The sequence below is a fragment of the Rhodamnia argentea genome, chromosome 7 (assembly GCF_020921035.1).
Source record: "Rhodamnia argentea isolate NSW1041297 chromosome 7, ASM2092103v1, whole genome shotgun sequence".
Classification (NCBI taxonomy): Eukaryota; Viridiplantae; Streptophyta; class Magnoliopsida; order Myrtales; family Myrtaceae; genus Rhodamnia; species Rhodamnia argentea.
The window spans coordinates 24,288,740-24,409,678 of NC_063156.1; the positions used below are offsets into that span (position 1 = coordinate 24,288,740).

The following is a 120,939-nucleotide window of genomic DNA, read 5'->3' on the forward strand; positions in this document are numbered from 1 at the left end:
CGCCCTTCTCAGGATTAATGTCGTCGCCGATTACATGAGAGGCTCCCCGAAGTTTGGCACCTTGTGTAACCTTTTGTAAGAGAAGTTACAAGAATAATCGGCGATGCTCAGTGGATAAGTGAAAGTAATCCGAAAGCTGAAGCACTTACAGAAAGATCCACAGTTCCAAGACCAAATATTGCCACGTTCGATCCTTCGGATAGGTCGGCCGCATTCCAAGCCGCACCTAGACCTGTGTAATCTCATTGCTCAAGAACGCCAGCAGTTCTACAGTGACCGAATGATTTCATGCGCCATAGGGTAAGATAAGTTACCTGTTGCTACTCCACAACTGAGGAGACATATTTTCTCTGGAGGTGCTGTTGGGCTGACTTTGGTGGCGCATCCCAAGTGCACCACCGTATACTCGCTGAAACTCGAAATGCCCAAGTAATGATATACAGGATCCCCTCTAACGGAGAAGCGTGTCTTTCAGTCGCTGTGCATTACGCTGCCCCTTTCCAACCCAAGTACCCGGCAACTGTTGCTCTTATTCGATGTGCAGTGCCGGCATGTCTTGCATTCGCCTGTGAACATCGTCAACACGTGGTCTCCCTCCTTGAATTCGGTCACTCCTTCCCCTACACACTCGACAATCCTGTGCGCAAACATTCAATGATATAAGCATTACTTTAAAATTTCTTTGTTCTTCATGGCGAATTTCGATTTTAAGAAGCAAGATTGTTAGGTTCTGTCTCTAACGTCAGCTATATCGACCAAAGATCTGCTCAAAATGGTAGTCATATCATATTTGACATGAACTCGAAGAGATCGGCAATTTCACATCTCTCAACTCCTATGGTAACTGGATGACGGATTGCAAGCTGAAGAGTAAAATGGAGTGGCCGAAGGAGAAAGAGGGAAGAAGCATAATACCCGGCAGCTTCATGGCCAAATATGCGAGGAAATATAGTCTGCACAGGAAAAGGGCTCGATAATTCAGTCACGTACTAAGTTTCTCCAAAAGACAGAATCATACAAAAATTAGTGAAAAAACAAAGATTCCCTCCTCAGTCTTTCCTCCACTTACTTAGCCTCACTTGCCATTCTGGCTACAATATCTTCACAGCACAGCAATAGGTATCTATCTCATTCTTAAGGCTCAAGCGCTTGCTCCGAGCTGTATCTCTTGACTTAAGTTGATATTGTACGAACAGAGAGTGAGGTTTCATTCAGATCGACTCTCTGTTTTTCTTGCTTACACGTTACAAAGAGAGCGTTTTCTTTTTCTTTCCCCACTGTAAAAAGGCAACAATGACTGAGAAGCTTTCCAAGCAATCAGAATGTCATGTCGGAATGTTGTCATGAGCCCCGGGTGAAATTACTGTGCACGGTAAAATATCCAATATCATTTGCTTATATACCATGGATATGTACTTTGATCCAATGTATTATGTGGTGTTTGAAATTTGGCTTAATGTGAGATATCAACCCTAAAGTTTTAATTTGTTCAATATAATTCCTAAAGTCCAATATGCAATGTGGTCTTTGAACGTTTAAATTATTCAACGTGATCCCTAGACTTTTGGTATGTGTTTAATTTAGTCTTTAGATAACTTGAAAATGATCAATGTCCGTGAACTTCAATTGGTACATTGAAGTTCAAGGGCTAAATTAAACACATACAAAAAATCCAAGGACCACGTTGAGCAATTTAAATATTTAGAAACCAAAGTTTAGGAATTACATTGAATAAATTAAAAGTTTAGGATTCACATCACATAATAGACTAAAGTTGAGGAATCATTTGTCTTATTATCTCGTGGACTTTCTAACGATGCACTTATTCAATAACGCCTTCGGCAGATGCCCGAGGCGGTGTCACTCTAAGCCCAATGAATCCATAGCAAATGAGGGTTCTCGTGGATTCAGCAGGCGCAGCCAGATTAACGATGGCTAAAGGGGACACTAAGCCCATTTCTAGATTTATTGACAGGCCCAACTTCATATGAACGATGCCTCTAAGCTCTCTGTGTGGAAATATCGGGCTCAGGTTGACGGATGAGGAGGAGGAGGAGGAGGAGGAGGCGGGGGCGGAGGGCAGGATGGATGATTGCCTGGGATGCCCAAGCGGCGACGTCGCTGCCACAGAGGGAAGTGGCGATGACCTTGATTCGGATCTCCTAAGGTTGAGGCGGGCTCACTTCCACTTCCTCGATCGCCAGAGGCTGTCCAGCTCCCCATGCCACCACAGCTAATAATGTTTTTGTCTCCACATAGGAGAATCAACAAACGCCATGAACACCCAACAACAGAAAAGGTAGAGAAATCAGAGGAATTTCTCAAAGGGGGCAGGAAAAGATTCAACCTTTGCATGTGATGACGGAGGGTGAGGACGACATGGTGGCTGGAAAGCGGGAGGTGCGTCAAAGTGGGATTGATTCTCCTCCTCCTCCTCCTGTTTTCATTCTAATATGTTCTTGAATTTTTTTTAACTTATTGGAAGCCACTTTGCCTTCCGACATAGCATAATCCGGCATCTGCGGGATCGCGGGCTCTGTAATACAATACAAGATCTGTTCTAGGCAAGAAGAAGCGTCTGATTGATTGTAGTTCCATTGATGCACGATTACCGGAAAATTCACTCGACTCGTCTAGCGATTCATGAGAAAACTCGTCCAGGTATCGCTCCTCTTTCTTCATTTGCCATGTCAATCATCTCTCGGCGTCTGGATATTTAAGAACAAACAATCTAAACTTCATGTTATCTTACGTTTGCATCATAATACTAATTGATTTCACGACAAAAGAATACAAGAAAATCGATTGACTTGAATGTGATGTTCAAGTACTTTCGTTATGATCATAAAGTACTGCAAATTCTATTGTACTGAATTTGATGTTCAAGTACTTTCTTCGTAATTATACGGAAAAAGTGCCTAAAAAGTTTTAAATCTATTGCATAGTCTTAAACCTCTCAATTATACCAATTTAGTCTTAAAACATTTTGTACTTGTACCAACCGAGTCGATTCGACCCATTTTGATCGAAAATCATAGATGTTAAAGCCATCCATCCTACATGGTATAATCGGCATGACGTCCAAATGCCCTCACCGGTCGTTGGCAGGGGCCCACATGCCCTCTTCGGCCAAAATGAAAAAAGAAAAAAATAATCATTAAAAATTCAAGCTTTTAAAAAAATTATTAAAAAACGCCCACATTACGCCATGTAGGACGGACGGATGGCGCCTATGTTAGTAATTTCTGGTCAAAGTTGGTCGGATGAACTCAATTGACACAAATACAAAAGGTTTAAGACTAAATTAATATAATTGAAAGGTTTAAGACTGAATTGACACCAATGGACAAAATTGTCAAAAAAGTCCTAAACCTATTACACTTTTACCGATTTAATCCGAAACCTTTTAATTTTGTCGATTCAGTCCTAAACCTTTTCAACTTTTGCTAATTCGTCCTTCCGGCCAATTTAGCTTCCAAAAAATGCTTACTTGGATTCCTAGTAAACGCCTGCCGTCCTATATAAATGGTCTAGCACTGACGTGGACGTCGAGAAATAAAAATGGTGACTTTTTTTTTTTCCTTCTCTTGCATTTCATTTCTAGGAAAATTGCCCTAAAACCAAAACATTTCCAAATCGGAACACGCCTAACCCCAAAACCGGAATAGAATCCTAATTTCTCGACCACGGATGATGGGCGATGGATGATGGATGCTCCACGACTCTCGACAACGCTGCTCCCCTTCATGGCAACTCTTGTCGGCCTTCGGATGCTTGACCACGCTTCTCCCCTGCACGACACTATCCTAATTTGCTCACCAACATAGCCCCTAACTCCTCGACGACAGGCGATGGCCGACGACGCTCCACGACAAATCATGGGACTTTCGCACCACAACGACTCGGTGAGTGCCCCCAATTGAGTCGAGCTAGTGTTGACGGTTCTACTTCGACTTCCAAAGTGTTAATTTTTGTATAAACATCTCTCATTGCTGAGGTGAGTTTGCATAATCTTGAATCTCCTTCCCGATGACGCGGATTGTGCCCGGTGGATAGATGTCCCTTTGTTGGTTGCCCTTATGATCACTACGTCAACCGCCTTCACGGTTTCTCAAGGTGTGAAGCTCGCATGCTAAGTGTTGGGTGAAACCTCTTTGGAGGTTTGATAGATGAAATAAGAGGTTTATTTAGGATATGGCATCGTTCCTTGCGACTGGTTTTTTGTTTTACATGGGAAAAGTTGGTGTTTAATTTGAATGGAAAGATCATGTAGCAGTAGCCTCTTTTGCACCATTTATATTGGGTTTGATTTTGTGTTGCAGACTCGGACACTCTTACTATCTTACATAGCTTGTATATATTTAGTTTAAGGAGTGTTGTGTATTCTTAGTGATTCAAATTAAGATCTTCAGAGCACAAAACTTAGCGTGGTAATGACTTTCCCCTTCCGCATCTTAAGAAATGTTAGTTTTGCTTATGCTTTAAATATTTTGTAGAATTTCATACTATTCTCACTTTTTTCCTTGTAGTTGGCACAATCGATGACGTCGATTCCTCTAATCGACAACTATATGTCCGTGTTTTGCTATTGTGGCCTCAAAGCTCCTCTGCGAACAGAAAGGACGAAGGACAACCGGAGAAGACAATACTATGGCTGCTCAAGATACAACCACAATAATAAAAGGGAAAGTTGTAGATTTTTCATTTAGGTTGATGAGAAAATCAGTCAATCAGCAAGGAGTGTGTCCAAAAGTTTCTAGCGGAGCAATGTCAAACAAGAACCAATGTCGACCCATAATGAGGATGATAGTTGTTTAATAGTTGATGAGGTCAAAGTTGTCAAGGCACAACATAAACAAAAACAAGTCAAACAAGATGGTTGTGTTATTGTTAATAGTAATACCACAAATTATGATTTTGCCATAGAGTAAACCATCCTAAACATATTTTATATGCATGTGCTTTTTATTAGTGGGATGAATAAAGTGAACATTGTTTATCTTGGTATTTGTCAAAAGTTTCTCTCTCATGATGTCATTTTCCTTTTGGATCCATAGTTTTGAGTAATCGTCAATTAGTAGGAAGAAAAAGTTGAGGCTTTGTGGCTATATGGAACCGAGCATTTGACTCCGCCTATTTCTTAGAACTTGAATTGTTCTAAAATTGTTTTGTTTCAACTCCGTGTAATAACTAGGAGGGGAGTTACTCCCTTAGACATATGAGTGTTGGGCACGAACATTTTGAAAAAAGGAACTTGTAAGTAGCTTTAAGATCAAATAATGAGTTTTTTAGAATTGGTAAGTGGTCACTCATCGTTTAGACATGACGGGTTTGTTCTTGCATGTAGTCTTGTATTTCCACGAGGGCTTTGGATCTATTAATGTCCTCTTAATTTTAGTTCATCGTAGCAAGTGTAAATTTCAAGGCTGATTACAAAAATAAGAGTAACTATTATAAATGATAAAGATATCAAAAGAACTATCCTTTCAAGAAGAGAAATTTTTTGATATCGACTTTGAGTCGTATTCTGACAAGGAAATTAGTTGTAATGCCTCTGTCTACCCAAGCGAGAATCATATTGCAGTATTGACACTCTATTTTCTCATTTAGTGAAGCTTCGGGTTGAGTTTTTTATTGAACTTATCATCAACAAACAAAAATATGAACCGCAATGTCACTTCATTGAACCCATCAACAACACTACTTCCTATCACTTGTTCTTGATTCAACTTGTGTTTGTATATCAACCGGTCATCTCTTGTCCTGTTTGGCATTTGTACTTTTAACCTGACATTATTAGATTCAATTAGTTAATAAAAATTTTGTTAGTAAACTTGTATAGGTGAAAACAAAAATCACAGTCCCATGCACATGAGTCACCCGAGCAGCACTAGCAATTGGTGTTCCGATAACACTACTACTCACACCTTTGCTTGTACGTCTCTGAACCTAGAAGGAGTAATATCAATTTAAAGTTATTTCCATGAAGCAATCATAACACAATGAAAATGGAAGTACTTACTGGATGTTTTTTCCTTAAGAACTGTGTTTGTGACGTTGTATACCCGACCTTGTTAACATGACATGTCAAACTGTTGTGTCCCGTCTTCTTGCAAGTTCGACAAGTCATCTCCATTCCTTTTCTCGACATCCTAGTTTGACTTGACACCTCACCTTCCCCCCCTCCCCCTTAATCTTTTGTGTCTACATTTATTGGGCTTTACCTTGGCTGGAAGCAGTACACGTGCATTCCTATTAGTTTTTTCCCAAATCTCTCTCCTCGAATTGGCATTAGCATGTTCTGATATGCAACTTAGAATTTCGCCGTTTCGTAACACTCATCCATAAAATCATATGCATCCTTCTTCTTATGATTCAAAGCGGAATGGAATGGGGACAAGGGATGCCAATAAGCCATCGCCTCTTGCAAGTATACTCTCTTGTGAACACATCAACGGCGTACTTCACACCCTTACCTAGCACCTCATATCCATCATCGCTATTCCATATCACTTGGCAACAAGTCGCATCATGTTTATTTTCTTCCAACTTCTTTACAATTCTTGGACCACAATCTCTCCTCCATCCAGCACATGCATCATTCTGTGTATGCATCCTTTGTCATTATCATTATCATTATCCTCATCTCCTCCAATATATTGTAAATGGACTTACACCTAGCATTTATGATTCTTCTATTGAATGCCTCACATAAGTTGCTATCAACTATATTACATTTGACCTCGGTGGTGAAGCAAGACCTAGACCAGTGCTTGGGCTCGCCTTGAATCAAGTTAAGATACGTGGCGGGATCGATTCTTTTTTTTCAATGCTTGAGCATGTTCATCATACTCTAGCATAGTATTACTCTTAGCACATCGCCAAAACAATCTCTGCAGCTATATCCCCATATATTTCTTGGCCAATTAGTACATATATGGCTAGCACACATTATATGCTCAGTTATAGGCAACAAATCAACTATAGCTTGTAAAAAGCCCTATAAAATGTGATTTCAATTAATAAAACATATCACAAGTGCGATCATTTAAGAGGCATAACAATTTAAAAAGAAATAAGGAACTTACATTTTGCTTGTCACTAATTATAACCCAACCTTATTCATATGTACTTCTTATGTTGAGGTTCCATATTAAATTTCTCGGGAACCAAGTCCATGTGTTTCCAATCTCAACTCTTACAATTGCCCATGCTATTGAGAACATCCGATCATTTGCATCTCTTTCGATGGCACACAAGATCTTCCATTTACAAATTCTTTTTAAAAATCAACCATCTAATCTCACAACTTTCTTACATCCATCAAAGAAGCCTTTTTTGCATGTAGCAAAATAAATATATATTTTTTCAAACAATGCCCTTCAAGTGTATGTTGGGCTTTTCAACGCTCAATATAACCATACTCACAGAATTTGTGGCCCTAAGTTCCTCTGCATAATCTCACAACTTTGTATATTTATTTTTATAGTTTCCCATCAAAACTTCAAAGGAAAATAGCTTAGCCTTAGTACACTGGTTCATACTAACATTTAAGCATAATTGATCCTTGATAAGCTCCTTCAAAGCAATGGTTTTCATATTTGGCATTGTTTTAATTGGACCAAAATAATGCTTTGAAAATCAAGAACTGGTTACCCTCTTATTATTAAAATGAATGCTACATGTATGTTCTTCATGATAAATGTTCGCATGGAATGATCCACTTCTAACATCAAAAGATGTAGAAATTTTTCAAGGACAATTCTCATTAGTGCATTTAGCTCTAACAAATTTGTTTTCATTCTTCATAAATATTATCTCTCTACGCTCGACCACAGAATACTTTTTGAGAACGTTTTTAAATTGCCTACCATCATCAAACTTCATAGACGTAGTAACAAAAGGCGCAGGATTATAACTTAGAAACTTGTTTTTTCTTCTTGTCACATCAACATATGCTTCCTCTACATCAGAATCCAAACTCTCATCTCTATCTGTTTCATAATAGTCTGTTTGGTAATTGGCTTGAGTAATATCCCCATCAGATTGTTCGGAAATTGATGATTCTTTTATAGATTATTGGGATGGTATAACTTTCACAAGTGGTTTTGCTTGAATCCAATCGGTTATGGCCCTTTTATGGAATTCTTTAATATTCTTCTTACCTTCTACAAGGTCATTATCATCTTATCCTCATCATCAATCAAGAACTACGTATCAACTAGTAAGTCCGAGTGTTTGCTATTTGAATCAATTTCTTTATCCCGACCAACACCCTCATCAATTAAGGAACCATAATCTATACTAACACCCTCACCGGTACCCTCACCATGACTAGCACCTTCACCAACCTCATCGTCAAAATGTTCTCTATAAACTTCAATATACTCCTAATGCAAATGATGGAAAAGTAGAGTGACAAGAGTGATATCATCAAATATGAATCTCAAACCATATTCTAGAGACTTTCCAGGATACTTAAAATAAAGCTTTTCAAATTTACTATTTGCCCCATCTTCGATGTCTATGATGAACCTTTCATAACTCATTGAGTTGATATCTACGTATACTAGATCCATCTTCCTCCCAACATACTCAAGCATTGGATGTCGTACTAATTTTCTACCATGAAAAAGGAGAACCAATGTTAACTTGCCGCTCATATTGACCCTATACAAAAAAAGGACCTATATTAATAGAGGGTCAACATAATGACACACGTGAAGACAATTTACCACAAAAGTTTTGTATTAATAGTATAAATAAAGACTCTATTATATCCAAAATTAAACACTCTTTTACGCAAAAAAAAATATGTAAATCTCTTAGCAACATCCTAATAAAGACATTTCATGAATGATGCGAACAAAAAAAATATTTGGAGCAGAATCACTTAGTTTATATGAAGGAAAGCGATTCTTTTAAAACCAAAGCTACGATAAATTCTTTAAAAAAAATGAACCATGACAAAAAAGAAAAGGAAAGCATGTCTTTTATGTGGTTGATTTTTGCACAAACGAGCCATGATAAAGCATAATCACTTAGTTTTCACAAAGGCATTTGAGCGAACAGGTTGAATATTACTCGGAGGCACAAACGAGGAATGATCCAATCGTTGAATGCAAGGGATCCAGGCACGAGTACTTGGTTCCCATGTTCAGCCTTATGGACTCGGGCTCGGGTATCGACGCATTAGGTACGAGCATCGGGGGCCTTGGGCCCGGACTCGCTAGACCCCAACCTAGAAGTTGGGGACCCGGGCACTCTCACTAGGATTTTGGGCCCTATCACATGCTCGGGTTCTAGAGCACTGGGGTCGTGGCCCCGGCCTCAATGGATCCAAGCACAAGTGCTGAGGTCGCGAGCCTAGCCTCAATGGACCCGAGCACGGGCACATGGAAACGAGCATTAGCGTTTGCTTACCCAAGCATGGACTTTTTGGTCCAAACATCGATATTTGTTGAGAAAATCTCCACTAATATATTTCAATATTAACAAATTTATCCTTAGTCTTATTAAATCTAGTAAAAACATTGTTATATCTTATTTTAGGTGATGCATGTGAATGAAGAAGCTTATATTGATCTTAGTGTTTATTTAGACATAAATCAAGAGTATTGCATATTTGTTCTTGAATAGGTTGAATTATGTTATCTAGATTAAGTGAAGTGTCCCTTATATAGTTTCACTCACACCTTTCAATGAAGACTTATATGCGAGTATAAAAAAAGATTATATTAGCTTTAAACTTAGTGTTCTCTCTGTTCGGATTATGAAGATTGGTTTTGAAATTCTTGTCTAAAAATTGCAACATACTCAAAAACTGTTCTTTCTTGAAGACCCACACTCAACATATAACACATATGGATAAGAAATTCTTTTAAAGGAAGTTGCAATTTTCGATTTGAAGGATGACTCTATTACGTATCGTAAAATATCAAGTTGAATATTACCTTTCAAGAGACAAGTCAACTTTTATAAATGAAGGTATCTACTTATCGAAACCAAAGATTTAGTTGTATGGGCGACTAAATTAAAAGGGTTCAGATTCAACATTTAACGACTATTATATCTTCTAGATACAGCCTCATTCAATCAAGATTGATGGCATCCAATGAAAGATTGAAGTGCAATCCTTTGAAGACTTATCCAACGGCTAGTTTGGAAGTGAAGGAGTATGAAAGGAGATGAACAGTGTTGTTATGGGTGTCAGATCTGAATAAAAACTTTCAAAGAGCAAGAGCGCTTCAAATTCTACATACTTGTTTTTGTGAGTTTTATACTACAATCATTGAGAGGTTTTATAAGAGTGATTGATAGAAGATAGTGCATGTGACGTCCTAGAAATATGGTGTCTGTAAGAAAAATTATGAATTCCAACGTGGAAAATAAAATTTGGATTTTGAGGACTTAAGAGACGATAATTGGTTGTTCTGGGACATCTGTCGTAAAAAGTCAAGTTTGAATAGTCAAACGTTGACTCGTAGTTTCAAGACCCTTCACGCGCAAATTCAATCTTGTCCGAACCCCGAATGCCAAAATTCTAATTTTGCCCTCGATCGATTGAGCCAAATGACTACCGATATCCATTTTTCCAAATTACCAATTTGTCCCTAGATTTTATGCATATGGGACAAAATCATTTAATTAGTTTTGATTTTTTTTTTGCCCCACTCTTTCTCTTCTTTTGTTGACTCAAGTCCCCCTCCCCATCCCTCATTTCAGCCGCCATCATTTCCCCGGACAACCCACGTGATTTTCGCCCCTTCCCCATGTACTCTCTCTCTCTCTCTTCCCCCTTCCCCCACGTGACCGATTGCCCCCCTTCTTTCTTTTCTTTTCTCTCCCCTTTCTTCCTCTCTCTTCATGCGACCAGACCCCACTTTCCCCCCCCACTTGTACTTCTTCTTCGCCTTCAACTTCTTCTTCTTTTTCTTCTCTCGCAACCCACCCGACGCCACACCACCCAACCACCTCTTTCTCCACCCCGCCACAGCTCGTCACCCGCCGCCGGTTGCTGGAGCTCACCCACGACCCCGACCCAACCTTGTTCCGACCTCCGCCCGACCCAGATTCGCGAGCTCGCGGAACCGACACCGGAGACTCGTGGTCGTCCGAGCTCGTCTCGTCCGCTTGTGCCCGTCCGGACGCCGCCGCCCTACCCGAGCCCGGATCTAAACCACCCAAGACCTTCCCTTCACTACTCGCGCCTCACCCTAGACCCACGGCCACGACCCACCTCCATTCCAATCGCGCCGTGCCCAGGCCCGACGCCCTTGATCCGACTATCCACGGCCACCTCGGTCCACCCACCTCCACCCCCGACCGCCCGCCGCGGTCCCGACCCACGAACCCCGACGTTGTCGTGAACAAAGAGCCCGCGAGACTCGACCAGAACAGTCCCCGAATAGAACCGACCCGACCCGAAAACCGGTGACTCGAGCCCCAATCTTGACCCGTGTCGCCGTTGTTGTCACCTCGGCGCCCGACTCTACATCGAACATCGGAGTTGTGAGTCGACCCGTAAACTCGATTAGGGTGTTAAGCTGCGTTCAAGAATTAGAATAATTGATGTAGACTGCGATTAGAATAATTAGCGGGTACTAGATATGTTTATTTAAATTATAATTACATTAGTTATTCGAAGTCGAGTCAGTTTATTAATAAAGTGACAATTAATTGAAGTCTGGATTAATTGATCGATATGGATTAATTAATTAAAGTCGGATTAATTAATTAAGATAGAGTTAATTATTTATATCCGAGATTTATTAATTACTAGTTTAATCGTAATTAAATCAATTAATTAGTACCGCGATAATTATTTAATTGTTAATTAATTATTGAATTATTATTGTTGGGTGATTGTCTGGTGATTGTTGAGTGTCTTGACCGGTGTGAATTTGATGACTGATTGTCCTATATATATAGATGCAAAGTTTGGTGGATAATATGTATAATTATGTGATCATGTGTGGATCGACAGTTTAAGCATGAAAATGGCCTTGAGCCAAGTTTTGAGCACGATTGTTTGTGTGTATGCATTGGGTTAAATGCAAAGATATAAATTGGCTGGTTGCCTGTCGTGCGTGTATGGTCATATAATGGATACCGTCTTTTCGGGTATGTGAGGACGAAGCCGGCCCCCGGATACGAGGGTTCGAGCTCGGTAAGTTCGTGCCGAGGGTACTTGGAACCATACGACTTATTATATGCCGATCGCAACTTGTGACGAACCGACGCTCCCTACGGGAATGCCCGATTGTTAATCCATGCCGAGGGTACTTGGAACCACATGGTTTGTCGGTTGCTATTGCCGAAGGAATAGAACGGTACACGGTTCCTCGGAAGAGCATGGTTTTGCTAAGACCAAAAATGATCGTTAATAACTGGAACACGTGCGGTGCATTGTGCATGCAATTTATTATGAGTGTTACGGTTATGTGCCTTGGTTGTATGCGATTAATTGCACGTTAAATATGAACTGTTTAATGTGTGGCCCAAGGCGAGGTAAGCTCGCATGTGCTTGATGGTGACTATTGGTTTTGGATTGACTTTGTGATTGGTAAAGCGTTGCAAGGATCGCATGTTTTTAGTTTACCATCGTTATTGTATCACATGCTTAAGATGTCTTGAGCAAGTCAATGTCCTACTCGGACTTAGGCGTTGACTCACCGAGATTTTATATCTCACCCCGTCATTGTTAACAATTTTTCAGGTCCTTAGCTTTGGAAGCCGGAAGTGTTCGCGATTTCTTTTTGAGTAGCACGGAGTAGTGTTAACCCATAATCCTAATCCGATATTTTTTAGGGTTATAGGAAGTGGCCCGGAGGTAGGGCTTGTATATACCCGTTCTTCCTAAGGTTAACAGTAAATAAATAAAAGGTTTGTTTGGAATGATTTTCTGCTTTTCTATCCCTGTATATTTTATAATTGTTTGGGGAGTTACACATTCCGTATGCGCTTAATAATAAGATAAAAATAATGGGTTGATGACGTGCCCGGGACGTCGTCTTTTTTTGACCCGAGGCGTTTTGGTAGGGTTGTTGCGGGCCCGGGAGCGGGGGTGTGACAGTGCAATCTATCAAAGAGAGTATCATCATTTGTTGTAAATCCTTATTGATTCATCAAGTGGAATTAAACCTATCGATTGTCGGTATAGGAGAGTGGACGTAGGTTTGATCAAAACCGAACCACTATAATTATCATGTGAAATTTTCTCTACCCTTAAACTCTTCTTACCGTGTCAGATAGAATATTGCATACTAGTGTTCATGTTCGCCAATTACATACCTTTAGATTCTGTGTAATATTTGACTTGATTTTTTAATCCTGTAATTTTTAATCAAATTTGTTTAAAACCACATATTCACCCCTCTAGATGATATTGCTAGATACAACAGTGTTCATCGCACGATGGCAAGCCATCCTATCTGTTTTTGACTTTGACATTGAATTTATACACGGAGATTCAAATTCTCTTCCCGATTTTCTCACCCATGAATTCTTACAAGGAAAAAATCCTTCACCATGCCCCCTCGAAAAGACAAAGGCAAGGCTCCGGCCCAGCGAGAGACCCAAATAGTTCCAGCCAAACTAACTCCTATTCGAGGCTGGCTTGAGGCAACCAAAGCTTCGGATAAATCCTTGACCCAACAGCCTCAACCAAAATTAACCTCGAGAACAGGTCAATCTTCTTCGACCAAACTTCTCGTACCATCAGACTCAAAATCTGTCTTTTTACCTTACGACAAGCCGGCCATGATACCGCCGTAACTTTTGACAACAATGGGTTACGAAATTTTGACTACGTAAGAGGTACTCCCTTCCCCTCTAAAACCAAAAAATATTTTGAATGAGGTGGTCATTCCGCATCGCCAGCCTCGAGAAAAATATCAAGACTAAATCCAAATGGTTTCCCGTACATTTAGAAAAAATTATGACAAGGTTGAAAAAGGTTTCTATCACAAAGACCCTTTTGTTTTTGCAAGAAAAATGTTTAGTGAAAACCAATATTTTACTCCTCATGACAATCTAAAGACAGGTGAATTTTATGAAAGGATTTTGACTCGCATCGAGTCAAGTAAAATTTAGACATTTTGCTGATAATAAAAATCCCGACATTGTAAACTATTCAATCGCAAAATTACAAGGGTCATTCACCCTTCGCTGGGACCTTTCTCCCCGAGCTCCCATCAAATTCAACACCAAGCTTACCGAAATAATTTCTCACGGACCCACTTTCACATATTTTGACTATCAACAAGCTTGGTGGAATGCCTTTTTCGGACAAAATCTCAATGGAACATATACTTGGTTGTTCTACTTTGAAGACAATTTTGACATTTCAAACATACCATCTTGGTTCATACGGTGGTGGGATCATTTTGGACCATTTATCGACATACTTCCCCAAAAAACCCCAAAACGTTTTTGAGTCCTACCGAATTTTCAAATCATCCTATACACCAACTCCAAAGAGAAAAGACATATCCAGCTTTTCTACTTTTCTCACCACCTTTCGTATCTCTTGGGTACTTGCCGGGACTTTGAATACCAAGTAGGCACTCCCGGGATCTACTTTTGTGATTTTATCCGAAGGTTTAAGGTTAAATGGTGGGATGGCTTTACCTTCCGGGACAAATGTTCCATAGACAGTGTGCAAAAATGGATTCAATCGCGACAAGTTAAATCCAGCACGCTAGTCTCAAAGACGACTTTTTTGCATGACCGATCGACAGCTGTCTCCAAACTAGCGGGAGCATCTACCGAAGACGATTTCGGAAGATGATGAAACAAGCGGTTGAAGACTATGAGGACACCGGGAATTCCCAAGCAGATTCACACCATAGTGGAAACACTAATGAAGACGATCGTTATGGAATACTACCCGGTATCAACTGGACGGACGTTGCGGACGAGGAAGAAGATATTGAAGACTTGGCATCAGATACTTAAATACCGTATAATGTACGATGTGCATCGTAGACTTTCACCGTACAATCGTAGCGGCTTTTTAATTTTAAATCGTAGCACTATAGCTACAAGTGAATTTTCTCTTTAAATAGACGGACGTAAGATGTTGGAAGCGGGACGTCTCCTCCCCGATTCAGGAACCTTTCTGAAGATCTCCCTCACACCTTGAGAGTTTAGATCCCTTCCATCCCTTCTAACCCTTTGGACGACCATCCTTCCTAACCGACCCTAGTAAGGAGCTAACCCCTTTACCTTGAAGACTCCCTCTCTTACTTCCTGGAGATTTTCCAGTAAGTATCCGGATCTTTCCCCGATCTGTTTTAATTTTAGATCCTTTCTTCTCGGATCTACTCCGGATCTTTCTGTTTTTGGAGCTTTTGACACAGATCTACGGATCTCACATTGTAATCTTTTGATTTTGTGATATACATTGTGAAGTTTTCTCATTTCCAGCTTCACACCCACAGATCGCGATAGGCTCTGCCTCCTACTTGTGGCGTTTCAAGCTTTGCCTTTCATATTCTGCAGTTTATTTTCCGCATTTTGAATTTTGTACTTTATATTGCTATACCCCTGATCGGAAGGCCGTGCCTCCTACTTGGTGGTTTTACTTATGATTATCCAACTCGTTATAATATTACCGACAAGTATCGACATTTTGATAACTATAATCTGTAATCTTTGTGAACTTTTAAATATTTATAACGAATACAGCCCTTCGTTTAGACGGTTCCATAAACAAAGACGTTTGTAAACCCCAGAATTGGTAGTGCCTTGCGTTCTTAATATTCCGACCAATCATTTCGGACTCACTTTCCATATTTTGTTTTCTTCTACATACTTTCATCATTCTTCTCATCAATCATTTCTACACACTTTCCATATTTTGTTTTCTTTTGCATACTTTCTTCATTCTCCTCATCAATCATTTCTACACACTTTCTATATCTTGTTTTCTTTTACAAGATTCCATCGATCAAAGTTCCCTTATGGTTTTATATATATATATATATATATATATATATATATATATATATATAAGATTGAATTGGCACAATTGCAATAAGTTTGGTACTTTTTTGGTAATTTTTCTCCGTTGCTAACTATACGAAAATTTCCCAATGTGAAGACACCGAAAAATTAAATTAATTCCTAATATTAGAACAATAAAACAATAGAAGCACATTTAAAAAGGTCGGAAAATGGCAAAAATACGACTAGACCTATTGTGCAATTACTTAAAACCATATGGTCTCCCATGTAGAAAACACCTTCTCGATGCACCTTCAAAGTCGCGGAACAAGAGGGAGATGATGAGAAAGACAAACCCTATTATAATAAATGGACATGGCACTTTGAAAATACAACCATAGTGAACATGAAATATTTGAGCACGATGTCCATGGAAATATATAAAAAGAATACATATATAATGGGATGGTCAAGGCCTTAACTAACAACAGGCTTGCTTAAAGAAATGCTAAGACAATTAATATTTAGTTACGCATGATCGAGAGACATGTACATGCACATGCATAAACAGTAATGAGAAAGACTCTGTTTGTGTGAACGTACAAAAGAAATGATTTTGTGACTATCTTTAATTCATCGGGATATTAATAACCTGTTCTGGATCACTTAAAAATTAATTAATAAATAATTAAAATTATCGTATGATACACTCCATTAAGAAATTTGTGACCCTAATATGTTGTTATTCTCATAGTCAATCAAAAATTGTTATGCTAGCAAGATCATTAAACATATATAGATCCAAAGTATTTTGCTACTTTGAAGGAAGCAACATTTATTATTTTTTTAAGGGTTTGGCACGTCTTAGTCATGATTTCGATGATGTGTGGCTAAATTTCGGCAGAATTTTAGGCTTTGCAAATTTCGAAAATTTGCAAACTTTTACTTCTAAACCTTTTTCAAACTGTCCTTTGCACGTTCCTTCTTTGACCGGCTTTTTTAGTGGCTCCAGAATTCCTCGATAACCTTAGTTTTTACCCACTCGCAATGAACTTATTACCCTCGCGGACGGGGCCATTTCCGGGGCACGCCGATGGGTAAAAGGGTCATATCACCTTTAAACGCATGCATGAAGAAGTTAACGTAATAATGTCATGAACCGCACGGAAGGTCGGGGAAAAAGCACGAGCGAGGTTGTTTCTTTAGTCTCGAGCTCATAACTGGTCAATGCTCTCTCTCTCTCTCTCTTGAATTATGCTGCGCAGATGTTACTCAAGCAGGTGGCAAGTCCAATGTGGCCTGTTGTAATTTAAACGTTAAACTATGCGAGTCAAACTATTTTTGAGTTTGATGATCTAACTTGTCTTCTTGGGAATCTGTCCAACTTGAAGATTACTCGCCTGGTTTTATGCTGTTTCGCTGGAACAGACGTCAAGCATAATTAACGACAACTTCACTCTCTCTCTCTCTCTCTCTCTCTCTCTCTCTCTCTAACGTTTGAGTGGTTTCGCATTCACTGTCGGGCCTCACAGTTCCTTCTCGAAGCTTTGTAGGAAATCTGAAAGCTACTGAAGAAACATCACGTACATCGACAGAAGAGAGCTGTTGATTGTTTGACAGATTATAGGGTTAATTTTTTCTGTTGTCTAGATTCAAAGTGGGGAAGTTCATATATTCTTTCTGGGGTGCGCCTCAGCCAAAGAAGCAATTATATGATGACTTGAGTTGCAGTATCTATCTTCCACATCAAGGTATCTAGGAGGCGCTTTCTAGTCTTCTTTGCTTTGCTTTATATCTACACTCCTGCACATGCATCTGATGCATATATTCCGAAAGTATCGCGCCTATGAGCTCGATCCATTGCCTCTATGTTTTTTTTTTTTTAAATTTTTCTTACATTCCTATAGAGATTATTTTAGCATCGCGTATCATTAGAGAATAATCTTTCTTGCTTCGTGTTTTATTCCATTCAAAGTCTCTGTTTGTTTATCCTTCCTGCTTTTTGCTTCATTTTGCTCTCCATCACCCATATCTTCCTAGGCTCAGCTATAGCAGTACTCATACCAAGCTCTTCTTTTCATACTCTCTCTCTCTCTCTCTCTCTCTCTCTCTAGGTGCGTTGGGTCTTCTTCTTCTCCATAAGATAAGCACAAGCTTTAATTATATGAGTAGGAGAAGTTAATATGTAGTTTTTGCACGGACCTATCATTGGATCTCTTCCTCAAATCTATTTATTACAGTTCTTTATTCTTCTTGATGATTCAGAAGTGCAGAAGCCAAGGAGAGAAGCACGGGGACAAGCTAGGGTTGTGTGCTCTACACTTCACTTCAAAATTTGGAACCCTTTCTGCTAAGTGAACCTTGGAAATTGTTGTTGGAGGTGAACGAGCCAGAAGTCTACTTGCACTCCCATCTAGTCATTGAGGTAAAACTCTAAATGATCTCTTTAGAAACGCTCTTTCTTGGTCAAGTTCCTTACCAACGTATATCTCCACTGATTAAGTTCCCCAAATGATCTTTTCATTACGATCCTACGTTTTTCGTACATGACAAAGAGAAAAGAAATCACGCTTTTGATTTCGTTCGAAATATATGTGATGATTCCACTCTTGGAAGATGCTACTATTCCTATATAACAGTTTGTAAGTTCGCGTCTGTCGAACGATACGCGACGAGTATTTATTGCAGAGGAAGCGAAGAAAAGCGGCCACTCTTGTGGTTACTAGCTATGATCCATTGTTTTGAAGAGTTACTTAGTAAGAGGTGTTTTGCCGCATCATCAGTGAGTTAGTAAAAACTTTTTTAGTACTTGTAATGATAATTAACATGGCATCCAAGCATATTAATGTATCTTTGTTGACAAGACAAGAATTTCTTGCCTAGGGTTCCAAATAATCGTAGTAACAGAAAAAAAAAATACAAATAGAAAAAATTGTGAGAGTTCATCAAGGCTGACATATATGCCAAGCTTATATATTGGTGAACTAGAAGTTAGTATCGACTGATTTAGGCCCCTTATGAAAAACTAAAATATAAAGAATTGAAAATATTATCAAAATATAGCTAAAAAATGTCCAGATCAAGACCGATTGTGCCCCGTAGGACAACCGACATCCATGTCAGGGATTTCCAATCAAAATTGACATGATGAAATGAATTGGCACAAATGCAAAAAGTTTAAGACGGTGTTGGCAAAAAGCAAAAAAAATTTAGGACCGAATTGGTACAATTGCAATAGGTTTATGACTTTTTTTTGTAATTTTCGCCTTTTTAAATACATGCAGTCTCCCTCCATTTATAGACTTAAGCTTTTTTATTATGTTTTCTGATATGGTATCGGAGCCGGATCCCGGGTTCCATAACTATTTATAGTTGAGAGCAATTCTCTATTGTTTTTCTCACCATTCAGTAAGGAATGTATGGTAATTAAAATTTTAGTATCCTAAGTTAAATTTCACCATTTTCCTTAAAATAAACTTCTTTTTCAGTAAGATCTCCTCGTCCTTTTACCCAAAAAAAAAAAATTGATTTCTTCTAGAGAACATTAGCGACCCTGAGACATATTACATATTTTCTCCTGAACATCTAACTCCGGGAGTACCAACTTTCCAGGAACACAAAATGTTTATTGAATTTGCTCAAGTACAAATGCATACGTGGCCATCTTAGGTCTTCGGAATTAGGTCAACGAGTATGCTTTTGCGAACGTAATAAACAACATCTTATTTATATTCCCTCGCTTTCTGTGCTTAATATAAATTTCTCGAGTACGTATATAATAATGCCAAGTGTGATGCTCCCCTAAGGTGATAAAGCCATTGCACCAACAACGAATGACGACGAACAACATCGTTTTGCCAGATTTGCTCCGATCTCTATCCCCAGTTGAGCTAATCACCAGAATGAGAGAAAAGACGACTGGTTCAAGAGATCGTTGGCCGTTAAGCTGTGCGATCGTCCTCGCGACGACGCTGGTATTTATCGCGTTTCTGGCAAAGTTGATTTCGGCGACGAAGAAGAGGAGAAGCGGAAGAGAAGGCAGCAGTGGCCGTGGCGGTTATGGGTACAAGTTGCCGCCAGGGAGCACAGGGTGGCCGCTCGTCGGAGACACCTTCGCCTGGTTCGGCGCAGTGGCGAGTTCGCACCCGCCTCGTTTCGTTGAGCAGCAGGTCAAAAGGTATGCATGCGTACATTTTATTAGCCCAAAGGACAGATGATATAGGTTGATAAGATTCACTTCAAGTATTCTTTGTCATCAATCTTTGCTGTTCTTCAGACAAGCAAAATTTTTCCACATCGAACTCCTTTTTACAGTTTTATGTTGTGCTGCAGAACAAATGCATAGGCCTGTATCATGGTGACTGTTTTAGTTTTAAAGTAGATAAAAAGACTATAAAAGTTATTCTCGTTAACTTATATTATGCTATGAACTATGTTTAATGCGATTTGAGTTGATATATCATAAGTTTGGCTGACTTTGAGTACTCAAGTATGTTATAGTTAATCTCCTACAAGAGAAGATGCACCATAAGATTAACGAGATTTTTGCTGCGAATGGGATCGATTCTCTTTTTGAGCAGGTACGGGAAGATATTCTCGTGCAGACTGCTGGGGAAGCCGGCGGTGGTGTCGGCGGACCCAGCGTTCAACCGGTTCGTGATGCAGAACGAGGGGAAACTATTCCAATCTAGCTACCCGAAGTCGTTCCGGGACTTGGTGGGCAAGAACGGGGTGATCACCACGCAAGGAGAGCAGCAGCGGAAGCTCCACAGCATCGCCTCCAACATGATGCGCCTGGAGAAGCTCAAGTGCCACTTCCTGGAGGACATTCAGCTCGTCATGCTTCAGAGCATTTGCGAGTTTCCGGACAATCAAGTCATCGTCCTCCAAGATGTTTGCAGAAAGGCAAGTTTAACTGCTCTATACCGAGTTTTAATACCTCTAGGACATGAATACTGGTGACATGAGCGGTTTTATGTGGAGTGACTGCTTTGGTGATTTGATTTTCTGAGGTTGATGACGACGAATCAGGTGGCAATAAATCTGATGGTGAATCAACTGCTGGGGATGTCCAGCGAGTCGGACATCGACGCCATGGCTCGCCTCTTCTCCGACTTTGTCGATGGTTGTCTCTCTCTTCCCATCAACTTGCCCGGCTTTGCCTACCACACTGCCATGAAGGTATGCTCATGTATTTGCTGGTATACGCTAGAACTAGACACTAAAGACCTACCCGAACCCGCTCATTGTTTTTGAGATACAAATGTTCTGCATAACAAATGATCAGGTATAGGCTGACTTATCAAGAAAGGAATTGCTTGTTCAAGCTCGCTCAATTTATACTTTAAAATTGGACCGCTAAGATGATCGTGGATATGAGTCCAAACTAATATTAGAACTAACGTGTTGTTTGAGTCAGCCTAAAATAGTGTTGGGCCCATTCGACCCGAGCCGATTGGTGGGTCAATAGACCTATTGATCAAGTTGGTTGGATTTGGTAGTAGGCCTAGACAAACTTTATAATCAGGTCTAATTTTTCAATAAGAAGACGGAAGAAATTTATGAGTATTGTACACCAGAAATCTGGACTAAAGTGATGACACTATGTACATATATGCATTTTCGTAGGCTAGGAATCACATAGTGAGCAAGATAAACGAGACGATCGCGAAGAATAGGAGACTTCAAGACTCGGGAGAGGTGGGCAATGGCGTGCTCGGAAGACTGCTCGACGAAGAGAGCCTTCCGGACGAAGCCGTCGCCGACTTCATCATCAATCTGATCTTTGCTGGGAACGAGACCACCGCGAAAACCATGCTTTTCGCCATCTACTTCCTCACTCAGTGTCCCAGAGCCTTGAAGGAACTCCGGGTAAATAACATACATGCCCAAAAAAAGAATAATTAGCCAAAAAAGGAAAAGAAGCTTATGTTCCTCTTCTAATTTATCGTTTCAACAGGAAGAGCAAGAGGGTCTAAAGAGGCACAATGCAGCTGAAGCTGAGATGCTCACATGGCAGGACTACAAAGCAATGCCCTTCACACAATGTGTAAGTCATTTTTATTGCATTTTTTACTAGGAGATTTAGTCCTAAACCTTTTAATTTGGTCAATTTTTCTATCGATTTATTTTTTTTCAATTGAGTATATCCGGCCAATTTTAGACAGAAAACGCTAACCTGGACGCTAGATGTCCTACGTGGCACGGTCGACTCAAGGGAAAATTTTTATATATTTTTTTATTATAAAAAATCTGACTTTTTCTTGCCAAGCCTGACCTAGCAAGGGCCGGCCAACCCTCGCCCGATCTGGGGGATTCTGGACAATTTTCCTGGTGTATTGACCCTCAAAGTCTGTTAAGAAGTTGCTCGCACGTTACCTAATCTATGAAATTAAAGATGTTTCCAGAGTTTAAGAGTTTGCCCTAACGCCAAATGCTCAGAAACCCTAATCTTTTTGGCGCAGGTGATAGACGAGACGCTGCGACTTGGGGGAATTGCGATCTGGTTGATGAGGGAAGCCAAGGAGGACGTTGCTTATCAAGGTCTCTCGAATTTAATTTATTTTCTCCCCCTTAAACATTTCTTCTTGTGTTCTTAACCGGATAAGAATGAATTAAGCGCTCATTAACGAATTAAACACGCCGGATTTACAATAAGTACTGCCAATGCAGACTATATCATCCCCAAAGGATGTTTCGTCGTCCCATTTCTTTCGGCCGTTCACCTGGACGAGGACTTGTACCCCGAAGCCCTCGACTTCAATCCTTGGAGATGGTTAAACCCCGAAAATCAGGTCGGTCCACATATGATAATTTAACTTTTGCTACCGCATAATGTGTAATCGATGTTCTCAGAGAGATCAAGTATATGCCTAACGAGTGTTCTCGAAGCACTTGAAATAGGAAAAGAGAAATTGGAGGAATAGTCCGTTCTATGCACCGTTCGGCGGAGGTGCTCGATTTTGTCCAGGGGCAGAAGTAGCTCGCCTTCAGATTGCTCTCTTTCTCCATTATTTTGTGACTAATTACAGGTTATTTTTCTATCTCTTTTCTAATAATACCCAAATAATGAGCATCTTTGCTTATAGGTTTAGTCAGATTGATAAACTTGATTTAATATGAGCAGGTGGACCCAACTGAAGGAAGATAGAATGTCCTTCTTCCCGTCGGCGAGGCTAGTCAATGGATTCCAAGTGCGCTTGAACAGGCGAAAGTCAACTTTGATTGATTCGCCCAAGTGACTGCAAAATTGTTGGGGTTGTAATGTAAATAAATACTTCTTACTTGTTAAAATTATGTTTTTTTTTTCCACATTTACGGTGCCGTTTTTCGATTTCTCTCGTGCTTTCGAAACTGAGAAGGAAGAAGGGACTAGCCGATTCAAAACTTTTTCGATCAAAAATTGCGTGAAATTTGTGGCCGACGAGAAATGCACATAATGCTTCAATGATTTCGAAGTGGAAAAATGAACCTTTCTTTTTTTTTAATGTTGCGTTGATTTAGGTTTATCGCTCTTTCTATATCTATGCTGCACTTATAATTCGACAATTATTTCATTTTATGATGAGGATTATTTGTTTGGGATTTTCATTATTTTGGTAGACCTATGTTGCATCTGATAATTTGATTAAACATCGGTTAGTTGTTAAATGCAATGAAAAATCAAATCAAAACTAAAATGGAGCAAGAACACGTTCAAGAATCAAATACATGACAATTCAATTCAGAACACCAACATTGGATTAATACTATGCTTAATTTCATTCTCCAAACTGTCATGTACAAAGACGAGTGTCTGAAATATGCAAGACACTTCCATTTCTATTCAGCCTTGAGCACAGATCGATCCGTGTTCTTCGCCGTGTTATCTAGCCATTAATAATTCTTAGGTGTTATTTTTAGATTGAGAAATGTTTTGATCGAGCTTCCGCGTATCGCTCAGCATCGAGATCCCCTAGAGCACTTGAGAACGCCCGACGAGCTGGTCAGCGACCTCACGGACTGCGCATCGCTGACTCTAAAGCGCTGTCGCATATCGTAGTGAGGTTTTGCGCCGCCGACTCTTCCCTTTTTCGCGAAAGAAGCTCCGTTTTCAAACACATCCCTCACTGAGTAGAAGCTCCAAGTTCTTTTGCTCAAGGAGCTTCCTAGTCTCCATGTAACCTGTGCATCAACATCATCAAGATCACAAATTTTATCGACGTTGTCGGGTCCGAATGCAGTAGATCCGTGTTCGGATATGATCTCTCGCTTACCTCCTTGTTGCCTCCTTCCGGCGCGATGAACAGGTTGGCTTCGCTCTTGATGCTTGGGCCCGAGCTTCCTCCGATCGCGTACTGTTCCCATCCCTGGTACAAGTTGTTCGCCACATGTGCGTATCCGTGTCGAACCCTAGTTCATACGAAGATTGAATATTTCAGTGAGGGAATCGGAAGGAGGAGATGATCTCGGGTCGATGGCGTCGCCGCCAACTAATCTTGGGCACAAATAACCGAAAACCTCAGCTACTACCTCGGCATCCGCTGGTTGCAATTAGGGCCGAAGTGGTTGTACACGATGGTGGCCTTCATGTTGCGGTCGCGGATGTAGCCATCGTCGTGGCCGAGGAGCATGACCTTGTCCTGGTCTCTGAACCAGTTGTTGGAGATGGTAATCAGGGTGGACCCTCGCGTGACGTCGAGGAGGCCGTCCTGGCATGCGTAGAGCGTGTTGTGGTCGATCCACACCTTCGACGCCGTCACGAGCCGGATGGCGTCGCCGTCAACTTGGCCGAGGGGAATGATTTTGGAGTCCGGCCCGATGACCTGGCTCGGTGGTTGCGCTCGGCAGTGGTGGATGTATAGACCGTGGATAATCACATCCGTGGCCTGATCACAAGCAAGTAATTCCTCATGAACACCCAACTCAGTGAACCGTAGCGAGGTTATTTCCCAATGCATTTACGCAACTTTTTTCCAAATTCAAACGAAAAATGGAAACTAGAACGATGCAGGAAGGATTGGACATACCTTATAGACCAGTAAACATCCGCCTCCGGTGACGTGAACGTTCGCGCCGCGGCCGTCGATGGCCGTGAAGCTACTCACGAGGAGAGGTTTCTGGAGCGTGATGGTCATGTCCCTCTCGAACGTGATCCACACTTTGCCATTTACCAAGGTGGCTCCATATCTCAGCGTCCCGGGTCTCGGCCTCAACGGGTCGTCGCTCGGGTCGGTGACGGTGTACTGCACGGTCCCCTTGCCGATGTTGCCGGTCATCTTCCCGCTGAAGCCGACCGAGCAGGTGGCCAGCCGCTGCCGCTGGCTCCGCCAGTTGGGGAAGCGCCTCCAGCACTGGTCGATCGCGTTCAAGCTGGAGCGGCTCCACGGAGATCCGTGGGCGAGGCCCGGGGCCGGGGAGAAGAGGGCGGCGATGAGGAATGCCAAGGCGAAGTGCCAAGGGACGGTGGTCGTGGTCGTGGTCGTGGTCGCGGTGCGAGGAGTAGCCATGTTGGTGGTGTTGTTGTTGTTGTTGTGAAAACAAAAGGGTAGAAGGGAAGGCTTATAAATAATGGGGAAGTGGTTAATTGGTTTTGGAGTTGTTAAGAGCGGATTTGCTAGAAGGAGCTTGAAATAGAATGGCTGCTTTGCTTCGGCGGTTCACGCGACAGCTTCGCCCCCCCGGCCCAATTTTGAGATTTCGATGAGAAAGGTCGTTTTCGAATACTTGTCGAAGCGAATAAGCCTTCAATTTCACTCAATGACTCACACGAAAAGTAATTGTGCTTCTTTTTTTGGGCCCTCGAGAGGAAGTATCGTTGCAAATAAGCTCCACGACGAATAAATTTTTTTCGAACGATGTACAATTCTTAATAAGGTTTGTTTTTTGGCTTTCGAATTTATTTTTTTCCTTGCTCCAAATACTTTCATTCGATTGGGTCCCATCAATTTTAAAATTTAAGCGACAAACGGGTAATCGGGTTGTCGGAGCTGAGAAACAAATTAAGATTTCGGAGAAAAATAGAGCAGAACAAATCCGATATTACATAATGGATAAAAATGGAAGCTTTTATATTTTTGCACATGCACGATCACCTTAATTGTGAATGATGCTCACAAATTGTCGACAAAAAAGAGCAGCAGTTTTGGTTTTACTTTAGTCGAAAAAAAAAATATACAAGATCTAAGTAGTTTTAAATCAATCTACCAATTATAATAAGAGAGAAAATGATTTAAATAATTCCATGAATTTTAGCTCAATATGCAATATGACTCATGAACTCTTAATTCCTTTAATGTGGACCTCGAGTTCTAATATAATATACAATACCATCCCCGAACTTTTGATACATGTTTAATTTAACTTTTGAACTACATGAAAATGGTCAATGTCATCCATGAACTTGAACTAATGGAAAGATAACAATGGACATTTTCATGTAATTTAAGAACTAGATTAAATATACACAAAAGACTCACGGACCGTGTTGAACAAATTAAAAATTCAAGAGCGACATTGCATATCGAATTAAAGTTCAGCTACATTGAACAAATAAAAAATTCAGTGAGCATTTATGTAATCATACGCGTATCAAAACAATGTAATAAGTATGGTGAAGTTGCCAAATTTGAAACTAACAGAATGTCAGAAAAATAAGGTCGGGAAAATTATTCCATTCTGCCTTTATTTTCATAAAACATCAAACTTAAGTTCCATCTTAAAATTTTCCATTAAATGTCCCACACATGTGGAAGCAACGTTGTATTAGCGGACTTTGAGAACGTGAAGTTCCATAGGTCAATTCTACATGTTTCACATCTTAAACTATCGGCATTCGGTGCATCGGGGGGCATATAAAGCTAGTTTAACGTTAAGAGTACAGAAAGACGGTACAAAGCAGAGGAAATCAGGGACGAGCTACATAACTTGTTGCGTTGTTCCTTTCATATTTGCTTCGGACAACCTCCATGAACAGCACAAAATCTTCCAAGAGACCTTTCCTCACAAGACAAACCTCGCAGCTCATAAAATGTATTACCTCTCCACAACCTCTGTTTTAGATAAAGAAAGAGAAATTCTCCCGAGTCCTCGCACAAAGCAATGTTTCCTCACTCAATTCTTGACTCCCGTCGTGCCTCTGTTTCGACGTATCATGAGAGATTTAGCTGCCGGGCTTTTTAAGACCGGTCGATTGTCTTTGGGGCTCTGAGTCTTCTGACTGCATGCTTTTGAAATGACGATGCACAGTTCATATATTAACTTGTGAACGACTCGTCACTCATTAACATCAGGAAGGCCAGAGCCAGACCCCTGCTCCACAGAGGATGCCGTTGATATGCATTTACATACTCTCTCACTCTCCATAAACATACAAGTAACACCAGGAAGACTAAAGGAGGACATCCATCTATTAACCTCATTTGGCAAAACCAGTTCCCGTAAAGTCCAAACAATTACCTCGAGAATTTACAGTTTCTTCCATATATTGACAATACTGTCTGCAAAAGATTTAAGATTTTCCCACAGAGATGATTTTCTCGATGTGTCCACATCGTCGTTCCTTCTGAATGACAGTTTCTAGTTAGCATGCCACCAATAATAAGATGGTAATAATACATGACGTGCAAAGAAAAAATTTTCAGGTCTAGAACTCCTACATACAGAGGCAGACATATTTGGATAACCCATATTATTTGGTGCTTATCATGTAAATGCAAGTGCGTGCAGATGCTTTCATGCCTTCCTCTGCATGGGTGTGCTCACCCAAACACAGATACGTACATGACCATATGCATTCATGCCAGCTTGAGTAGGCACCAGTGTGAACTCGCACGCATGCACATGCACACGCATACACGCAGATTGCATCTGAGAAACGCACTGATGTCCTTGGGTTTTCTACAAAAATATACTTCTTGATAAAAAAGACAATCAATTATGTTCAGATAGGAGGTTTGGTGCATGCAGAACGAACTCTAAATGCACAGAAAGTCATAACAAGGGTTCGTCATTTTCTATCAGGAAGGCTTCGTCATTCATGACTTTAATATTCTTACTTTTAATCATTTGCCAGGTTTAATATGATAGTCAATATTTCCGAAATTTTATTGAGGTATGGTAACACATTCGATGTATTGCATGTAAAGACTGGTTGAGCATAATTAAGAGAGGATGCAATGCAGCAACGTAGGATGAACCTATACTACCCTATTGATGACATGACGCAAGCAGCAAGACTTACTTAACAGATTCTTCCGTCTCAACATCATGTGAAGGCTCCTTTCGCAGCTCCAGAGCACCAGAATCAGTCAAATCTTCCATGGGAGAATGCCTAGCATTATCTTCATGTGGATGAACATCCAAAATCACATTCTGTACTTCCATTTTGACACTACTCTTCTCTGCTACACTATCGCTATCATCATTCCGTACTTCCTTCCTCTTAATATCCTGTAATTTGTCAGGACTCAGATGAGAAACATCTGTAATTTCTTCTCTTGAACCCTGACTCTCAGCAACAACAAACATCAATCTATCATCTTCAACTTCAGTCCCAGCATTTGCAGCCACTTTGCTGCTGTTGGCGTCAACTTTAGTCCCGGATTTCTTCACGCGATTTAGCTTGGGACCTGATGATATTTCAGTTCCGCTAGTTGATTGAGGTAACTTGGATTTGTGCTCTAGCTCCTGAATAATTTTTCTAATGACATAAAAAGAACCGCCAACATGATTCATAGCATCACAAGCAGTTGGGAACTTCCCCGCATTCTTTGCTCTGTACCTGCAAAGGCGATTCCAGTAACAATTCTTACACTTGCTCAAACAGAGAATAACAATTTGCATAACCATGATCACAATGCCAAAACAAAGCACTTTCTCTTGCTATTTTCAATATAAATGGTCACCATCAGTCAAAACAATAAACTTCCAGGGAAGGACATCTGCATCGTATTGTTCCCGAGCTCTTGACTGATCTAAAAGCGGAATGAAAGTACGTGAAAGCATTGACTATTCTTTGAAGTTAAGAATAAGATAGTCAGAAGTAACATTGAAGAAACGTGATTTTGACAAGACACCATTTCTACTTGATCTAGGGAAAGGGGCCATGTCCAATGTAGGAGGAGAGCTCCTTTTCAAATTCAATAGACAACTACCAATCTATTACCTGACCACTACCGTTTACCAACAGAAAAGCAGCAACCATTTCTACTCTTAATTTTTCCTAGGAAATGCTCTAAAAAATTAAAAACTCATTTCGATATATCGCTGCAAATGATCTGTCTGAGAATCATAAAATGGCCAATCTCCTCTTGGATCCATGAAAATCTGCAATGGCATGTAACTAGTTCTAACACCAAGACAACGAAAAAAAGTTCTCAAGGGATGGAGCAAAGAAAAACTTCAAAGAGAAAATGCAGTCTACTTCACTTTCGAGAGCCTCATGAAACAAACAGCCAATCAGGAATTAGTAAACACAGTCTTCTAAAGGAAAAAATATCTCATTTAACTTTGAATAAGAAACGACAGCCCTAGAGAGGAAATTTAATAGGTATTCCTAAAATTACCAGATGTGAGGAGCATAACATAACAGAAAGCGGTACAGATATACCACCCACTCTCAAAACAGTGTAAAAAGGATAGAGCATTATTATACATACTCATTAACATAACATTCCACCATAGCTTGACGTTCATCTTTTGGAATCCGTTTGCGGCTTTTACGAGAATTGGGCAACTCAGAAGAAACAAATGCGGTGTTCGATATAGCGCACCACTGAACTTTTGATCCGTGAGCATCGATTCTGTTGGTCAATACTGTCAGATATCGAAGTAGAATTAGACAAATTAGGATGGGAAAAAGTAACGGTCAACCAGTTTCCACGCAGGATGGAAATTGAAAACTGAATATTAAAAGTTTTCAGTTCTTAAAGATGTCGAGAGATGAAAGTAGATTCAGGAATCATAACTGGATGCCGGTTTTTCACAATTGCTCATATCTAGACCTAGCCACAACACTAAGTTGACGAGCGCAAAGGATAGGCAAGTAATTTCTCTATTTTATTTTGGATACTGACTAACCGCATAATATCCCCCTAGAGTCGATATCTTGATGTGATGCATCTAGTTGCCAAGAACATTAAAAGAACCCCTTCCTTCTACCAGATAATCCAAGTTTTTCCCCAATAAGACTGATATAGCTGCTTAAAAAGTGCCCAAGTCTGATATCATCCCTGGTAACTGCCCAGTCACAATGTCAGCCTGTTAAAAATTAACTGCCATGTACGCGTACCCTTTACATGATAAGGGCGACACCCTAAGTTTTCCTAATATGTCCTTAAGCAAAAGCAATTTATTAAGTGAAAAAGAAACTGCGCCGTCAAACTCCTGATGTATCACCTCTACATATGTCGCTACCCCTCAAAGAAAATAGATGTTCTGGGTTCTCCTCATATGGGACCAACATCAAGCAAAAGCTCTCCAATCCGCTTCGACCCTAAAGTAACTTTGCTGGTCTTATCAAACAAAACTTCAAGCACTACTAGCTGTGACTTCAAAACATCATCCTTTCTAGCAAGTCTTTTCTCATCTCATCTCACATCGTGACTTTCAAGCCTCTCTCGTTTTTCTTTGAGCCACACACATCTACTGGACAACAAAACGAAGGAACCATTCGCATTTTGCACATTCAAGGGACACCACCCCCCCTCCCCAAAACAAAAAAAAAAATGAGAGAGAGAGAGAGAGAGAGAGAGCAGCCCTCCATCCAAGTTTGAACGTCTTCGGGTCTGAGACACATAACAGACCCGGAGATTCCTTCAAGCGCCGGCCATTTAAGTTGAGAGAAGCAGGCACAGAGAAGAGATAACTGAAAACAGCAGAAGATGAAAGACCATAACAAATGGAAAAGGGAGAAAAGGAGGGGAAAAGGAAAAGATACCAGCTTTAGCAGCCGAGTAATTGAGACGAAGGGTCGATCGTTGTCCTCTTGCTATGATCCGCAAAATCCTCATCTTTGTCTCAGCTTCTGTTCATCGCGTTCATGCCCCTCTTCTGCGCGCGAGGCGCACCAGTGTCCGAGAGAGAGAGAACGGGTTTTTGAAATCGAAAGTGAGGGTTTTAGCGAGTCGGCGAGTCAAATATAAACCGGCCGACGAGTTAGCGAGTCCTCACTCCTCGGCGTTGTCGCCTCTTCGCCGGTTGTCTTTTCCAGTTTTCCTTATTAAAACCGAAAAATGTGTCGCAAATAAAGATTTACCAAAACAAGGTAGAAAAATGTGGTTATTATATTTTAAAATGAATTTAATGTTGTTTGAGAAATGTTGAACCTGGATTTAGACATTTTTTTAAGCGCTGAACATGGGTTTAGACATTGATGTAATGAGATTACAGTTACGCTAAAATTATTGTCTTCATTTTGATTTAGCGAGGATGTTGGCAAGCCTCTCATTAAGCACGGATACTTATTATTAGTTATAACTCCACCAGATACGCTTTATCTGTTTTTGCTCTTGAATTTGGACTTAAAATTAGGAGTCCCAAGCAGAACTCCCATCAAATTTTCATTGATTAGCATCACTGCTGCTTAGTGTTATGTTAACAGTTTTGAAAGATGGATCAATTTCGAGTCACTCCTTCCATGCAATACAAAACTGGAACATTGTTTGAGTTCAAGCGCTAGTCATCCACAGCCGTTGAGATTTCAAAAGGGACGGAGGAATTCTCTGTAAAGCGCTAGTATTTGTCATCTTCACACCACATTCACACTGTCTCGGCACACCGCATAATCCATAGCTGTCCCAAGAAAGCCGATCTCGCCATTTATCAGTGAATGCTGGATATTTAACTCCAAGGAATCAGCCCGCAGCAGTGCAGACAGATCAAGGCTATAGCAGCTTGTTCCCCGTCAGTGCCGATGCAATGACCCTGCTTTAACATACACCTCTCGTCGAGGCAATAATTTTCTCTGAAGTAAAGAGGCACCCTAAACATGCCATCACAGTTTTGTGTGCCCCCATATTATGTAGACACCCAGCACCAGTTGCTGCACATCTCCTGCAGATCAGAACATAAGATTCAGAAACTGAACCTGCACAGAATGGGAAATGATATACAGGTCGGAAACTCAAACAAGTACACCACACTCACAGGAGAAACTACCGTACCAGCTTAGATGTTTAACATCTCCCAGGCAACTGAAGCAATCCAAGAAAATGACAGCAAACATCCGGAGAAACTAAGATGATCCTGGAGAGCTATTGCTCAGAGAGAAGATCAAGATACTTGAAAATTGTCATAACATACATGGAGACAAACCGTGGTAAAGAATACGCGATCATGAGATTCATTGAGATTGATGTTCGTAGCTTGGTGAAGACCATTCAACATCTCCCTGTATGGGAAACATGGTTTACAGATGATAACCTCTCCTGATGAAAAAGCAGAAAAATAAACAAAGAGAAACATACCTCTATATTTCGCCATCTTTGTGACTAGTGACATCATGTCTGCATGACGAGATGTTGCTATAAGATCTTTTTGTTCCTGAAAAGCATTCACCCAAAGCCATTAAGTTCCAATGTAAATACTAATTTTTGTGACACTTAGCTGCACAAAGACCGTGCATTCTAACACAACCAGGAATTGAAGATGGCTGGATGATTACTAACTTGTTTCTATTATCAGCAACATGTCTGGTAATTTAGAAACTCATTGCACATAACCTTTCTGATAGGTTCAACTCATCCTAGACATAGGCGATCGCTGTCTCTCAATTGAATTATGAATAGCTGGTACTGCTATGATGTGTCCTAGCAAAACTAAAATCAATGTAAAGGGGTAAGTCCACCAGAATCTCAAATCCGGCTCTACATCTCTGGTCACTAACGGTACCAGTATATAGAAGTACAACAGCCTCAAGTACTTTTCATCCTCGAACTTGCCTTAGAAATAAAATCTCCATGATGATAGAGTTAAAATTATATCCTAACGATGGGAAGTTAAAAAGCCATGGCATACATAACCTTGAGAGTCTTCATCAACTAAATTCTCCAATGAAAAGACTTCACTCTCTGTTTATGTCACCCATGAAATTACTAATGCAGACCAACACGCAAGGCCTCTCTAAATCAGCAAAAAAAGGGCACTCAAGTTTTAGACTTGACTGGGAAGTTCTACGATAAAAATAAAGCAATGCTTTAGTGGAACCCTGACAGGAGAGGATGTAGAAGGTAAACAAATTGGTATCTTTTTACTTTGTTTATCAGATTTCCTCAACTTGTGCTACCATAACAGAGAAAACAGATCCACTAAAAGAAAGGACCACAGAAATAGTGTGCAAAAAAGCAGCATGAGAAATAAAGATCATGAAATGCTTTGCCATAAATAACCTTTTATCTTTTGTAAGATAGAAGAAATGGTTGTGGTTACCAAGCAACACAATTTCCTAAGAATCCAAGCCAGCATAAGCACTCAAAACCTTAGTAACTATGCTTCCTCTTCTTCTGCCCCTTGCCAGCAGAAGCAAAACTCCTTGTGTATTGTGAACTAACGAGCTCCCGAGGAACAGCTGCACCAGAAGCTCTTAGAAGTTTGACCAAATCTGGGAGCACATTCTTATTCTCCTCATTCACAAACACAACTGCTGTACCCTCCTCACCTAATTTAGATGCCCTCCCAACCTGGTGGACATATTCTTTAATTGAATTTGGCATGTCAAAAACTATCACCTGTCTCACACCCAACAAGTCAACTCCCCGACCTAAAATTCCAGTTGCAACAATGACAGGGCATTCTCCCATGAAAAATAACTGCATGATTTCTCTTCTCTCCTTCATAGACTTCTCCCCATGCATAGATAAGGCTTTCATTCCAGTCTTAACAGCTATTGCATTGGCTAGCATATCTGCACCAAGTCTAGAACCCACATACACCACTGCTGGAGGCTTAAAATGCTGCTTGCTCATCAGCACATCGAAAAGTTTCTGCTTCTTTTGCTTTGTCTCCACCCAGATAGCTATATGCTTCACTGCTTTATTTGAAGTACTGGGCTTGCTGACGGAGACAACTGTTACATCTTTGACCATGGTTCCAGCCATCTTCTCAACTTCCGGAGAAATAGTTGCTGAATACATCAACAGTTGGGGTTGTGATAATGCCCTAAAGATCTGCATCACCTGATCACGGAAGCCCCGCTGAAGCATGCAATCCACCTCATCCAAAACAAAAATCATAATGTCGTCTAGCTCAATGTCATGCTTGGTCAAAAGATCAATAAGTCTTCCTGGAGTCCCCACTATCAATTCAACTCCTTCCTGAATGCGATAAAGTTGTCCAGCCATAGGGTCACCTCCAACCACAAGAGCAGTTTTGAAAGGCAAACCCCTGCCAAGCATCTTTGCTTGCTCCTCAACTTGTATACAGAGCTCCCTAGTTGGTTCCAATACAATAGCACGGGGCTTTCTCCCATTTGAAGAGTTTTGCAGGCCATTATTTGCACAGTATGTAATTACAGGAACCAAAAAGGATGCTGTCTTCCCTGACCCTGTATCAGCTGAAACAAGCAGGCTTTTGCCAGTCAAAGCCGCAGGTATTGCTTGCATCTGAACAGGCGTGGGCATTTCATAGCCAGAAGATTCAATATTTTCTAGAAGCTTCTGTGGAAGGTGGCAAGAGGAAAAAGACAAAATTGGTGCAGGAACTGAATTTCCCTTCACATGGATGCCAAGTCTCATCCTAAGCACTTCAGATTGGTCACAAGGTAAAGACTGAGATCCTGTTTTATCATTGCCATCTTTAACATAATAGCACTCATCAATAGTCGATAATTTCTTTGAAGATGGATGACCACCTCTAGAAGAATTACTAATCCTGCTTAATAGAGTCCGTTTGCATTCCAAGCTGCAAACATCATCGTCTGTCTCATCACAGATGTATTCACCATAGCGGCCGCATATCACACATTTCGGGTCTCCAGGGAAAGCCAGTCTCTGATCTCTAGACCTTTCTTTCACCGCATCTGATTTGTCAAGAAGTTAGACAAGTTACTGACCTAGACATATAAGTTAAAGAGAATAGAAAATTATGTAGATAAAACATTAAGAGACGGAAGTATGAAAAAAAGTGTGTTAAAATAGTAAATGAAGGCGATCATTTTGAACTGAACTGACACACAAAACTAGACCGGTTATAACATTACCACTAGTTTCATCAGTGTTTGTAACATCCACTGAACTTTGCTCAAAATCCTTGTTGGTCCAGCCTTCCATCGCTACACTTTTTCAAATATCACCGATTTAGAGTGAATCAGAACCATAGGCATGGAGGAAACCCTAAAGTCAAGAAGATCATTACAAGAGAAGAGAAACAAGGTAAGAGCTCAAACTTTATATGGTCTCTATGAAAGTGATCTACTTATGCCTTCCAAGTAACAACTACTTCCTAAAGGACCAGCAGAAGAGAGAAACTATTGCTGGAATGCGATGCAGCAGCAGCAGCTAGCACACAATTATGGAATATGGATTTGCTAAAACCAAGAAAACTGCAGACACCTTTGGTGGGTGTGAAAGAGTGGAAGAATCATGCGACATTTCTGTCACGTAAGAATCTGTGAGGCTTGTTGTGGTGATAAAGCTCATGATACGCATATGAGAAAATCAGCAACCTCCCCAAGAAGCTGTTAATGTTAAGACGAGTAGGCAAATTGCGGGTGCATTAGAATTGGAAACTTAAAATCAGTTCACACGACTGAATCAAGAAACGATAAGGCAGAATTCGACACGAAAGTACAAAGAAATACAATAGCAATAGGTGGACATGGGCCATGTGCTACACTTTCAATTGCGCATTTTAACCACCATTCATGCAGGCTGCAAAGTTCATGAAACAAATCCCCTTCCCAATCCTACGATCCATCAATTCAGTGCATGGAACATTCAAATTCTCGAAGAGACTCCAGCACAAACCTAGATTCCGCCAAGCATGAAGCAATCATGACCAATGCTTGGAACGCGGAACTTCCTCGGCGTACATCTATACAGTTCTCCACACAAATTTCAAAACCCCAGGAGAAAAAAAGAGAAGGCTGCCTACCTACTATAGCGCGAAACAGAACAATCAAATAAGAGTTCGAAACCAGAAAAATCAACAGACATCAAGAACACGCGGCTGAAACTAAATTCCCCTAATATGTTTCCAATCGAGAGAGAGGGAGAGGGCGAGGGAGATTACTGCTTTCATCACTAAGCTCGACATCGCTTGATCAATTGGAGAAGTGCGATTTGAGTTTTGCTTCTGCGTGTGGGGAGAGAGCGAGAGAGGATTCGCAGGGATCGAACGGGCGGGCTTTACCCAATTTTTAGCCCGTCGAGCTCCTAAAAAAAAGTCGGGCTTGATCAAGGGATCCAACCCGGCCCGCTGAGGATAAGCCTAATTATTTTTTCTGAAGCCCGACCCGGTCAGGTGTCTGGCGGCCCGCCCATTAAACAATCTCAGTTTGGGATTGAGCCCACCCATTTTCGGAAAAGACGGTGAGAAGATCCGCACGCTGAGGGGAGGTTGCTACTTGTTAAAATTGTTTGATAAGAACATATTAATTCTAAATAATCCATGTGATTTTCTAACATTTCCTAATTCTCTTGCTTTGTTGTTCCACAAAAGTCTGAAAAAATTGTCCAAAAAGTCCCAAGTCCGTTGCACTTTCGCTAATTGAATCCTAAAATTTTTAAATTGTCAATTTAGTCGAAAACATTTTCACGTTTTGCCGATTGAATCCATCTAGCCAATTTTTGCTGGAGATTGCTAATGTGGACACCTCGTCCAATCAGACGAGGCGCGATGTTCGGCCGAGGGAAAATAGGAAGAAAGAAAAGAAGTAGAGAAGGAAAATAGAAGAAAATAAAAAAATAAAAAAATTGTTAAAATATTAGGAAAATTGTCAGTGTGCAACATAGGACGGCCAGCGTCTACTTCGGTGATTTCTAATCAAAATTGGCCTAATGGACTCAATTGTATAAATATGAAAATATTTAGAACTAAATTGGCAAAATTTAAAAAACAAATGGGACTCAATTAATAAAAGTACAATAGATTTATGGCTCTTTGGACAATTTTTCTAAAAAATCTCGAGAGCTCTTGCGAATGTTTGGATGAGACTGGTCGTGGTCCTGCTCTTAAATATACAATGGTACATTGTACAAGAAGCATCATGATACCCGCCACACTTTTACAAATGTACCTTTTCATTTCCACGTTCAAACCACACTAATTCTACCGGCAAGACCAAATTCAAAATCTCGATCATCACCTCCATAAATTGACATAATTAATTAGAGCGCCCCTAAATTTGCAGCATAGAACATAAACATTGCCCATTCAAATCTCGCAAACGACATACAAACGATCTAAATCGATGTTGCTTGCACAGACCAAGTCTTGCACTCTAGCCGTTCGTGGGATTTGCAAGATAGTTTCCACAAATCTCTAAAGTGATCGGACCTTAGGCTACTAGTACCGTACCTTAGTCATTATTTGTCAAGTCCCACCAATTTTATCTTTGCGAGGGGGCGAGACTTTGGAACTCCTCATGAAGTAAGCAAAAAACAGAAAAAGGATAGAGATAGAGATGGGAAAGGGAGGGAGGGTTTCAGCACAGCAGCCAAGCTCTCAACGTGGCAACTCCATTGCAAAGAAGTTCAACAAGTGTCCCACATGACTCCAAGCCGAACACCACCCTCCAGTTCTCGCCCCATGCAAAACACCCCTCTCTCTTCCCCAACCTTCCATCTTTCATCTTCCCATCTTGCTCGCCTTCTCCATCGCTTCGATTCTTCACAAACGCCCTCAGAACGCTTGGCTAAGTCCTTCCTTCTCGAGCGGCTAGTTGGGCGGACTCGAAATGCCGGCTCCGGCTCGTGCGTACGTGTTCGGGAGGGCCGACGAGGCGACCCACCCGGACTCCATGAGGGCCACCTTGGCCGAGCTCCTCTCCACCTTCATCTTCGTCTTCGCCGGCGAGGGCTCGGCTCTCGCTCTCGGTATACCGATTTCTTCCCCCATGTCCTCTTTTTCCTTTTCGTCGCTATCGTACGAGTTGAGACTTGTCTTGTGAGTGCATGGTTTTGATATTTAATGCTCTTTTATCTTAGTCCTTGGACCATAATAGATGGCTGTGTGAAATGGGTTTTACATAAACAAGGCGGTCTTGAGGATCGAACTTCGATATGTCGATTTTGATGATCAACCATTTTATGTGTGTGATTGATCTTTCGAACATCGAATTTTCGCTATACCCCGCTACCGGAGCACTCGTTTTCGATCGAAGTTTCGCATGTGATTACACGAACCGCACTGCTTGAAAGTTCATCCCATCTATTTACAAAAGTTCAAGCTCTTATTTTTCTTTTTACTGTATTAGAATGTGAAGATTAAACGATACATGCAAACCAAGTTAAAAATCATCCAAATATATGCAACGTTTTGTAGGAAAAATGTACCCGGCAGATACTGGTGTAACTAGACCAGCATCTTCGCTGATAGCCATTGCGCTTGCACACGGGCTAGCGCTGTTCGCGGCGGTCGCGTCGAGCATTAACATCTCGGGAGGCCACGTGAATCCTGCGGTCACTCTTGGCGCCCTCACCGGAGGGAGGATCTCGTTTATCCGAGCCATATACTATTGGGTGGCTCAGCTCTTGGGTGCCATACTTGCCTCACTCGTGTTGAGGCTCGTAACTGCCGGAATGGTAAACACTTGCATCTCTTGAGTTCAAATTGCTCTTCCTTTTGTAGAGATAGGTCTAGTTTCTATTGCGCATAAATATTAACCTTGAAATTTGAAGCTGTATATCATATGATTTGACATTTGTCATCAGCTCATTTCTTCATTAATCATTAGTGAAATGCTTTGCTCAACTTGGATTGACTGGTGAAATTGAAACACTGTTTCAGACACTGTTCAAGGTAGTAACAAGCTCAACATATGACCCCAGTTGCTATTGTTGCTACTTCAACTCTAAGCGCTCAAAAACTAGTGATTGACTCTCGTGATGTGTCTTGTTATTTCTCACGAGTGATCTTAAGTAATGGGTCAATCCAAATCGGTGTTGTGTTAGATTTTCGCTTGTTCTGCTTTGAAATGCTATGTGCATATAATGTTATCCTCCATGTTATCTCAGTTAGTCCTGAGCTGTCAATACTCATACATGAGGACAACGAATTTAGGAAATGGTTGAACCATTTCCACTCAAAAAACACTTTGATTTTTGTGTCACTGGGCATTTTCCTTTCTTCTTGGGACAACTGTATCAATTTCTGTTAGTACTTTTGCAGAGACCAGTTGGATTCATCCTTGGAGCAGGGGTTCCAGAAGTGGATGGGCTGCTCCTGGAAATAGTGATGACATTCGGGCTGGTCTACACTGTATATTCGACGGCGATCGACCCCAGGAGGGGCACCCTGGGAATCATAGCCCCACTTGTCATCGGTCTGATTGTCGCAGCGAACATCCTCGTGGGCGAGCCATTCGACGGGGCGTGCATGAACCCGGCCCTTGCGTTCGGACCGGCCCTGGTCGGGTGGAGGTGGAGGCACCACTGGATCTACTGGATCGGCCCGCTCATCGGAGGAGCTCTTGCGGGGTTGATATACGAGTACCTGGTGATACCGACCGAGGCGCCACTTCACACTCTCCACCAGCCCTTGGCTCCGGAGGACTACTAGCCAAGTCATGTCGGTTCAGTTTAGTTTTGCCTTATGCCTGTTGCTGCTGGGGTTTAAATCTATTGCATCGTAACCTTTCTCTTCTGTGAACTTTGTCCGTGCGTAATGTCATAAAGCCACCGTCTCTCCACTCTGAATTTCAGTGCATTTTGCTATTGAACTCCTGTAGTTATGTGAAATAAAAGTTTACCGAGGAATGTCAAATAGGATATGAGTTTGGTGAAAACCTCTCTTTGGTCTTTGGTTTCGATTTCCAAATCCTTCCAAGTGTCTCAATCAGAGTTCATGAATGCTTCATTGTATGATCATGTCACCTCGCAAGATCTATCCATCATTATCAAGATACAATCAGCAGAAATGGCAAAGCGAAAATCACAATACTACCTGTTGATCTTGTTTCACCAAACTAAAATCACAACACTACTTGGTGATCTTCTTTGAGCTACATTGCCTAATCTACGCTTAAAGGTGGCAACAAGAGAAAACAACATACGAATGGAGCTAAGATCAGTACTTCCAAATTTGTACCTTTGATTGTACCAGAGAAAATGCTGGTGACACCAAGTAATCATGTGGTATCTATTCTTTGGCTGTAGAATCTGGCAACCCAGGGTGCAAGTTCAGTGTTCCGGGGTTGTCGAGGGTTTACAGAGTAGTAATCTGACCAGTAACATGGTGAGAGCCTCTCGGCAAACTCGCCGTCGGAGTAGATGCAGAAGGGTAGCCAATTCTCGCCGCCGTTCATCCTTCTCTTCCGTTCTCTTGGGTAAGCCAGAGGCGCCTGCACATATCTACATAATACGGTAAAACTCAGTAAGCCACATCAATCATGAATGCAACGTTAGACTGCACTTTGATACCACAAATGGTCACTTGAACTTGAAGTGATTGCGAAAGCGTCACCGCTAGATCATGGCAGAACAAGACAATCGTACCTGATTCCGTCGAGCACGGCGTCCCAGCAGAAATGGGTATGGCCAAAGACATGGCAAGCTGAACCACTAACCTTGGCCCCATGTATGGATCTTAAGCGAGCCTCGAGGCAATCAGAACCGATAATTTTGGGTAGATTTGGGTAAAACAACATCCTTTTTTCTGGGCACAACTCTTGTCTGGCAATATGGCAATGAGCATAATTGGCCATCAATCCATGTTATACTAAGGAGAAGAGCACATAGACCAACCAAAGGATTTGAAAAACAGATACCACGGGTCACTTGGATATATTTTGCAAGACCTTGCAATGGTTTTAAATTAATGACCCCACTCATGAGAGTAAATGAGACACAGCTACATTTGACCGAAGAAAGCGAAAAATTGAACTGCCTTTACAATTCTCGGACACTTTTGAGAAGTAAACTACATAAATGCACAGACAAGTCCACAAACTCTGCAGTCAAGTTCACTCCTGTAACTGTATTATCAGGGGCTGCAATGCACATTGCTCTTGTTTAAGCAAGTACCATAAACGTATTCGAGAAAGTGGTGACGCAATTGGGGAGCTGGACAGTACTTTTATGGTTCTAAAAATAACATTATATACGAACATGGGCTTTATACTGTTCGACAAGTTCCTACAATTTTCACGAAGCCATTAAGTTGCTCCTCCATCAATGATGCCAGAAAGGGGAATGATTTTCAGTAAGAGCTGACCGAAGATATGAAGTTACATGACTTCAAAATCATCACCTTTTGAGGCTTTGACAAACACACGTGGCCTTTGGCTAATCTACACTTAGGGCACAATTCAAACGTCACAACTCAAAAGGATGGTACAAAACAACCAAATTGATTTCCAGAACTGAAATTTACAAGTGCTCTGATCAAAATAAACAAAGCAAACTGACCTAGGCAGAGTGACGGGGACAGCTAAGCAGGCTTCCAATAAGGATGGAATTAAGACAATATTGCTACTACAGGGAAAAAAACTAAAATTGGATTAAAAAAACTAAATAGGAATTTGGTTTGCGAGGAAATTAATTACCTAGGAACAAAGTGAGAAAATGTGATGATCTGCTCGCATGTCTTCTTGACATCTTCCATTGCATCCGTATTATGTTCATTCAGCGCATCAAAGTAAGAAGCTAGGGAAGTATCTTTGTTTGAAAGCTCCTCTGGCCACTTGCATGCATGATAGTCTTTACATGCCTGCACGAGGAAAAACAATTTTTTTCAGTATTTGCGCAGCTAATACCGATATGACTAACAAATGCAAACCATCAAAATCTAAAAATAGAGAAGATTCAAGTACAACATAGTATATAATTATATACTAATTGATGGCTATCAATATGCACACTGTAGTGCAAACTGAGTAGATTTTTTAGAGCTCGATTAGTTTTCTTGCAGCACTTTTGGAGTTGGACAGTGATAGATATCATGTTCAAGAGCATATATGGTGATAAAATTGATATTGCAGGTTCAAATCCTAACAAGCATCAATAAAATATCAGAGATAAATTACTCTGTCTGAAATTTATCCATAATTGATCAGTAAATACTGTAGCTTACTGTCATAAGTGAAGCTCTTAAAAATTCTTAAAAGGATAAAGGAAAGTGAATCACCATCTCCAAAGGAGGGATGCGGAAACTGGTTATGTCTTCCTCTCTGTCAAAGCTCTAAAAGGAACCATAACTCTTCGTTATATGAAGGCAGGAAAAACCAAAAAATTATCAGATAAAGTGTTCTGCAACAATCTCTCAGACACAATGAAAATCACTCAGTCACCTCATGATACCAAGAGAATAAAGGAATGATTCCCAAGCTGCCTATGACCATTGGATCGGTCTTTACACCAAGTCTTTGACATGCATCGAGTAGTTTCTCCAGTTTTTCCAAAGAACCAAACTGTATATCATTTCCGCATAGTCAGATCATATGACGTTTAATTTGCTTTTATAAGAAGAAGAGATTGTTAGAACTTGTGGGTTGGAAGACTAGATTAATTATGACAGAGGTCACTAACTGGAAATATGCGGTTACATCAAGCCAAGGCAAAGGATGAATACGCCAATTCTCATTACAAACCATACCAAAGAGACAGTTGTTTTTCCAACTTGAGGGTTAAGCATGTGATCAAAATCCATATGCCATACGCCATACGCCTTCAGATATTATCGTATCCAATGACGTAACATGAAGAGGTACATTTCATATGAAATGATAAAGCTTGGGTAGCATGAATCTAACAATTTAAGTTTTAAGAATATTAGCAGGCTTCTCTCCATTTCTCTTAGTCAGCTTGGCAACGGAGGAAAGAAGCCACATCAACAATGTGTCCATGCAGGGGCAAAACAAGACTCCTTTGAGTAACAGAAAATTTATTTTGATTCTCCACATTCCAAAGGTGCAGATTGAAAGGAAAAGCAAAACACGGTGAATGTCATTAATCATTTAAGGATTTTGAGGTGTATGGAGATAGCCAGCATTCTCTAAAGCGCTAGCAATCAAGTTTTAGACTAAGAAAAAGGCAACAACAATATCATCTATTTCCTACATCATCTGAGGACCGTATATTAACAAGTTATACACGAGGATCGAGTATAACACTAACAGCAATCACACACTTTGCCACAGTACTCCACGGATTCAAAAAGGAGATGTAGGAACTCCAACTGTGACTCAGTGAACATAGAAACACAAAGGAAAATAGAAGTCACTCACGTCATTTTCTGACTCTCTACGGCACCAAAGATCATGATTTCCTGGCACGTAAAAGACATGCTCGAATCTCTCCTTCAAGAGAGACATCGTTAGGACAAAGTTGTTATATGTTTCTGCCACATCGCCGGCAACAAGAAGCACGTCTCTCTTGTGTTTGACAGTTGACAAGCATTCAACCCATTTCATGTTCTCCGAGTAGTCCGTATGCAAATCCGAGAGCACAAAAACACGTAAACAAGCATCATCTCCATTTAGGGAAGGTAAAATATCCGGCCTCCTAGTGCAACCCCTCTTCCACATCTTTCCAAATTTTCTCGAAGGGATGCAATGGGAAAGAGAGCTCAAAGAGCGCGGGGTCTGAGGTAAGCTCATATAAGAGGAGGCTAACCTCAGAACCATTGTAATCCCTTGATCTACAATGAGGGAAGGAGCAGCCACCCATTATCAATACATCAATCACTCGATCAAAGGCGTGAAATTTGTGCAAGATTTTAGTCTGCTTTATCATCCAATGAACTTTTGTGCAACTGTATCATCATCCAGCAATCACACAGCGCATGCATTTTCACACTTTCGACTGGTTTAGCCATCAAGAAACCCAGTAATGGATTCGAGATAATCATCATTTTCAGCTCACAAAGAACTGTCAAATGTAAACATCACCGTTGCACAGAAATTGGAAGAGAGAAAAAGAATCACTGATTTCCATGCACAAGGAAATTTTCTGACAAGTGAACTCTACTGTGAAAGAAGACTAATTCCTCAACTGCTAAAGAATATTCAACAGCGACCCAGAAATAGATCCAGAATTGCATTAAAAGATCGCTGTTAACTCGGGGCAAGTACCTGGGTGTTGGAATGAATGGGACGAAGAAGACGAGAGACCAAAAATCAAGAATCCTCGGTCGGGTCGTTGGTTAGTTAATCTGCAATGTCCGATTCAAGCCACCCTTTTGATCATGTCGTTGACCTGGAAAGAAGTCATTCCTAGATTCTCCCCTTTTCAAGAATGAAAAGGGAACGTCTTTCAATGAAAGGAGCGCAATCTCACCAACCCAGAATTGCAATTTCGATTTATGGCAAAAGAAATGCAACGAAGAAAAAGAAAGTAGGAATCTTTATCTGTCATGCCTCTTCTATTTGAGCTTTTCTGCACTTTCGCCCCCTAAGAACTTTGGTAGGATTACCCTCTTATCGGACAGCAGCCATAACTCTGCACACATGTCTCCACCTCTTAGTGCGGTTTTGGGATTTTCCTGTGGCAAATCTTTTGTTCATTAAAAATGACCCAAATAATCCATCGAGTTTGACTTAATGTGCAATATGATTCGAAAACTTTAGATTTATTTAATGTGATCTCCGAACTTTAGCCCAATATTCATGATGATCCCCGAACTTTTAACTTGTTCAATATAGTTCATAAACTTTTGATACATATTCAATTTAGCCATTGAACTCTATAAAAATATTCATTATTGTCTTGATCTTAAACTAATGGAAAGATTACATTGAGTATAGGGATTAGATTGAACACGTACAAAAAAATCGATGATCAAATTGATCAAATTAAAAGTTCGGAGACCATATTGAGCATTATGCTAAAGTTCAAAAGCCACATTGGACAAATTTAAATTTAAGAGACTACATTGCATAATGGGCCAAAATTCAGAGACTGTTTATCGCAATTGCTAAATTCGCTAATTAGCATTCATCTCCTTCAATAATAAGGGGACTAAACAAACCAATATTTTAAGGGGTAAGCAAATTGGGTGAAAACCACACTGGAGTTTGAGCTAAATCTCTCCCTCCCTTCCCCCTTTTCTTAAGCTGTTTGGATTTCCTATTTCCTTTTCTTGCTTTCTTTCAATTTGTGATTTTTTTCTTCCGATTTAATCTAGATCCGAAAGCTTTTTTCTCTCATTTTTTTAGAATATTTCTATCCCGTCTAATTTAGATTTTGGGTTTTCTGAGTGTATGTTTTTTGGATTTTGCTCTCCTTGGATTTCGTTTTTGACCAAATCCAATTTCAAAGGAGATTAGAGGAGTTTCGTGAAGATTTCTCTCACACAAATGTCAAACATGTGCTTGTTCAAACATTTTTACTCTATTTGGTGATGGTGTTGGAAACGTTAAACCTAAGCGCGCACGATCGTAGTAATAGATGAAGTTCTTGGTGTGTGCTAATTAATGAAGACAGATTCAATGATCGAACAAAGATTATAGCGTGAAGAAATCATAGATGCGATCTTTGAATATGTGACCATAATCTTATCCAAATGATTTTTTTTGTCATCTAAAACTTGTTTTGTTGTGTAGTTGTCTGGAATTTATTTTGATTTGAACTAAAATATTTCTCTCTTATAATTTGAGAAAGTGAATGAAATGAAATGTTGTTTTTGAAAAAAAAAAAAAACTGGATAAAAACATTTGAGAGTGCAACTCAAAGGAAAGTTCATGGCAAAACAGTCTACTCTGCGGTCTTTAATTGCCATTTCCCCTTCAAGAATGTCCTTTTAACGCAGCAACACTAGAAATCGACAGAACACGTCACAATGTTTCTCATGCATTAATTCTTTCCAAGTGCAAACAATCCAAGAGCTTTTCAAGACATCAACGAGTGACCTTTTTCAATTACAATAAACCCTTGAACATAGAGCATCATCTGCAACACCTCAAGTTCGAATGTACATGCCTGCGCTTCGCACCCCCGCGAAGCAGTAAAAGAAAAACGAAACTGGAAAAACGCATGAGATCTAAAGAAAAAAATCCTGCAATGAGAACACCACCATAAGTACCTCACCTTAAATTCCCTGGTACATGAACATTAGACAAACTCTCTGTGTCCACCACACTCCACAGCAAGCTCCTCTCCAACAAAACTTCCTAGACCAAAGCCATCACATAGATTAGCAACAGAGCACGGAACTGTTTCCTCCGGTTCACGGTGCAACCACAACTTGGGGAGCTCTCTGCTGCATCTTCCGAGTCGCGGAATCAGGTGGGGGTGGTGCTGGAGGGCTCTACTCGACAAGAATGGAGAAAAGCCGGTTGGGGGAAAAAAAAAAAAGCTGCTTTACAAAAACAAGTTTATACAATAGAGTCGCGGCTGAAGAAGTTCAAGTCATGATGGTAAATGTTGAGCTGCTTCACCCAGGAATGCGCCGCGTTGTGGAGGTGGGTGAACTTGAGATGCTCGTACGTGCCTGGTTTCGCCCAGAGGTCGCCTCGCATCTTGTACGTAGCCAACCCAAACGGACTAATCGGAATTTGGTCAGAACCGACCCCCTTCAGTTTACTGTCCATGTAAAGAGGATGGCATTCATCGTCCTCATAAAAATCATCAGTACAATCTGTGAAATCGCAGAAGAAACAGCACAACATCAGTGGTGGACATCGCACGCAGAAGCTAACAGTTTACCGAATCAACAGAGTTCTTACCACTATATGATTCAGGAGGAAAAAAAAATGAGAACCATTTTTGTCACTAGAAATGCAAACATGACCCATTTCGATTTCGAAATGTCTACTAAAGCATCACATTTATACAGGAGTCAATCAAAATTTTGTAAGGATGCTGCTAGTTAAGTGGACAATGCACGAGCCTTGGAGAACACCTGTTATTGTTTTCTTTATACAATAAACCAAAGCAGAGATTGAATGAAATAGTCCATTACATCTTACGCACAATTTTCGGCAAATAAATAACGTTATAAATTTGTCCATCAGGCAAAAAAGCCATGGTGAGTCGTGTACCTAGGAATGATGAGGACAATGTGTGATAAGTCAGAAAGCAAGTCAGCAAGTCCTTATTGTTGCTGCTGCTTGGAATATGGTAAATTGGATACCTGTCAAGACAAAGCATTCATTTAAATTCCATAATCGAAATAACAGAAAAGGCTCGAATGACTAAACATTAGTTTGGAAAGAACATTCATGACATCGAGCATTCCTTGGTTAAGGTACCATGATGAATCTGCATAAACTACCTATGATTGGCCAAGAATATGAAAAGAAATGCCGTGAAACTTACCAAGCTACAGCCATCCAGCTTGCGGGAGATATATCCATGCTTCTAAGAGTTGTCAGTGCCTGATGATCTTTTGTTAATTCGGTTATCTGAGTCAGATAGTAGAACCACAGTTTCAGTCAATGAACAAGATCTTGCACTGCTAAGTTATGACTAAACAACTCTTCTGCTCATCAACGAGGGATTGGAGGAAGCTGATATAAGAAAGTGTCTTCATCAACGTGACCAGTCAAAGAGGATCACCTTATTCGACAAAGGAATTCTCCAGTTAGGAGAACATGCCTCGAAGTACTCCAAGTAGATGGAGCCATTATCCCTCATTGGCCATGAAACTGGCTGGTCCGAGCTCGAATCTTCGGAGATGCTATCCCAAGTCTTGCTCGAATTGTTGCTTAGGGACCTTGATAGCTTATCGCTGCCACTATCATCACTCCACGAGTCGCTTTCAAATTCCACTGCGACATTTCCCTCCGCTTTGGTCCTGCGACCGAATAAAGGAAACCCGAATAAATCAAGTACTATAAGTAACCAACACGTTAGTATGCTGCAGCTAAAACAATATAACTGGATGAAATAGGACAAAAAAGGAGATAAAAAAAGGAAGGAAGAATGAATGAAATGAGTAAAAAAAGAATCGGAAGTACCTGGTGGAAACAATGGAGCGGTTAGTGTAAATTTGGATTGCCGAGAGATAGGGCACATAATATTGCTTAACTGTCTGTCCATTACTTAACACAACTTTAGTACTGACACCAAATGCGCTCCATTCTTCGTAGCTGTGCCAAAGATCATGCAGCTCAAAGTATTCGATCATTTCCTTACCAGCAGGTTGCCATAGATGGTTGATATCGTGAATGTGGCTCTGCAGGTATTTCACGTAAACTATGGTAAGGTGATGGTTGATGTCAACAATGCATCTCTCTAGTATTTCATGATAACAAAATTCAGATAAACATGGACAATTAGCCAGACATTTTCAGGATCCCAACTTAACGAATACGAGTTACCAAGATGACTTTTTGAGTCCACATTGTGACTCTGAGAAAAAAAAAAACAGCAGCATCAATTCCCTGAGCCTGTTGGACTGAGGTTTTCTTTCCAAGTCCTAGAATTTAAGAAGAGTCGAGGGCGAGATGGAAAGGTAACGCCCAGTAGCAGAATAGTTAAAAGCAAAGGCAGATCTTTCCGTTCTCCACGGGTGGTAGGATTACCAATAACAGAAACATTGGTCTAAGCAAACAATGATCTGGTAAAAGGCAATTTCCCCATGCAGTCAACCAGATCACAATTAACAGTTATGACGGATCCTACATCTGCCCAACAATGGCATGCAGACCAGCCTAAAACTTCGAAAGATGCTGAGAAGTTTTAAGATTTTCATATTGTGTCCTTGCACCTAAGAAACACATTCCTTTCCATCTAGAAGGGATTGTCACCTAATCATAAAGACTAAGATATTATGTTTCTAGATATGGAATGATTGAATCTCTTAAATGTAAATTCAGAGTATGAAGAAGTCAAACATCAAAAGGAGCACTGAGTCAGAGAGAGAGAGCGCCATGAGTTTACACGTCATGTGTGTCTAACGTACGTTCGCCATAAGCGCTCCCCTTACCCACATCATTGTCATCGTCCAAGAAGTTGATTCTTACACAATGTTCTTGCATGACAATGTTGAAAATCGACCGGTAACGCATGCAATACCAAAAAGCATGAGATGATCATACAGATTGTAGCTTTCCCGAGGGTTGGACATGCTGATCTTACATGTTCTGCCTCGCAGGTCAGTCATAAATATGTGGATTTGGTACTTATACATACACGTTGGATGAGTGACGTGTGTGCTTGAACTGAATTGTGTAACCGAATTCTTCCACATATCAATAATCTAATTTGCAGTGCGTAATAATTCATACCAGCAGTGGATCTACTAAAATTGCTAAACCAAATTAAGCATTTTTAATATGCCAAAACCAATTTAGTTAAAAAAAAATTGCACATGATCCTTGCCAAACCAGTGTAACACTAGGCAAGTTCAATTAAAGGTGCTAAGACAATTAAATTAGGCATCTTGCAAGCATTTAATTAGGATAAAAAAATGGATCCGAAAGTTCTCTAAAAGTATCTACAATATATGCACTCATCACAGGCATAAGCAAACGAAGTCAGTGGAATTCTAGCCCTTCTCAAGTGGGGCATACATTGGTATGACTACGAGATGCAGCAGAGCAGAGCACATAAACAACACTGAAATTTTTCCCAAGATAAGAGGGTAAAAATGTACCGAGAAAGGCCTTACCAAAAAAAAAATGTACCGAGAAAGGAATATCCTCAGCACCTAGAGAATATTATCAACTAAAATTTAAGAAATGTAAGGACTTTCTCGGCCCAAAGAGGTCGACGCTAGGGACCATGCAAGGCCCACTCTTTACCAGATTATCTATCCATCTCTTCTGACCTTGACACTTTGAATGTCCACATCATGAGCACATATCAATTTATTTTTTAATCTTAATTGACCGCGATGATTGGATCAAGATTTGCAGATACAGTAACTTTATCTTGTATCTAATTCCACATTAGATTAATCAAACGGGGGTTAATTGCTAAATAGACTGAATTTCGCCAGATTCACCAGCTAAAATCCCAACAACCTTCTACGATTTCATGAACCCAGAAGAGTTCATCATCTTTGCAGCCAAAATGAAGGCAAAATTTGAGAAAAAAGAAACAGGAAGATCTGATTTCATCCAAATATCAGCAGATGAGAAGATTAGGGAGGAACAAAAAGGAAAAGAAAAGAACGCTCGTTTCAGAGGGATACCCACGTTCAGAAAAGAAAAATCAAGCAAAAGAATCAGAAACAGGGAAAAACAGAGACTGTTCTCGTCAGAATCATAACTAAACACGGCAAAAGAAGGGGGGGGGAAGGGGGGCGAGGGAACTGAAAAATTACCCGGGAAGCTGTTCTTGAAGGAACGATTGGCGTGACCGAGTCAAGAAAGCATTGCAGATTACGCTGACTACAACCTCTTGAAAACGCCATCGAAGCTTCCGAATCTAAGTCCCCCCCTCAAACGCCCAACACGAAGACCGAAGGCGGTCACTCCGACGGAACTCGACAGAGGCAAAAGCAGGAGCTGAGAGAATCAGAGGAACTGACGACTTCGACACGCACCCAAATGACTTTTCACCATCGTGCTGGTCCCGAAAAAGGCATGTGCTTCAACAAGCTAGAAAATAAAGGAAAGGGATACCTTCCATATTTGCAGAAGCACAAAAAGTCATGCTATCCGAAAACAGGGGCACCCCGAAGAGGGAAATTAAAGAAGATATCGGGAATCAAGGAGGGGGCCGAGGATCACAGAAAGACGCACACTTCATCTACAGAATGTCGAGAGGAGCCGTGAATAATCCCCCCCACGCAGAGTCCTATAAATACAGAGCCATCGCAAGCATCAATGATGTGTCTCGTAATGGGGAGCGATAACACATATCTGAATTTATTAATCGCCCGGATCAGTTAATGGAAGCAGAGGAGGGAGCTGAAGTGAAACGCTTTGATGCTGACTAAGCACATAGGGAGAGAGAGAGAGAGAGAGATGAATCTACGAGAAACGGATGAGGGGAAAAAAGCGGTGGGCTTTTCAAGGCTTTGGATTTTATAAAAATCGGATCTTTGGTTACGTTATGCGTGCTCTCTGCATATTTATGCAGCGAATTGAGGGAGAAAGTGAGATAAAGGAGAAGAGAACGGTGTCGGAGCCGTGAGAGTTCGCTTCGCCGCGTGTTGCGGGAGGCAGTGTGAGCCCCCCAGAGGAGAAAGAGCTTTCTTTCGTCGTATCTCTTTTTTTTTTCTTTCTTTTTTGTCGGCGTCATGTCTGTTTTTTGGGTTTCGATATTAGTGCTCTCAAAGGGGTTTTTCAGCAAAAACCAGACCGCTAACTCGTGACCCAAGAAAAAAAAAAACAAAACTTTTGCACGAGGACAATTTTGGTCGCATTAGCGTCAAAAACGACGTGGTCCTGCTCGTTCTCAAAGAGAGACCAATGTCGTTTGATGCGACTTCGGGTTTATCCTCGATGCCATTCCGGTGCAGCGTTTGAGAGTTGGGGTCAAATCGTCGGGGGGGAAAGTTGACGCCTTTTCCCTTTTGTGGAAAAACCCTACTGTGTGATAAAAGCCGTGGTGGTAAACACCGGCTTCTTCAAATCGAGATGGCATAGCTTGTTTGATACAAAATCATCTGCTTTGTCATCGGATGTGTCGTCTGTCTATCGGAGGTTTCTTGAGTGCTATCGTTTTCTCATGTCAAATACGGATCCGATCGATAGTTTGAGAACCCTCTCGATTCCGAGTATTAGACCCCGATAATCGATTGACGGACTCGAAAAAGAACCTCACAAGAAAAGCTCCGTCCGACTAAAGTCATGTGTAGCCCGAAATCGAGCATTCGATTTTTCTAGGAACCGGTTATGGTAATTAAATTAAACTTGACGAATGAGTCTTTTTTTTTTTCTGTGTCGAACCGAGGTGATGAGTTGACTCGTTATATAATCGAGCAGTTCAAAACCTAATACCGTATAAAGATTACTCTACAGAAAAAGTGATTTATGAAATCATGAGACAAACAATCTCAACCAAAAAAGATCATGGGTGTACTTTGTAAAACCGGTCCTCAATATTTCCTACTTTATGAAATCACTTGACAAACAATCTCCAATAAAATAAGATCGCAAGTGTGCTTCGTAAAAGCGATCTCAAAACCGAATCGTATATGAATATTCGGGAAAAATTCATCACGATCAATTTTCCTAAATTAATTTCTCAAAAGGAAAACTTCCCGCTTTTTGAAATCACGTGTTAGATAATCTCGATAGAATAAGATCGCACGTGCACTTTGTAAAATCGATCTTAAAATAGGATCGCGTATGAATATTCGAGGAAAAGTCATCACGTCAATTTTCATAAACTAATCTTTCGAATGGAATATTTCCGAATGAAATCACGTGACAAACAACCTCAATGAAATAAGATCGCACGTGTGCTTTGTAAAATCGAAGTTTATACCGAACCGTATATGAATATTCGAGGAAAAGTCGTCACGTCATTTTTTGTAAACTAATTTCTCTAAAAAAAAAGGATATTTCCCCTTTGGCTTGCGCACGAGGGTAATTTTGTCAATTCACTTTCCTATTTGGCCCTATCCCCGTAATCGAGACGCACGTGTCGAATTCACTTGCCTCTTCGTTCTCCCTCGTGGAGTCACGTGGCCTCTCCTTTGGAACCATCTTCCCCCCAACTTCGGCAGTTCGCGCTCCCGATTTTCTTTTCTTTTAGTTTTTTTTTTTTTGGACAGCGACAGCACGAGAAGTGGTCGAACCATCGAGGGCCAACGATGGATTAAAGTTGCGTTTGTTTCGTCTCATGATTGGATGAGACATGCTTTTTATCTTATTACAATTTAATTTTGTATGCGGGCCTGAAAAAATATTTCGGATATCAATCCAAACTCCTAATTAGGGTCCATTTGTCGTAAGGAAAAGTATCTTAGGAAAATTATTTCACGACTTTATGATATTTGAATAACGGGGTAACTCCCTCTTTAATAATAAAAAAAATCACTTTTTCTAAATCACTAAACAATAAAAGTAAATATTTTTCTCGAAATACGATTTCTTTGGAATATATTTTCCTTGATAACCAAGTTTTGTTGGGGATCCTGTTTAAATCCATATTTTATTGATAGTTTAGGTTTGGGTCATACTCTTACATCTAATCTTTTTCTATTGCAATTAAGAACTGTAATATAGAGGTGAGAGCCGTTAATTATATTTGAACCTCTCTCGGATGTAATCCTTGTTTAGAATCAACATTGTGTCTTGATTTCTCTTTCTCGCTTTTACTCTATGCGTTGTTGTGTTCGGGCGTATAATTTCAACAGTTTTCGGTGAAACAATTCATTCGTTAAATTGGAAATTTACTCTTTACGTACATCGGTTTAACGCCTTCATTTCTCGCGCTACCATGTGGTTTTTCGTGATTTCTATTTTTTTTTTTAGAGGGACAAATTGGTCTAAAGAAGTTTGGTATATGATCTTCGATTCTAAAAAAAAAAATAGAACTGAATTTAAATTTTCGTACACAAAACGACTCGATGAATAGCTTAATTAATTGATGAAAAGAAATTCGAACTTTTTTTCTATTTTTTTAACAAATGCCCTTAGTTTCGTCCACAAAAAGTTCTTCTCTTTTTTTGTTTACATATATGTGGAAAGGAGACATGCAATAAATTGAGAACAATGACAGCCATTGAGAGGTTCTCGCTTAACGCCACGTCATCGTTCCGAGATAAAGAACACAAAGACCTTCCAAATCACAGGTATACCGAAAATAACTATTTAAAATATTTCGTAAAACCACATTTTCACTAACTATTTTATGGATTGACGAAAGGAAACCGAAATCATCGACGAAATTTGAAACTATTTTCATAAGATAATACATGACATAGAAAATATTCAAATTCTATGACAGGATGAGATACTTTCAAATGAGGGTATAGTAGTAATTATGGGGCGGATATCCAAACTCGAAAATTGATTTTATATTTCGCATCGGATATCGACCACACACACATATATGGTGTAGCCCAATCCGCCTTTTCAACGGCTAACAAAGGATTCGTGTGTGGCCAAACAGATCAACGGTTGGGATGGTTTCGCAACGGAACGAGAATACGTGTGCGGAGCAGAGGATACCTCGTCCCATATTAGGATATGATAAGGGCCTTCCTTGCTCATGAGTCCTAACCTCTTTCCCTTGGGCTTTGATACGGTTTTATTTTGGGATACAAAGTCCTAAAATTTATCATGAAAATGCGATTGACTCCTAAACTTACAAAATGTACAATTTAGTCTTAGAACTTGTTAAATAGGTGCAATCGAGTTCTTCCGTTAATTTTGTCAAACGCAACTAATAGAAAATGCTGACGTGACTTTTTAGAAAATTTTCTCTCCTATGTGATTTTGATGCGGCTAAAATGACATTTTAGCCCAAATATGATCTTTAATATATTTTTCATTTGAATTTAATTAAAAATAAGTTAAATTTTAAAAAAATAAGAAGAAATAGAAGCAATAGCATCTAGAATCAAGCGGTGAGAAGGAGCCCTTGCCGCCCCTACCCACCACTATCGGGAAGGGCTGGCAATGGTGGGAATATGGTTAATGGGGGGGTCGACGACCGTCACCTACCGAGGGTGAGGGCCACCAGTCCGGCGACCCCCGCCGACTAGTTCCCCACCACCTCAATGCCGATGCTTCTTCTTCTTTTAATTTTTAGCTCATTTTTTATTTAATTTAAATAAAAATATATTAAAAATTAAATTTAGATCAAAATGACATCGTTTTAATCACGTCATCTCAACATAGGAGAGAAAAAATATTTTAAAAAATCCATGTCATCATTTTTTGTTAGCCAAATTTGATTGAGTTAACGGAAGGACTCGTTTGCCCTTATTTGACAAGTTTTAGGACTTAATTATACTTTTTGCAAGTTTTAGGACTCAATGGCACTTTCACGATAAGATTTGGGACTTTTAGTGAACATATCCTGTTTTCTTTTTTGTATTGTGGTGTCCACTTCAAACTATGACCGTTTGTATTGATTAGAAAACTGAATGAACGAAAAATATTTTCATCGTTCACGAAAATTGTTAGACGTAAATTGTTATCGATATTTTTTTTTCATGAAAATAGGATGGACTTCTTCTTCTCACGTCCCATGGCGTCCCACTTGCATTGACTGTTGAGAGAGAAGAAAGGGTGAACAGAGAGAGAGAGAGAGAGAGCAACAATTCGCAGGGTATCCCCTTACTTTGAGTGGCACATCCTATGCAAACCCAAGAAGAAGACGACGAAGACGGCAACAAGAAAAGAAGCAACATGACAAGAGAGAGCACGCGCAGTACACAGCAATAAACAATAAAAAAAAAAAAAAAACAGCATGAAGTGTTGTTTCGCTAACTAACAATTTCCTCAAAACTGTTTTTTAACATGCCCACATTCAAAGTACTGAAATGAATCGTCGTCTGAGGAAGATTTCCTGAAAGCATTCGTACTAAAGCATTTCAGAAAACCGGAGGGACAAAACAATGATTGCAGAACAAAGAATGAGCAGACAGCTTGAGATTTTTTTGTGGTTTTTTCCCAATACGAAATATGTGCATTTCGAAGTGCACACCCCAAATTTACCATTCTAGCCTCTAGATTTCGCAATTTGATTTCACTTGGTGAAGGAGTCGAGGGGCAAGCACGACTTCTTCCATTTTGCGGTTACGCTCGCAATCGTAAATGTGTTTGGCCAACTGCAACACTTCACTGAAACCGTTTCATGTAGAGAGAAATTGGGAGACAGATTATGTGTCGATTTATAATTGCACCCGTTAAACGTTCCGACCTTACATTTGTATGTAAAACAAACAAAGTGGTGCCTTCTTTCTACTTCCACGGCGTGGGCCAATACATTAGTGAAAGGTTTTTCTAGTATTTCAAAAGAATACAATAGGCTAAGGGGGATGGACCCTACTATACTCATGTGTGGGTGCACAAATAATTACGTGATCGCGGATCAAAATTTGCACTAATTAATGATTTTTTAATTTTTAAATTTAATAAATATAATAATTAACTGTCGTATCTTAGCGAAACAATGCGACTGTTCACAAAAGGAGTTAGAGTTACATTTTATTTCCAATTTTTATTTTGCCTAATAGTTATTAGGCACTCTTACAACCTTTGAAAGATTGCAATTTTCAAACATGACAGTTTTTGGAAATGAAGAGTTTCATCCGAATTAACTATTTTGTGGACATGAAGAGTTGTGTTTGAATTTACAATTTTCAAATACGAAGAGTTGCATTCTTTTCAATCTTGAAAAGTTATTTTTTTTTTAATAACATGTCTATTCAAAAAAGTATTCGTTACAATTTCTGTTTAATTTATCACTAATTTCAACTTCCATTTTTATTTCCTTCAAAAGAAATACAACCATTGTTTTTAATTGTTTCCCTTTGAGAGTTCTTGAAAAAAATATTAAAATCGATATTTGATTTGTTGTGTTTTTGAGGATTTTTTCCACTAACCACTAGTAGCGTTGTAGGACAAATAATTCCTTAAAGAAAGCGAATTCATGCCTCAAAGTCCAATTCTCTTTCTTCCCACTCATTCACTAAATTTTTCTACAAAATTAGTTAACAACATCTCCGTATAGTTTATGGTGCGTGCTATTTTCGCTCTCTTATTGGCTTCTGACACCCTTTTTTACATTGAATTGACTAAATTATCACTAATGGGTCCCATTCTTGATTCAAAATTTTTTTGTCCTTACCTTTTTTTCTTCCTTTTCTTTTGTTTCAATTTTGCTAGAGATGAAACTATCGTACTCCTTTCAAACAACATTTATTGAGGTTAAATTTGGGGTCCACTCTTGATTTAAGACTAATGCTTGCCTTCTTTTTTTGGTTGTTTGCTTTTCTTTTGCCGTTTGGAACTAATTATTGTGTTTCTGACCAAAAAAAAAAAAATCTAATTATTTCTTAGTGAGTTGTACATTTTTTTACTAGGAAACTATTATTCAAAAAATAACTTAAGGACAACTGAGAAGATAATCTTTGAGTAAATTGTGTATAATGCATACATAAACCACAATATTCAATCTTTGACTAAATTCTCATAAATTTGTACCAAAAGCCGAAGTCGAAAAATTCACGATCATGAGGATAAACTAGGGAAAAGAAGTAAACAATTTGTAGATAAAATTGACATTTCTCTACTATGATATAGGATTAGTGCTTGCTCAAGTTACAATAATGAAGAATAAGTTGGGAGAAAAAAAAACAAAAAGGAAACATTGAAATGTAACGGGCGTGGAGGAATCAGTAGATAAAAATTGTTTGGAAGAGATGCGGGTAAAATTTTCTTTTAGTAAAACTGAGAAAAAAAGAAGAAGAAAAAAAAGGTAAGAAATTGTTATGGCTTACATGAAAAATGTAATGAAATTAAAACTGAGAAGATAATGAGACATGGTAAGTTGGTATAGTGATGAGTGTAATGGAATATTTGTATTGTGAAATTAGTAAAAGAAATGACAAATATAAATGTAGTTTTATGGATTAACCAGATAGAAAAATAAACAATAAATTGAAGAAACTTGAGGTTATTTGGGTAAGTTAACAAGAAAAAAGGTGTGTATTAACCAAAACGGAAGCGGAAATAGCGCCACCCTAGTTTATTTAGTAATTATTGCCTTATTTTTTGAACATAACAATCTCGCTTATCTTCTAGGCGAACTCGGCACGCCCCTTCCGAACCAGGCTTGAATCAATTTGATCGAGCATCTCACTTAAGCACGTCGATAACGGTAGTCATACATGTATACGTGTTTTTAGTAGCCGTATATATTTTTTTTCTATCAGAAAATGACAAGAGATTATGAGTATTGCGTGCGAAGGAAATAGTGAGAAAAGGCAAGAGAATAACGACTCTGTTTGTTTTGCAAAAAATGAATGATCTAAAAAATAATCTTCTAAAAAAGATCGCTTGTGCGGATTAAAATAATTAGTCGATGAAAAATATTTACATCATCGACACTCATTTATATCTAAATATTTTCGTGGACGGCAAAAATATCTTACATTTATTCATTTTTATAAATAATATAAGTAATCATTTACAAAAAAAATATTTTCTAATTCATTCGTTCTTCGCAAAAACAAAAGGAGTGTAACATTGACAATTCAACTACGCTTCACTTTTGATCATGTGTTTAGCTGTCTATCCAGACTTCTTTTCATCTCGACCTTGGCCTTGTCATAGTCATGGGTCATCGTATATGGATGAGAATTTATTAGTAGGGCCACGACGTACACGTTTTGAACGTGAGGATAATTCCGAAAATCAAATTGCATTCGATGAAACCGGCCAAAAAAGTGTGGATAAACCGATCTAACACGGCCAAAAATATGATTTGCATTGATGAAACTTTGCCAGAAAGGAACCGCATTGTAAGTCCGGTCGATACACGATTACACGGCCGATCTAGCACCACAACAATTTGATCCAATCATACGAATCTTAGTAAAGGCACGCGAATATTAATTGATATCTCGAGATTTTTCTCTCTTGATGTGGCATTTGTACGTCGCAAACTTCTTCCATGCGAAACATTGCGTCCTCGTCAATATGGGCCATGTCAGCCGGTGAAAGGTCACTGTTTGGTGTGTAGGTCTTGCAGCCGCTGTTACCTTAAGTCTTAAGAGGCCTGTTAGGAATCAAATCTCGCCTGAGCCCTTCTAATTTCGAAAACTGCTCTCCACCCTCCTCAAATCAGGGTTTGGTGAGAGTCCGGTCTGTCCTCAAACCGTTCATTACCACAAAAGTGAATCCCTTTTGGGATGAGATCATGTCATTGAGTTTTTAATTTGTGCAATGTAGCCCCTCAATTTTGATTCAACGTGTAACGTTGTTCTTAAACTTTTAATTAATTCAATGTGATCTTTGAACTATTAATAAATCCTCAATGTAGTCCACAAATTAAATGAGTATGTTTAAAAGTTCACGGATAATATTGCATATTGTATCAAAGTTCGGGGACCAAATTAAACAAATCAAAAGTTTAGAGACGATATTGCATATTAGACCAAAGTTTGAGTACAATTTCAATCATTTTCCCATCTGGTTTTGATACCATTCATTAATCGCTTAGCTCGATCCATACGGGCCAACCTGTCGAAAAAGCGGACCGCAAAATGGTAATAATCGAGAAGAGCAATCTTGTTTATCGATCACTCGATAAGGTCTCTCCAATTCGACACGAGACTCAGTATGTTTATATGTATTGAGTTTTCAAGAAACTAATATGCAAAGTTACTCTCATTTTTCTTATATTAGTTTTTCTTTAAATGATGATTTTGGGACAGGTTGGCGCCTCTTTATTAGGACGGACGATCGTGTGCAAAATTGGGGTGCACGTTGCATGTTTTCCACGGAGGCCACGAGAGCGACAATCGATAAGTCACCACCACAGACATTCCCTGTAACATTCGAAGCGCCACGACGTGGCAACATCGTGGGCGGCCTGATCGGGATACGGGAGAATCTACGCCGTTGAAGTGTCCAAGGGGCATTGAATAGCTTACCGACGTTTCGCCATCCATCTCAACATCGACCACCAAACTGAAAACTATCTAACATTATTACGTGACGACGTATATGACGCAAGAGTCGCCCTCATGAACCCCGCCATCCATCTTACTTTGCCTTAATCGACGGTTAGATGTTTAAAGGCCACTAATCTAATCAACTCCTCAGCATGATCTCCCTCAAAATTAGATTGTGTTCCGAGGGGTACTTAAGCAATGCTCTCTTAAAGGCATTCATTATGACCGTGACAATGGGTTCAATCGGCTAATGACGAAACTGAGCTATAATAAGACATATCGATGTGCCATGCACTTTGCAATGGCAATACAGAACCGTCCGGTCCGCGATCGAGCAAGACGAAAGTCTCTTGCAAATACCACTCGCCAGCCTGCATCGAGGAGGAAGAGAGTAAGCACCGGCGGTCTGAACGGACTACGTGGACCGACGTTCTTGAATAAAGTTCGGCCCCCGAAATGGCGGCGTCTTGAATAAACGAAGGAAGGACCGTATTCAAGTCCGGAGAACTGTCTCTCGTACTGTTTACTATGTCGATCTCGTAAAATCCCCCCACCAAACAAATTTGAGGAGGCAAGTTAACTAGGGTTTTCAATTTCAGTTGCGCTCTATGATCATGATGCTTGGAAACGTTCGGCCCGTCTTCTTCAATCCCATAGCACCGAAAAGAGTGGCGAGAGCCTCTGATGTTTTCTGTCGCCTCTGTGACAAACCAGTTCTTCTAGGGTTGATTTTTTTTTTTTCCTTCTTGTGGTGAGTCGGTTGATTCCGCATTGAATGGCCCTACCCAACGCCCACCGGCATCCATCAATGTTGCATACAAAGCTTCCCCTGTCGACCGTCGTGATCAGTCTTCTTCTTCTTCCCCATCTTGTTCAGGTTCAAGAAAGAGGAGAAGTTGAAAGTTCAGGGGTTCCTGAGGTTTTAACCAGAAGAGAGAGGGAGAGAGAAGCTAGATGCTCTTCTCTTCCTGTGGTTGACAAGAACAGTCAAGAGCTTCTGGCCATTTTACGTGGCTGAAGAAGCTTCGATCATCTTCTTGGTCATGAACTCTTTTCAGTTGCAGGCTCTTTTTGCATGAAAGTTATATGTTGGAATAGCGTCACAGACTCGTCGTTTCTTTCTGCTTCTCTCTCTTCCCACTACATTCATTCATATCCCATTCTCTCCCCCCAACCCCCCCACACCCCCCCCCCCCCGTCGAAACTTTCTTGTCATAACTCTCTCTCTCTCTCTCTAACTTCGATGGAGATTGAAGCAAGTCGGCACGGAGCCGGCAACGGGAACGACAGCCACAGTCGCGACGACAGAGATGGTGCCGGTGTTGGCGATAGCAGTGCTAACGGAGGGTCCGTGATCGGGCTCAGCCCGCTAAGCCAAACGCTGTGGAGGGACAGGAGCCGCGACGTGGAGGGAGGCGGCGGCGACGTGTTGGCCCGGCTCGCGTGGCGGGACCTGACCGTGACGGTGACGCACCAGAACGGGGAGGCCCAGAACGTGCTCGACGGGCTCACGGGGCACGCCGACCCGGGGACCCTCACGGCGCTCATGGGGCCTTCCGGGTCCGGCAAGTCGACGCTGCTCGACGCCCTCGCGAGCCGGCTCGCCGCCAACGCCTTCCTCTCCGGCACCATCTGGCTCAATGGCCGCAAGGCCAAGCCCTCTTTCGGAAGTGCTGTGAGTAATCTTGTTACTCTCATCATCTACTCTCCTCTTTCGCCCTCTAATGGCGATGATTCTATGAAAATCAAGAACAACGATTAAGATTAATAAAGGTTATGGATCTTCCGAACGTGCAGGTTAATAATCTCCATTCTATATGGAACTCGGCTGTCTGAGGCTATGCGTAATTAAGCCAAAAAAATAGTAATTTGACGAGATGATCCATAAAAAACTAAAGTGGGGTCAGAAGAATTAAATATTGGTACGAGGTTCAGGTCTCAGTCCAGGCACAGTAGAGATAGTTTGGACAGTCTTCATCCGATTCCGATGTGATGTTTTGCGTGTGAAGTTATATTGCACAGTTGATCATTAAGGAAGGCCTTCTGTACAATTTCTTCTTTTATGTATATACTGCACTTCATAGTTAGTGAGCCTTCCGGTAAGTTGAGGATCCACATCTCTGTACGCGAGTTGTGAAGATTGACGGATTTGTGTTTTTGGCCTGATGGTCAGGCGTACGTGACGCAAGACGACACGCTGATCGGGACGCTGACGGTGAGGGAGACGATAATGTACTCGGCGAGGCTGCGCCTGCCGGACAAAATGCCGTGGGAGGATAAGCGGGCGCTGGTCGAGGGCACCATCGTCGAGATGGGCCTCCAGGAGTGCGCCGACACGGTGATCGGGAACTGGCACCTGCGCGGGATCAGTGGCGGCGAGAAGCGGCGCGTCGGCATCGCCCTCGAGATCCTCATGCGCCCCCGGTTGCTCTTCCTCGACGAACCCACCAGCGGCCTCGACAGGTGTTGATTTAGTAATAACTATAGGGAAACTCAATTGTAATGGTAGTAAACATGAAAATCAGCGTGAAGTATAGTAGATTGAACTTAAACGTACTCCCAGTAAGTCAATTTTATGGCAGTGCTTCAGCTTTCTTCGTGACCCAGACGCTCCGCAGCCTATCAAGAGACGGCAGGACTGTGATTGCCTCCGTGCACCAGCCGAGCAGTGAGGTCTTCGAGCTGTTCGATAGGCTGTGCCTGCTTTCCGGCGGCAAGAACGTTTACTTCGGTGATGCCTCAGAAGCGTACGAGGTGATCGGTCCTCGTCCTCAAGAAGCGAAATTGTTTTCATGCTTCGAAACTGCTCTCGAGCCTAACCTGAAGCTTGGTAATGTCGCAGTTCTTCGCTCAAGCTGGATTCCCATGCCCTAGTCTGAGGAGTCCATCTGATCATTTCCTCAGATGCATCAACTCTGACTTTGATAAAGTCAAAGCCACTCTCAAGGGGTCTATGAAACATCAGGCACACAGCTTTCTTTTCTTCAAATCTCTGAGTTACATGTATACATTATATTGTATGCACATCATAGAATCTCAGAATTGGTATTGCAATCGATTATTCGCGTCGTTCTAAACTGGTACAAGGTAATTCCAATGACTTGCGCAGATTTTGGCAAGCGATGATCCTTTGGATAGGACTGCAACAGCTGAAGCTACCCGAGTTCTCATCGATTTTTATCGGTCTTCCCAATACTACTATTCGACTAGACAAAGAGTCGAGGACATGTCCAGAGCTGTAAGTCGGCTTCCGTTCTTGTATATGCTATACGACTTCTTTTGCGTCGTGACCATTCCTCGTGGAGTCCTTCTGGTTTAAGAAATCCGCCATACCATGTTGTTGCAGAAAGGAACGGTACTCGATTCAGGAGGGAGTCAAGCTAGTTTCTTCATGCAAGCTTTCTCCTTGACCAAGCGTTCCTTCACTAACATGTCGAGGGACTTTGGGTATTACTGGCTGAGGCTCGCGATCTACGTTCTGGTCACCATCTGCATTGGCACGATCTATCTGAATGTAGGGACCGGCTATGGTTCGATCTTGGTATGTTCGAATTCGCATTCTCAGCTAATTCGCGACCGGGTGGACAATTAATCGGTTCTTTCCCCGCGTTTCACCCCCATCAAAGGAAGTGTCGCCAATGGCTAATGCGTTTTGACCATGTGATTTTATTCGTTATACAGGCAAGAGGTGCCTGCGCGTCTTTTGTCTTCGGCTTTGTCACGTTCATGTCAATTGGAGGATTTCCATGCTTTACAGAAGACATGAAGGTGATGTTCGCTATCTTACGCCTCGCAAACCATCAATTGGCTATGAGACTGAACTGTACACGACGGTCCGAACATCTTCAGGTTTTCCAAAGGGAGAGGATGAACGGCCACTACAGTGTCGCCGCATTCGTCTTCAGCAACACGTTCTCTGCAATGCCGTTCCTCATATTGATCACGTTCCTCTCGGGGACCATTTGTTACTTCATGGTTCGCCTGCACCCTGGATTCGAGCACTACCTGTTCTTCCTGCTCTCCCTTTACGCGAGCGTCACTGTTGTTGAGAGCTTGATGATGGTGGTCGCCAGCGTGGTCCCCAACTTCCTCATGGGCGTCGTCATAGGGGCTGGAATTCAGGTTCGTTCATTCATTACTGTTGATCTTATTTTTGACACAGATGAATGAGCCTGACCAAGAGCAAGCAATACAATGCATACATGAGTTTTGAATCGTTTCTCAGTTATTTGACTTAGGAAAAACTAGCCCTTCCTTTCCGAAATCTACACTAGTCTTCAAAGTAACTTGTTTCTGCATCGATTGGTCTTAAGAGTTAAATTTGCTTAAAATGGCATAAAATGCAGCCAAGTGATCTGAGTTGAACTCCTTCCCCAACCAATCATGTATTGCCTTTTCGATTTCAGTCCACCTGATACTTGTTTACATATAATCATCCTCATTTCAGGGCATCTTCATGCTAGTTTCCGGCTACTTCAGGCTCCCAAAGGACATTCCAAAGCCCGTGTGGCGGTATCCGATGTCCTATATCAGTTTCCACTTCTGGGCTCTTCAGGTAAAGGACTATGTCACCAATCTCATTACTCGAAATACAAAAAAAGGATTCTTAATATACTAAAAATCAGTCTGACAATTGTTCTAGGGGCAATACCAGAACGACCTGAAGGGCTTGCTGTTCGACAACCAGTCACCAGGCCTCCCGAAGATCCCTGGAGAGTATCTTCTGGTGAACGTGCTTCAGATCGACGTGAGCCGATCGAAATGGGTAGACCTCACGGTGCTCTTCAGCATGATCGTGATATACCGCGTCATCTTCTTCATCATAATCAAGATCAATGAGGATGTGACTCCTTGGGTCTGGGGTTACATTGCCAGGAGGAGGATGCAGCTGAAGAATGGGACTCAGAACACCACAGTCACTGCTAATGTCCTGACCCAGTCGCCTTCTCTGAGGGCCTATGTGAGGAACCATGAAAACAGAACTGGTAGGAATCAGCAGGACTGTAACGAAAGAAAGTTTGAAGGTGGAGTGTAGGAAGATTGTTGCTAGATAGGATTTGGTGTGGTCTTGTAATCAATCTTTAGCTTGGCGCAATCTATAGTTTGTATGTATGTATGACTTAATCGCGCTTGATTAATCGCGCTTGATTATGATCGGGGAACATGGATACCTGAAAACATGAATTGAAGTTCTTTTCTTCTCTTGGGCCAAAGTAGGTCAATGGTAATTCAATGTTCATCACAAGCAAGACATTTACTTGGGATGCGTTTGTTTCCCTGAAAATTCATGAATTCAATAACATTTTCAAAAAATGACCAGTTATATAGCTCAGGAAAATTAGTAAACGGGAAATGATTTCATCGTCGACAACAATTAATAATTAATTATTTTCTTGAATGATAAAAAAAAAAATTCATTCATTCATCCTTTTGTGATTATCTGAATTTTGGACATTAATAATTCTAGGTTTTTTTTCCCTTCGCCCTGCCCGTCTGAAATTGGCTTCTCCGACATGAGTAGGCTCCTAGAGCAACCATTATTACACAGGATTGCCCCTTTGATGAACAGTAATTTTCTTTGGTGAAATATTCAATAAATGAAACACAAAAGACGATCCACATTTTCAATCTTAAATTTCACGATCATTGAATCAGTCTCAGCAAATTCACCTACTATTCTACCCTCTCCTGTGGTCATAACAATATGATCAAATGACAGAGATCTTTTCTTAAAACGTCGGTGCATAACAACCGTAGAGTCAGATCTTGAAAGTTTGATACATATTTGGTTGAATTTACCTAACATGACATCTTTTGAAGGAAGTAACATCTAGCAGCAACTATGATAGTTGAAGAGACTGGTTAAAATTTAAGGATGATATGCCTCAAATTCTACTCCTGGGATATGATGATTGGAGTGGCAAGAAGAGATAATCCAGTTTAACCAATCTTAGCAAGGACATGACATTTCATGCCTGTACCTGAAAGTTTGCTGGAGCCAACACATATCAATGAAATAATTCTATAACATAAACAAATTCCAGACAAAAAAAAAATTTGTCCTCAAATTTGAATAATACTTTAGCAAGTAAGAAGCTATATGACAACCTCAAACGTTTGACAGCCAGAGCAGACTATATACAGAGCTGTGAGATCAGTAACTGTCTCGACACTAAAGCTGGGTTTTAATCTGCAACCTCGATCAAGATGTTCTGAATGAGCTTCTGCAAGCTGAAACCTCAGCAAATCCAAGTTAACCTGAAATACAATGATTTCGCTGTGTCATCAACTATTGAAGCATATTTAGGGTGTTAGTCAATTGGCAGTAGATGGTCAGATAAGTTAGGGTTTAAGGTATTAAGTGTGATAGTCTCTTCATGCTCTGTAGTAGAGCTCCAAAGTAATTGTGAATTGAGTTAACAGAGTAAAGATATCAGCAACTACCCTATCATTCAACCCTTTATGCAATTGTATAGTTGACATTAACAGGCACATAAATGATCTGTCATCGTGATTGAAGGAGCAGGTTTAAACATAACATCCAGATACCTGTCCATGGTTATCCACTAATCATACCTCAGTCAGCTAGTAAATTTTAACACCATCAGCCATTAGAGAATGATATGAGCTGCTTGCATTTTAACATATTCAACTACCAAGATCAGGGGAGGAGACCAGGACCTCACTGCCTTTGTTGAGCTTCAGTTTGCAGAGGGTGCAATAAATCAGACTATGGTTCTCTTGCAACTCTCCTTGCTTACAAATTGGGCACCAAATCCTCTTGCTTACCTAGCATCAGCAGTTTTTATGTAGGATTAGGAACACATATCTCCAAATTAAGGCAAAAGAACATAACAAAGAAGACTTAGAATACACCTAAGTCATAACTAGTGTAGACGTCTGCAAGTATCATGAATGAACTTTAAAGTTAATTCAATGATGATATTGCCACATCATAAGTTAAGTGCCATGCCACGATAACTAAAATGCAAAGATATGCACGACTCTTGGAATAGTTCTTTTTTAGAAGAAAAGTTGAGTTTTACATTAGTATTCTTAAAGAAGAAAAAGAGAGCTCAATCCCAAAATTTAAAATAAGAACGTCACAGTAATGATGTCATTAGATCCAATAGCCTTCCATTAGTTGGGAACGGATTTGATAAATACTAATAACTCTCGGATGGAGTATTAGAACCAAAAATCCATTAGATAATAAACTATTGGTTATAAGCCATCTTTGGCAATGAATCAGCAATTCGAAGTGCTTTACTTCCCACACAAACACATAATTGTATCTGCATTTAGTTTGCATAAAATTGATAACTTAATCAACTCAGGAATAGACTTTCTACAAGAAGCTTCTTTCCCCTTTTTGTGTAGGATATGTTTTGATAGATTGGTCAAATGAATCTCATCACAACCATCGAGCGCATTAATTATACCTCATCCTCATTCAACTGCATGTGTTCAAAAACTGCACAAGCCAAAAGCTCATCTTCTTCATCTTCCCAATTGTCAGCACAGCTTTCTCTCACTGCACGGTGAACGAAATACTTAAGTTCAGCAGTCAAATTGTAGAGTCAAGCACCCATATATTGTAGATAGTTATTCATTTAGTGCTCTGCCCATTCACTTTCACCATTTTGGCCTGCTCTGTCCCTTTGGCAGACAGGATTGAACCATTTTCTATAGATTATGATCTGAAGATTGGACTCCGACTGGTATTTCATAGATTATACAATGGCTTGATATGCAAATCCACTTGGGCAGGTCACTCTACGAGTGCAGGAACTAAATATCTCTTACTCAAAGGAATTGCTTTTGGTGAGTGGCGTGCCAGCGATGTTTCATTCGACTTATGAAAAGAACGCTCTCTTTTGAAGGCTAGAGATGCATCTAACACAAATGAAGCCAATTTGGGAATTCAAAATGTTTTTTTGTGTGACAATGAAATAGTCAAACACTAGATTAAATAATCTTAATCTGAAAATTGTAATTAAAAAAAAAAAAAAAAAAGAGAGAGACAAGGTTTCACTTTTTTTTAATATGTTTTATTTTCTTATTTTCCTCATCAGTACACTTATCTGTCATATCATAATAAATAATAACATTAAAAAAAATTCTTAAACAAGATGTTCAGTTCAGGCCAATATTAGACGGATTTAATCCTTTACCTCTAAACGAAAGATTCGAATTCTCGTGATTTGTATCCAAGGATCAATTGAAAATTCAAAAAATGGATTATTTCAGGGACTAGAACAACTTGACCTGAGAGGATAGTATCTTGCATGATAAAAGGAGGAAAGTAATGAGCAAAAGAGTCACCCTCATTAAATTGAGGAAGTGCATCTAAAAAGACAATAATTCTCTACCTCTTAGTTTGTCTTCTTCCCAAGTTATAATCTGAAGGATCAGACAGTGCTCCCAAGAAACTTTTTTTTGCTAAAAAGCATTACCTTTTCTGTTTCGCTCTGAATTGAGATCCTCGTAAAATATCCTTTGCATTTCCAACAATATCTCTTCGCAATCACCTTGATAAGCATTATGAAGCCCATCATATTCCCACAGGATATCATCTGGTTCATGGGCGCCATGCACGGTTTTCAGACTGTCAGTGACTGACGTACTTTTTATTTTCTTCAATTCATCAGAGACAATGTCCCTAAAAGCAGATTTTATGAATTCCTGCAAGATCAACCACTGGATAAACAACAATCTTTTCCCTTTGTCAAAGAGACAAGCACATTGTTTTCAATTGGATAGTGAGATTCCCATCGACTGAAAACTAGTTAGCTGCAACTAGCACAAGGGAAAGTAAGCAAGCTTTCTTGGGTTGCTATGGGAGGGAACTACTGCAATATGCATATCAGACCTTACTGGGAGTTCCTTCACTTTCAAAATAGGAACATCAACCCCTCAATCTTGGGCAAACAATCAGATGAAGGGAACATCCTTATTGGGACCAATAGCGTATGCATGATCCTTCCTTCACTGTTAGACACGGAAATTCTGACCCGGAAATATTTAACTCATCGGACATGATTACCAGAGTTGTGGTTGGCAAGGCAAGAACCTAGACTCTCCACTCCTCATATTTAGTAATACTCCAAACACTAGTCCATAAAGAAATGGGAAAACTGCTTCCATAATCTGCGGAAGTCCATATTCCATGCACCTAGTAAAAAGCTGTCACGATCAACGCATAAATTCCAGAAATCCGGTAATCCCCTAAGAGAAAATAACATAGTCTAAAATCCTTCACATAATCTACAAAACCATCTGGACTTATATTCGCTAATCATTTGAACCTGCAGTTGCCACCCTATAAAAGTCCATACAGGTTTCGCCCCATTTGATCGGTTCAACTTCATGACTTTTGAAAAACAGTACATTACAATGAGCTGCAAATCAAGCCAAAATGCATGGACAACCGCGAGCAACACAGTTCACTCAATAATGAGTCCATCAAATGCGTAAAAGATACCCAAAAGAAGTATAATTTGAGCGGACTACATCGTTGTAAAACACCTCAAATGACACGATGACTTTGAATTCATTCGAAACAGACTAAAAATAAAAAAAGGGTGGAAAAATCATTGGACCTTGCTAGTGCAGGGGTCGGAATCGGGCACTCTCATTTTCCATAGCAGCCGGCCTCGATCCTCCCGGACCCTCCGGTAGCAACCTTCCCTGAGCTACAGATTGACACGAACCACAACATTAACGACCATTTCTCCTCGACCCGTTACACCACACGGCATCAGAAGAAACGGAAGAGGGCGACACGTCGACAACGCAACAAGTTCCGACGCGATGAACACCCAAAAGCACAAATTCGTCGGACACTGCAGAGCAAGAAGAATCTTAACCTAATACGGGGCAAATATCGAAAACAAGCAGGCGAAGCGACCAGACCTTGTGCTTCCAAATGGAGTAATTGTTGAAGTTAGAGCGAGCTTTCAGAGACGTCCTCCTTGCAATCGCCGTTTCTGCGGAGGCCCGATCGAGATCCTCCATGCTCCGCACCGCTCCGCGCTCTTCCGTTCCAGTTCGAGTTGAGCTTCGACTCCGTCTAGGGAGAGAATTTTGGCGGTGATTTCGCCTGGCATTTACCATTCACATCGCCTCTGGATTATTTGTATTTTAACATCAAATCTATTTCTTAAATAAAATAAATGTTAGTTACTAATATTCGTTTTTCGTCAAAAAAGCCACCAATAAACTTTGTTTAAATCTTAAAAATTATTTCAAAAGAGGGTCTAACTGAAGGACATTTTTGACTTTTTAAATATTTTTCTTTTTATCTTTTCCTTTTCTCCTCCCCTCCCTCTTGTTCATCATCTTCACCACGTTAAAAAAAATGCCCTCGTGATGGTAGCTTTCACGTTGATCTTATCCTCACTTTAAATTCTCTCTCTCGCTCTCCATATTTGACAGCACAAAAGACTTTCGCCATGTTTGAACAGAGGAGCACTTCCCTATTTAGGCATTTACCATTTCCAAATCTTGTTGCTTAGTTTGAATGAAATTTTGTTTGGAGTCAAGAAACAAAAAGAGCATGCACTTGGAAAACACTCGTGTCGGCTTACTCATGCAACTTTCTCTATCTCTCTCGAGAAAATTATTATTTACGTATTTTAATTGTTGGTTTCATTGAGCAAAAGGCATGAAACAGGGAAAAAAATCAGATTTTTCCAAAAAAAAGTCTGCGGGTATTAGTGCGGGGAGAGATGGTGCAGTGCGAGGCTCCATCAGGCGAAAAGCGAACGCTTGCTTCGATGATGAAGAGGGAATGGAAGCCAAGCTCTTCTACCTCCTTCTCCTCCTCTCTCTTCTCTCTTGTTTGCGGTGGTTCCCTTTTGGTTCTAGTAGCCTCTCTCTTTGTTGGGTTTTGCTCGTCTCTTTGTTCCTCTTTATTTTGCTCTGTTTGGTTATATTTTCGGCCTTTCTCTTGATGGTTTTCTTTCGTGGGTTTGATTCTTTCGGTGGGGACGGGGAAGGCGGGCGCGAGGCTTCACATAAGTGAAAAGATGATGAATGAGGGGGAAAAATTTTAAAAAGAAAAATATTAAAAAAATAATAAAAACGTAAAAGTCAAAAATCGGTTAGGCCCTCTTTTAAATAATTTGAGCTTCCCTTAATTGAAACAAAGTTCACTTAGCCCTTATTTGAGAAAACGAGAGCACTTTTTTAAAATTAAGGTAAAAATAAAATTGTTAGTTACTAATATTCTTTACAAAGAGAAAGAGATTACAAATTTAATAATGGATAAAAGCAATCAACTCTTTGTGGAATAAATCATTTTTTTTTTAATTTCAAAAAGTAGTAGACAGTTTAATGATTATCATTCGTTTTCTTATTCGATCCAATATCTAATTATATGAATTCACAAAATTATCCACACGTTCATTTTCATGCAATATTACTTTATAATTTATATAACATCCTAGATCTATTTATATTTATTTCTAGGGATAATATCACGAAAAATCTCAATTTGGTACATCTGTTGATAAATTTACTTCGAACTAATTTTTGGATCAGAAGTTTGTGATAAATTTACCTTCCATTAGTTTCTTTTAAATTTTACCATCAAATTACTAAATTAGATGACATGTGGTAGTTGACTGGTTTATCGGTTTAGGATTAAACACATGTATACTAATTTGGATTTTTTCGTGGTATTAACTCAATTTTACGAAAACTAACCGAGGTAAATTTGTCATATATATACCAATTTAGAGTAAATTTCTCACAAATATTTCGGTTTAGGATTTTTCGTGATCAAAAAATTAATTTGGGATAAAGTTATCACAAGTATACCAGTTTAGGGTTTTTAGTGGTCAAAAAATTAGTTTTAAGTAAATTTATCACAGATATACTAATTTGAAAATTTTCATGATATTAACTATTATCTTTATCAATGCATCTACATATTTAAGTTAATATTGAATTTTTGTCTCTCCTTTTGTTTTTCCATTCAACCTCCGTCTAGATGTTACTTTGATTGGACCAAAAAAAAACAGAAAAAAGATGTTACTTTGATATTGCGATGCAATTATATTCCGACAAAAAATAGTAAAAAAAAAAACAATAAAAAGGTCAAAGAGAACAACTACCTACGACCTAGTAAAAACTAAAAAGTGTAGCTGCAAAAATTCTTTAATCAATAACCAACTCCATTTTTCTTTCATTTTCTTTTTTCTTCTAAAGTTTTGGATAAATTTTATGCTTTCCATCTTCAGAAGAATAGCAAAATGTTGATTCAATGACTAATTTTCTAGAAAAGGTCCCTATAGTAATGTAAAAAAAAAAAGAAAATAATAATGACGCTGCCTAAGAAATGGAAACTAATCTTCCTCGATTTATGTCAAAATATATTTATTTACTCACGGTGGTTTGAGTAAAATCAAGTTCCATCTTATTGTACTTCTCGTTATTTTTCGTATTGTCTTATTATGAATTTTAGACATTAGAGGAAAACATGAAAATAATAACTCATTTCCCAATTTTACTAAAACAGGAAAAAGCAAAACTCTTTTTTTTTTTTTTTGCCCTTTTTTTTTTTTGGTCCTTTTTCTTTCTCGATTTTTTTTCTAAAACAGGAAAAAGAAAAAACTCTTTGTTTTTTTGGGTCCTTTTCTTTTTTTGGTGCTTTCTGTTGGGAAAGGAAAAGAAAACGAAGAGACCGAGGAAGGATTTGACTTATCCGAGAGAAGCGACGCTCTCAACAGATCCTGTCAGTCTGATCGGAGCTTCGTCTTCTTCATCGGCTGCTTCTCTGTTGAAGAAGGGGCTCCGAGACAGTATCAGGCAAGTTCAGACGAAGCTCTGGGAGAGAGAGGGGAAGATGCCTGAGAACCCTTCTTCAGCTTCAGCAGCCGATCCGTCCCCCGCCGTCGTCAAGCGCTACGCTCCTCCGAATCAGAGGTTTTTTTCTTCTTTTTTTCCCCACGCCCCCATTTTCCGAATCCTCGAACTCCTCGCAGCTCGCATTCCACCTCGTAGCTTTGATCAGCTTTATTAACTGCCTCTATCGGTGGCACTCGCAGGAATCGCTCTCTCGGCAGGCGCAAATCGGGAGGTCTGAAATGTTTGTTTTTGAGTATCTCATCATCTGTTTCATCCCATTCGCGTGATGGGTTTTGCGTGGGATCTTTTATTTGACGAGTGGTTATTACGTGAATGAGATTCTAGCACTTATGGTTCTCGGGTCATTAAAATGCCTGTACCGAGACCAAAAAAATGGTTAAAGCAAGCTATTATGAGAATTGTTGTAATGATTAGTCGATTATTAGGGAGGCTGGGGACAAGTAATGGCCTTATTCTATCTTACTAGTAAGTTGAAAGGTGCTTCTCGTCTACCTAGACAACGGAAGACAAGAAGCAAGGTTGCACTTTGCCTCTCAGGCACACTCAATTTGAAAACCCACTGATCACCTTACTGCTACTCTAATTCTGTGGTTGGTGTAGCCATTGGGAGAGAGGTGGACTAGGTTCAGGAGTCGATCAATAGGTCTGCAATCTGCGAGAAGTTGTGAATAAATATCTCTTATGCACATGATAATATAGGTGGCTTGGGATGTTGCCAGCGTGCACTTCCTATTATTGTGTGTTCTGTACGTAAACAATCATACTGGGATGTGCTAAAATGTGCTTTCATTGGCTCTCATAGAGCAACTTGATCGACCAAACAATTTTGATGTAAGTGATGGAGAGAAGAATCCCACAGCTGCTTCAAGGAACACCGCCAATGATCAGAGGGATGCAGGGAGTAGCAACCTTCCGAAGGAAAACCCTCATTCGGGATTGATTGCCTTAGAAGGGTGCTCTACCAGCGAAGCTTCTCGGCTTCTAACTGATCGTATGGTGGTCTCATACAGTTTTTTGTTGTACTTTATAGATCATTGTTTTATCCCATGATTCTTTGAATTTAAATTGGTGTCCTCACGGACATGGTCATTCTTACCCATTGTTGCATGACAATGTTGCTCTTCTATGTGCGTGTAAAATGGGAATCTGTATGGATTTAATTTTCCTTTTCTGTTAGAGATATGGTGAAAATGGTCTGTCCTAAATATTGATCGTTAAAGAACCATTGTTGATGTGAAGACTTGTTTTCTTTTTGGGGTTACACAGTCAGCTTTTGAAATATGATGTCCAATGTTAAATTATTTCGAGTCTATAAAGGTTTCTTCTTCTGAAAATTCAAATTATATTCAATTTATAAATACTGTTAAGCAGATAATTTGACAATTTTAATTTGGAGAACTCAAAGTTCTTGTATGTCTATGAGGATTTGGACAGTATTTTCTTCTGTGCATGTGTGAAGTGTGGACTTTTCATGTTAGACTCTGGTCAATGTAGCACGTGAAAGCTGTAAAACTTATAATCCACTGGAATGTCAGCGTTAGTACATTGAATAGGTCAGAAGAAATCATGGTTCTGTACATTATATGTAAAATGAAGTTACCGCATTATTTAGAGAGATCCACTAGGTTGCACTGCAAGTTGCACGGATTTGAGTTCAGTAGATGTGCAGTCTTTTGTCGAGGTCTTCTCCTCATTCTCCATGGTAATGCATTTGAGTTCTAGAAGAAGACAAAGTTATGCACGTGAGTACTGTTCATATCTAGCATATTTAGTTGGCATTTAATAGGCAAAATTTGCACGTCTAGGATAAGTTTTTGCTTCTATGTTGTAAGTCATCCCTTCCTAACCTGTTAATCTTGATCTCAGGCTGGGAAGCTACAATTCACAGCTGCAATGATTCATCTATAGATTCATCTGGTACGTAAAATAGTTCTTTACTTTTCCCTCAAGCATTTCATACGAGTGTTGATGGATGGAAGACACCACCATCTTCATCAAAAGTGCATGTTTTTAACTGTAAAATTGTGTGGGGACAACTTGTATATCAAAAAAGAAATTAAGCAATGCAGGCTATATTACAGTTCCATTGAACAGATTCAGTCTACTTTGTTATCGAGTGTGACTGTGGCTTGAAATGAAAAGAATCTTGCTGCAAGAAATATGCCTAGCCTTTAATCATCAGTTCTTTCATGAACTGATGATTTGCATTTTTGATTGCCTATGGAAGAGTAACGGCGACATTTTGCTTCCTGTTGGCTGCTACATTAATGAGATCTTTTATGATTTGTTTTCTGCATACCTAAGTTGTGCTACCTTTTGAGCATTTGTTGCCAAAGAGAGATTCAAATGAAGGGGTAATATGAATGGAGATCCTTCATATCCGTCCTGTTATATCGCTGGTCAATGTAACTTTTGCATGGTGAGTGTAGAGAGGGACTTTGAAGGACTTACTCGGGATGTCAAGTTGCAGCCCTGTATTTAGGATCTTATGCTTTACTTCTTTAATACAGTATCCTGAACTAACAGCCATAAGTTTCTAGTGATATTTTGTTAGACCTTCCATGTTTCTCTTCCTTACATGCGTAAGATGCATCATTGTTTGCCTGCCGAGAATTACACTGCGGTTCTTTTTGAATGTGTAGTCAAACAGCAGCATTGCAGCTCTGTTAAGATGTCCTGTTTATAAGGTTATTATCCTTGACTACCCTGAATTTTCCTTTTGTGTTCTGTTGTTCCAGAAAGACCTGTTATGTGCTCTGGAAGCAACGCGTCTGCATGGGGACACATCAAACTTCCTCATCAGGTTTCCAAATCTGAAGTCCCTTCCCTACATTGAAAAGCAACAAGAAAAGAACCTCTCTCTCTCTCTAATCATGCTTCTTGTTTTATTTGTCCAGTTAATAGCTCCATCAGGTGTTGGATCTCCCGGCTCCCAGATGGACTTCTTGGGTGAACTTCGCCAGGCAATGCGCAATGCAAATGCAGGTCTCTAGGTGTAGCAATTTCACATCCATACTCAAGATGAAATTGGTTTTGGATCTGGACATATTACAGCTTTCACTTCCAAGACATTGGCAAGTTGTGGCAAATGCCATGCACGTCAGTTGGCTAACCTCCATTTGTGGAGCTAAATTAGGATGCGTCGCTCGAATACATGAACATATAAATATGCTTTCCACTACTGTCTTCCCTGATGGCATTAGTGCTAACCGTTTTGAGTAGCTCATTATGACTTCCTCATGCCCATACCAATGCCTCTGTGCAAGTGGTGTGCATGCGTGCGCATGGAGTAGGTATCTGTTGTTGTTGTGTGTGTGCAATCATTTTGAATTGAGTTTCTTTAACACAGTGATTGAAAACTGTTTTAAGTTTTTTCTTGTCCAATATAAGAGATGGTTTTCACTGGTCCTCCTCCATCTATTTCTCTCTGAATCTGTTGCAGTTGATTTACAGACACTGAATGTCCATCTTCTTGCAGCCTTGCTGTGAGCTTGAACTGTCAAAATGGGTTTATGACCCATCTTTTACTCATATTTAATTGGCAGAGTTTTTAAATGGGTCAGTAAAGTTTGAAAGAGGGGCTACATATGTGGGTTTTATGGGTCTTAATGGATTTGACTTTACTCAAACCCAACCCACGGCCTACTCTTTCAGCTCTCTTAGCCCTCTTTCCCTCTCTTGCCTTCACTTGATGCCTCAAAACACAGTGCTCAGCAGCTTTTAATGGATCTTGGAAGCTGGTTTGACTTTGCTGTGGCCACATCCTAGCCGGATGTCCTATTTCGGCCACCGGAATCCACTTCTCCCTCGCTCTCTCCATGGTGGCGACCTTTACTCCTTTCAATTTATTTTGATCTTGCCTCCACCCCTTCCCCTCAAAGCTGTCATCTCTTTTTCCTGTGACTGAAGGTCTCTATCTCCCTCTCCCTCTACATGATTTGCGTGGTTTGTGGCTCAGTATGCGTATACGTGGGAATTGCAGTTTTTTGTTAGTTGATCTTTTAAGTACTCTTCGTCAATTTTACTTAATTTACTTAGCGTCACCTGTCTAAGTTCCTTTCTGTGGCCTTGTCATCTCTGATTTACAATATAGCCATTTGTGTTGGCTCTATCTAACTGCATTGGCTGTGGCTGTCATTTGTGCTTTTTATTTTCTTTTGCCCCTCTGGAAGGATTTTGTGTTAAGGTCAAAATCTGGTTTGATAAATTGATTGCTTAGAATTTGGGGCTTCTGGGCATTGTACAGTTGTATTCCAGTCTTTTCTGTCGAGTAAACAGAAATGACTTCAGGGTCTTTGAGGTTCTAATTGGGAAATGAAACTAATTGGTGTTTGTGTTAGTCTTGCTTGAATTGGAGCTGCTAAGAGTTTGTCCAAGGCATAATGCTGACTCTGATGTGGTAATTACCTGAGACGTGGTGAAAACATGTCTGAGCTTGTTGTTTGGGGACAATTCGAACTTCTCATCCTCAATCTCTCTGTACTGACCCCAAGGACTCGCTCCCCTTGTGGATGAGGGAATTGAACTGTTCAGACCCATCTTTTATCTATCTTTTACTTGCCCTTGTTGGTATCTTATCCTCGTTCGTCTGTTTTTTTTTTTCCTAATACGCCTTTGATACATGAATAGCTGAATAGGGCCCTTCTTTTATTTGGAGTTATTAGCATCCCAGCGGCCGTGTGGGCCTGTGTGCAATAACTCGAGCTTTTTTGATTTGGAGTAAGTTTTATGCAAGTAACATACACATAAAAGCTTAAGGTGAATTAAATAGTTGATTACGGGGTTTTCGTAGGTTGGATTAAATATCGGACGTGTTTTAGTAGCAAGGGTCGCTTTGTATTGCAATTCATGTCGGACATTGTTCGATCCCGACTTGATCCAAACTTGACTCGATCTATCTATTTGACGGCTCTACATGTTTAGACCTTATAGGATCATGGTTTTTTCATGGACATAACTTGCTTGAGTTCCATTAAGAACTTCTTATTTCAATGACAAGTTGAAAGCGGAAAAATGCTACCATTTCGAGCTGCTTTGGATTGCACGAGCTAAACTCGATTCAACCATGCAAAAGGAGGGACATGGGTATCAGATCAAACCCGCGGCACCAATCTGATCCTCTAGACTACTGACCGTAACTAATTTGGTGTGGAGCTATCTATCTTGATTTTTAATTTGTGCTTGCTCTGGCAATGACCTTGAGATTAATGTGGGATTTTGTCAGCTTGATATTTATGTCTCTCAACTTGAAATATACACATTTTCAATTGAACATATTTTCAATTGAGATTAATTTTGTTGATTTTTACCGGAGATTGGGAATAGATGGACTTTCTATAGGACATATTTTCACCGACGGGATTTATCACCATTTTAGTTACTTTATCGGCTCGGCTTGTTACTCGAGATTCCCGATTATTCCATTTCTTGATGTTAGCAATGTTATGCAGTCAAATATAATCATTTTCTTCTTGAGACCTTTTACTTTTTTCAATCATGTGAGAGTTAGAATTAATTCCTGTTTATGTACTTCTATCAATGTGAGGGGAAAAGAAAGGTCTATATCCCACTACAAAATTTATTTTGTACATTGCGGGAGGTTTCATTTTTCTATTAATAGGGGTTCTGGGCATTTGTTTATATATAATATTGGCTTCATTATACTTAACGATCAAATTATATCGCTTATTATTATTTTTCCTTATTAAGCCTTGAGAGAGAGTGAATTTATTGTCTCCGTCAGTGATTCAGTTGATGACGTGGCGCAACGAGTATGGGCTCTTTCGTCATTCGAGAGGGGTTGAAGAGCGACGTGGACGAGTTTTACTGGAGTGGCCGAGATCTCCCGTAGGCGAACTCAGGACAGCGATCCGACCCAAAAAAAAAAACAGTCAGGACAGCGGGAAACACCAAGAAAAACCTAATCCTCATATTCGAGCACCACGTGGATTTATCCAATCCGTTCGATAATATGGTACAAATAATGTTGCAAAATTCATATTTTTGCTGTCAGAAAATAGTACAAATAACCTCTAAATTTTGGCTCAATATGAAATGTGATTCGTAAAATTTTAATTTGTTCGATTCGATCTTTGAACTTTAGCCCAATGTAAAATGTCGTCCCTAAACTTTTAATTTATTCAATGTAGTCATGACTTTTGTTACATATCTAATTTAATCCGTGAATTTTATGAAAAATGTTCATTGTTATCCCCGAACTTGAACGAATGAAAAGACAACATTGAATATTTTCATACAATATAGGGAACTCAATTAAAAATATATCAATAGTTCGGAGACCACATTGAATATGAACTTATTATACATTGGATCAAAATTCATGTATCATTTGTGTTATTACCCCTTTTGTTGTTTACTTTTCATGCTCCACATTGACTAAGATTATTAAGCTCTCCCCGAGCGGTCTATAAATTCCTTACAATCCATGAATTTGTTAAATTTAGACCGTTGATTCATACAGAAGATCTTTATCCACAATAGTTTGTACGTAATTGTAATTGACGGGACTTGAACAGAGTGTTTGCGATTTCTATGTTAGAAATCTCTCGGTTCTTTGACCAATCACAAAGGATTTGTTGGCTCTTCATAGGAAAATACCGCATTTCGCGTCGCATCGTTTCTTGATGGATTCCCCTAAACAGTTGTGTGCCTTTAACGTTATTGTCGGTTTAGGATAGGGTGGGCTAATTGCGACAGGGATGCCATTTGATCCCCAAAAGATGTTCCTTTTTGCTGATGATGCTCCGGCAGAAAGTGTGAATAAAAAGCATGCTCCTGTGCATGGTGGTGGGGCATGGAGAGAGAGAGAGAGAGAGAGGATGGAAGTGGGGTTCTTGGGAATGGGGATAATGGGGAAGGCCATGTCGATGAGACTGCTCAGACATGGCTTCAAAGTCACTGTTTGGAACAGGACCCTACCCTCTCAAAGGTACTCTCTTGCGTTCTTACACTGCCCACCGAGTGTTTGATTGTATAACCCGGTGAAGAAAAGATAAATGAGGAACCAAATTTACCAATTGGCCCACTAGAAGAGAGGTGCAGCCGCATTCATTGCTTCCCGGAATTCGACTTTTTACAGGCAAAATTTCGTAAAAGAAAGAAAGTGCCATGTTTTACTTGGTCTTTGTCTGGTCAGCTGTTCATGCGTTGGCCACAGTTCTGCTTTCAAGGTGTTCCGGATTGATTCTTTTCTGATAGCGTACACCCTCTGATTGTGGTATAACATTAATAATCCTCCTGACTTCTGGGATTAATCTTTGTATGTACTTTCAGATTGAGTTGTTCCCCTATGCCGTTTGACGTCGAGTTGCTTCCTATGATATTCTGCGACTCGGGGAATACCCCGGAGGGTGGACTCGCCATTTGATAGTTGACTTTGCGCTGGTTATTCAATATGCTGCATTACAAATAGATTTGTATAACTTGATTGGCCAGTAGATTTGTATGAACGTTCGTGAATTGCAATCACAGATAGTGATATAACAGTGAGAGGAAGGAAAGAGGCAGCAAGTGACGCGTATGATTGATCATCTTATTCCGCAAATACCAAGCTGAAGTTTTGCTCTTGTTCTTTATCTAATAGTGGACATGGAAACTCGAAACCTGAGGTTGCTTAAATTAGGATTTGTTTTGAGAGTAAAACCGATTGAAAGTTGGGTCCACCCAACTTGATTGGATCTGCACTTGTTTACTGGAAGTTGTTTTTTCATAGTCTTTGTTTTGCTTCTGATGCATTTCTGTTTCAGTGTGATGAACTAGTGGGGCACAGCGCTTCAGTTGCAGAAACCCGGCTCGGTTGGTAGTCAAGAAGTGCAAGTATACTATCGCAATGTTATCTGACCCTCCAGCTGCTCTTTCGGTTGGTAATAGGTATACTGTGGTTTTGTTTGGCGCTGGTCTTTCTATTTCCTAATTATGGTTCTGTGTCCCCTAACTGCTAGGTGGTTTTTGACAAGGATGGCGTTCTTGGGAGATTTGTGCCAGAAAAGGTTACATAGACATGTCAACAATTGATGCCGAAACTTCAATAAGGATGAGCGAGGTCTAAATTGATGTTCCGACTCATTAATAAGTATCAGGAAGTTTCTTGTGGTGTCTGTTATTCACAAAAGAATGTCCATTCACTAGTAACCCAGCTGTATGAATTTTAGGTGTCAGTGATCTGTCTCCTTTTTCTACATATCATCTTGATCAAGATTTTTACTAGTAGGTTTCCAAATGAAGTACAATATGAAGAGAATAAGCGTTGAGAATGAGTAATTTTTCTTTTTGGCTGATAATTTCCAGGCCATTCAATCGAAGGGCGGTCACTTCCTTGAAGCCCCTGTCTCGGGTAGTAGAAAGCCTGCTGAAGAAGGACAATTAATTATAATTACAGCTGGAGAAAAGGCATGTGCTAGAACTATTTTTCCCGTCTCTGTGCCACTTTCACTTTCTTTCGCACTGCTTTGCATCTGATGGACAACAGAAGCCAGTCGTAAACTTAGGTCTACATGGTGGGTCAGATTTTTTTGTTATATAGTTCATCAATTGTATTCGTTTGGCCTCTCCAAGACTAATTTCTGCTGCACATACTACAAATATGATTTTCTCAAGCGCTACCTGGGAAAGAAAAATCATATTGGCCAAGTTCCATAATGTCCTAGTCGACTCTTGAAGACAATGATTACTAATAAAGATGAAAGCACCTGAATTCGTTTCAAAATTCACCATGGTCCTGTCTATAATTAACCTATGTCCACTTCTGCACGATCTGAGGTCACAACTTTTCTAAACGATGATATTGCGTATGACAATAGCTTCATGTTAAAAGGACACTAATGAATATGAAGCTCCAAGGGGGATGAGTCTTTTCCTTGAGTTACGGAATGTTTGAATTCTTGTCATTATATTTTCGGTAGGTTATTCAGCTGCCTTTGCTCAGACTTTACTCCAGTGCCGCATTTTGTCAGCTAGGATTTCCTTCTTCCAGAGGGCTTTGGCCCTTTCCAGAATTTCTTGTGTAAATTGCATAGATCTTATTTTTCTTTTCTATGGATAACTATAGCATATTTAGAAAGAGAACTGTGTCGAGAAGATGTATCTGGAGGTAAAGATAAATAACTACGTATTTCAGGCTCTGGCATTGGCTCTGTGTCAATGTCTTTGGCAATTACTATATCATCAGATGGATGACTACAATGTGAGAACATCAGGAAGAAAATGCAAGAATCTAGTGCTCTGCAAGCTAAACGCTCTTCATTCAATCTCTGACGTTTGTTTATCATTTCGACCTTGTATATGCAGGCATAGTATGAGCAAGCAGTTCCAGCTTTCGATGTCATGGGAAAGAAGTCTTTCCTCCTGCGTCCATTTGGAAATGCTGCTAGAATGAAGGTTGTAAAGAACATGATAATGGGCTGGTAACACTTGTTTCTGTCTATCTGCAATGGTGAACTCCGATAGCTTTTTGTTACTTTAAGACTAGAAGAGGTGCAACAATGTAAAAAGTTTACATAGATAGCCTGGTGAAGCTCATTGTGTTTTTAACTATGTAAAAGATGAAACAGAAACTTATGTGGAAGTTCTTGTGGGCCAGGTTTATGCTAGATAGTCTCAACATGAATATCCTTTAATTGTAGAATTTACATGGATGTTGAGGCTTATGCAGTCAATATACTGTAACCGCATATTGATCTGCAAATCTCAAAGAAACCATTCCATATGCAACTTCTTTAGGCAAAAAAAAAAAAACCCATTAGTTAGATGATCAATGCGAAGGATGTCGTTGTCTGCATCAGCAAATGCATGATGGTATGGGAATTGGGGAAGTTAACTTGAGTTGCCACATCTGAGCAAAAGGTCTTGTGAATTATCCATATAAACAGACGTTAGATTCTGTACTTGTTGTGGTCCCTCAGACCAAAGTCAGTTTCATTCGAGATTTACCAGAACAATTCACGTCCTTTAGTTTGGTTATAGTACATCGGCATCTTTTATGGGTCACATAGTAGTTTGATCGTCACAGCATGATGAGCGCATTTTCCGAGGGACTTGAACTGGCCAGCCGGGCAACCGCAATGGATTGGACCCTCATACTCTTCTCGACATACTGATATGGCAATGATCAACCTGCTTGGATTTACTCGACTAAAGACATAAATGGCTGATAAAAATCTTTTCTTGGCAGGATCTCGGTGCAATTGCTAACCCACTGTTCAAGTTTAAAAGACCCACTATGATAAAGAGCAGTTACACCCCAGTCTTTCATCTGAAACATCAGCAGAAGGACATGAGGCTGGCTCTAGCTCTTGGATTTACTCGACTAAAGACATAAATGGCTGATAAAAATCTTTTGTACTCTACTCTCGTTAGAAGTCCGGTGAGTTATTGCAGGGAATAGGATCGTATCCAATGTCGGATGGTTTTTGCTAATTCCAATCCAAATAACATTAACTCTCTAATACACCGTGAATTTAAAAATCATGAAGTGCTAGACATGATTATACAGAGAGAAAAATAAATCCTCATACAAATGAAACTTGAGTACTGAGTTTGTTTTGTTACTTCCATTTTATGTCCATGTACTAAGTTTGTTTGGGAGATAAATAAATGGTTCGATAGTGCTTTCGTTGAACATAATTTAATTCTGTATAAATAGCCATTCACTTCTTCAGGCAATGTTGAGACTGATTTTCAGCTCTGATATTCTGTTGTCCCTTCCTTCCTTTTACTTGAATATACATCGCACTATGTTCAAAGTGATTTTAGATTATCTCCACTGCTTGTTGGCTTTCAAAAAGGCCAGGAGCCTGGGCTTGGGTGATTTAGACTTTTCTGCTGTTATCGAGACCGTGAAGCCGCTCAAACATTCATCTTGGTGTGAAGGACATGGTGAGACATAGGTAAGCATGAAATCTTGGTGCTTTAAACTGGTAGTGGAAGATGCATCTTCACTGTTTCGGGTCGTGGAGAATGATTACCGATGCCAAAAAGATGAAATTTTACTGCTTGAGAAGCGGGAGTTTCTTGGTTCTCAAGTTGTTGGGGGTTTCACCCTGGACATGTAACTGAATTTCCTTTTGGGACAGAATGCTAAAGTGATGTTTGAGACGCTATTAAATACTAGTGTTTGGTCCAAGCTCGCTCGCTCTCTACACTCTCTTTCTCTTGTTGTGTGTTAACATACCCAAGCATGAGTTCAAGCGCATGCTCTCATGCAAATGCGCGTGCAATATGCTCAAGCATGAGTCAAAAAATTATGGTTCAAGAACTCAGCAACCCAATGGTAACAAATACTACGTTGCACCGAAGTTAAACAGCCATAAGTTTTTAGTGACATTTCATTGGACCTTTCATGTTTCTCTTCCTTGCATGCTTAAGATGCATCATTGTTTCCCTGCCGAGAATTATACAGTTGTTCTTTTTGAGTTTGTAGTCAAACAGCGATGCAGCTCCGCGAAATTGTCCTGTTTATAATGTTATCATCGTTGACTAACCTGGTTTTCCCTTTTGTGTTCTGTTGTTCCAGAAAGACCTGTTATGTGCTCTGGAAGCAACGGACACATCAAACTTCCTCATCAGGTCTCCATTTCTGAAATCCCTTTTTCAAATGAAAAAAGAACAAGAAGAGGACCTCTCTCTCTCTCTCTTTAGGCGAACTTCGCCGTACAATGCACAAATGCGAATGCAGGTCTCTAGGTGTAGCAATTTTGCATCAGTACTCGACATGAAGGTACCGGTTTTGGATGTGGATGAAAGTGATTGCAGCTTTCAATTCCAGGAGACTGGCAAATCGCGGCATACGCCATGTACACCAGTCAGGCTTACCTCCATTTGTGGAGCAAAATTAGGATGCGCCACTCGAACACAGGCGGATGTAAATATGCTCCCCAATACTGTCCTCCATGACACCACTAGCGCCGACTGTTTTGAGTAGCTTGCTTTTGCCTCCTCATGCCCAGCACCGTTCAAATGCCTCGGCGTAAGTGGCGAGGAGTAGTGGCAGGATCTTGTATCCGTTGTTGTGTGCGTGCAATCAATTGGAATTGAGTTTCCTTACGTTGATAATATTGAAATCTGTTTTAGTTTTCCTTTGTCCAACATACGAACTGGTTTTTCCCTTTCACATTTCCTCCTCCATCTATTTCTCTTTTGAATCTGTCTTGATGCAATTCATTAGACACGCTGAATATCCAAGTTCTTGCACTTTTTCTGCGAGCTTCGAAAAGTGATGACTAAGCGGTCGTGTTTTCAAACTTTCCTAACTCATGTTCTATCAGGTTTGTGAGTACTTCGATTCATTTCAATCACATGGCGATAAAAAGTCGAGGACGTGAATATAAGGTTGAATGTTCGACCAAAATATATATATAAGGTTGAATGCGCGGTGCAAATTTGATTTATTGGTGTTGGAGCTATTTATCTTGATGAGATTCATAACGGATTTCGTTGTATATATGCCTATTAAGTGTTAAGGTAATTTCATTTACAAATGTACTTATGCTTAACGATCAGAAAATCGTGTTTCCCCACCCCAAAAAAAAATAAATAAATAAAAAAACAGAGAGAGTGAATTTCTTGTGCTCGGCCAGTGATTCAGCTGATGACGTGGCGCAACGACTGCATGGTCAGGACTGTAGCGCGGCGTGGGCATGGGCTCTTCTTCATTCGAGTGGGCTTGAAGAGCAACATGGACGAGTCCTATTGGACAGGCCCGGATCTCCCACGAGCCAACTCCAGGGCAGTCCAATCCTCGTGCTGGATTGCCACGTGGATTAATCGAATCCGTTCATAAAAAAAAAAAAAAAAGGTTTCAACTTGCACTATGCAGACTTATTGGAATACTAATAACCATGATAATAGAATAGCACAAATATGTTACGAAATGTATATTTTTGTAGCTTATCCATTACTCCCGCGAATCGATTTAAGTTTAAATTATTGGTATACTTCATCCATAACAAATTTAAGATAATGAGCGTGATATGAACGAATAATCCTCTAATTCTTGAACTGAAAATCTCTAGACAGCGTAATCAAGCTCGTTAAGGACAAGGGGGAGAGTAAGAGAGAGAGTCATGCGATGGAGGAATCTTGTGGTGCTGCTTTTTTCCTATTGCGCTTGTTCGGACAAGACAAATGATTTTATCTAACACATCCACATCGAGAAGGCAACCAATCGCAAAGGGTTTGTTTCCTCCGGGTCCATTATAAAAATTACCATATTTCACATCGCACTGTTCCTTGATATATTCAAAAATCAATTCTTTACCTTTGACGCGGGCGTTGATTTGGGATAGGGTGAGTTGGTCGCGACAAGAACGACCCGGATTTTTGTTTCGGGTAACCTTTCATCGTCCCCAGAGAATAATATTTGTTTTTTACCCAATAATGCTCCGGCACGAATTGTGAACAAAAAGCATGCTCGGGTGCATGGTGCTGGACCTGCTGGTGTAGTCTCGGATTCAAGGACTCTGTTTCTTGGTTCTTCAGCAGCATCGATCGAGAGAGAGAGAGAGAAAATGGAAGTGGGGTTCTTGGGATTGGGGATAATGGGGAAGGCCATGGCGATGAATCTGCTCAAGCATGGCTTCAAAGTCACTGTTTGGAACAGGACCCTCTCTAAGGTACTGCTCTCTCTCTCATCGCTTGCGCTGGAGTCGCTAAAGACGTTGCTCTCGTGTTCTTACGTGTCTCTTCCTCATGATTTCGTTTGGTTGGATGGTGTTTATGATTCGTTCGCGGATGTTAGATCGTCTCGTTGCGATTGTTTTTTTTTTTTTCCGGGATGTTTCGTTGTTTCTCTTTATTGAATTTCCAGACTTCTCAACGATATTGTCCAGTTAATGAATGGCCACTGTCCTCTTCACTGAGCGTTTGATTGTATAATCTGGTGGAGAAGTAAAAAAAGGATGAAAAGTAATCGAATTTACCAAATGGCCGAATAGAAGGGGGATGCAGCTTAATTCATTGCTTCTGGAAATCGACTTTTCCTCCAAAATTTCGTGAAAGAAGGAATAAGAAAGTTACATGTCTTAGTAGGCCAACAGGCATGCTGCCCTGCTTACAAAGGGATTGAGGGGTGAGGCCGGAGAGTACCAGGTCAGGGGTTCGATCCCCGTGAGCACTGCACACTCATGTACATAGAAGAGAGGAGAGAGACCCAAAAAAGACTGGTCAGTTGTTTATGTGACTCCCACAATTCGTCGTTCATGGTGTTCAGATTTATTTCTGATAATGTGCTCCCTCTGATTTTGTTATGCCGTTAAATATTCTTCTGACTTCTGAGATTCATTTTTGTATGTACTTTCAGATTAAGTTGTTCCCCAATGCTGTTTGATGTTTTTGCTTCTCAATCTCAAGTTTTTTCTTCCAATATTCTGTGACTCGGGGAATATCCTGGAGGGTCAAGTTGCGATTGGATAGTTGATTTTGCACTGATTATTGAAGATACTGCACCAGTCCAAATGGATTCACATTCACATAATCTGATTGGTTCGCAGATTTGTGTAAACATTTTAAATTCAATCACATTTAAGGATGTAACAGTGGGAGGAAGGAAAGAGGCAACGAATAATGTGTATGAATTATCATCTTATCTTGCAAATACCACGCTGAAGCCTTGCTCTAGTCCTTTATCAAGTAAGTGGACAGGGAAACATGAAATATGAGGGTGCTTACATGAGGGTCAGTTTCAAAAGTAAAACTGATGAAAGTTCGTCCTCTGGATTTGATTGGAGTCACACTTGTTTATTAATTTATGATGTTCTGGATGATGCATCCAGCATCGTCTGCCTCCTAAATCTTGTCAAATAAATTTACTGGGAGTTGTATTCTCATGCAGTCTTTGTTTCGCTTCTGATGCATTTCTGTTTCAGTGTGATGAACTAGTGGAGCATGGTGCTTCAGTCGGAGAAACACCAGCTGCAGTAGTCAAGAGAAACAAGTATACTATTGCAATGTTATCTGACCCTTCAGCTGCTCTTTCGGTCGGTAATTAATACTTTGGTTTTGACTGCCGCTTGTCTTTCTGTATCCTAATTACAATTGTCTGTCCGGTAACTGCTAGGTGGCTTTCGACAAGGACGGTGTTCTTGAGGAGATCTGTGCCGGAAAAGGTTACATAGATATGTCAACAGTTGATGCCGAAACTTCAATTAAGATAAACGAGGTCTGTATTGATGCTTTGACTCATGAACAAATATCAGGTGGTTCATAGTGTTTTTTGCAAATTATTAAAAAAAAAAAAAGAAAAAAATCCTTTCACTGGTAACCCAGCTGTATGACTATTGGTGCCAATGATCTCTCTCCTTTTTCTACATTTTGTCAAGATTTCATAGTAGGTTTCCGCATGAAGTACGCTATGACAAGAATGAGTGTTGGCCCTTAGCTTTTTTGCTGATAATTTCCAGGCAATTCAATCGAAGGGCGGTCACTTCCTTGAAGCCCCTGTCTCGGGTAGTAAAAAGCCTGCCGAAGATGGACAATTAATTATACTTGCAGCTGGAGAAAAGGCATGTGCTTTAATGATTTTTCTGTCTCTGTGCCTCTTTAGCTTTCTTTGGCACTGCTTTGCATCTGTTGGACAATAGAAACAGGTCAATGAAAACAAATTGAACTTAGGTCTACATGGTGGTTCAGATTTTCTGTTCGCTAGTTCATCAATTGTGTTCATGTGGCCACTCCAAGACTAATTTCCGCTGCACATACTACAAAAAAAAATAATGAAAATAATTCCACTGAAATGCTAGCTGGGAAAGGAGAATCACATTGGCCAATTCCCCGTAAAGTCCTAGTTGAATCTTGAAGGCAATGATTTTGATAAAGATATAGGCGCCTATCTTTGGTCCAGGATTTACCATGGCCTGTCTATAAGTTCATCCACTTCTGCAAAATCTCAAGGTCACAAATTTTCTAAATAATGATATCACGTATGACAATTGCTTCCTGTTCAAAAAGACGCTAATGCATATGAATTTCCAAGGAGGATGAATTTATTCCTTGAATTATGGATTGTTTGAAGTCTTGTCTAGGCTTATTTTTTCGGTGGGTTATCCAGTGGCCTTTGCTGAGACTTTACACCAGCGCTGCATTTTGTCAGTTAGGATATCCTTCTTTCAAGGGGTTTTGGCCATTTTCCTGAATTTCTAGTGTAATTTGCAAAGATAAGTGTAACATATTAAAAAAGAGAATGCGTCAAGAAGATATATCTGGAGGTACAGCTAAATAACTACTTATTTCAGACTCTGGCAGTGGCGATGCACGTGTCTTTGGCAAATATCATGTCATCAAATGGACTCCTACACTCTGAGAACATCATGATGAAAATGCAAGAATCTGGTTTTCTGAGAGCTAAATGCTCTTCATTCAATCTCTGACGTTTTTTTGTCCTTTCGACCTTGTATCTGCAGGCATTGTTTGAGCAAGCAGTTCCAGCTTTCGATGTCATGGGGAAGAAGTCTTTCTTCCTGGGCCCAGTTGGAAATGGAGCTAAAATGAAGCTTGTAGTGAACATGATAATGGGCTGGTACTTGTTTCTGTCTTTCTTTGCAATTGCTGAATCTCAATAGCTTCTTCATACTTTGGCACTAGCAGAGGTGCAGCCAACCTAAAGTTTTAGGTAGATAGCCTGGTGAAGCTCATTGTAGTCTTTACTATGTGAAAGACGAAGCTGAATACTGAAACAGAAACTTATATGGAAGTTCTCATGGGCTGGGTCCATGCTGGATAATCTTGACAGCAATATCCTATATTGTTAGAATTGGGATAAACCAAAATCTTAGTTTATAATAATAACTCATTGTACTGTAAGCCACTTGCATGGATCTTAAGGCTTATGCAGCCAATACACTGCAACCACATTTTGATCTGCAAATCTCAAAGAAACCATTTTTCTGTGCAACGGGAAGAAAAAAATCCATCAGTTAGATAGTCAACAAGAAGGACGTGTGGAAACTCCTAGCCTCTCTTGGTAATGGCATGTTAATGATCTCTGTAGCTCTGATATGAGAGCATTGTGATTGCATTGCATCAGACCTTAAATTCTGTACTTGTTCTGGTCCCACAGAACTAAATCAGTTTCATTCAAGATTTACCAAAAAGGATTTACGTTCTTTTAGTTTGGTTATAGTACATTGGCATCTTTATGGCTCATAGAGTATATTTATTGTCGCAGCATGATGAACGCATTTTCAGAGGGACTTGAACTGGCCAGCCGAAGTGGATTGGACCCTCATACTCTTCTCGACGTACTGGTATGACAATGATTAACCTGTTCGGATTTACTCGAGTTAAAGCATAGATGGCTGATAAAAATCTTTTCTTGGCAGGATCTCGGTGCAATTGCTAACCCAATGTTCAAACTTAAAGGACCCACCATGATAAAGAACAGTTATGCCCCAGCCTTTCCTCTGAAACATCAGCAGAAGGACATGAGGCTGGCTCTTGCCCTAGGGGATGAAAATGCCCTTTCAATGCCGATCGCAGCTGCTTCCAATGAGGTTGTTTCTTGTGCTTATGTTTTATAGTCTACTGTTGTAAGAAGTTAGATGAGTTATTGCTGGGAATTGGATCGTATCCACTGTGTGGTGGTCCTTGCTGACATTAACTTTCAAGTACACGGTGAATTGAAAAGTCATGGTCATGAACTGCAAGACATTATTCTCCACAGAAAAAAAAAATCATCATAATCATTCACTTCTTCAGGCAATGTTGAGACTAATATTACGTTCTGATGTTCTGTCACCCTTTCCTTTCTTTTTACTTGAATATACATTGCACTGTGTCCAAAGTGATTTTAGATGAGTTTACATTGTCATCTCTCCTCTGTTTGTAGGTTTTCAAGAGGGCCAGGAGCCTGGGACTGGGTGATTCAGACTTCTCTGCTGTTTTCGAGGCCGTGAAGTCTGTTAAACATTAATCATCATGCAAAAGGACAGGGTGATACATAGTTGCGCGTGGAATCTTGGTGCTTTAAACTGGTTTCTGGAAGATGCTTATTCATCATTGTCGGGTTGCCGAGAACGATGATCCATGCCAAAAAGATGCAATTTACTGCTTGAGAAGCTGGAGTTTCTCGGTTCTGAAAGTTGTTGAGAGGTTTCACTCTAGACCTGTAACTGTATTTCCATTTGAGACAGAATGCTAAACTGATGTTTGAGATGCCATTAAATATCATGGTTGCTCCAAGCCCCCTAGCCCCGCCCCGCCCCTCCAACACCCACCCCCCCCCCCTCTCCCCCCTTTGCTCCTTTCCCCACTCTCTCTCTCCCTGACAATAATTAACATACCCAAGCACGAGTTCAAGCGCATGTACTCATGCAAATGGTGTATGCTCAAGCATGAGTCAAAAAATTTAGAAAAAATTTTAAATAATGATCTGAAGTATTTTCATTTTCTCAAATAAAGCCCTGAAATAGATCTTATTTTAAATAAGGGTACGAATGGTCTTTTTTGTTTCAAAAAATGGCCTAATCAAGGGCATTTTTGTCATTTTTTTACTTCTTTTTTCTTTTCTTTTCTTTCCATTTCCGTTTTTATCTTTGTTGCGGTCGGTGAGAGCGGCGACCCTCATCCTTCGAGCCGGCGAGCAAACCCTTCTCCAGAACCCAGTTGTCTGATCATGGCTTGCGATCTCAATGGCTGGTCAGTGGGCACCAGATGCCCAGCACCCAGAACCACGACATGGCTGAAGCTCCCCCATTTCTGCACATACCCAGCAAGCACCCCCGTTCACCCTCCAAACCTTCCCCTCTGCCCGCAAGAACTCATCGATCCCTTCCCTCTCCATCGACCTTGGTACAGCGGGACCTTGCTGTTCTTGACCAAGTGCTCGTCCATCTTCATCACATCCTCGTGCAGCGCAGCTCCCACTACATCGCTGCACTCGTCAGACACTCATTGGCCTTCAGGGCCCTCTTCACCTTCTGCTTCTGCAAGATCCGAGTCACCCACTGGGTGTTGTATGGCACTTTCCTTCTGAAGTCATACAAAGTGGCCAGTCCCATCACGTTCTGCGGAATCCTCAATACCCCAGTTCGGGCATCCGTCGATTGACTCCAACTCCCTGTTTTAGTGAGCTTGACAGCTTGCCGCTTGGCTTTCTCAAGATCGGATTTTTGCCTTTCGTTGATCAAGCTGGAGAAGGAAGCATTCCCGGCATGAGTCGCCACTTGGGTTGCCTTGTCTGTCAGGCCATCACCTGAGGCCGGCGATGGCCGGGAGAAAGGAGAGAAAAAGCAAAAAGAAAAAAAGAAAAGGAAAAGAGAAACAGAAACAGAAACAGAAAAAGAAAAAAAGGAAAAAGGAAAAAGTCAAAAAAGCAAATGACGAAAATACCCTTTGTCATGTTTTTCTTTGAAACAAAGATGACACTTCGGGTTCTTATTTGATAAAATGAAAACACTTCAGTTCTTTATTTGAAATTTTCCTAAAAATTTACAATTCAAGAACTCAACAACCCATCGGTAGCTTATAATGCATTGGACCTTAGTTAAGTTATACAGACACTGTTGCAGCTCAAGAGTGAAGACTGAGAGGCATTAAACTCAATGAATATTAGTCCATCTATTGCATTCTTTGGAAAAATAAAAGGAAAATTGTTGCACCACAACAAAAGCCCTTGCCAAAGAGCTCCAGGAACTGAGTGGAAATGAAATTGCATCATATTTAAGGGGGTTAATAACACAAAAAAACTACAAACCGATATACATGTAACAAATTTATCCCATATTAATTTTTTGACCACAAAAAATTCCAAACAGGTACACTTCCATTATTTTCCATTAAAATTGGATAAATACTACTGAAAATCCCAAATTGGTGCACCTATTAAAAACACAGGATAAAACCCTAAAATGTTACACCTGTCAACCGCACATATTATCCAACTCAATAATTTAATGATAAAATTTAATGAAAATTAACGGAGGATTTTGCAAAACTACTTATGCTGATTAATAAAGGGGTTTGGAATTTTTAGTCTACATGAGTGGGATCTGTAGTATGTATCTGTTTATTTTCTGAAATTACCTTGACATGTGTATCATATATACTTATATAGGTGTCAGTGGCGCTACTAGGGGAGCAGTGATGCCATTAAATTGCTTTATTGGTTCTTCAGGCTATATTCTCCAATGTTAATAGTAACTATGCCTGAAGTTTCAGATTCAAAACCTTTTTTTCATCGTCCACTTTAGAGTTCTGTTTATTGATTCAAATTAAATGACTATTGAAACTATAAGGGTCAGGTATCATAACCGTTCTAATGTGAGCTGTAAGAAACTCGAAAATTTCGCTTCCCATGGAGCATTAAGAATTGCTCATGTTTCGGTTCTTCTTCGTTGAATCAGTACGTTAGATTAGAGTTTGCTGATTGATATATACCTTCTAGTTCGTCTACACGATTGTCATGGGACTCACTCTTCCATAGGCATTTTCAGTTGCTTCAGGACCGAATCCATCTTGGCAAGAATTTTCTGCTTCGGACTAGAAATGTTTCTGCAGCAATTTGCTGAGCCAAGCCCTGTGATGGTCTCCTCATTTTTACTATAACAAGATGGTCATCAAGATCAGATATAATGATGGTGTATGACTCGATCATTAGTTCATCTTGATCCTCGAATAACTGTATGCTTTCTTGACTAATGTCATTACAGGTGGATCAGAGCTATTCCAGTTGCGCTGCTTGTATTTTCTTTTGTCACTCTCTGAGCATATTACTGTGCATTGCAGCCGTTGCTGGGGAAACTGCGGAGGATTTGAGACGGTTACGCTTCATTTGAATATTGGAGGCAATCCTGCGAACCATTCTTGCATGTCTGGGGCATAGACAGTTTTCATAACGAAGATTTAGAGTGGGTAGAATGTACTGGGTCATCGAGCATAATGCTTCTAAAGACAATTCTGCTTTCTCATTGACCTGTAAGATGGGTCAAGAGGTTTATGGAACCTAATCAACTGAACCTTGTAGGTGATGCAGGCTTAAGAAATTTTAAGGATTTTGTACACAAGGTGATGCATGAATGACTGAAGGCTGCTAGCCACCATACACGAACGATGTCTCGGATGAATTCCAAATGCCTCAAGGTGGCTATAGTGCTTGCTTATCTAATGATGTGCAAGAGAAGAGGAAGGATCATACTAGGTTTGAAGGCTTGGATTACTGAAGATAACTAGTTGGTCTACATGTATATGGACTGTGTCAAAGGCATCGAGATGATTGTAGCTTTGTTGGGATGGGTTAGTGGTGAAGTGCATTGGTTAAAAAGCTAATGAAAATTTGATCTTCAATGGAAAACTGCGTAAGCGTTCATCTTCAGTTTATCTATTGCCAGAGATCCGCAACCTCTAGTCTAGGACTTGGTAGCTTGTCGCTCGCTATGCAACTCTTTGTTTTCGATGGCCAATCGACCTGACGCTCTTCGCTTATCGCCGACCCTCTTGCAGAATACCTGCTCTTTTTCTCAAACGCTCAATAACCACATTTGGAGATCCAGCTTGCTCTCTTCCATGAAATATAGTGAGATAAAAGTAGAGATGGAAAACTCTCAAAATCTCACCGCGGGAAGTTTATAAAGCGAAAGAGAGAAATTACAATCAAGGGGAGTTTCATGGAACAACAAACTCCTTGTTAGTGTTTGCGTGTCTAGACACTTTTTTTTCCTTTCCATGATTGTTGTTGATCTCAAATTTTTCCAGCACCAAACAGAAAAATTTCTAGCAGTAAATGTACCAAACAATGTCGGACCGTATTACCTGCGCATCACTATAATCCAATCAGACTAATTTCAAGCTACTGAGCGGGCGGACCACATTCAAGCTCAATATCAAGCTCACTTGCTCGACATTTCGCAATCTCAAAGTTATGGAGGCCATGGAAGAGAAGATGGAGATCTTTGAAACGGTGGTCTTCTAAGCGAGATGGAGGTCTTCGGAGGAGCACGGGGTCGAGCGAGGGTCTGAAACTTGAAAAATTGAGCTCCTCCTGAAAGAAGGAAATTAATCATGGTCGTAAAGGATGATCGAAGAGACGGTTGGGCAGGCATTTAAATTTTTTGAAAGCTGCTCTACATCATTTGTCCCTTGCAGAAGGTCTAGAATCTTGCTTGTTTACCTTTAATTCAATTCCTACGTATCGAATGTTATGACCGAGTAAATGCATGCAACATCAGCCGCAGACGTGACACTTTAATACTACTGAATATATTTTCTCATGTGAACTCAATTGGCCCGGATTAGCAGGGTTTAAGAAAACGAAAAGGTTACCCTCACTTGTTAAAGCAGCTCATCATGGATGCATTGGATTAGCAATTACAAATCCAGATTAGTCATGCAAGTGAATTTTCAGGCACATATAAGCTCTTTGCGTGTCGTTAAACAATCTCGGAACGATCAACGATACTCCTCTTGCGACTTAGGTTGTCTGACAAGTGTTTAGATAATTGAGACTTAAAAACAGAAAAAGAAAAGGAAAGCAGAATTTCGTTGGGCATTTCACATTCAAGAACCAGGTCAAAGATATGAACAATTCTTGAAAGCATCCACATCTTCCGCAACGGAAATTACAGATGACATTACACATGACGGGGATATGAACACATTCTCCTACCAACATAAACAACAAATGATGCTATTTGGCAAGGGGTGAAAGGAGGCAACTTAAACTACAAAAGATGCCAATGAAAACCAAAAGCCTAGGCACATACACTCGATACAAGTGATAGTACAACAATTTCAAAGCTCCGAGAGGATGGCAGGGATGTAATGAGATAACTCTGCAGTGAGAGTTTGAAACCCGTTCACGAGCTGCGTGTGGAATTCTTGATCTTCCTCCCCGATCAATCTGAAGTGAACCCGTATTGCACGCTTACAAACAGCCATGAATTCAAGAAGTGCTGCGATGAGTTGCTGTAGCTCTTGGGACCGCAACCTCGTGGCAGGCTCACCCGACAGGAAAGCCGTGCAAACAGTAAGAACCCCACTATTCACCTACAACAATGTCATTGAATGTAAAACAGAAGTCATCATGAAGAAAGTTATTTGGTCAAGCATAAGCCAGTTATTTGTCAAAGGCCATTTATATGCACTCACTTGGACTGCGACGCTGCCTTGAAGAATTCTCTGTAGACTCTGCAAGCGAGGGAGTTGATCTCCTTCAGAACTGCGGGGCTCCTCGAGTTCATTGCGCAGTGCAGCTGTTCGGGTTTCAATCATGCCAATTGCATTTTCTACTGGCGAAAACTCAAGAGACTCAGATTTAATCACCAAGAGCCTGTTCACAAGGGCAGGGAACGAGCCCTCAGTCTGAAGAACCGTCCGCCTCTTCCACTGGTCTTCTAACCCACCTTGAGTCTTGCCATTTTTGGTAAATGGAGTATCGAACAGAAAGCGATCAAATACGCGTGCACGGACCCCGCCAGTAGACAGAGAAAAGATCCTCTCCCTTCTGCTCCCCAAATCTTCATCTTCCATCACAGGATCAACAGCAGTTATCTGTAGATAGCAGACTCCTGGCTGCAACTCTTCGGCTTTTACTTGTCTAGAATCCGGAATAATGTGCAGTGTATGATTTCCATCCATCCGGGACTCATAAATATGACTAAGCTTCTCCATAATATCACCAAGGCGCACATCACGGGGCTCCCTATAAACGTATTCCTTCCTATCCAGCTTCCCAAATTTTTCACCGTAGAACCCCACTCTATAATATGTAGCATCAGTAAAAGGTATTGGGCTCGATTCCTGCTCAAGGATTGACTCATAGATATTGGTCAGCAAGGTGTGACATTTTGCCAGCTGTCCATATACTCTCCTGCTTTTGTAGACTGGAATCACGAGCTCCAGAATGCTTGCACAGAAATGATAAAGCTCGGCTTGAGAGAAAAGCTTGTTTGCAAGCTGCAGATATTTCACAGCAGAGTCTACTGTGAGTTTTGAAGCACCGTACCCCTCAACCTCTGCAGCAGATGCCTCACAGCTAATCTCACTGCTGACCATTGGGCAAATTTTACGTAGTGCTGTTACATGGTCTTTGCTCCAGACACCATCATTTCTAGCTACTAGGGCCTGCAGAAAGTAAAGTAAGATATAGAAGGCTGCATGAATACCGATGGAAAATATTCGTCCAATCAAGTAGAGATAACTAGCAATAAGTTTTCCTATAAATAGATCTCAGAAAACAAACAGCTTGAGCAGTCTTTGTAGAGAAGTATAGAGAGGTTCACTCTAGATACCTCACAAATCAGAAAAAACTTACTTTGGTTGAGGAAAATGACGTCCTACCGACAGTATCTCTTGTCCATTAAGAGTAGGGAACTCGTCCGTACCCTGTGTCTTTTGTTCTATTACGGATAAAAGTATTCGGCTGGAAATTAAAGCATAACTTAGGTCCTTCCGAACACACAACAGGCAGAGTGCATTGGACTTCTATTTATAAACAGCAATTTTTCCTTGGAGAGCTAGCAAAATGTGATTGTATAGAGGAACCTTTTTTGTGACAGCACACAGAAGGCAACTATCAAGCTTAGAAGAAGTGTGTTCGCTAAAAGAAAGTCGTATGTGACTATATTTTATAGTTTAACTGTATGTACCTGCATTACAACACCAGCAACAGCCACAGCACATTGTGCAGCTTCAGCCCAAGACTGCATCTCCTGGTGTGCATCACATAAGTGCAACAACCACATAATGTGAAGATCCGGGACAGGGGCAAAAGCCATAGCAAGTTTATGATAACTCTCTGCAGCAGCATATCTATCCATATTCATTAAAGGTCCCTGAACAACAAGCATCAGAGAAAGGTCACTTAACACAACCCCAAAAATTATTACCATGTCACTAATGATAAAGCCAATATGTCTATGGTCAGCAAGCTCGCTGGATCAGATGTGGTACAGCCAACAACTTTAACACGACCCACTGTCAAACCAGAATGGTGACTCAGATGACTGAACTACTCCAACCATTTGTAATTGATCCAATCTCAGGAATGGCAGCCGATATATACCGATATACATGAGGTTCCCCTCACTCATAAGTCATAACACAAATATGCTACCACATATGCAATCATAACTTACCAAAAGAGCATGCTCAAGGCTTGCATCTAGTGCCAAAAGAAGGTTATCAGAGAGATATTTGACCTCCAACCAGGACCACCGATTTTCTGCCAATCTTTCTGGAATTGAGATGAGAGTATTTTCAAAAAGACCACATTCCCTCAATATGTTAGGGCTCTTGCCTTCATCTGCCATTTCCTCCAAAGATTTTCTAAGTCGCCGCGCCTCACCACTCTCCTCTAGTGTACCATCAGATTTCATCTGAGTGACTTGCACCTCAGACATCAACTCTGATATTGTAATAGTCAGCATGACCCTTAACCTTGCAGATTGCATTAAGTAATAGAAAGAACTCTGCAAATTGATAGTGAAATACATACCATCAATAATCTGGTTGTACTAGCTGGCAGAGAAGACCATGATATTAAGTCTAGAGAGCTTACCTTAACAAGTATCTGAAGCCCAACAACAGCCCGTTTCCGAATACTATCATTTCTGAAAACTGCTAGCCGCAGCAGATGAAAAGCAACTTGCTTTAAGAATCGATCATTCTCCCTGGATATAAGGGTAGCTCCATGAAGATCAAAGACACTGCTGAAGACAGGTAATAGAGCTTTCCAAAACTCCAGTGGTTGATTTCGGGAGAAGAAGTTCATAAATATAGCGCTTATGCAATCGAGTTTCCCATAGTCCGTTGCGATGCTATGAGTTGATGCCATTGTGGAAAATTTCTCAGTTATTTCCAGAACTTGAAGACTGACAGCAGCACTTAAATTCTCTTCCCAAAGCTCCTGTAGTACATGCCAAGATTATAAGCTGTCTTCATTAAGTTAAGTGAAACATCAAATGATACAAACTTCTTCAAATAAGGAAAACAAGAGCTGCAACATGGTGAATACTGTTAAGGGTAAACACCATACCAGTTTTTGCCTCAATATTGGGTGCAAGGATTCTCTAAGTGCTTGAGCTGAAGCTCCAATCCTTGAAGACTGAGCCTGAGCTAGGGCTTCTCTCAAAGAATACGGCTGACTGGGGGAGCTCAACTGGGAGTTCACTCTTTGCCATAAATAACCATTTTCAGGTGTTCCCTGAGGCTGCATATAAATATTGCAGCAGAACTTAGAGGCTTTGTGTGGAATCCAATATTCACAAGGATGGCTGTCAGTATTAAAAAGAATAATCACCAGGATGGCCTCTGAGATCAGGAAATACGACAGCAGACAAAACATATTGACCGTTCTCTCACATCAAATGCTTTACAAGAGTTCACTTACTCTAACTTCTTGTCTTGACGCCTCCGAAAGATATGTGTTAATTGCAGGAGAAAGTCTCTCAGAGTATTTTGGGGAGACAGGTCCATCCCCAGTGGGGCTGCGAGAACTGCAGCCGAGGAGCATGCCATCAGAAGGTTTCCTATGCTGCAAAATCATGTAAAATGCAGTTACTATTCTGAGCAAGGAGGAAAGCGCTCAGACTACTCAGTCATCCAAGTAAATCTGACTTCCAAGCTGCAAAGACAAATAGATAATTTATGGTCGTTGAAATATTAAAATCCCAACAGCAAAGGAGAAAAAAGGCATGAGTAAATAACATTGTCATCAGTCAACTACAAGCAAGTGTCATCGACAAATGATAAGTTCAGCTGATAATGAACGATTATAATTACTATCTCGTAAAGAACCTCTATATGCTGAGGAATTTAACTTGCCATCTCTCTATCTATCCACTAAAAGAACTAAATGCCTCCAATGAATTTACTCATAAACGAAAAAGAAGAAAGAAATCAAGCAAATTTTCTCAGTCACTGATCAACATTAAACCAGACAAGTCTAATGAATTTCAATGCAAAGAATAAGATTTAAATCTATTACTGATATTCCAGTAGGACAGATAAGGGGAAATGAGCTAATCAGAAGTCAGGCCAGAAAGAATCGAAACGTTTAAAATGGACTAGAACCTCAAAGAGAGTAAGGCACTCTTCCATGAGTTTAAAAAATAGTCGGGTTCGAGCAATGCTTTGCTGCCACGCCTTGACAAGTGAAGCATCATCTAGGTTGCGCACAGTTTGCAAAATAACAATCAGAACTTCGTGCTTCTCCACAGCATTCAGGTTGTAAAAGACAGGCATTTCATCTAAGATCTGCAACAAATTCAAATTTGAAACTTTCAGAACTTAGAGAAACGGATAAAGGGTAACACAGCAATTCGAGACCGTGACAATGCTAGGAACTTCAAAGCGAGAAACTAGGTTACCCCCAAGTTGCTTCTACAATGCTAGATTTGTTTATTTAATATGAATCTTTTCCCCACATCTCATGAAAGCAAACTACATTGGAGAGAACCAAAAGATATTAGGAAGGAAAAATTGCGTTCACTAGACAAATTTAAGTCTATCATCCATATAGTTGTCACACCAGGGACATTAAGTAGTTTCAATTTGCATGTGATTGTCAGTACATTTACTATGAATAGAGACAATAAAATGATGGCGAATTTGGCACAACGATACAGGTGGTATTGCAACTAAACCCCAGGATCGGGGTTGCATTAGCAACTATCGATTTTCATTTTTAAGCCCCGAAAGGTACAACCACAAATTAGTCAAACTGATTGCCTAATTTTAAAGTGATGACTGGGGCGTAAAGTAATTATTTGGTAGCAAAGACGAACGCTAAACATTAGGCCCTGCATCACACAAATCAAACACCATGACATAAAAGTTAATTAAGCTTAAGCTTCTAGATTCTTTTTGAACATCTTCAGGATCAGAGATGTCATAATCAAGGTTAGTACTATCGACCTATGCATCAAGCTTGAGCAATTATGTGATCTTCCTGTTCAAATGCAACGACAAATAAGTGTCAAAGTATTGTGCAACTACCTCAGTAACTTACATAAATCTGCTTAAGATTGTGAATATAAAACTCTGCACCTTTAGTCATTCCACCTACAGACTCTACACTCTCTAGACCCAGTGAAGAAGTATAGGTATGCAGCAAATAAATTCAGAGGCAATTCTCTTATATTCTGATATCTCAAAAATTAATACTATAAAATATCTGGATCAAAAGAAGGTGCGACCTACTTGTTCCTTTTCACAAGACAATAAGAAAAGCAAAAATTTCACTTATAAAAGAACAGATGAAAATTAACCTTTCAACTGGCCCATGTTTGACATTTATGCATTCTAACTAGGGAGAAAATGCAGGAAAGGATACTTGATATGATACTTTAAAGTGTACAAGAAGAACCCCTAAAAGCTGGGCACCAGAATAAATTTGTCTTGTAATCTGTTCTGAAAGGAAGCAGATGAAATTGAAAACTGAACAAAAATTCAGTGGAAAGCTCTAAATAAAAGACAATCTGGGATCTTCATGGGGAAACGTACCTGTCCAATGAGTGGGAAATATAGCTGTGCAATGTAGAGTTTATCTTCAGGCTTCTGATATCGCGCATCAAACTCATGCTTGCATAGGAGGATGACTAATATTCTAGCTGCCTGCAGAAATTGTACGATAAAGGTCAACATACAGAAGAAACAAGCATGTTTGCCAGCTTTGCAAACTATAAGAGGAAATAAAAGGAAATATAATCAGAACGGTTTCTCAAATGTAAGTGCATGTTGGTCCAAATAATTAGCACAGTACACAACCTTTGCACGCTGAGACAAATCATCATGATCCCAGCTGAGGAAAATCTCTTGTATCAAGACAGATGACAGGTAGTTCCTGCAGCATGTACATATAGATAAGATCTTCCGCATCCAATATATTTCTGGAGAATCCAAGGAGACTAAGACCAGCAGTGTGCGCAGTGTAAGTTACAATATGTTGAGGCAAGGAAAGAAAGTCTGAAGCAGTTACAAGGACTAGTTTTTCAAGCAAAACTTGTAAAAATTCATAGAGCAAGACTGGGAATTGATGATTGCTCAAGGGCATACAAGAGATCTCCTAAAAGTATATGTAATCGAAAGGCCATCAAGGAGGACCAGATTGTGAACTGCTCCACCACATTTTCCAACAAACTAGATTACCCATGTAGAGGATCCGAAGTGATAGGTGCGAGTTGATGTGCATTTATGTTGCATTTGCAGATTAGACGAGGCAAATCTCATTTCTGGAACGCATCCACTTACCTATCTGAAGGGTCTCTTCCAGGCATTTCCACGAAAAGATCATGGTCACATATAATCTGCAAGAATGTGAGCTTGCAATCATGAAGAACCGATTGACATACTCCAGAAAATTTGTCCAGGTACAAGGACACCTGTAGCAGATGAATGAGAAGTAAGAATACAACTGAACACAACTGTAATTGACACAAACTTACTCCAAGCCATATGTGAAATTCTCCCTAAGTTAATCACTTCAACATAAGCTATCCAATCTTAAGATGTAGAAATTCAGTTTAATATTAATAAAGCAGATATTTTTGCAGGAAGCCAGGATCCCTCGAACAAGAAAGAGTCATATTCGAACTAGTAAATTCCATTAGGGACAATCAAACATTAAATGGAAAGGAAAAGCGTACTAGTTCAAAAACTTGGCGTGGTTCAACCACTGATAAGAGATCATAACAGAGAAAGGCCAAGCTACTATTCAACCGCTTTGCCAAGCTTAATCCCTTCTTACAACGCTCATGGACTTCTGTTAGAAGGCAATCGTACAACTGCAATATGCATTTAAATACGCCTTCTTTCAGCTGCATAGGTGGAATATCTTCACCTGCAAAATAAAGGATAATAAGACTACTTAAGGATCGTGCAATGATTCAGAATGCAAATTAAATGGTGAAATGATTGCACTATTCGAAAAAGAGCACGTGTTTACAGACCTAAAATTAACTATTGCAATTGTTGCGAAAATAGAAGCAGAGGAAACCTTAGCATTGACCTTTCAAGCAAGGGTCAGAACAATAATAAATTTCTTCTTAAGATTTTGACATAAGCATAGACCTTTTCTCTTCAGACATACTCATATTTAATGAAGACACAAAGAGGATATTCCGACGCTTTAAAACCTACCTAGTGAAAGAACGTGATAGAAAAGACGAGTCTGCTCCAAGGCCATTGACTTGACAATTAGTTCGAGGAAAAACCAAGCCATAGCCAATACGTCATCATAGACCGGTCCAACACGGTAGCCTTTAGCCTGAACAAAGGGATCAGGAGTAGCATAGTATTAGCTTTACATTGATATCCTGCAGCTAGGGTGCAGCATCCATGCAGCATGTTTTTCCACTTGCAAAAGGTTTTGTACACTAACTACATTTTCTCTCTCGTTGATATTACTGTTTTTACCTGGTTGACTAAACCAGTGGAGCTGAATTGGCTGCTATTAGTCTGCTCTTCATTAACAATTAATAACAAGGAAATTAATCTCAGCAACCAAAGCAAAGACTACACCAATGTCCATTAAATACACTGACAGAAATGGAAGGATTTCAACCTTGGTAAACTTTGACACGTTAAAAAAGGTAACAGATTGAAAAATAACAAACACTTTTCTCAGCAGCTTATGAATATATATAGCCAGAAACAGCAGCTCTTTAAATGAAATGAAATGCAAGAAAATCCTGGTATGAAGATGGTTCCAGAAAGAAAACAAAAGCATAAAATTATGAACGAAGGCACTTCATTGTAACTAGGAAATGGTGTCTTGTGTCGGTAAACAATCACTGAAACAATGGGTGAATTGGAGAGAGAACTTAATCAACACATCATACACATATGGTACCCAAAAACTGAGTATAATCCATCACTGTGCTCAAAGTTTAACAGCCAAAACAGATGACCAGCCAGCAAGCTTTTACCTTACTTCGAGCTAAGCTCCCCCATACAGCGGAGAGACCAGGATAAACCGGTGGTTGACGTCCCCCAAAGTCATCAAATGCATAATCAACGTAGTTAACAAGAAAACGATTTCTTTCATTGTCATCCACAGACTCCTGTTGCGCCCTATGGCACAAAATCCACATGTTACCAAATGCGAAGGGGCCAGATGTGACCATAGCAGTTTACAGACCATATACTATATTCCAAGAGAATGGATTACTTGTAAAGGCGAAAAGGAAAGTTGATGCACAAGAAAAGGGTCGTTTTTTTGCATATGCATCTGTTTCTTAATTTCTTTTTCACATGGCAATGAATCCACATACAGCATTTAACAAGACTCCATTTAGAGATAAGCATGTCATCCTCAACAACAAAAAAGGCTCAAAATTCATGCTCAGCACGAACAAAAGGTGCGTGTACAATTCAATACATTAAGCATCAAAAGTGAAGAGCAAACCTAGTCAGAATATTCACCACAGCTCTGAAAGCCGCTACCTGAAAATGACAAGTAAAATATGAGGCTGCAAACCATAAGAATCAAGTGAAAGTAGAATGAACATCAAATATATGCATCATGCACTAGTCAATTATGATACTGCTTGTTATTAAAGGATAGAGAAAAACACCAAAGCTGGCCCATTAAAGAAAAACATACTGAGGCAATTGGAGAGAAAGCAAGAGCACATTTCAATAGTTCCTTTTTGGGGACTTGTCCCTAAATCTCCTATTATATTCCTTTTGCTTCAAATGGTCCGTTTGAATTTAAAAGATCTGTCATTCTACAATGTATATACGCTTTTTTCCAGTGAATGTTTTCTTCCTTGAAAGGACAGAGAAAAAACAGAGTATATCTATTTAAAGACCTGAAGGGTTTCTCCACCATTGCCTATAAGATGTAGTAGCATATTCAAGATTGGGTGAAGGAACTGGAGTAAAGCCGTAGAGTCGACATTCTTTAGACTGTTAATAGCCTGCAAAAGAACATTTGCAATGAAATCAAAATAGGCCAAGTCATAACAAACCATCATCCACAGCAATTTAGAAGAAAATCCACAGACAGAAATTGAAATATCTTTCAAAGGAAAACAGGACTAAATATTGCTGAAGTCAAGGGCCCATTTACACTCGTGAAGCAGACAAATTAGACATAAAGAAGAGACCAAATGCTTATTGAAAGATAGCATCTATTAAAATAGTACCTCCAGAAGTTCGGAACCCCAGGGTGGGCTTGTCCGCAGTGTGTGTCTATCGTATTCAAGAAAAAAATCCCTAACTCGCTCATTAATAGGGTACAAAGATGAGCAGAGTCTTAAGCGCAATTTAAACACGTTTTTCCCATCTTCCAAGTAGTCCAACCTCTCCTGCAAAAGGGTGGCACATTCCTTTTATTTACAAATTTAATGAAAAGACAAGAGCCAAACATCCTATTAGCAAATCATATCCATTCTTCTACAAGAGATCTGGAAACAATTTCAAAAAAACTACTTAGCAGTAACCATGGTGCTCTATAGACTAATAAACCTAATGGTCTTTGAAGAAGCATCTCAGTTTCAGGATACCCCAGCATAGAAACCTGGCAGCATATTCATGTGTGTCCATGCGTCCAGGCATGCGTCCGTGCATATATTTTGTCATTTGATATGAGTGTTTGAAATTCATGAAGAACTTCATCACCAGACATAAATCTGCTAGCAAGTGCCATCAGTAAAGGCATCTGACTTGCTCCAGTTCAACCCAAAGGAGAAAACAAATATTTCTTATGAGGAGAGGGGCCAAAAGTTGAGATATTGACAATGCAGGAAACCTAGAAGCAACTAGGATGGAATAGCTTAGACCACCGAGATTGGAAAGAGCAGTCTAGCTTTTAGTCTAAAGTTAAAGCATGTCAAGACTCCTGTCACTCTTACTAGATAATGATATAATGGCATATTGACATGCAAAATAACAAACAGTACAGGTGTTATTCTGCTGACTGACACAACTTGTACCTTTCCAGCATCCTGAAGATAATGCGGAACTAGCTCTCTCATGATTGGCAAAGAAATTTCAGATCGCAACCTGCTCAAAACCACACCTGTTAGGCCTAGGGTAACCACTTATAAATAGAAAAGGACTGCAAATTAAGACAGCAAGACTCACCTACACAGCAAATAAAGGTAAACAGATGTAAACAAGCTCCTAAATTAACAGAATAATCATGCCATTTTATCATGTTTCGGGTAAAGAACCTCTCGTAAATACTCAACCACGACATCAGGCATTGACACTGGTTTTTACATGCACGTCATGATGAACTCCAACAAAGGTTGAAGATAGGGTCAAACACGTACGATGGTTGAACCATTATTCCCATTTGTAAGCATAAGGAACAGGACAGGGGGTCAAATGCATGTGCTTACTGAGCATGTGTAGACAGTGGAAGTGCTGCATAACCAATCACCACCTGGAAAATCAATTAAATGGGAAAAGAAAAATTACATTAATGCAATAGAAAGTGGAAGTAGCCAGGTAATATTATGTATGGAACATAAGAAAGTTACGGAACGCAAAGTCAACAATTTAGGCACAATAAGAGATCATTCAGCAAAACAAATATTCATCTAAAAGGAAAGATTACCGGCTTTGGAGCTTCAAGCTTTGTTTGAAGATCAATGTGGAAGAAAGTGAATAATAGGTGATGAAGCGGAGTCCAAATGGCAGGAAGAAGAAGTTTAACTTCGTCATGATAGCAAGGTGCCCTAGCTCCAACGGTGACTTGTGTGTGGACCCACTTCTGTAGTGTCACACCTGGCTCCCTTGGATACAGTGCCTATGCGATAGATAATTCATAAAATTGAGGAAAAATATTCATAGGGAAATAGATAATTCCAGCTATAGGCACTAAAGGGGTGCCAGCTTGTGTATAAATCATTCACAAAAAAGAGTTCATCAACGAGAATGTAAAAACTGACAATATGTTGTCCTTGAATTACCTCCAGAGGCTGTCTACGTACATCAGCATCATCCTTTCTAAGTTCAACCCGTATAAACAAGTTCCTCTTCCGACTCAAAGCCACTGTTAGGGGATATACATAGAGAGAATGAAAAGGCTGCAGGAAAGGCTCATTCCTTGTTGTGGTGCGGAAGTCGAAGGCTTGGAACTGGAAAATAATCAACATTCTCATGAAGCCCATGCAAAAGTACATGCTCAAACATCAGTGATTATTCTTCAAGATGAACATGCTAGTAGGTAGCTTGTATGGGCACATAATGATCTACAATCAGCAGGATCGCAAAAGTGCAATTACCCACCAAAAAGAAAATTGTAGACCCATCCGACAAAACAAAAGCACAAATCAGATTAGGTCTGACCAGCTTCCTTTGTACCTCTTAAAGAATCACACCCCACCCCCCAATTCCCAACCCCTCTCAAGCCTCCAAACATTTCTCGTTTCTTCTTGCTTTAAATATTTTCTCTACTAGAAGTGAAAGAAGTTCAACAAAAACATTAAGGAGTTGCAAGCATGGTACAAAAAACCTTCACAATATAAGTAGTTCAAGAGATTTATTCCAGCTGAAAGATTTATTCTATGTTGACAATCCCACCAATGCTAGCAAGCATTTAATTCTGCTGCTGCATACAAACAACAATAGTTCATTTGAGCACAATGAAAGGGGGCCAATGGAGAATCACAAGACAATGCAAGCCACAAGTCGATAACCCTTGAACATGCACACAATTTGGCCCGTGAAATAGTAGTGGAACATTTTAGTGCAGCGCATTCTGTCAACTTTTTTGTCACTCTAATCCCATGACAGGATATCCTAGTGAGTCCCTGCATTTTCCTTTTTCTAACAGCTTATTTGAGACCATCCACTACCTCGTCTGTAGACACCTATGTTCTGTTATTTTGGATATTTTCCTCAACTGCCTCTAAGGCTACGCTCTTTAAATAATACTGTCTTTTAGTAATCCAAAAAGTAGGCACCCAATGGCAGAGTGAGCTCTAACACTTAGCCCATTGAAGTTATACAATCGAATAAATTAAGTCAGAGAAATATAATTACTGGATTAAAACTTCCCTCACCCCAACTATTAATTGGTCCATGGTGTCACAGCAAATCGAATTTTCATACGAGTATGTACATTTATGCACCTACAAAAGAATTATTTCAGAGCTTAATTCCTAAAACTAACTATTATAAAATCATGCAGCTATCCTAATTTTCCTTCCCTAGCCATAATTTGAGCTTAATTCCTAAAACTATTATAAAATCATGCAGCTATCTTCATTTTCCTTCCCTAGCCGTAATTATGTCCTCATCGAGAGAATGATGGGGTATATTACTTACATCATCAGCATTAAAATCTGAATTTCCTCGGCTGTTCAATCTATTGTCTGAGGCTTCTTTTCCATCAAAGGAATGCCATTTGGCATTGCTACTTGGGGTCCCATCAGAACCACTACTGGGACATTTTGACAAAGTAGAAGCGGCAATAGTATCGCCTGGATCAACAGAATCATTGGTCATGCTACCATTTTCTGATGCATTCTCCAAATCCACATGACCAGTCTGGTGTTTTTCAATTTCAAGTTTCAAAACACCTCTCACAGGTTTATGAACCTTGCGTTTTGGATCCTACAAAATAAAGGATACCACAGACAAACAACAATATAAGTGGAATAAGTACTTGAACTGATAAAAAAATTGTTCACTTGTAATCCTATATGCTTTTCTACCCTGAAATTAGGTTTCAAAGAGAATCCAAATAAGACCTGCTCCTTCCTACATCTTAAAATCAATGCCAGATAACTGTCACATCGCCAAAGCTTGAGAACTGCAATGGAACTAATTTATTGGGAAAGTCATGAAATTCAAACCCTCCCCCCAACTCCACCCACACAGAAAAAAATGAGAGCTAGATCTGAAAATATTTTCTTCATCAGGCAATGCAGAATTAACTTGAAATTGCGCTGAAGAGCCTGTTGTCTGAACCAAGCAACTCTAACAGTTTCAGAATAGAAAGTAAATAATAGCACAAATTGGCTGAATCCTTCTCGTAGAATGGAAACATAACAAGGCCATCCGTCTTGCCAAGAGAGGCTGGATATTAAGATGATAAAAGCCAAACTTAATTTTCTGCGGAATTAATATCATTTTATTGGGTCATTCGCAAAAAAAAAAAAAAAAAAAATCGGGTAACGGAACATCAAATATAGTAATCTGAAACACAACATCCTTCACAATCATTCAAGTTGGAGTTCTTTTTTAACTGCATCAGTACTTCAACGGTTCCCCTAGTTTGAGCAACAAAAGAATCCTATAATATATACTAGTTCTTTATGGTGGTGAAAGTTAATAGAAGAGACACATCAAATGCCTAATTAAAAGTATATGATCTTCATATAACCTATAATAAAAAGAGTTGACAGAAAGACAACACAAGTTAAATTAACAAAGGAAATAATAAAAACCAAAATACCGAGTTCCTAATCATTATGAAGGGCTGACAGGTTGCTTATTTTGGAGAATGACATTCTTTTCTTTATTGTCTTAACTTGGAGAAACAATATATGAACCATCCAAGGGACGTGTGTCTGGAAATATGAAATAAGTCCATGGTTCCAGTAGATACACATAAGCAAACAAAAAGGGAAAATGATTGATCTAAAAAACACGCTCATGCTGTATTGATCTAACAAACACGCTCATGCTGTACCTGAAGTGAATCCTCAGTGTAGCTTTCTTTGACTTTGTTTAAGTTCGATATTTCAACTACAACTGAGCTTCCACTTGAATAACCCAGCTTCCCATGTAATGTGATCTTTGAAATTCCACTCCGCCATCATGTGAGTTGGACCCAGAAATGCTAGGAGCAAGAGGGCTACTAGGAGAAGCAGAGCCACCAGAAGCTGCACCAATGGTGTTATCAAATAATGGAACGATAGCCCAGGCGAAGGACTCTCTGTATGGCATGATTCGGGACCACACCTGCAATTTCTGCCTCTCTCTCTCAGTCAAGTGCACCTGCAAATATAATTGAGATAGCACAACACCTGATTCAAAGGATCCTATTTAATGAATAACTAATATTTTACTTGGAACACCAACAAGTGCAACCTCCCAATAAAACTAAGTACAAGAGATCAAAGGAAGCCTTTCAATCAGGTCATTGAGGAGATTTACACATATGGGTGAGAATAAAATCAAGTAAACGACGGAGTTTGAAATTGGCCTTTTTCTAACCTCCAACTCCTGTTCATACAGAGATCAACTCACATACTGTTTCCCACCATCCAGCCATTTAATGTGTCCAATACAGGTGGCTTCATGGTTTTGATGGATGAGATAGCAGAATGCAACATGTTTGTTTCAGCTTTTTTATTTTCTGTACACCCATAGATCTCAACATATTAACAATGAAAGAAGTAATGGACCTTTTTTATCACCTAAAGGAAAGCAAAAGGGCAGCAAGGATGTGGACCTATTACAAGACAATCTACAGGGGTGGATCATTCAGAAACTAGTAGTTCACAAGAACTACAAGAAATTAATCATGTATATTAAGCTGACTTTGAGTGAATTTACTTCAATTTCTCAAATTTCAAATTCCTTCAACATCAGACAAGAAAATAGAAATAGATAATCTGCTTCGTGTGATCTATTTTTCCCTTTAAAAGTTCATATTTGAGGAGAAGTCTTGCCGCAAGGGTAAGGACGTTCATTGCATTATCCAGGTCAGTCTTCAAGTCACTGGAAACAGCATATCTCAGCTCGTGAACGAAGGTTAGAAGAAGGTTGGTGCAAGCATGGTATAATTCGCAAGTAATCAAATTCAATCTACCATAGCTCAGTCAACAAGTTTTCATAATTACGAGATTGATAAAAAAAGAAGTACTAAGAACCTGTGTTCATTTCTCCCTGTATGATGACAGTATAGGGAAATGCTCGGGTAAATCTAGCTGCCAGCAGGGACACAAAGCAAAGGTGTTCATGGAGTCGGTATCTACTAATTTCTAAAGTTGACAGACTAAAAAGGGAATCATTGATGGAATCCTAAAATAACATTTGCCTAGAAGAAGAAATTATACAGAAGCATGCAACTGACAAACCAAACAATCAGATTATAGTTCTAAATAGGCACCATGCCATTTGGATCTCTTTTTAATAACAAAAAGAGGTTGTTAGGTAGTAAGAGTCTACCACACTATCAAATTCCTTTAAAAAATATAAATCACAAGTGTGTAAAGATTGTTCATTGATCACTGTTGGAGTGTTGAATCATAGAAGAATGTTAAGGTGTAAAAACACATACAGGCTCCTTGCGTGAATAAACGGATGGAGTAACTCCGCCTTCTTCAGTTGCGGGTTTCTCCAGCTGGATTAACAAACAAACTGATGCTGATGGTGCATCCAGATAGAAAATTCCACGTGGCTCATTTGACATTTTGCTCTGATGACGATATCCAAACACGACTTCATCAGTGGAAGGTTGTTAATCACCGAACTTAGCTAGAAGATAGGAAAACGAAAGGAAAACTAATTCACTTACATCCTGTGTCTCAGTTGGTAGCACTCGAAAATAAAAGTCTTCTGACAACTTTTCTTTCCTCTCCCTATTGTACAGGCTTATCGTACCGTGAAATGGCTCTATTGAAAATGGAAATTGTGGGAAAAGGTTCCCAGATAAGAAGGTCGTTATTAGAAAAACACTTAGTTAGGTGCATTAAGAATTAAGAAAGCAGCTCTTTTACTTAAAGCCAAACTGCAGTCTGAACACATACCGACTAATCCTGCTTGAAATGAGAGAGATAACACTTTCACCGAGATCTTCAATCCACTGGAAACCAAGGGAAACATATATGGGTGAGAGATAAAACAAAAGAAAGGCAAATTAAATTGAAAACTCACATGCGAGACATAAAAGGATGGTGAAAATCTTCAATGCTTGTAGATAACCTGCTGTGTTGTGAGACATGAGAATCCGGAATCCTCTGGCCATATATCATTGACCTCTCATTTTGCCAATCAAACGCTGGTTCATAAGCAGGCAGCGGAGATACACCAAAATGCTGTATGCACAGACATGATACAACTAATCCTTGTCACTTACTAAGGTAAAACAGAAAGATTGAACTGTATGGGAGTGTGATACTAAAACCAAAAAATGTAAAACGTGTAATCGAAATGCAAGTAGATAGGAGGAAAATATAAGGTCAATGAAATTCATTGTGTGACTAAGAAGTAAACAGACCAGTCTACAGCAGCTTTGCAGTCTACAAATTACGTCTCCTATTGTTTATGGTAATCACTATTACTGAATGAGAGGAAAAATAACTTGCATTATAGATAGATGGAAGTATAAAATCAGTAAGCAAGCCTACAAAAGTGCAACCTTAGAGTCGGAAGATGTAGCCTCTGTAAATTGTCTTCCCGAAGTGCTAGGGACGTCATCATCAGTAGTGTCATCTGCCTTTGCTTGCCTGGCACTGGCAAGACGCATCTCTGTAGATCAATGAAAAGGAAATTCGTAAATAAACCATTCATGTTAAGTGACAGGAAGAAAGCCATCGATAAGAAAGTCCTCCTCCATTAAATTAAGGTATCATCTACATTACCATGAAAAATATATGCCACTAGTTAAGACAAATTGATGGGAGTATTCAGAGAATCAGAGCGCTAAGTTTCCTCACCACAACAAGCCACTTAATACGGGCCAAAAGTGTAGGAGGCCACACAACCATAGCAAGTTGATTAATACATTCCTCTGTTGCATGTACCAAACAGACCCACCAAAACCAGATTGCTCTTTAAGAAGTAACCAGATTTTAAACCACTGCTCTTTCCTTTCCTCCAAATTTAGTTTTGGTTTCTCAAAACATGAGCCATACATCTGCGCTAATATTACCTGTCTCAATATCAGTGTCAGGTCCTTCAAATATTTGATTTTGAAGAAGAACTGGACTGACACTCTCATAGTGCCCGTACTTGCTATCATCTTTAACCCAGTCAGTTCTGTAGCAATGGACAAGTTCATTTAAATGCGGCCATTGCTCCAGATTTTCATCAAGCTGAGATGAACATGAAGAATTTGTTAGGAAAGCCCTCAACTTCTCTAGATCAAGCATTTACCATTCAGCATCAATTATTGCATGTAAGCAAATTCTGAATACTTATGATGGCAGAAAAATAACCAACACCGTGTTCACTTAAGCAGTAGAGATGATCAGAAAAGACACTTTAGAGGATCTTTGCAAGATAAAATGATATCTTTGGTAGGCCTTCAGACATCCAAAACGATGTCAATTCCATCAAACAGCTGCGATTAGTACAGTGCCAAGTCAACTAGTCATCTTCTGAAAATGAGAAGGATGAAACCAGCTAAAACTCACGGCACATGAATGGTTCGTTGATAGGAAAATGAAAAACTGATGTGAACATTCTTGAAATCTGATTCAACAACCAAAATAAATGTTTTCAGCCGGATATAGACAGAAGAGAAGCCAGAAAGACTCCAACCGATGCGAACTCCAGACAATTCTCAAGGAAAGTGATAGGCATCCATAAACAATGAGAAAAAGACAAGATTAGTGGCTCGTTTGTCATAGATTATAGCAGAGAGACATCTATTACAAAGTTACAAGACATTCAAAAGATAATTCCAATGAATAGCTGATTATAGTTCAGGGGCCATGCGCCACAAATACAGAAGAAAGATTAATAAGTAGGAAATGAAAGACTGAGATTCAAGATATCCAAATAATTGAAAAGCTTAATGGCATCTAGCCAGATTCATAAAGAAAGGTTGCTTTTGCACAAATCAAATGAAGAGTCATGGATCAAAGCGACTAAAGGTCCGTTTGTTCAAAGGAAAACTGTTTTTTAGAAATTATTTTCCGACTTTCTGGTGTTTGGTTAATGGAAAACTAATCGGTCTACGGAAAACGTCTTCCATGATGTGAAAACAACAAGCTTAGATTGGGGAAAAACAATTTCCCCTTCCGGCAAGAAGGAAATCACTTTCCCTAAATCACCAAACAAATGAAAACCCATAGAAACTATTTTCATTTATCATGAAGTTTTCATTGAAATAAACGCACCCTACTTGCATGCTTCCTCTAGTCCAAATCATGCACATGACCTTGCCCACATTTAGATAAGCAGACCATGTTTAAGAAGGACATTCGTCCTGATGTCCTTCAATGCACCACTTGTCATCCTAGAGAAGGCGCCATTTCTTTGTCAAGTCATGAGAATTTTGTGTGAAACCCTTTCCTGAGAACCCTTTGGCAAAGCGTTGTCAGGAACAGCAAGCTGCCGACCAATCATAAATACTTTTGGCAGCATCCAGGGATACGACGCCTTTCACTAGGACGCCGTGTGATACCTTTCAATAGGAGTTCCGCCAACTACATTTCGCAAGTCAATAAAAAAACGCTCACAGCAGCAGAACTGGCCATTCCCATTAAAACTGCAAAGTGGCAACGAGTTTGTCGAAACCAGCAAGTCATGGGCAACATCTCTTAACCTCGACGCATCTACCTGAACTACTTTTTCTCTTTCTCGGAGTTCTTTCCTAAGTATGCCAATGAAGGTGCAATGCGAACACAAAACATTTCTGACGGTCAACACTTTAACAATATGCATAATGATCAAGAAACAGAAAATACTAACCAATGGGTCCAACTTAAGATGAGCAAAGGTGGCGCCGTAGTTAGGCTGGCGCGGAATTCTTCGAAAACGATTCGACGACTGCGAACTCTCCATCGCAGCAACAGCCCCGAACCCACCTGTCTACCAAGCCCTGGAACACAAAACCCAACAATGCGGAGCCAATGCACGCATCTTTAGCCAAGAAATCAGCGTTCTTGGAACCCGAATCTAGCCGCGAAAAAACCCACCCGCACTCGCAATGCGGGTACGAAAAGACGGAATGAAAAGAGACGCGTACGGGGCCAATGCCGTGCACCCCGTAGATCTAGACCCAAGACTCACCGAAGCATTGCCAGGAAAGTAGAAGTGAAGAGAAATTGCTATTCAAGAGGGAGGGGGCAGAGGATTTTGAGAAAAAAGGAAACGAACCCTCTCCGATTCTTCACGCGATTTGAACCACTGACGTGATTTCACGGGGTTGGGATCGAAGAGAAAAAGGCGTTTGGGGATGACTTTCTCTGCGGGACCAAAACTACCGCACCACTACCAACCCTAACTGCAGAGAGAGAGAGAGGGAGAGAGAGCAGTTGCTAACTTGCTACAGTGATAGTACTATACAAGAGTCAAAGTAAGTCCAAAGCCATGAGAGAGAGAGAGAGAGAGAGAGACTCTGTTCTTGAAGGGGGGTCCTATATGGGACAAGCTCATAGTGGCTGTCCCTTTTTGTGGTGGGGGATAATTAAAAAAAAAAAAGGAAATTACTTTCCAGTTGTTCTTCTTTGGCTTCTAAGAAAAGCAAATTTCTTCTTAATCTCCCCTCTCCCCTTTCTATTTAACAACTAATTTAACCTCCCCTAGACTTTTTCCCTTTTTTTACTTTTTTTTTTTTGCGATGATTGCATCAAAAGTCCTAAAGCTTATCATGAGAGCACAATTAAGCCACAAAACTTTTGAAAAAGTGCAAATCAAATCTCAAGATCCGTCAGAAAGTACAATTGAACCTTGAAACTTTCGAAAACGGCGCAAAACAAGTCCCAAAACCAGTTAGATTGATGAAATCAAGTCATTCTATCGATTGCATTTTGATATAGTTGTACCACTGAATTGTATTTTGACGATAAGTTTTTAAGACTTAAATTGCGCTTTTACGAAGAATTTTAGGGCGCTTATCCCTTTTCTTTTTTATGCTCGCGCTTGAATATATATAAATGAATATATTCATATAGCTGCAGGTTTAATGCCATTAAATTTGGCATGCCACTTGCAAAATTAAGCCAAGCAATTAATAAACAGAATCTTGGTTAAAAATAATGTTTGTCCCACTATGGTACTGACTTATAGCAAAAGTTTCTTGACATGGGACCTGCGCCTGCGGCTGTTCTCGTCGATTGTTGGAAGAAAATCACATTTTTTTTTTTTTTGGCGGGGGGGTTTCAAGTGCTCTGAATAGCTCCGACTGTTAAATCTCTAACACCTAATCCCAGCCATCAATTTCCGAATCGTTGTCAAACATTAGGTCTCAAGTCTATTCCAAACGATAGACTAATCTCGCTGCACAGGAGTAAAAACTTACTGCTGTTGGGCCAATTCAATTTCTTTCTTCAGCTCCTCCTACTCGATTAACTTCGTCCTGCTCGCCTCAATCGATAGCGAATGCGACTCAAAGTCACCGTTCTCAGTTAACAAAATAAAAGAAAAAGAGAGCGAGAACGGATGAAGTTCACGGTGTTTCGGAATTAAAATGACCATCGAATTATTTCGCTCTAGCTAAAATATTCACGAGGGGACAAAATAAATATGCAAATCTGACGTGCTTTTAACGTTTTCTATTAAGAAAAGCCGAGTTTGTCTCTCCACGGGTCAATCATAGTCGAACGTATATTTCGTGAGGTCGATCAGATTAGTGAACCTCGGTTTTAAGTACTAATAAGCTTGTATGTTTCGAACTCTTGCTCGCCATGCCCCGAGCGATAGGATCAGTCTCATTCGTTCGCGCACCAGATGCTGATCAGTGGCGAATGGCAAAACAGAAATTGCAATTACGTCAATTTTCGTTGTTTTTGGATGTAATGCGGGGTTGTTGACAATGTAAAAACAATGAATATGTCAAGTTTGCATCTAAGAACATAACTAATCCAGGTTTAGTTTGCGCTTGGGGGATTGCTAGGTTGGTTATCCAACGATGACGACGAGAATACACTAATCATCGCATGTTGACGTTGTCCTGAATCAGAATTCCATCACCAAACCTAATGCATTTTCATTTAGGATTTCCATTACATTAGGTCAAATGCGCATGCCTGCAAAATTGTTGGCGCCGACAGATTTGAAATTTTCTGCAAATATTGATTAGCTGCCTGTGATGGAAACTTGCGAAATAAACTCTGCGCCGGGGGTCATTCCATTCTGTATCTTCTCTTAATGTATATCTTTGTGTGATATCGAAAGTCTGGGGATCATCAGGACTATATCTCTCACCATGCCTTAGTCAAAAGAAAAAATGAAAAAGTTCATATGGATAGATAGCTCAAAACTCAATTTCAAGGGGAAAAACAAACAGCTAAAAGAGATCGGATGGATTTGGCCCATGCAGGTCTCGAACCTGCGACCTTCGTGTTATTAGCACAACGCTCTAACCAACTGAGCTAATAGGCCTCCATGCCATTGGATGCCCTTAAGACAGAAACATTTATGCTGTTTATCTAAACTGTTAATGGCTTGTTGAATTGCATAGCAAACGATAGTTGACATCAGAGCAACCAGGACCTGGGACCAGCAACTCCATTAATGAGATGGACAACAGCCCAACAAAACCAGCCACAATTGGTTTCTTTTTCCTTTCTTTGGACAGAAGCAAAAGATCTTCAATCCCAAACACTGAAGAGCTTAAAAATCACTTCTGAGAGTTCACCAAATCCTAGGCAGTTGCTGCTGCAGTGAAGTTGTTCGAATTCGGCGCCTTTATTTCCAGATTGGCACCATGCTATTTTCAGCAAGATACTGAAGAGAACACCGAGCCATCATGCCAGTTGGTAATCCAAGTAAAACTGGTTGATCCTCTCATTGCTAGTTGCAACAGATTGCTTCAGTTAAGCAGAAGCAGCATAGAAAACGTTGCACGAAAAACCATACTAAAGCAGTGCGAGGTGAAACTCTCAAACATTCATTAGAATGAGTATATTGACCAGGACAGAGATCAATAAATAACTGCTTTCACGAGAAACATAAATTTTTCGAATTGCAGCGAGACCGCCACTCACAGAAGCCCTGTGAACACTATACATTCCATTTTCTTTACTAATTTGAGCTCTCTACTCTATGATTTAACAAGCCTCAACTTTGACTATTAATGACTAGCTTCAGTTAGAACCACAAAAGTGTTTCTCCACATGGCAACAAGCTAATCAAAGTTAGTGAAGTTTTGGAAACCTCCAATGTGAAAGGCAGTTGCATCCATGATGTAGCTGAAATAGCTGGCGAATCCGAACCATTATTGTGAAGGAGATCTCACGCCACCATCCACCATTACTAGTGTTGCAGTTGTAGAATAACTGCTGAAAAATGGATAAACAGCAGCTAGTAGATATAGATAGTTCTCATGCAACAGTCAGCAAAGAGAGTTTACGGATTTGCACCTCTGGGTGCAACTGGCATATGCTTGCAGCCAGATATAGGGAAAAAAAAAAGGAGACTAGAAATTGGAGACGGGTAAGCAACGAATTGATTTGAAGAACTAATCATAAGAATTAAGATCGTTCCAAAACGAATGACGCTTTCAAAGGGCAAGCAAGAAATAAAGTTGTTAGGATAAATACTCAGTATTCTTGTACAAAGCCACCAATGTGATTTCAACTCTGCAACCAAATGAAATATTGCTATATGGGTAAAGCAATCATCTGCAACTTGCTCAATGAAGGTTAGACTAACTTTCTACAGCATTTATTGTCAAAGAATTAGCAGTTCCCCGAAGGCTGTATAGCTAAAATCTTCACGGTGAACTTATTGTGTGAAGATCTAGAGGAGTCGGGCGAGTGAAAACCACAAAGAATTGGCGACTCCCTATAACCATAGCCAATGTGGGCACCGCACTTACGGCAGAGAAGTTTTGTCTGTAAGTGGTTACGACCCCAACAAACCGGAAAACACGTAACTTCATCCACCTGGGTGAATCTGCTGAGATCAACCGAAAGAAAGGTAGTGAAACCTTTCTTCAAGTCTTTATCATATTTCGAGCCCACTCCAGCAGTAATTTGATTGGAAGATGCCAAGTTCAGAGGATATCCACAGGAACCACAGCTGCAAGGCAAAGGAACATGAATTTCACAAAAATATGGGCATCGAAGTACTGAACACTCAACTGGTATGCATGTAGATATCCACGAGTGACCAAATTGTGTATGCTAATGAGTCATTGTACAGCATAAGACCATTTCAATGCTCTAGCCTCTAGCAAATCCTCGTATTGGAACTTTCTGTACTAGTCCAGAAAAGAGAAACCATGCAACTAGAAGCACGAGTTGGAAAATCTAAATGATTTACCAGCAAAGAAGGTCTTAAGCACATGAGCTATGAGGGAAGCTGGATTTAGCCAGGAATCTTATTGGAACAGAGGATGCAAAAAACTCGGACTCGTAATTGAGGATGTCGTCTGGCAAATGAAAACTGTAACTAATCACTGCTAAGCTGCACAAGGGATTGTTCTGGTTTGCCCAACCCTCGGTCCTCAACTTTGAGCCTCCACATTTACATGGTTGAATAGAGGTAAGGCATGTGTATAAACGCTGTAAACCGTAGTAATCAGTTATGCACATAATATCGCCGTAAACCATGGTAATTGCACACATGGCCAACCGAACTTGCCAGCTTGAAAATATCTTTTTCTCCAATAAGCACAGTCCAACAAATCCATACTTTCACCAGTAAAAAAAGCACTTTTTTTATTCCTTTTTCTTTCCCTTAAAGGAGAACAAGGAGATGGATCATTTAGAAGCCAGCGAAAGAAATATGCACGAGCACCATTCCATATGCCTCCATTCCCCAACTCCAAAGAGCCAAAAAATTAGAATTTTTCAAAAGCCAAATTCAGTCGTACGAAGTTACAAACTTGGCCATGTAAGATCGATCAACCAGAAAGAGCTGAAGCTTTTTAGAATTAGAGAGCTTGGTTGCATTAGACTGGATCAAACACCCACACATCTCTGAAAAGGAAACGGCAACGTAGAAAAGGAGACAAGAAAGAGAACCATGGAATTCTATCACGAAGTTCTTGTCCCAAACTCGCGCGACAAATGCAGCAAACATACAAAAATCCTACCATCGTCCTCGACATCGAAGCCACCATCAGAAGCAACATTACCACGAGATCATCAAGAAAACCGCGACCCAGATAAGAAAGCGGAACATCTCAAACAGACAAGCAAAGCACTGAGACCCCATCTGGCAAAAGCATTCAAGAGTCTACTGACGCACTGCAACCACACACACACACACACACAGAGTACCTGTAAGAGATGTCGCTTTCCGACATGCTTCGAGTCTGTGACCAGAGAAAGACGGCAGATTTCGCTGGACAAAAAAATGATATCTTGGCGAAACTCGGGATGGTCGGAGGCCAATGGGACGACCGGTCGGTGCTTTGGAGCTTTTTGTCCGCTCCGCGAGTTGGACTTTTGCAAATTTCCACACCGGCGGAGAGAGAAATTAATCGGGGGACGAAAAGACAGATGGACTTTTCGGTAAAGACGGTTGAGTCGTTGACCTCCAAGGCAAACTTCACAGCAATCTGGGACGGGGGGTGTTCCCGGAGAAAGCCCGTCGCCTCGCGTTTCTCTCACTTTCTATGCTGTCTTGTCCTTTTCTGGGATGATTTGGACTTCTGGATATCCTATTTCGACGGCGGCGCTCAAACGCCAAATAAAGTTGAGACATCCTTGAATGAGTTTTTTGAATTCATCGTCGTCCGTCGAGGGTGGACATGCGAAACGCCGAACGCGAAATATAATTATCACTTTTAAGGCTCCGAACATTTTGCGAAAAAATGTGACGAAAGTCATTTTTGTCACATTTTTAAGAAAAATGATAATAATTTTCAATATTCGGTTAAAACCTGAAAATAACTTTAATAATATTTTCTATTAATCGGTATGGAAAATCGGATTTGATTTTCTTCAATGCACTCATTTTAATAATTTTTTATCTTCTCTTTATATTTTATTCTTTATTATTTTTTCCCTCGGTCGGTCGTCGGCCACGGCAATGGGTGAAGATCGGCAGCAAGTGAGATTGAGCCTTGCCACATGCTAGCGAGGTTGAGCTTGCTAGCCTCGAGGGAGGCTTAGCCTCCCTTGCGAAAAGCCGACCTATGAAAAAGAAAAGAGATAAAAATAAAAATTTGAAATTTTCAAAATAAAAATAAAAATAATTATAAAAGATAAGAAATGTGAAAGAATTGAGAAAGGAAAGATAAGGAAAAACATTTTCTTCTTCTCAATAAGAGAAAATCATTTTCCCCACATTTGAATGTGATTTTTCCATCGAGAGGAAAACATTTCCCTTGGCTCATTTATTTTCCGTCAAACGAGTCGAAAAATTCAAAAAATTATTTTTGGAAAATTATTTTTCGAGAAACAAACAGAACCTAAAAGCGATGTCCCGACAACAAGACAAACATTGTTACCATAATAAATTAGGTTTAATACTCCCAAAAACAGCAAATTTAACTCTTGTCCTAATTCTTCATTTTTATCTAAAAAAATCACCAACTTTAAGTGCAGTCATAATTCTACTCTAAACCTTTTTTGTCCCATAAAAAATCTTTAACTTTAGGTCTAGTCTCAATTCTACTCTAAACTTTTTTTATCTCGTAAAAAACTCTCAACTTTAAGTTTAGTATCAATTTTACCCTAAAATTTTTTATCTCGCAAAGAAAATCCCAACTTTAGGTTCAGTTTAAATTTTTCTCTAATTTTTTCTCATAAAATATTATCA

The 120,939-nt window shown here is 40.0% G+C and overlaps 14 protein-coding genes, 1 long non-coding RNA gene, 1 other non-coding gene and 2 pseudogenes across 25 annotated transcripts in view; 6 read left to right on the forward strand and 12 right to left on the reverse strand.

Annotated features, from left to right (window-relative positions):
* Positions 1–950, reverse strand: part of LOC125315833 — a 1,594-nt pseudogene extending 644 nt beyond the window's left edge.
* LOC115731410 (alcohol dehydrogenase-like 6) overlaps positions 1–2,416 on the reverse strand; it is a 13,146-nt gene extending 10,730 nt beyond the window's left edge. The window contains exon 1 of the mRNA XM_048282670.1: positions 2,348–2,416. Within this exon, the coding sequence (XP_048138627.1) occupies positions 2,348–2,381 (34 nt within the window). The 5' untranslated portion in view covers positions 2,382–2,416. The remainder of the gene's footprint in view (positions 1–2,347) is intronic.
* A 17,359-nt stretch (positions 2,417–19,775) lies between these two features.
* Positions 19,776–23,189, forward strand: LOC125316002 (abietadienol/abietadienal oxidase-like). Its single transcript, XM_048282645.1, has 9 exons — positions 19,776–20,125; positions 20,529–20,853; positions 20,980–21,129; positions 21,577–21,819; positions 21,908–21,997; positions 22,413–22,491; positions 22,621–22,742; positions 22,852–22,979; positions 23,075–23,189. The coding sequence occupies exons 1-9, from the start codon at positions 19,782–19,784 to the stop codon at positions 23,187–23,189; spliced, it is 1,596 nt and encodes a 531-aa protein (XP_048138602.1). The 5' UTR covers positions 19,776–19,781.
* Positions 23,190–23,886: 697 nt separating this feature from the next.
* On the reverse strand, positions 23,887–25,436 carry LOC125316003 (probable pectate lyase 4). Its single transcript, XM_048282646.1, has 4 exons — positions 24,957–25,436; positions 24,460–24,815; positions 24,204–24,339; positions 23,887–24,111 (listed from the first exon to the last, which is right to left on the reverse strand). The coding sequence occupies exons 1-4, from the start codon at positions 25,434–25,436 to the stop codon at positions 23,887–23,889; spliced, it is 1,197 nt and encodes a 398-aa protein (XP_048138603.1).
* A 1,881-nt stretch (positions 25,437–27,317) lies between these two features.
* On the reverse strand, positions 27,318–33,396 carry LOC115734610. Of its 2 annotated transcripts, XM_048282229.1 has the most exons (7): positions 33,315–33,396; positions 32,394–32,469; positions 32,091–32,317; positions 30,866–31,980; positions 29,586–29,742; positions 28,169–28,708; positions 27,318–27,490 (listed from the first exon to the last, which is right to left on the reverse strand). In XM_048282229.1, exons 4-7 carry the CDS (start codon positions 30,936–30,938, stop codon positions 27,394–27,396), a joined length of 867 nt encoding a protein of 288 aa, XP_048138186.1. In that variant the 5' UTR covers positions 30,939–31,980; positions 32,091–32,317; positions 32,394–32,469; positions 33,315–33,396; the 3' UTR covers positions 27,318–27,393. The 2 variants fall into 2 exon arrangements, with proteins under 2 accessions (XP_048138186.1, XP_030521316.2); XM_030665456.2 differs by lacking the exons at positions 32,394–32,469; positions 33,315–33,396 and having other exon boundaries at positions 32,091–32,387.
* LOC115734607 (DEAD-box ATP-dependent RNA helicase 41) lies at positions 33,314–36,146 on the reverse strand. The gene is made up of 3 exons (XM_048282228.1): positions 36,016–36,146; positions 35,123–35,199; positions 33,314–34,942 (listed from the first exon to the last, which is right to left on the reverse strand). Exons 1-3 carry the CDS (start codon positions 36,075–36,077, stop codon positions 33,405–33,407), a joined length of 1,677 nt encoding a protein of 558 aa, XP_048138185.1. The 5' UTR covers positions 36,078–36,146; the 3' UTR covers positions 33,314–33,404.
* Positions 36,147–37,812: 1,666 nt separating this feature from the next.
* On the forward strand, positions 37,813–39,868 carry LOC115734612 (probable aquaporin TIP3-2). Its single transcript, XM_030665458.2, has 3 exons — positions 37,813–37,958; positions 38,407–38,666; positions 39,253–39,868. Exons 1-3 carry the CDS (start codon positions 37,820–37,822, stop codon positions 39,640–39,642), a joined length of 789 nt encoding a protein of 262 aa, XP_030521318.1. The 5' UTR covers positions 37,813–37,819; the 3' UTR covers positions 39,643–39,868.
* A 56-nt stretch (positions 39,869–39,924) lies between these two features.
* Positions 39,925–44,445, reverse strand: LOC115734608 (acyl-carrier-protein phosphodiesterase PptH-like). The gene is given in 9 exon segments (XM_048282739.1): positions 39,925–39,968; positions 40,174–40,281; positions 40,283–40,433; positions 40,578–40,754; positions 41,627–41,790; positions 42,208–42,261; positions 42,371–42,490; positions 43,307–43,719; positions 44,153–44,445. Coding segments are annotated over 7 exon segments (1,125 nt in total). The 5' UTR covers positions 43,706–43,719; positions 44,153–44,445; the 3' UTR covers positions 39,925–39,968; positions 40,174–40,221.
* A 1,728-nt stretch (positions 44,446–46,173) lies between these two features.
* On the reverse strand, positions 46,174–51,189 carry LOC115734609. Of its 7 annotated transcripts, XM_048282887.1 has the most exons (7): positions 50,290–51,189; positions 49,101–49,272; positions 47,978–48,195; positions 47,577–47,814; positions 47,337–47,422; positions 47,060–47,151; positions 46,174–46,656 (listed from the first exon to the last, which is right to left on the reverse strand). In XM_048282887.1, exons 3-7 carry the CDS (start codon positions 48,145–48,147, stop codon positions 46,394–46,396), a joined length of 849 nt encoding a protein of 282 aa, XP_048138844.1. In that variant the 5' UTR covers positions 48,148–48,195; positions 49,101–49,272; positions 50,290–51,189; the 3' UTR covers positions 46,174–46,393. The 7 variants fall into 7 exon arrangements, with proteins under 7 accessions (XP_048138844.1, XP_030521315.1, XP_048138845.1 ...); XM_030665455.2 differs by lacking the exon at positions 49,101–49,272 and having other exon boundaries at positions 50,290–51,188; XM_048282888.1 differs by lacking the exons at positions 49,101–49,272; positions 50,290–51,189 and adding an exon at positions 49,459–49,579.
* Positions 51,190–60,628: 9,439 nt separating this feature from the next.
* Positions 60,629–64,646, forward strand: LOC115734996 (ABC transporter G family member 11-like). The gene is made up of 10 exons (XM_030666040.2): positions 60,629–61,228; positions 61,727–62,016; positions 62,136–62,307; positions 62,396–62,518; positions 62,663–62,791; positions 62,900–63,094; positions 63,235–63,321; positions 63,403–63,675; positions 64,001–64,108; positions 64,196–64,646. The coding sequence occupies exons 1-10, from the start codon at positions 60,629–60,631 to the stop codon at positions 64,586–64,588; spliced, it is 2,370 nt and encodes a 789-aa protein (XP_030521900.2). The 3' UTR covers positions 64,589–64,646.
* An 840-nt stretch (positions 64,647–65,486) lies between these two features.
* Positions 65,487–69,652, reverse strand: LOC115734657. The gene is made up of 6 exons (XM_030665531.2): positions 69,469–69,652; positions 69,156–69,248; positions 68,010–68,238; positions 66,996–67,087; positions 66,235–66,342; positions 65,487–65,811 (listed from the first exon to the last, which is right to left on the reverse strand). The coding sequence occupies exons 1-6, from the start codon at positions 69,568–69,570 to the stop codon at positions 65,650–65,652; spliced, it is 786 nt and encodes a 261-aa protein (XP_030521391.2). The 5' UTR covers positions 69,571–69,652; the 3' UTR covers positions 65,487–65,649.
* Positions 69,653–72,226: 2,574 nt separating this feature from the next.
* LOC115734658 lies at positions 72,227–75,808 on the forward strand. The gene is made up of 6 exons (XM_030665532.2): positions 72,227–72,483; positions 72,606–72,637; positions 73,229–73,417; positions 74,293–74,343; positions 75,165–75,229; positions 75,324–75,808. Exons 1-6 carry the CDS (start codon positions 72,404–72,406, stop codon positions 75,417–75,419), a joined length of 513 nt encoding a protein of 170 aa, XP_030521392.1. The 5' UTR covers positions 72,227–72,403; the 3' UTR covers positions 75,420–75,808.
* A 3,408-nt stretch (positions 75,809–79,216) lies between these two features.
* LOC115734656 (glyoxylate/succinic semialdehyde reductase 1) lies at positions 79,217–90,618 on the forward strand. Of its 2 annotated transcripts, XM_048281832.1 has the most exons (9): positions 79,217–79,233; positions 85,876–86,054; positions 87,306–87,416; positions 87,497–87,598; positions 87,840–87,941; positions 88,839–88,954; positions 89,603–89,681; positions 89,757–89,927; positions 90,263–90,618. In XM_048281832.1, exons 2-9 carry the CDS (start codon positions 85,950–85,952, stop codon positions 90,344–90,346), a joined length of 870 nt encoding a protein of 289 aa, XP_048137789.1. In that variant the 5' UTR covers positions 79,217–79,233; positions 85,876–85,949; the 3' UTR covers positions 90,347–90,618. The 2 variants fall into 2 exon arrangements, with proteins under 2 accessions (XP_048137789.1, XP_030521388.1); XM_030665528.2 differs by lacking the exon at positions 79,217–79,233 and having other exon boundaries at positions 85,802–86,054.
* Positions 79,245–84,364, forward strand: LOC115734740 (annotated as a pseudogene).
* Positions 89,955–90,256, reverse strand: LOC125315842. Its single transcript, XR_007199133.1, has 2 exons — positions 90,048–90,256; positions 89,955–90,007 (listed from the first exon to the last, which is right to left on the reverse strand). It is a non-coding gene; the product is annotated as an uncharacterized LOC125315842 (long non-coding RNA).
* Positions 90,619–94,896: 4,278 nt separating the features above from the next.
* LOC115734857 (guanine nucleotide exchange factor SPIKE 1) lies at positions 94,897–114,602 on the reverse strand. Its single transcript, XM_048281718.1, is given in 32 exon segments — positions 94,897–95,415; positions 95,518–96,492; positions 97,017–97,202; positions 97,506–97,838; positions 97,928–98,275; positions 98,405–98,578; positions 98,759–98,902; positions 99,442–99,624; positions 100,873–100,983; positions 101,137–101,212; positions 101,620–101,750; positions 102,015–102,208; positions 102,508–102,634; positions 103,296–103,440; positions 103,775–103,812; positions 104,181–104,288; positions 104,517–104,678; positions 105,306–105,375; positions 105,717–105,760; positions 105,935–106,126; positions 106,290–106,457; positions 107,650–107,937; positions 109,019–109,140; positions 109,143–109,326; positions 110,615–110,752; positions 110,852–110,949; positions 111,084–111,139; positions 111,259–111,371; positions 111,695–111,804; positions 112,208–112,370; positions 113,974–114,103; positions 114,251–114,602. Coding segments are annotated over 31 exon segments (5,529 nt in total). The 5' UTR covers positions 114,067–114,103; positions 114,251–114,602; the 3' UTR covers positions 94,897–95,160.
* Positions 114,603–116,450: 1,848 nt separating this feature from the next.
* On the reverse strand, positions 116,451–119,749 carry LOC115734860 (uncharacterized protein At4g08330, chloroplastic-like). Of its 2 annotated transcripts, XM_048283114.1 has the most exons (3): positions 119,454–119,749; positions 118,046–118,248; positions 116,451–116,952 (listed from the first exon to the last, which is right to left on the reverse strand). In XM_048283114.1, the coding sequence occupies exons 1-3, from the start codon at positions 119,477–119,479 to the stop codon at positions 116,942–116,944; spliced, it is 240 nt and encodes a 79-aa protein (XP_048139071.1). In that variant the 5' UTR covers positions 119,480–119,749; the 3' UTR covers positions 116,451–116,941. The 2 variants fall into 2 exon arrangements, with proteins under 2 accessions (XP_048139071.1, XP_030521693.1); XM_030665833.2 differs by lacking the exon at positions 116,451–116,952 and having other exon boundaries at positions 117,115–118,248.
* TRNAI-AAU lies at positions 116,534–116,607 on the reverse strand. The gene has a single exon. It is a non-coding gene; the product is annotated as a tRNA-Ile (tRNA).
* Positions 119,750–120,939: the final 1,190 nt, after the last annotated feature.

Bases quoted from the DNA above. Each gene is read 5' to 3' on its own strand.
- LOC115734658 (XM_030665532.2), top strand. From the start codon at position 72,404: ATGCCTGAGAACCCTTCTTCAGCTTCAGCAGCCGATCCGTCCCCCGCC. The intron at 72,484-72,605 runs GTTTTTTTCTTC...TGGCACTCGCAG, and splicing joins TACGCTCCTCCGAATCAGAG to GAATCGCTCTCTCGGCAGGC. The intron at 73,418-74,292 runs GTATGGTGGTCT...TCTTGATCTCAG, and splicing joins TTCTCGGCTTCTAACTGATC to GCTGGGAAGCTACAATTCAC.
- LOC115734860 (XM_030665833.2), bottom strand. From the start codon at position 119,479: ATGTCGGAAAGCGACATCTCTTACAG. The intron at 118,249-119,453 runs GTACTCTGTGTG...TTTGCCTTGCAG, and splicing joins GAAAGCGACATCTCTTACAG to CTGTGGTTCCTGTGGATATC.
- LOC125316002 (XM_048282645.1), top strand. From the start codon at position 19,782: ATGACGACGAACAACATCGTTTTGCCAGATTTGCTCCGATCTCTATCC. The intron at 22,743-22,851 runs GTCGGTCCACAT...CACTTGAAATAG, and splicing joins GGTTAAACCCCGAAAATCAG to GAAAAGAGAAATTGGAGGAA. The intron at 22,980-23,074 runs GTTATTTTTCTA...TAATATGAGCAG, and splicing joins TATTTTGTGACTAATTACAG to GTGGACCCAACTGAAGGAAG.
- LOC115734657 (XM_030665531.2), bottom strand. From the start codon at position 69,570: ATGGAGGATCTCGATCGGGCCTCCGCAGAAACGGCGATTGCAAGGAGG. The intron at 69,249-69,468 runs GTCTGGTCGCTT...GTCAATCTGTAG, and splicing joins ACTCCATTTGGAAGCACAAG to CTCAGGGAAGGTTGCTACCG. The intron at 68,239-69,155 runs GTCCAATGATTT...TTGATCTTGCAG, and splicing joins CCGACCCCTGCACTAGCAAG to GAATTCATAAAATCTGCTTT.
- LOC115734607 (XM_048282228.1), bottom strand. From the start codon at position 36,077: ATGTCTGTTGATTTTTCTGGTTTCGAACTCTTATTTGATTGTTCTGTT. The intron at 35,200-36,015 runs GTAGGCAGCCTT...TATTTGAAAAAG, and splicing joins TCTGTTTCGCGCTATAGTAG to TGTAGCGATGGAAGGCTGGA. The intron at 34,943-35,122 runs GTAATGTTATAA...TTGACAAATCAG, and splicing joins AAACACTGATGAAACTAGTG to ATGCGGTGAAAGAAAGGTCT.
- LOC115734996 (XM_030666040.2), top strand. From the start codon at position 60,629: ATGAAAGTTATATGTTGGAATAGCGTCACAGACTCGTCGTTTCTTTCT. The intron at 62,519-62,662 runs GCACACAGCTTT...TGACTTGCGCAG, and splicing joins AGGGGTCTATGAAACATCAG to ATTTTGGCAAGCGATGATCC. The intron at 63,322-63,402 runs GTGATGTTCGCT...GAACATCTTCAG, and splicing joins GCTTTACAGAAGACATGAAG to GTTTTCCAAAGGGAGAGGAT.
- LOC125316003 (XM_048282646.1), bottom strand. From the start codon at position 25,436: ATGGCTACTCCTCGCACCGCGACCACGACCACGACCACGACCACCGTC. The intron at 24,340-24,459 runs GTAGTAGCTGAG...CGTATGAACTAG, and splicing joins TGCAACCAGCGGATGCCGAG to GGTTCGACACGGATACGCAC. The intron at 24,112-24,203 runs GTAAGCGAGAGA...GTTGATGCACAG, and splicing joins CGGAAGGAGGCAACAAGGAG to GTTACATGGAGACTAGGAAG.
- LOC115734612 (XM_030665458.2), top strand. From the start codon at position 37,820: ATGCCGGCTCCGGCTCGTGCGTACGTGTTCGGGAGGGCCGACGAGGCG. The intron at 37,959-38,406 runs GTATACCGATTT...AACGTTTTGTAG, and splicing joins GGGCTCGGCTCTCGCTCTCG to GAAAAATGTACCCGGCAGAT. The intron at 38,667-39,252 runs GTAAACACTTGC...GTACTTTTGCAG, and splicing joins GGCTCGTAACTGCCGGAATG to AGACCAGTTGGATTCATCCT.
- LOC115734609 (XM_030665455.2), bottom strand. From the start codon at position 50,379: ATGGCGTTTTCAAGAGGTTGTAGTCAGCGTAATCTGCAATGCTTTCTT. The intron at 47,815-47,977 runs GTACTTCCGATT...ATTCGGTCGCAG, and splicing joins CGCTCCATTGTTTCCACCAG to GACCAAAGCGGAGGGAAATG. The intron at 46,657-47,059 runs GTACACGACTCA...GCGATTTCACAG, and splicing joins ATTGTCCTCATCATTCCTAG to ATTGTACTGATGATTTTTAT.
- LOC115734610 (XM_048282229.1), bottom strand. From the start codon at position 30,938: ATGAGGATTTTGCGGATCATAGCAAGAGGACAACGATCGACCCTTCGT. The intron at 29,743-30,865 runs GTATCTTTTCCT...GATATCTGACAG, and splicing joins TTACTCGGCTGCTAAAGCTG to TATTGACCAACAGAATCGAT. The intron at 28,709-29,585 runs GTATGTATAATA...TCGCCTTTGCAG, and splicing joins GTGGAATGTTATGTTAATGA to GTACAGAGCAAAGAATGCGG.
- LOC115734656 (XM_048281832.1), top strand. From the start codon at position 85,950: ATGGAAGTGGGGTTCTTGGGATTGGGGATAATGGGGAAGGCCATGGCG. The intron at 86,055-87,305 runs GTACTGCTCTCT...TTTCTGTTTCAG, and splicing joins GGAACAGGACCCTCTCTAAG to TGTGATGAACTAGTGGAGCA. The intron at 89,682-89,756 runs GTATGACAATGA...TTTTCTTGGCAG, and splicing joins ATACTCTTCTCGACGTACTG to GATCTCGGTGCAATTGCTAA.